We start from the raw sequence: 144,179 nt of genomic DNA on the forward strand, positions 1-144,179 counted from the left end.
CTTTTACTGCCTTCATTGTACACCTCCTTCCTGCTTAGTTCTATTTATCCTTATTTATCAGCATAATGATTTTGTTAATTGAAGAATTTTCATGCATTTTGTCAATGGATAAATAAAAACACTGACAAAGAAAAGATACTTAAAAATACCTGTCCAAAAACTTCCACGTGCATCTAAATATTATACCCACAACATTCACCTAATTAATCTGCAAGAATTAGATATTGCAGTTCTTTGCTTATTTTTCTTCTACATAGTTAAAATTACATATAGGCACAATATGGAGAAAACACATCCAAAGAGCCTCACATCCAACAACCAGATTAGACATTAAACCAAAAAAAGCAAAAAAAAAAAAAAAAAGCCCCAAAACTACACAAACAAAAAAAATCTTTCTTCCTTTTAGTTACAATTTTAGATTATTTATCATTCTAAATAGAGCATTCCACATCTGTTTTCACTAGACAAATACCTCTGAGTTTGTGACCAAAAAGCAATTTGGTTTAATCCCATGCTTTTCAGTTATGGTATTCAGGGAACGGGAAACTGGGTTGCTTGATTTTACTTTTTTAGATACATGTGGCTATTTAACAAAAGAAAAATTGCTACTTATTTCTTTCTGAATTTTCATTTAAAAATATTTTTTAATCAAAAAAGAGAAAAAAATCCTTTCTTTGCAGACCTACATTATGAATTTGCTATTTTTTCACTAGCAAACTGACTTGAGAGGGCATGTAACTTCCGTAATATGACTCACTGGGAACAAAATTGTAAGAAATCAGTTAACAGCATAACAGAAAATATCTTTCCACTTCTTACAGCCAAAGGACATTAAGTACACTGTTTTTCTTTCCCCTTGCTCAAAACAAATGCTACATTCAAGAAGCTTTATTAATTCAAGATACATGCTTGGATTTTATATGCAAGACTAGAATTCCAAGTAGCATTTTGAGTAGCATAGCACAGGCATTGGCATTACAGAAAAGTAATACAGGGGAACAAATTACGGAGGAAAGCTAGGATGCTCTGTCACTACTATTCTCCATGGTAATTTTTTTAGTTAAGGTAGAGACAGGTTCACAAAACTTCTAGGGATAAATACCTTCCTAAGAATAAAAAACGTAAGCCATTACTACCTACCTATGCTCCTTGCAGGACTCAAAAAACCTTAACAAAGAAGTAAGCAAATTACTGCTGGACACAAAAATGAAGGCAATGAGTTGCAACCTTTATAGGAAATCTGTCCCTTTGAACTGGAAGATGTCCGTGTCTCTGCTTTGCTTGCCCTCTTTTGTCTGAATAAAATATATGAATAAAATAAATGAATAAATAATAGCATCAGTGATGGCACACTGTTAAGTGGGCTGTACTGCAAGCAATTTTATGCCTGCAGTATCTTTTGACAAAGACCAGCTATTGGTCTAGTACTTAGAGGAGAACATTGTCCTGTGAAAGCTGCAGTATTGAAAAAAAACCCACATTTAGCAAATCTGGGAAGAGTTTCATTTTGGAAACATTTTCAAAAAGAAGGAAAGAGTTCAGGAAATATCACTCACTGATTTCCTGAGAACACTATGAATCACTTGAGATCATCATTAGTTTCAGAAAAGCAGAGGCACAGAACAAAACACTTTAGTAACAACTTACCAATCAAGCAATAGGATATTAAAAACTTAAAACTTACTTAAAAAAACCCACATGAGTAATTTGGGAGAAAAACTGATCCTCAGCCAGATAAACAACAAGGAGATGAGCAAACTACTTTAAATGATGTAGGTTTCTTGTTACAGAAGGTATTCAGAACAAAATTTTCATGCATCTTTAATATTTACTACAATGCTTCAAAAGATTAACAATTCCAAACAACAGATTATTTTTCAGTATAGATGAGGGAATATAAATTAGCAGCTATAGCTTATATAGGTATCTTCTGCCACTGGTAATCTGCAGCACTAGATGCTAATGGAAGTCTGACACCTGGACAAAGACCTGACTTGTTGGTTTGATAAATAGATCATATTGAAATTCTAAACTTTCAATGTAAATTTTTGAAGAAGTTCATTCATCAGTTTCACAGTCCTTTGGTTTTTTTCTCCACTATGGTTAAATCTGTAAGCAGTACGGATAAGAAGGTTATAAACTTCTTTGCTTGTATCAGTTATCTCAGTAATCTGAAAGAAAACACAAAAAGTTAAATTTGGCAATTATGTTGCTAAATACTAAGAATCCTTCCAAATACTTGCAAGAAAACCAGATTTTTTCCTCACCACTGAATATGTGAGAAACAGTTTCTGCCCAAGGTATCTCTTTCCATACATCCCAGTGGAGCCAAGCAACTTTGAGATTTCTGTTGGTGTCTCAAATTTAAGTGAAACAAATCAAGAGGCCAGAAAGTTTTTAAAGGAAACACAAATGGACAGTATCACCATTTTTAAGTCATTGCCATGGAAAAGAACTAAAAGCACCTGAAGGTTCTGCATGTATTTGGGGAGGCAATTCAATTCTGTAAAGCTTTCAGAAGTAAAAATAAATACTTCCCCCAAAAGATGACAAAAAACAGGAAAAGACTCTAAGTTGCAATTTTTGCAGATCAGAAGAGACTTGACTCCTCATTATCTGTGTTAAACCTGAAGTTTGCTGTGCTAAAAAGAACCTCAACCGTGCATCCCAAATCAGTTCCACACCATTCTTCCTTTCATATATTCTCTTTAGTCCCTTTCAAATCACATGGAGAGCCTAGCTACACATTAGTGTAGATACACATTATGCAGATACAGTCAAATTAATCAGATTACAGATACAAAATTAATCAGACTGATAAACAAACTGGCCTACAACAGTTCATGACCCCTCTGCACTGGGAAATATTCAGTTTTGAAAGTTAGTTATATTGCTATGTATAAAGAAGCAGAAGACTGTCTTTGGTCCTTCTGGAGGGATTTAAAGTAGCAGGCTAGTACATTACAGCATCACAGCTCAACAGCTGCACTTTCTTCATGAAGAGAAACTAGAAATAGCAGTCTGTAAAAATATATACAACCCCCCAAACTTTATCATTATATTCTTATGCTGAGAAAAAAACGGATCATTTGTGAACTTGCACCCTAGGATGTGAGGAATACCTCAGCCCTTCTTAAAGAGAAAAATGTTATGTCTCTTTAGTCAGCCAGCTGTATCAGAATGGCCTTACACATGCCATGTACCCTATACAGGTCTATCCATAAGACCACACAGCTGCTGAATTGAAAAACTTTTGGAAGTATTAAAACTACACACTGGCCCTGGACCTGCTTGCATAGGGGGCATGCACTTCTTGCAAGAATATGGTTTCACAGTAAGGAATGGGTTTCTAATCCTACACTGAGATTGCACTGTTTATCTTAATTAACACAAATACATTTTGTAGTTTGCACAAATATACCTGAAGGCTGTCATCACCAACAGAAAGATACTGTGACAAGCTTCCAGCCTTTTACTCCTCTTCATCTCTTTTTACACCTTAAAAGACACTGTCTTAGCTCTTAATTTTCTCCTTCCCTCTCAATTACCACACTGTTTTCTTCACTGGCTTTGCCAACCAGGCTTCTGCCACATCAATACCAAGACCAAGTAACCAGCTGTTCCACCCAATGGAAAACAGCAAGAGAGAGTTCCATCACATCTGCAGTAGCTAGATAATTCAGGGAGTGATTTTTTGGGGAAAATCAAAATGTTTGCACATGCTATCTCTACCATTGTAAATGAACTGTAGGTATCTCTTAACTGCAAGCCATTACTTCAGCTGTTTCTGCATCTGTACAGTGACATCAGTAACCCTGTCAGTGAGATCAAGAAGTGAATGGAAAATATTTTGACTGAATTTTAGCTGAAATGGATATGTAGCAAGTTAGATATGGCTGTTATAGCCACAGTCTCCTTTAATTCTCTGTTATGTATTTTTTTTATTAAGAGGTAGAAACTTAAATCAAAAATAGTAAAATAAGTATGTATTGAAGTTAACCCGAAAAAAAGGGAAGAAACACTTACATGGTAAATACATTCCTGGGCAATCTGATGTCCACCAGAGGAAAAGAGCAAGAAGTTGGTCAGAAGATGTGTTATGAGTTGCTGGTTACAACACTGCTCTACACCTGTTACCCTGTGCACAGCAGCCTCCAGGTCTTTGAGAGAAAGGTCTCTGCAGCTGAACAGTGTCATTAGATGGTTGTGGACTGCTTGGGCTTCTACCTGTAGGAAATAATTTCAAAGGGTGCAGGATCAGAGAAAAGGCGAAATCTATGGTATTTTACTTTGGATTTATTCACTAAAAGAAAACCGAATCTTCGGAGAAACAATTCAAACATAAAAAAAGTTTGAATTTAAACAGCAGGAAAACCAGGAAAGGAAGGGCTGTAACACATTTCTTTTGGACTGATTCACACACACAAAGGTGGAAAAAATGGACTTTTTTTTCTTTGGTCTTACAAATGAAGCAGACAGGGCATCAAGCCAGGATTTTACCTTTTTTATAATATAAGGAAATGGAGAAAATCCCTCAGAAGAACATGGTCCGATTTTCACATTGTGGGATAAAGAACAAAGGCTCCTCAAGGGCTCATTTTGGTATTGCTGCTGTAAATCAATTAAATCCCCATGCAGTCTGACCTCAGCTGATAAAATGTTCTGGTAAGAATGTGCAATTTAACTTCTTCCTGTGTTGTTCACAATTTATGTTTTTATGTTGTGAGCTAGACAATAAAACCTAACTTTTACTGGGGGTAGGAAACAGAAGAGTTTGGCATCTCTAGAAAAAGGACTATGAGCAACTACTGAAAAAGAATCCTAACAATAATTCTGTTCACTGAATTAAAAATTAACTGAAAAAAACTTGTAGATGGAATGCAAATGAGTATCAGCTGCAACAACAGAAAAATACATCCCTGCAGACCTAAAGGAAAAGAACACCTGTTTCTCAAGGATATTCACTGGGACAATTATTTTTCAGACCTTTTTCTGACATTGACCTACCCTTTCAACAATTTCACATAATATAGCCTCAAAAAGCTGCTAAAAGCTCTTGCTTTAAGTCCACAACTACATGTGAGGCACAAATGATACCAGGATCTACAGAAAGGTAACAGGAATTCCTCATGACTCTTTACTCCTCTGTGCATCATATGAGCCAGAGACTGCAGATGGAGAGTCGCTGATCCTGCTCCAAGAGCTCATGTACCCTAGAAATCTCTTCTTAGGGCCAAACTCCAAGTTTTGCTTCCTCAGTGTTTCAGGCCCTAAAGATATGAAAGGAGTGTAACAAAGGAATAAATACTGAGAAGCAGAATTTTTAGTCCTGTTCATATGAGTGAACCTTAGTGAACAGCAAAACCAGCCTTTTTCTTCTTTAAATAATTTAAGCACTTTGTATTACACTCTGGCTAATATAAAGGTGTTACCTAAAGTACAGAGCAGGAAGACAAAATCCTAAGTCATAAGTGCAAACCTTTCCACACAAAAATAATGCTGAATGAAAAGTACACCAGATTGACATCTACCAGAAGTTCCCACAGCATGCTAATCCTTAACTAGTGAAAGGTGCTGGGTTTGAGGTGGAAACCACTTCATTTGAAAAAGCTGAGAACTTAATCTGCCAAAGGACAAATTAAAAAAAAAAAACCCAAACACCTGACTAAAGGCAGAAGTTTTGCATAAAGTTGGGAATCCTCCTGAAGAAGCCTGACCTCTCAAAAAAAAAAAAAAAAAGAGAAGTTTCAGTTCAAATACCTAAGAGAAGAATGATAATGAACCAAAATGTCAGACCTCTGGGAAAAGATGAGTCACTGCGTGGGCAGTCAGCAGGAAAGCTTTTTTGTTTCTAAAGTTTGTCTTATGTTATGACTGAATAACAAAATGGAATGGGGGACACACAGGGAGATTATTTCATATATGGAACAAAGTGATTCCATTCTGTGGAGTTAGAACAATGCATTGATCTGCAGCTAGAGTGCAATAGCTTCAATCACTCTTGTTTATTGCTCATATATTGCCTACTTTCCCAAAACTAGGTTCTAAAAACAACCCTGATTTCTTTACTTCACCCTAGCTCTTACATAACTCTGCTCAGTCAACCCTTCCCTTGCCTTCCCAGCCAAACCATCCCATCCCTTGCTCCTAGACTATGAGAAGTGTAAGTGGAAAAAAAAAATGTAGGTGATTGGGATGCGATCTTCCATTTGTAGTGCCATCTGAAAAGCAGGAGGGGAAGGAAATAAAATATTGCATAATTCACTGTTGTATGTGGAGCATTAGATGTAAATTTAAAGCATGATTTTTACTACTGTTGTGTACTGAGCTGCATTTTTAAATCCACCAGAATCCATTTTAAATTAAGGTAAACTAGACAAGTTGTGGCCTTTTGAATTGGGCCTTTGTAGATCCAATTTCTTGGGCTAGTTCAGATTTGCATAATAAGTTTAAATTAAAGGCTTTCAAGTATCTGCTTGCATACACAGATGCACAGCACTCTTCGTGCAGTACAATGTGTAAGGTTAGAGCACTGCTCCTTCTGTTACCGGCCCAGCATATGGTATTATCATGTATTTGTTACTGTATCATATGCCAAAAACTGGAGAGAAATCAGAGTAGCTGGGGAAGGCTAGAATTCAAGACTGTGTTGATTAAGTATCTTCACGGTTTCAACTGCTGTGATTTCTCGTTTCCTTCTCAGAAGATGCCATAACATAATGCATGCTGAATTCTGTCACACTGATTTTAAAAATACCATCACTAGGGTACTTTTATTTAGGACTAAAAACACCCTGGTTATCCAGAAGAAAGCCAAGAGGGTGCTAATCAATAACACATACTTAAAAAGGAGGAAAAGGCTTTTCTAAATGTCAAAAATAAGAAAAAACCCAACTTTCAAGTTGTCCACTGTGACACAGTTCCCAGAGACTTTGTCAAGTCAGTATCTTTCATTTTTCTGATGTGCACTGTTTGTTTTACAGCAATAAGATATAATCAGACTATTAACTGCGTATTGCCACTTACTATCACTACATTACCCACCATTGTTTGAGTCCTTTGTTGATTTTCATTCTTAGGACAGTAGTAAAATGCCAGCAGCCACAGCACAGGATCTGGTTCTACAGCAGCCTTCAGTAATTGTTCTGCTGCAATATTCAGCCATTCTCCAAAACAAGCAACCAAAAACCAGATTTCAAAGAGGTCAGTGAGACAACTGGAAAACAACACAGATAAAATTAGGTACCTCTCATTATTTAACGTTTTTAATTGCCTTAAATTAACTAAAAAGGATGCTGACTGTTACTTAAAAGAATATTTAAACCATTCTTCAACAGAGAATACCTTACCTGCTAATCATATACCCATGTACTACTTATTTAGTCTATTATCTGAAATCACAATCAAATGAGACACACCCAGTGTTACTACAGATTACTTTGACAGTACATCAGACTATCCTTAACAGCAGCTTCTAATAAACTGTGACAAAATATTATGTATGAAAAGATACACTTCAGCTGCAGGATTTCCAAAACTTTAAAATCATATTACACTCTTAACATACTGCTGCCTTTCACTTTCTCTCTGCTGCTTTCCAGAAAGATTTTCTGCTTTTTGGTAATTCATGAAGTGCATCTTTTTTGGTCATTAATGAGAATTAATTTAGATGGACTGAATAGAAAGTTTTAAAGTATATTTTCAAGTATATCTCCCAACTTTTAAAATTCATGTTTTTTTAAATGAAAATTTTACAAAATTACAAAAGCATTATTGCTGTAGGAAAGGACCACCATTGATATCCATACTTTCTCATGTGTATTCATATTAAGTCAGAGAAGACTAAAGTAAAGAGAAGCAAACTAAAGGGTCTCAAAGCAAAAAGTTAAACTAAGCATGGAAGGACAAACAGAAGGACAGCTAGATTAAGAACTAGGAACAATTATTTCTAATAAATTTGGAAAAACTTTAAAAAATTAGATGGTTTTCTTATGTTTTATTCCTGGGGACTCCAAAAGCTGCTGTGCCACCTTTGGAAGGAAACTACAAGAAGATCTTAGAAATTCCAGGAATTGATGTTACTCTTATCTTGAACACTTTCTACCATTACAGAGCCTGTTTTGGAGTCATGTACCCTGCACTTCCATCCCTACTGCTGCTTCTGCCTGCTCTGTAGTGGCACCTATGCTCCACTGTCATTGCCAAAAGTGACCCCTCACTATTTTTGGGATTTTCCCCCACAAAATGTCCATAAGTTCATCAACTGATCAACTGATTTCTAATTTAAAATGTCATGTAACATTCACTGCTCACTGAGAGTACTACATATAATAATAAATCTCAGCACAGAAGCAATCTGTTGATTAGAAGGACACAGAAAGCATTTTCCTATAAGACTCACACTTGATATAAAATAACCCCCCTGAAAACCAACCTATATAAGAAGAGAGCACTGAGAATCAACAGGATATATACTGTGTAACAGAATTTTTTTCTCCTCTGTAAATCTTATTAAGTCAAAAGAATACAGAATCAGGAATTAAGCAATAAAAGAAAACTGAATATGGTTTCTTCATGGATATTAGTATTTATAACATGTTAGACCATTTTCTTTCTAACTGGGAGGGGTTTAGTAGAAAACATAATTGTTGTAGGAGTTCTAAAGGAAGTAGGAGTGTGTTCTACTAGTGTACTGTTCAAAATAAAGGGGGGAAAAGACTATATATAAACCGAGAAAGGGCTGGGACACAAAAAGAGAACACACATGGTTATACTACTATAATGCATTATGATTGATGGTATTTGTTTTATTTATTTGTTCTAAGCTCAAGTTACGTGTTTCTCTACAAAATCAGGGTCAGCTATGGGTCACTGTCCAAGGACAGAAAGGTTTGACACACTTCAGGGAGGAACAGGCGAGCACTGAACTGCAGCTCACACAGAAAGTGAGAAGCTACCACCAGACAGCCTGGCCTCAGAGGGAGCAACAAAAAGCTTTTTTCTGCCACTCAGCAACAAAAAAATAGGCCCATGTGAGTTAACTGAAACCAAGCACGGTTGCAAGTATCTTTGTTCCAGTACCCAGGGGGAAATCTGGGACAGAGTGGCTGGACAGCAGCCAGGCAGAAAGGGACCTGGGGGTACTGATTGAAGGCAGACTGAACACTAGCCAGCAGTGAGCCCAGGTGGCCAGGAAGGCCAATGGATCCTGGCCTGTATCAGCAACAGGACCAGGGCAGTGAATGTTCCCCTGTACTGCGCACTGGTGAGGCCGCACCTTGGGTGCTGTGCCCAGTCCTTCCCTGAATTTAGGAAGGACGGTAAGATGCTGGAGCAAGTCCAGAGAAGGGAAAGCAAGCTGGTGAAGAGTGAATCAAACCCTATGAGGAGCAGCTGAGGGAGCTGGGGCTTTTAGTCCGGAGGAGGCTCAGGGGAGACCTTACTGCCCTCCACAATGACCAGAAAGGAGGGTGTAGCCAGGTGGGGGTCGGTCTCTTCTCACAAGCACCACCAGTGACAGGACAAGATGACAGTCTCAAGCTGCACCAGGGAAGGTTTACGTTGGACATTAGGAAGAAGTTCTTCAGAGAAAGAGTAATCAGACATTGGAATGGGCTGCCCAGGGAGGTGATGGAGTCACTGTCCCTGGAGATGTTTAAAAAAGACTGAATGTGGCACTTGGTGTTGACAATGTGGTATTAGGTCATAGGTTGGACTTGATGATCTCAAAGGTTTTTTTCCAGCCTAGGTGATTCTGTGATTCTACAATCTTGTTTTGCAAGTCTGGCTGGCCTTGGTGTTCTATGTTTATTTTTATATATTTCAAGTTTAAAATCAAAATTAATTTGTTTTTTTTGAATTTAAAAGCTGTTCAACATTCTTTGGACAGCTAACTCTCAGAGCAGACCTAAGCAAGCAAATTTGTATCCAAGTGCTATACAAGTCAGGTCTCATCACATTCCTTGATTTACAAGGCAGCAGCAGATAGAGATGTATGCTTTTTCATTATTTTCATATGGTCCCAGAACATCCCCTACCAAAGTATAATTCATGTAGACAAACAAACCCCCAAGGGCAGCAGGTCAGAAACACGGAGTGAGAGCCCAAAGATTAACACAACAAAAATGACACTGCAGTCTGGCAGTCATATTTATGAAAATAAAGAAGTTTGCAGTTTGGGCATTTGTACAAGCCTGCAGAAAGCAAAGCTCCTTCATAAAACAGGGTTAAAAGTTTTGAGGGAGAAATGGGAGAACAGACAAGTAAGAATTTCCATTATGCAGCTAGATGTGTTTTGGAAGGAATGACAAGATTTTGTTTCCTTGGAGGCTTATTGGCCAGGTAGATAGATGCTATGAAACTTGGGTTCAGAAAGTAATCCAAGTCCTATTCTTAAAAATAAAGCCCGACTTAAAGAATAATAAGAAAATTATGAAATACAGCCACTAAAGACTTCAAATGACATGACCTTTCACAAATTAACATGAAAAAGACAAAAAGTTTGAAGATCTTATACTGCTTACCTAACATTTGTATCTTCTACTATTGCTTTGAGCATATCCGAAATGTGTTTCACGTGTTGAGACCAATATGTAGTTGGGAGTTCTGAGGATGAAGGATGAAAACAAAACACTTAAAATCATAGCCTGTCTACTAGAATGTAACACTGAAGCATTAAGGTAGCTACAAGATTTCTCCAAATTGATTAAGTTATAATGAAGTATTCAAAATTTCATTTCAAAATTTCCCAGTTTTAAGCAATATCTGTTGCTGAATTACATACAACAATTCATTGATAAAGCCATGGAAGGAAGTACAACTAGGAATATTGAAATGAGGTTTATGTTCCTTTGCTACCACAATATTAATATATAATCAGTGCAGTAGTATTTTTAGAGGCTCTTGTACAGATCTTTAATTATTGTCCATAAGAAAAATCGTACCAAATTAAACAGTGGTTTCTTGAATGTATGTATGAATAGGAAACCTGAAAAAAAGTTGGGTTTGCAACCTAAAATATCAGAATTCAAGACTCAGAAAGAAACAGAAAGCCTGTTTCCTGTGAAATACATGTGAATTTTTCCATAATGACAATTACTGATATTATAACATAACAAGATTGCAGTATTTTTACAATCTCTTAACATGGCAATCATTCCTACATAATTATTCTTTCTTTGTTATTCACTTCTGATTTAGTTTTCTTTAAAGTTACATCGGTAGTATTGTTACATAAGAACCAGATGTTCCTGCAGAAAAATACATTAAAAGAATATTATGAAAATTGCTAAATCAAACACACCCTATAAAGGAAATGCCAAAAAGTTATCTCTATCCCTTTTAAAGTTATTTTAAGACATATACAGATCATGCAGACTCATAATGCTGCAAATATTTTATGAAAAAACTTACCAGAAGGATGTCTGACTAAACTTCTAACAAGAGGCTGGTGATGGTATGGGAAGTAGGCCTTCAGTGGAAATTTATACTAAGACACAAAATCGTTATTTTAAGAGGTTTCTGGTCAGTTTTCAAAACAAACCCACAATGAATAATCTCATCTAAGGCAGTAATTAACAATACACACAGAGGCAAGAAAACAGAAAATTAACTCTTTAGTTAATTTTAGGATTTGGCATTAAAAGGGGGATATTTAGGAAATGCTTGCTTATAAAAACTAATTATTTATAGATTTTAAACATATATGCATCAAAAAAGATTCAGAGCATGAAGAAAATTATGTTACTAGTCTTACATTTTTCCCTGTAATCACATAAGTTTTCATTCTTAATATGCAGAGCTTAAAAGAGACACTAGTTTAATTTAATTTTCCAGTGTAAACAGATTCACAGATGATATTAAACGAAGAAGTAATAACATCTACAGAATCTGAGGATGTTGTGTAGATTATTGCCATCTGTTCAAAAATGGAAACCTAAATTCTTAGGACCTGATCCAGCAGCAGGTAGGGCAGTCACAGATAACAGACTTGCCCTGTTTATCTGAGAATGTGTGACTTGTATGCTGTGAACACGGCTTGTGTAACCGAGACTAGCAGTATTAGCACACCTCTAATCTGTTTGTTCTGCAAACATGTACAACAGGCAGGTCTAACATGAAGCATGTAGGTGCAAGTGCAACACCAACTCCCCCTGAGACAGACAGAAAGCCAGCCAGGCCCACATGGTGATCACTGGCACAAAATCTAGCTGGAGTCCAGGGCACAGCAGGGTCAGCACTGGGGCCAGTCTTATTTAACATTTTCATTAATGAACTGGATGAAGGGGCAGCAAGTTCCCTTGGCAAGTTTGGTGATGACACAAAACTGGGAGGAGTGGTTGATACATTAAAGGGTTGTGCTGCCATCCAGAGGGACCTTGACAGGCTGGAGAAATGTGCTGACAGCAGCCACACAGATATCAACAAGGAGAAAGTATAAAGTCCTGCACTTGGGCAGGGATAACTCCAGGTACGTGCTGGTGGACACCCAGCTGGAAAGCAGCTTGCAGAGAAGGACCTGGGGAGCCAGTGGACACCAAGGTGAGTGTGAGTCAGCAGTGTGCCCTTTGACAGAGCAGTGAGCGGCATCTGGAGCTGCCTTAGGCAAAGGATTGCCAGCAGGTCCACGGAGGTGCTCCTTCCCCTCCCCTCAGCACTGTAAGCAGCCATTCCAGCAGCCTAACCTGAAGTACTGTGCCCAGTAATGCTCAGTTAAATAAGGGGCCACAAGGATCATTAAAGGACCAGAGAACTTCTATGAGGAAAGACTGAGAAGGCCTGAAGAAGAGAAGGCTCAAGGGGGATCTTACCAATGTATATAAACACCTAAAAGGAGGGTGCAAAATAACAGAACAAGGGTTTTGGCAGTGGTGCACAGCGACAGGATCAGAGGTAATGGCACAAACTCAAGCACAGGATGTTCTGTCTGTATATCAGAAGACACTTCTGTAATTTATCTTTTCACTTCATTTTCACTGTGAGGTGGCCAAGCACCACCACAGTTTGCCCAAAAAGTTGTAGAGTCCCAGCTGGACACAGTCCTGGACAATTCTATGTAGCTATGATCTCGAGCTCAGGAGTTGGACAAGATGATGTCCAGAGGTCGCTTCCAATTCTCAAGCAATCTGTGATTCTTTCATTTAGATCTTTGAATCTCCATACCATTAATCTTTCTGACAGCTGCCACACTGCAACAGAGATTCACTCTCCTATCACACAAACCTGTGAACTGCCAGACACGAGCCACTTCTTTGGCAAATTTTATGGATGTACGTTTGCCTAGAGTTTTTTCAGTTAACTGTCTCTAAATTCTGAAGGTCTCAGTGAACTCACTTCATCTTCTGTCATTAATGTTTTTACCATTCTTCTGCTTAATGCTACTGAAGCATTTTATGTCCCGCCAAGGGCAGTCAGATAACACAAAGACAGATACCTTACGAACATATGTAATGATGGTATGACCAAAGGGGGAAAAAGGGATCTGACTGACTTAAAGTTTAGGAAGCAATCTGTACCCGCCTTTTTGCAAGTTAACTAAAATTACATTTGATTCATAAACTGTGACACAAGGGACTTTTAATTCTATCATTGACGATAACAACTTAATTAGAACTTCATTACCTAAACAGTATACAAGCTAAATAAAGTAAACTCAATATTTAAAACCACTTTAGAAAAAACGGGCTGCAGTCCATGTTAGCTGCTAGCTAGCAATGCCAGCAGGCAAAGCACTTTCACCTTCAAGAAAATGTATCAGCTGCACAGCAGGATTAGCTCTTGGGAGTCTGATGGGTGTGGAACCTCTACTTTCTTTCTCACCCACTGATCCCCACCTGGGGCTACACAGTGTGTTGTTGCCATGCAGTCAGGGTGGCACAAGATCATCATGCACAGCACTAATGTATTAAGCAAGACAGCTGCCTGAAACCAGAAGACAGATTCAGTCACACTGCTAGTTTAAAGCCAATATGCCACAAGTTTCAAGAAATCCCAGTATTCTCTTAATTACCATTTCCCTCAAAAAGATGCAAAAACTCAAAGGAACATAAAATTTTCTTAAGTTAAAGTGTAAGGTTTTAAATGACAAGTTCTTCCCAAACTTGCATCACAGGAATTTGATTTCAAAAAACAAACACGATGAACAAGATGGTCAGAATGTGACCATGTGATTTGGGAATCTGAAGCCAAGTTTGCAACCTGTAAGTAAAGTAAGATTTTTCATATCTGTATTTTGAAATTTTAAGGCAAGAAACTGATCTTGCTCTTGTTTAAATTAGCACAAAACTAGTTCTATTTAATTCAGTTCAGTAAGACCAGTACAAAAACCTGTGCAGCAGAAGAAAGACTAAGCTGTAAAATTTGAAAATTTAGACTAAGGAAAATTTCAGAGAGACCACTGCTGAGGGTCAGGAACTGAAACCAGTATGTATTCCGTGTCCCAGTATGTATTTCTCTGTGTCTTTTACCTTCTGAACAGACAAATACGACTATTCAATATCCTTCTTATAACTATCTAAGGGACTAGGAATGGGATTGTTATCTCTGTTTCATTTATTGTCAAAGACCCTGCTTCTGCAAAAGAAAAACGCATCTTGCATTTTTCCTCCTTTTTATCAAAGACGAATGTTCATGTTCACTCTACAGAGACCTCAGCATCAGGGAAACAGAGCCAGGGAAAAGCACTTTAGGCTGATGGACTTGAGGGTTAAGTTAGGTAAACTGCTCTTACGTGCTGGTATCATGCTATTATTTTATGCGCAGGTGAAGATGTTTGAACTGAACTTTGGCATATCTATACAGCTACAGAGGGATGCTATTATTTGTATTCAGTCACCTCTCTTAAGAGTAGAATTGGGGTTTTTTCTTGCAAAATTTTGCATTTTGTCACTGGAGAAAAATAAGAAAGAGATCTTGACTAACCTGTTTGTTTTCATTCTGATAAGCCTGAAGGAAGAGCTGTGTAAACACCTGTATAATTGTCATAACTTCTGGGGTTCCATCAGTTTCCATCAGCGCATTCCTATGCATTGAAAAGTTAGATATGACAGATCAGATAATTAGTCTGCCCATCACACCACTGTTAACTGAATGAAAGAAAAAGGTATATTCTTTGTATGCTGCAGATTCAAACTGTGTCTGAGCTCATTACACCACTAACAGAAATACTAATTTGCAGGCTGTTCAGATTTTATTTTTAGTTAAAAAAAAAAAAACAAACAAAAAAAACAAACCTCATACACGACTCCTACAAATAAATTAGACAGTTAATATATACAATATACACGCAGACACATAATTTATCCTACTTAAATAAGTATACAATTAAAAAGACTTGCACAACTTTATTAGCCAAATTTGGTGTCTGATCAGTTTATTGTGCTCAGAGCAACTACTCCCATGATTGAGTTCAGCATACTTTATAGTGTTTTGTGGCATCCCATAGGCCACTCTAGAGGTTTACAAAGGTAAGTGCTTCAACTTGCCTTCCATAGAGGAAAATAACTTTGAGCAAATGGAACAAGTGGAGAAAAACACATAGCAGCAATTCTCATTCTCTTATTTGAAAGACAGATAGAAAGGAGAAAGGAGAAAAAATGTTCAAAGTAAGTTGCCAGTGAGATACAATTATTAGAGAATTGTTTCATTCCTCCTAAAATATATGAAGAGTTAACACATTACTGTAACATAGAAATGTCACAAAACTACAGGCAAATATAATCACTGGTAAAAAAAAAAAGAAATAGTACATGCAAACTCAAGACAGTCCAGGTGTATGGACTTCTGTATAGCCACACAAGGCAAGAAAACATAGCAAGAAACATTGGGAAATAAAAGCAGTAAGTAATATCACTGTGATAAAATCATATAGAACAATTAATCTCAATATGCATGCAAATAGCAGGAAAAGTTATTACAGAAAGAGACACAATGCTTAGATCCATACTTCCAACAGAACACTAACCCCAAACATAAAAGAAATTTTGTGCCAGCTATAGAAACCTAACACAGTTTCCAAGCAAGGAAGTACATTTTCTTTATCAGCAGTTCTCTAAAATCTCACATGTGATAACAGTAACTTTACATCTGCACACCACTTGATAATAGTTGGAAGGACACAGAGAAATAGAACAAAAATAAACAGAAGGCTGCATAAACCAATTGGTCTGCAAAAACCAGCTAACATATACAGCTTCATGTAAGTATCAAGAAAAGGTGAGACATAGTATTCTTAAAATACACCAACGTTTTAATACCAACAATGTAGAGGGACAAGCACACTAAGCAGAAACAATTCAAAGTAAAGAAAGGGAGCAGAAATGTAGGCTTAGAAACAGGAAAACATCATTTTGTAAGACAATTTGAAACACTGATAGAAGTGCAAAATTTTACCAGGAAGTGCTCTATTGGACAAAGCCCTGCATCAGCTGAGAAACATAATTTTATCCATTTCTACGTCTACCAAAGGGGAAGGATGCAAAAGAGTAGTGAAGTCATGTGGTTTTTTTTAAAAATATTCCATATAGCATGACCTTAAATAAGCCAGGAAGCGTGGACAAATTTTGTCTCCCTGTACTATCACACTACACAGTCTCCAGACTAAGACACCAACACACATCTGCTGAAGTCACATCAATTTTTAAATGCATCCCAAATTGCTTTGGGAAAGTGATGAATCTCAACTCTTCAGGAAGTGCTCTCTGTGTGCAGACACACAGAGACCACAGGGCAGTGACTCCCAATTGCTCCACTCTCACCATACAGTGTCTACAGCCAAGCCTCTTCTGTTAGTGCCTGCACGAACCTGAATGTGCACACAGACACACAAATGCCCCCACACAAATGCACCTGCCAGCCCTGTTTTCATAAGAAAGGAAACACTCGACGAGCAAAGGATGTCAGTCACTAAATACATTATTGCTGTATTGATATTGTTAATACTGATAACCCTGGCAGTAGATCTACTTAAAATTAGTAAGTACTCAGTCAAGCGAAAAGAAGAGAAAAGCCACTGAAAACTGAGTACAAAGGATTTGAAGCCCCTGCGTGGTAACCAATATATTGGTTGCTTCAAAATAATTTTAATACATTCAAAACTAAACTCAGTATTAATAGGTGGATCAATAGTTGAAGGCCATTTAGACCATATCTAACATAAATCCTGAAATATATAAGCAAAATATAAAAGAGGCTACACCAGTAAGTGCAAAAGGTTTTGCTAAATGCTACCTTCATGTTGGCATGGGCCAAGCCATTTCAGCACTTAACATTTTCACCTCAAAACTGTATTTCAACCACAAATCTCTACTGAAATACAAAATAAATGACAAATTTTAAAGGCCAAAATACACTGTAGTCAACTGTACCAATGATTATTATGATGTAACTTTTACTTAAAGTTGATAAGATTTTTAACATTTTTCATTATTTTCAGTGTACTACACAGAAAGGGACTTTAGAGAATACAAGTAAAGAAAAAGATATCCTGAAATTATAACATGTTGCAGATTATAGTGCTGTTTCTGCTCTTGAAGAAAACCTCAGTGTTTAAATTTAAAGCCCCTCCCATAGTAATTTCAAAACTTACTTGAAAGTTTCATTTACAATTCTGAAAATAGCAGGATGGCTTGCTGCTTGTGGCTGTTGACAATCAAATGAAAGAAAATTAGGTATTAATAAGGAACAACTCACACAACTGTCATTGCATAATTTACAGCTTAACTTATTGATGCTATTACACAGCCATTATTAAACTGTAACTCTAAGATCAGCTCTTACTAAGCCCTCAGATTTTCTCAGGATTAGAATTCTTAGGATTCTCCATAGCAAGACCAAGCAGGCTCATCAGCTGACAAATGCAAACACCTGGGATCCCAAACTGTTTATGACAACAATCACTACAAATACTGAAGGTGGCAGACAGAAAGAACAGGTTGTTGCATGCGATTCCTAGAGGCTAGACACAGGGAGTAGATTTTCAAAAAGCTTTCCCCTTTCTCTCTGCAGAAAATCCTCCCAGGATGCACTTTGAGACTCTTGCTACATCTTCAAAATTAAATTCCACAAATTAAATTGATTTTATCACCTTTGTCTTTAATAGTTTTGCATGCATTTTCATCCCAGATATTTTCTCACAGTATAATCTTCTTTTGTGAACTTCAGTGTTGCTAGTACAAGCTAATTGTCTCAGTGCATAAAAAAAATTTTTACCTAGTGAAGCCTTTTACCATGCTACCATACAAAAGACTGTTTTGAGAAAGTTGTTACATTAAACATGCACCAGTGAACAAACTGCTTTCCAATTCCATATTCTCAGGCTTTTATGGAACATCTAGAAAAAACCCCACTTACACATTTCCCAAAGTACTAAGTTAAAGTCTAAGTTGAAAAGCAAATCCTCACTTAGTGTCTCTGATGTCAGTGCCTGAAGATTTAGTAAGAATATAGGTCTTGAACAGCCTAGAGTAAAGCATGTTTAATAAAATGCATTATATAAACTTTGGGAAGCATGGTATTTATAAAATTTCATTTATCAATACAGCTTAAAGTGAATAATGCACTACTGAAAGCTTGCATGCACTCATTTCAAGCTAAAAAGTACCAAGTAGAAAAGTAACAAAACACTGTAATAATCTATATTAATAATGTTTATAAAAATAAACTATAATAATTATTATAACAAAACTAATAACGATTAAAATACTATGTTTTTAATTGTACACAGGGAGAACAAGGACTTTGCTTGCTACGATCCGTAGATGACAACATCAGAAACCAAACCCCCCTTACTAAGAGCTGTTTAGCGGGGCTGCTCCTGCCCGCAGCTGCGGCTGCACACGGGCGGCACAGCTCGGCCCCGTCCCGTCCCTGCGCTGTGGAACGGGCGCCACCTCCCGCTCCGGAGAGGGGCAGCGCCCCAAATCCCGCCGGAGAGCCGCAGAACCCCCGGCAGGGATGCGGGAGGCACGGGCCCCTCCTCTCTGGGGGTCTGCTTCTGCCTTCGTGCTTTGTTTGCTTCTTTCTCGGTTTGTGGGAAGACTGGACTGTATCTCCACAGCTGCCTGCTAGATCCAGTCATCCTGAGGCGCTGGAGAGCAGTGGAAAGTGAAAGCGTGCCTTCAGTCCAGCTGATTCCGTAATTCCTCCCCTGTCTTTCAGACACTCTACCCACCTTTGCACGCACACTCCTCTGGTGAGGAACTCACACACTGTTGCCTACGACAGGCTGGATACAAACCAGAAAGGATCCACGAGAGGATCAGCTGACAGAATGTGCTGCATACAACAATGAAAAACTCTGCACGTCTTCCTGGCAGACAGCAGCAATCTAACCGTATCCACTATAAGAAATCATAGTTAATAGCCCCTAGGGTTTTATCTAAACTACTGAAATCAATATGATTGATATCTCATCACTGGTAGTCAAAAGGGATAACAAAGAAACAAAACCCAGGCCCAAACCCCACTGTTACCAAATTTCACAAGCTTTTGACTGTATGGAATAATTTGCAAGCATTCAAGAACAAGCATGCTGTGATAATACAAAATTCTGCCCCACAATTTGAAGATGCCCTTTGTGTAACAGGTCAAGAGCACGCAGCACAATTCTGCTGCTGCTAAGAGCAGTTCTGGAATTAGGGAGGGATTATCATTTTCAGGAGGGATTTTGATAAAATTTTCTTCTTATTGACATTATCTCCTTACATTTTCAAAATAAAAAGGCATTTTACATTTCAATAATCTTGTCTGCAACTGTTCAGTGCTTTTCACAGAAATCAAACCCTATGTATTGTTCAATCACTTCTAAAACATGCACAATACAGACAGCACAATACACACTAAACAAAAAGATTCAAACACAGAGAATTGGAGCTGCATGTGTGGTATTATGATAGAAAAAATGTACTTTTACCATAATGTTTTCCAGACACTAGTCTTGAAGAACTATACCACTTATGTATCTGCATTATTAGAAAGCAGAATCTGAAACAACTTATTTATAACACAAAGCCAGACGTGAATAAAAAAATAAGAAAAATACTGTAAAAATGTCTGTATCTACAGTAAGCAAGTAAATGGGGGAAAAAAAGAGACAGAATAATCTGCTTTTTATTCATATCACAGAATTCTCTGTAACAACCACAACAATAAACATGGGGAACTAAACATGACCAAGGTCATACAGATTTGAGGTGGTAACTCTCAATTTTCAGACTCGCATGCAATTAATTGGACACGACACTTCTAGAAGTTAAGGACATCTAAATTCAGGAAACTACTATGGTGCTGTATTTCAAATTTTGTCTGCATCTTCCAATTGTATATTTGTATTTCTGAATTTTATTTTATATTTACCAGTTTAAAATAGGAAATGTTACTTTTTTCTTATAGGAAATGCCAAATGTGTTTTTATTTTGAAGAATTTATTTTTAAAGCACAAATATATTTTTACAGAAGTTTTAAAAGTGCCTGAATCTATCAACATTAAGAGTAATTTTCTCTATCCTTCCTCTTTTCTTCCCCATTAATGCCTCTTTTATTGGCCCTGTACATTGGAGAGTATTTTTACTGTAGAGCTCAGGGACAGTGGGGATAAGGCTGAGTGCCTGTGGGTGACAGTCAGAGGGAAGGCCCACAAGGCAGAGATCCTGCTGGGAGTCTGTCACAGACCACCCAGCCAGGACAAAGTGAAATATTCCACCAGTGGATGTTTCATGGTCACTGGCCCTTGTTCTTGTGGGAGACTTTAACTTGCCAAATGTCTGCTGGAAGCTCAGCAGTGGAGAGGAGACATTCTAGGAGGTTCCTGCAGTGAGTGGAAGGTAAATTCCAGGCACAGCTCATGAGGGAGCCTACCAGGGCAGGCCCAGCCAGACCTGCTGCTCACAAACAGGGAAGGGCTGTGGGACGTGTGGTGGTCAGAGACCACCTTGGGCACACTGACCATGGAATTACAGAGTTTCTCTGTTCTTGGTGAAGTAAGGAAGGGATCAACAGAACCTCTACCTTGGACTTCCAGAGGGCAGACTTTGGCCTGTTCAGGACACTGGTTCAGAGAGTCCCTCAGGAAACTGTTCTTAAAAACAAAGGGGTCCAGGAAGGCTGGACATCCTTTAAGAAGAAAATTTTAAAGGCACAGGAGCAGGCCATCTCCATGTGCCAGTAGATGAGATGGCATGGGAACTTAGAGAAAAAAGGAGAGTTTATGACCTCTGGAAGAAGGGGCAGGCAACTCAGGATGTTATTAGGTCATACAAAGAGAAAACCAGAAAGACAAAACCTCAACTAGAACTCAATCTGGCCACTGCTGAGAAAGATTATAGAAAGTGTTTTTACAAATACTTTAACTACAAAAGGACGGCCAAGAAATATCTCCATCCTTTACTGGACACGGAAGGAAGAGAATCCCCTGTTGGGGATAAGGAAAAGGCTGGGTACTTAATGCTTTCCTTACCACAGTCTTTAACAGAAAGCTCCATTATCCTCAGGCCCCTCTGAGCAGGCAGACAGGGATGGGGAGCAGATCAGAGCCCCTGCAACCCAGCAGGAAGTTATGCGTGACCTGCTCTGCCACACAGACAATCACAAGTCTGTGGCTTCAGACGGGATCCATCCAAGGGTATACTGAAGGAACTGGCAGAAATGCTCATTAAGCTGCTCTCCATCATTTATCATTAGTCCTGGCTGATGTCTTAGATGTCTGAAGGTTGGCCAGTGTGACACCCATCTACAAGAATGGTGGAAGGGAGGATCCAGGAAACTACAGACCTGTCAGAAAAATTTGACAGAAAATTTGTGGATATTGTCTACCCAGACTTTAGCAAAGCACCTCATTGCAAGGGCACTGAGGGGCTGCAGCAAGTGCAGAGAAGAGCAACGGAGCTGGTGAAGGGTCTGGAACATCCTGTGAAGAGCAGCTGAGGGAGCTGGGGTTGTTCAGCCTGGAGAAAAGGAGGCTCAGGGGTGACCTTATCACTATCTGCAACTGCCTGAGAGGAGGGTGCAGCCAGGTGAGGATCAGCCTCTTCTCCCAGGCAACCAGTGACAGGACAAGAGGGCAGAATGTCAATTTCTGTGTAGATCACTAATAATTTTGTCAGTTAAACATTAGAACAGGCTGCCCAGGGAGGTGTTGGGAGTCACCATCCCTGGAAATGTTCTAAAAACAACTGGATGTAGCACTTAAGAATCGTATTTAGTTGACATGGTGGTTCTCTCAAAGATTGGACTCAATGATCTTGGAGGTCTTTTTCAACCCTAACGATTCTACCATTCTACGCTAACAAGGTGGAAAATAAAATGCAGCAAGAACAGATGGCTCATAAAGAAGAAGACGACGACAAATTTTAAGCCCTCTCAACCTATTGCACTTTTCTTGCAACATACTTTTGAAACAAATAAAACTACTTTGGAAAGCTATCTCAAAATCAAACAGAAACTAAATGACACCAATTTGATCACATCTCTTTTTAAATACATGGGTTTTAAAAATCTGTGTATACACATATCTATCCATTCCTGGTAAAACATAAAATACTAGTATGTGTATTTACTGCATGTTTAGTTGTTAATGCAGACATACAAATCCTAAAGTTACTTCAGAAAGGAAGACATCCACTCACCCACTCAATTTCAAAGAAGCTAAGAGACCATTTGTGATGGTCGCTTCAATTGTTTTTATTACTTCTGAGTAACTACAGAATTTCCAATACTAATTTCAGTTTAGCCACAAACATACAAACATAATAGCATGCCATACAAACGTAAGTTAGTGGACCATCACACAACAATTACTCTTGGAATTAAAATATGTGAGTAGTACATATCAAGTTTATTTCATCAGAGAAGTACAGTAGTTTACAACTATCTGTGTACCTTAGATGTCAGTGAGGATTATGTGCAGTATAATTATTGTATTAAGACACTTTATTTAGGTAAGTTACTCTGATAATGAAGTTATGAAAGAGCTGATTGAGGTTTCCTTCTTAAAATGTACTATAATCAAATCACTAACATCACTGACTATTTGTCCTCTAAAGGTTTTCTTCTAGGCAGGCAAGTAGAAATCTAGTTTTGACTTGTGATTCCACTATTACCATATCCATAAGGTAAACAGAACTTACATCCTAAACACCATAATCCAACTGCCAAAAAGTTTAGCTCCACATTCCTAAAAAAGTATTTAAATATCCTTTAGGCAGGCTAAATTAATATACTGTTGGATTCAAAGTGCTGACTAATTTAATGTCACGCAAGTATCTTTACAGTAAAATGAACATGTTGTACAAAACATCATTATGCATCTAGACCACTATTTCAGGATCACATTATTTTCCTTCTATACTGCCTCTCTGAAGCTTCTCATCCAGCTGTTTTTACCTGTTATGCCATCTCCCATATATGCACCCTGCCTCTTATCAATGCCTATCAATCCAGTTGCCTCCTGCTCTCTTCTTTACAGCTCCATTCATTCCATTCTTTGTCCACAGGATGTCCTCTCTAAACCAGCTTTCAAAGCTGCTGCACTGGTCTTGTGAATATCTTATTTTGAAACCACAAAGTCTTTGGAGCAGAGGCAAGTAAAGACAACCTAAGTGTGCTAGCACAGTAATGTTCCATTCTTTTCAGAGATCAGGATGTGAAGGAAACTGAAGGATGAAGGTATTTATTAAATTACAAAAGCCAACATTTGAAACAAGTATTTGACTATTTTAAAAACATATTTTATATTTATAACCTAGATTTAGATATCTTTTTTTCCTCAGCCAGTATATGGTATAGTACCAGACACTATATAAAGTTTACAATATATCTGATATAGAAAAATTATGCATAGGCCCTCTATGCAGTCTTGTTTGCTGTAGCACCTAAATCCCCAGATGGCATATGAAGAACTGCTGACACCGAGGTATTTATGATATTTGCTAGCATTGTAATGGATCCCTAAAATAGGAGATTTCCAGGTTCAATTAAAAAGGAAGAATAAGTAAAGGCAACATTTTTTTCCTCACTAGAATATGTACTCTGTAAGCAGTTTCATAGGCTGAAAATAAAACACCATATGCCATTCATTAGTTCTGTCATTTTACGAAACATATAATTTGACTGCATACCACACATGCTATTTCACACTGCAATTAACAATTATATTTACATTTAGCGCTGCAACTAGCTCATTATTTTGGAAAAAGTACAGTGCCACGTTTTCTCATAGGGAAGATTTTTGGTGCTCTGCATAACACAGCATCTGAAAATAAATTTTAATTACAGGTTAGCAAATGTTTTGCATTAAGAATTTTGTTCAGGTTTACAAACAAAACCAAGTAACTAAGCAGTCCATAACAAGGGACTCCAGCTGTTCAGACTGCTGGACAAAGGGCACAGACATCGAAGTAAAAACAGAATCAAATCCTTCCTGGCCAGAGTTCATAATTTTTTAAGACAGAGAAAGGTACTCAGCACCCTCACCACTGGGATTTGTGTTTCTTTACCCATTTTTCATCACTGGATGACATATTTTTTTCTCTTCTACCAATTCATTGTAAAAACTAAAAAATTAGTGATGTCTGTAAGACTCAAGATTTGGTTTGAATTAACAAGTTTTATGTCCCATAATAGCCGTTTATGCTGATGCATGTCTCTACGCTGACATATTTGAAAACTGTCACTCCTGAAGCATGAAAGAGCAGTATCAAATGTACCTTATATTGCACATACCAGCAATGAGTCTTTCATGACACGAGCCACTTCTTCCAGTGAATTCAACCGAATGGAAAACAACTGGTCTAAAAGATGTAAGGTAGCTTTTTCAAGGCTTGGTAAGTGACGAAGCCAAAGGCTGAAGACAGCTGATTCAGGAAGGGAGATCTTCTTCCTGGTTTAGAGAGGAAGATACTGTTTTACCTGAGTAACTAGAAGGAAGACCAAAAAAAAAATTTACTTTTTTTTGTTGTTGGTTTTTTTTAAAAATATATTGGGGAAAAAGTAGACACAAAGATCAACCTGAAGCAAGAGAGAGATCTTGTTTACAGTAACCTGTTCAATAGCAAATCATAATAGCAAAGAATGACAGGAAATCACCATCATCTACAAATGCAACTTTACCACATGTGTTTAAAACCTAGAAATTTGGTAACATTGGAACCCATCAAAAGGGAAACAGAATGTTTGTCTGGAGTTCCCACCCTCTCTCAAGAAAGGTCCTGTCCCTGTGCTCTCTGACACCCAGATTAGTTCCTGCAGAGAGCTACTGACAGATGAACAGGAAGGTTTCTGCTGTATAAGCAAAGCATTACCTATCTTTGCAGAGAAATAAGGAAGAAACCCAAAACCAACAACAACAAAAAGGAAAAAAAAGATAACAAAGAAAAAAAAATTACTTAGAGGTAGCTAAGTCTTCAGCACACCAGCACTGACCAGAGCTATACAACAGACAAATAGTTAAGAAGACAAGCTATCGCTTCACCTAAAGACTTCAGCTATTGATAGCTTCAGCTATCCCCACAAAAGAAAAGGCACAGTGTGGACCAGCATGAATCAAAATATACTAAACTAACCTCCCAAGAAGAGATATCACAGCACAAACACCCTAGAATATTTTTGTAGCTATTGTGATAGTTGGATATTAAAAGGTGCAAAGCAAAACAATACATAAATAACAATAAATATTTGCCTTAGTCTTAAATCAAGTTAAAATTAAAAAACCTAAAATTAGGCTGGAGAATACATGCAAACTAAAGCTCCTGATAAAAGGAGAAAAACAACAGCAGAAAGAATACTAAGCCGTTTTAGGATCTATTTTCAATGTATTTATTTTGCCATACGTTTGTTTCATTATCAGCTCTCAGAATTCTGAATTTCACTTAAAAGCCTGTATTTTTTCCACTCAATATTATGTAATGACCTTAAAGTATACATGAGGAGACAAGAAATACATTGAAGTACCCAGAAATTCAAAACTGTAAAGTAATGTTCAATTTCAGGATACTGTTTTATTAAATATTATTATTAAAGCACATACACACATGAGAGTAAATAAAGAATGACAAGATATTAGCTGATTTTGCCACTATCAACTTTCTTGTTGCTTTTGTGACAGCATGGTAGATATTATAAATATTATGTCAGGAAAAGAAAGCTAATAAGCTTACACAGAGGTGCTGCAACTGTAAGATATAAAAAACCATACAGGAAGTTCACTGTAGTGATTGTACTCCCACAGCTGAACTTGCACATGTCCCCACCAGGACAATTTTGAGTTCTTTGTAGCCCTGCAAGTGCTCTGTTCTCTGGGGCAGGTTCTACCCATGCTCAGAAAAAAAGACATGTTCAGAACTCAACAGGTAAGGGAAAATAGAAGTCAATTGTCAGAGAGGGGAAAAAAATAAAATACAAGCACATTCACATTGATACCACATGAGCTCAGTGACAGTCCAGGAATATATCATGCAAAGCATGTGCAATCCTGTACCTCTCTCAGGGAAACTTTTGCAAACTGCACTTTTGCTGAGGACCCTGCAAGAGTCACTTAATCAAAAGCCACGTGAAATCAGGTGTATTTGTTCACTGTGATAAGCAAGTAGCTCAACAGTTAATAAAAGAGACATTTCTTTCAGTCAGAAGAACCTCTCACTACCATCCAAAGAACGGCCTTACTCACTACATGAAGTGTCAGAATGGTCATGATGGACTGCCCATCAGCTTACTGATATGAGAACAAAACATCTGTACAGAACCTGTGAACTTGCTCTCAAAGTCTTTCAGACTTATGGAACATGAACAGTCAGAAGCCACAAAAGATGGACAAGTGGAAGGGTGAAAGACAGCTCTGTGCTTTTGAGCACATCTTTCACTACCAACTGCCACATTCACACTCCTTTTTAATTCCTTTTCCTTGACTTGTAGAAACATGCATGGATTAGTTATTGTACTTTTCCATTAGTTATCTATTTTTGTCTGGAGCCCTCAATGAATCACCACAAAAATATTCCTTAGAACATCTCAGAAATCATGATGAGTACAGAGGAAGCAATTAAGACTGCTTAGAAAAGGAGAGAAATGGATAATTGACACAAAATGTTCACAAGGGACATTTTCTAGTATAAAAAAAAAATTTATAATACAGCATTTCAGGTACAACTTGAATAAAGCAATTCTCAAGTAAATGAAGGATGTGATTTCCCTGACATTTTCCCTTCATGGCATAGCCAACCTTGCTGTTCAGGTTCACTCAGCTGGTTTCCACTCATTGACTAATTTTATCAGAACAGTGGGTTTAGTGGTAGCAAGCTCTGCTTGTTTTGCTTCTCTTTCGGACTCATTAAAACTAATCTGCTGAAAACCAGGAGAATTAAAAATCTGGAGATGCAATTTCACAAAAAAAAAGTAAAGACAAAAAACCCAACAAACAAACAAACAAACAAAACCCACCAAAAACAAACAACAAAAAAACCCCAAAAACAAAACCCCAAAAGAATTATGAAAACATCAATCATAAGGATCTGTCTTACAGAAAAACTAAAATCACTCCCAAAATGTCAAGTTAGCAAAGGCAATACACTTATATGACACAGAAATGACATTTCTGTGACAAGTTATCACAACTTCCACAAAATTCCTAAAATCTATTGGAGGTTTTAACCTCCTTTTTAGGGAATAGCTGAGACAAAGTCACAGTCAATATTTAAAGCTGTTATGCCACATTTTGTGCATTACAGCAGTGTAAAATTCTGCTTTGGCCCACATCCTTAGCTCTGCTATTCGACTGCAAGGGAAATACCTTTCTAGAAAAGTATACAGTGCATTCAGCACACAAACCTGGAAAAAGGACATTGAATTGAATTTATAGTCTTTATGAAAAAGCAAAACAACACAAACCCTGCTACTTACTTTAAAAAGGCCTCATTCACAGCCTCTAGAAACTCCGAACTGAGAATTTCTTTTGATGACCCTCCGTGGTAAAGAAGGAGAGCTTCCAGCAATGGAGTTAGATCAGGCAAAGTAATGAGAGGCACACAGAAAACAGAAATAGCATTCACACGACTGGCTGAAATGCTGAGGGAAAAAATAAACACAGTTCATATTTCAGAAAAGTCATAAATTCGAAACTGTTAAGGAAATAAAATATATAATATTTTAATATAATAATGACAGAATATTAAATGTAAGACATGCATACCTAATTGCTCAAAAATTATTTACTAAAATGACTGTTGACATATCATTTCTTATTTTGCACAGAATTTTAAGAAGTTAGATAAAATTTTGATATTTAAGTGCTCAAAGCAAACCACGTGAGGGATATCAACAAAGCTCTGAATTGAACCCAGTTGTGATGGCTCCATCACCACATCCTTACTAGTAGACACTTCACCGTCTTTCCCAGTGAAGGAAGACTAAAGACTCATAGTTCCCAGGCAAGTTTCCTGGAGCCCCAGAAGAGACAATCTAACTGCTTTTCAGGCCTCCTGTTGCTTTTTTTAACCTTTCTTTCCTCTTAACAGAAACAATTTATGAATCCTGCTGTCTTCAAGTGCTCAGCTGGAAAATTTTTGTCTTACAGATCTATAGCTGAAAAAATATGTAGCCCCTTTGGACCTTAATACATAAACCACTTGCTGGATCTTCTCACTAAAACTACATGGTTGGAAATGGTTAAAGACAGTGGAATCTTGAACATAAAGAAAACATAAAAACTTTGGAACTTTAAGAAAATGAAAACGCCAAAGACTGGGTTTGCAAAAAGAAGTCACAACTTTCCCAGAGAATATATATTGTTTCTAGCACCTAAAATTGTAGCATTGACAGGAAGATACTTATTGTCCTATATTGTTTGTAAAAGGATTCCCTGAGTTCCTGCAAATTTCTCCTGATTCACTAAAAGAAGCGCATTCTCTGAAAAAATCTGAAAGTATTTTCTTTGAGGAGTCACCAATAGGACTTCAGGACCTATTGGTGAGGACAGGGAATTAAGAAGGCTGCTCAGCAGTATGGACATGAGGTACTAATCATCACTATTTAAGCAGAGAGAGAAATAAAATGAAACATTTTCCAAGATGCACATTTCCAAGTAATTACCTGATTAAATATTTGTTTAAGATTTCTTATACTGAAATACTTCAAAATGCACTTTTGTTACAAGTATTTTTGTAAGAATGGTAATTATTGGGATGATCTGATCGTGCAGCAGTATCTTCTAGGATACACAGACCTGAAACTCTAAATCAGCTCCCTTTACAAAATTATGTTTCTAATTCCTTATCCAAGATTAGCAAAATTCAGCAGATGAATTTACTCTTACTTAACTTCAGAAGAAAAACCCAGTGAAGACAGTTTTGTTATAGATGATCTTCAAAATATGTTCTTGGAAAATAATGCTACTATACTGTGTACAATGAATTTGCAACTATGTTATCATCTGAATTTTTAAAATATCACTAAATGGAAAAAGGAGAAAATGTACATCTCTAAAAGCAAACCACTTTTGTCTCTGGAACTTGAATAAACATCCCTACCATAATTTCTACACTCAAAAATCAACCTAAGTTCAAAGTTTTCTCTTTTTCCCAGCAGAAATCAGGTATTTTTCTTCCCAACAGTCTCAACCAGCTTTACAGCTAAGTCTGTTTCACCCTACTTTTAAAAATGTTGGCATTTAGTTCCTACATGGAAAGAAACTTAATGATACTCCTCATTAACTGCGTCCATAATTTTAATACTAAAATCAGTTCTAAACAAATTCAGCTCATTTAATCTTCCTTACCAAACATCTAGATGCAAAGAGGAAGGGGAGGATAACAGCCAAGTTAAGCCAAGAAAGGCATAAATCAGACAGCAAAAGGGCATGATCATGTAACAAAGAGTGACAGCAGCACCATTAGCAAATGATCTTTGAAGGTCCCTTCCAATTCCTCTACGACTGCCAGGTCAAGTACAAACACTTACATGAAGCCAAGCTTACCAAGCTTGTCCACACTCTAAATTATCTAACACATGTATCCAAAACTTTTCAGCTGAAGCCTAATTTGCCCAAGACTGTAAAATGATCCTCACTGAACTGTAATGACCCAGACCAAAACATATCAAACCTATGTTTAGATAACACCTACCTCTCCTGCATGTTAAGTCCATTGCACTGGTTTTCTCTGAGTTCTGTTACTAATGAAACAACCATCTGTTAAACAAAATAAAAGTAAATAAAATACATTACATTTACTGACAACAAGCAGACATTAGTTGCATGGTTCTCTGTGTGACTGTAAAGGATGTACTGTAAAGGTTAATAACTTCCTTTGTTCATCTATTTTGATTTTTTATTTTTTTAACTATTGATGTCAAATTAAAGCTCTCCAAATCACTGAACAGACTGTACTGCAAAATGTTATTTAACACATTATATACTTTATACATTTTAAAACAAAGAAGATATTCATTTCCGCTCTGCTTCCCCAAGAGTAAAGGCATAACTTTCAGAAGAGCATTACTCACAATTTTTACATACTTTGTCAGATTTGAGTCAACATATAATGAAATATTCTTCCCATTATTTTTATTTTTTTATCTTTATCTTATCTTTATTATTTTTATTATTTTTATCTTAAATAGAAAAGTGACTTTAGTTAACATCTAGGGTTCATCTCCCATTTTAAATGCAGCAGATACAGTAAGAAAACATTCAGAAGTTACATTCTAATACAAAAAATTATAAATATAATTTTAACTTCATGGGTAAAAAATAATGATAGGTTTTTCTTTTGTTATAGCACAACGGGAATTGGAATTTTGTTTCTATGAATATTTATTATAGTGTAATCTAATAAAAATTTCTCATTTGTCCAAAGATCTCCCACTTCATTTTTTCCCTTAAAAGGTTGTAAAAGTAACTGAGGTAAGAAAAGATAAACAAAGTTCAGTTCATGTTCCTTATCACAATGACAGCTCCATGTAGGTGCTTATAAACTGGTGATTTATTATTGTCAAAATCTCAATTACACCAAATACTTACATTTTTAACCAAGTGATAATAATAATCTGCTGATGTGTAGCCCAGAGTTGATATGAACGTACTGGTTTCTGCTTCATTACTTTCCCACTTAGAAGAAGAAAGGAGATGGCACAGCAAACTCTGAAAGATCAACAGAATGGCAATGAAGCTCCAGGCTAACACAAGCTGTGTAGAGGGATAGGACAGCTATTGAACTCTGCCCAGGGTAAGGCCTTTTGATCAGCTGTGGCCATTTTACACCATTGATACAGAAGAGCAATCAGCCCCACCAACCATACGGAAAATGCTGCAGCTGCTACAATCAAATGTGGGTCACACACACCACAAGATTTCAGCAGCTGTCCAATCTCAATGGAGACCAGTCACATCAAAACCACAGATTGCAGCTAGGTTCAGTTCTCTGAGAGCCATTTCAATCACCTGTGATCAGTACCATGATCAAGAAATGCATGAGTGTAATTAACATCTACTTTTCCATATCACTTCTTCAAGATGCTCCAGGATTCAGAGTCTGGTCTTACACTGTAGTTTGCCTAATTTCCTTATTATTTTGAGAAGATGATGATAAAAATCTTATCTTGACATTTACCTCTCTACCAATTTCACTACAAAATGCTTTATGTTTCATTAAAGCCTTTTAAATACATCATATGATAATCTAAGCAATCCTTTGATGATAGATTCCAAGTCAGATTAACAGATTTGGTACACTGGTTCTGCAGGCGTGCACAGGGGACTCTGAGCACAGTACTCATGCTTTCCTAGTTCTTCAGCCCTATACTACAGCTCTGCTGTCATTTGGACAGATATTATACCCCAGCACCTTTCCTAGCAAACTCATTATGAAAACCAAAAATGCAAAATCTTGGGCACTTTTTTTTTTTTTAAAATCTTGGTGTCACAACTGAGCTGAGATAGTTCTAAGTTGATCATCAAACTATCTACTCCGCATTTTTTACAGTTTCATTCCTGTTCTTGACTGCTACATGCCAACATAACAACAGATATGTTCCCTTTCCAGAGTTCATTTCAGGGCTTTATGCATCACTGACACTTAAAGTATAAACTTTATATGTCACTAAGTATATAAAATTCCTTGTAACAGAGGGTCAGGATTAGTGTACACTGAAAAGGGCTTTCATTTGAAAAACATGATTAAAGGAAAGTTCAGACAAACTCTGTGACTTTCATGGTTCTAGGCTGCTTCATTCTGTGCATTCTTATTAATAAAAAGAGGAACCTGATGAAAGATTCTTGAGACAAAAAAAAAAAAAAATGAAATCTCATTAGCTTCTTTTCTCCTTTCAGAAATTCAAGTATTTATATATGCTTTTGTTGAACATCCCTAAGCAACTGCTTCAGAAGTCCTGGAATTAGGTATATTCAATCCATGTGTTCCATGTTTGATTGATGTGAGAGAGAAGAATCAGCAGAAGAACACCAGAGGTCTAAGAAAATTCACTGTTCTCAAAACAAGTAACAAGAATTTGGGATACCTTATTTATTGTACTTCAGGATTCTTTTACTACCTTGAAGAGTTATGTTAAATGTCTACATATCCTTTTCCTTCATAACTTTTTTCCTAGATAGCCCTCAACAGGAGCAGCTGCTGTTCTACTGGCATCCAGAGAATTCCCACAAATAAAAGATAAGAAAGAATGTTGTGTCAAAACAGTTTCAAAGTAGTAACTTACATTCAATTTTTGCATTCTTAAGAAAAAGACAGAAAACAGCAGATACTAAAAATGTACAAGCCTCTAAACATGTCAAAAGCAAAAGTTAAAATCTATTAACTCTACAATCTCCCAACAGGCCTTAATCAATTCATTAGTAAAAAATAATAACCTTTATATATTTTTATTTTCTTTTCAGAACACTATCAAGGGTATCTACAAAACAGGATAGTTTGCCAAGCAGAATGAGATAAGGGACGAAACTGCAAGTCAAAAACAAAATAAAGGAGGTGTTACAACAGCAAACCTGGGATGCCACTTTCACGAGAGGTAAGGAAGGGGCTTGAAAAGTACAGAATCTGTTGGATTTATTAATGAAAGACTTACAAAAAGCTTGACCAGTGATAATAAACATAAAAATGTCTGAAAAGGATTTGGCAGGCTGACATGGCAGCAAATGACAGCTAAATGAGGGAGTGGCTTAAAATCCCACATACTCACCTGTACCACTACCAAATTTATTATCTAGTGACCGTTTCTGTAACCAGAATTTTCCAAAAGGTAAAAAAAATTGAATACTCTCTTTGTGAAGAGTACTTTTGAAATTATTTCCCCCCCTGCCTTTGTGTAACAGCCAGTGCTAACCAAGCAGTAGAAGAAAAGAGAAGCAAAATGACTATACACCATCAGAGACTGCATATGTCCTGCAACACTTTCCTGTGATGGTTTTCAGTTTGGTACTGTTTTGGGGTTTTGCTTGCTTATTTACTTGCTTGGGGTTTTTTGTTGCTTCATTTTCAATTTACTAGATCCATGCAAGGAATTTGCAGATTTTTTTCTTGAAATGTACAAAATCTCTGAGCAGCCAGAAGGGGGCAAGGGAAACACAGGCAAGGAGATATTGTAGTCAAAATGAAAGGAGCTATTAAGTATTTATATAAGATAAATAGGTATAAAAGATGGAAAACATTCACAATTCAGCTCTGTGTCTTATGTATTTCATTTTACTAACAGTGTTGCAGTGGAAAGCCTGAGACATCCCTACATGCAACAAAGATATTTGTTAAAATAAGTTAAAGCATTTGTCTTTTTCAGTTTAAAAGCTTTTTTATCTTCTAGAACACATACAGAAAGCTCTCCTTCTCTCTAGAAAAAGTAGCTTATTTATTTTTTATATAATGCTGGTTGTAAGTGATAATTCTTTTACTACTCTATATTAACAGAGAGCTGTCTGGAAGAAAAATTAGTACTGATGCCTCACTCATCCTTGACAAATGAGTTGTTAGGATAAGGAACATTTAATGCCTTCATCAATGGGATGGGATTGAGCAGGGCAGTAGGATCGAGTGCACCCACAGAAAGTTTGCAGATGACACCAAGACACGTGGTGCAATTGATTCCTGGTGGGAAGGGACGCCATCCACAGGAAGGAGGGGCGGGCCTGGGTGAACTTCAACAAGGCCAAGTGAAAACTCCAGCACCTCGACTGGGCAATCTCCAATATCAGTTATCAGGGATGAATGGATTGAGGGCAGCCTTGAGAGCAGAGAAGGGCTCGGGAATATCTGAAATTAACTCTTTCAGAAAGTACCACAGAGAAATATAAAAGATTTCAGATTTTCTCACATATATAGGAAGCAATACAAACATTCAAACCTTGTGACAGGTTCCATTATTACATTATGAATCCCCCAAGCATTTGGAAAATCAAAAGGCATGACATATTACAGAGCTACAGTATTGAACAGTTATTTGATACTGATGACTTTTAAGGAATCATTTCAAGATCAATATCTACGACGTATTCAAGTACATGCTGAGAAAATTGTCAGTACTAAATGTACTCCTGTGCTGATGGTATCAGCCAAGGATCCTATGCTTCCCCAGCAAAATTAACAACCGGTGATCTGCATAATCATCAATTATTCCTGGCAGTGAATCAATTACCACTCACTCTCTAATCCACTAATATCACATTCTACAAGCCAAGAAAGTGGATTTGAAGCAGAAATACTGCATTCAAAAGGAAAAATAACAAGGGGTCTTTTATTTTTGCATTTCCAGAATCGAGATGGCTGATTTTGGAAAACAAACACCAGTCAGGCACACTCTAATATCCTAAATGACTTTTTTCTTGACTTCTCTCGCCACTAAGGAAACCACCTTGGCTGTAATTGCAAGAGAAGAAATCAATCCCCTGGCCTAGGATTAAAGGCATGCTATTCAAAATCCCATTCAACCTGAAACTGAATTAATGAATTTTTATAAAGCCCTCACAATGACCAACTTCTCTGAACAACCTTGCAAGTGACTTTATTGTACTGATGCAATTTATACTGAGTAATACTGCAGATAATTCAAAATCCACTGCTGCAGAGAGATTTCTAATACCTCTAACAGACAGATAATCCTATGAGCATCTCCACAAAGACATAAACTCATAAACTTTCTTTATCAGTGTAAGCACACTGCTTCACATCTACAAGATCCTATAACATACCTCTACTTCCTCCCCACTCCCACAGCAAAATTCAGTGGCACATATGGAATATGGCATACGGAATAGCATATGGAATAGCATATGATTTGCTGAGGCAAAGCAAGGGGAGAAAACAAATTTTTTCAGTTCTTAGACTTCACAGTAGTTCTTGTTCTGTGGATGGTCCAGAGCTGGGATATCAAGACCAGGAAAACAAAAGAAAAAGAGAGGATAAAGTGAGAAAAGAGAAAGAAAGCCAGAGAAATGCAGGAATGAGAGAAAAAATAAAGAGGGGACGTGATTTATTCCCTTTTATAGTTCATCTGGTGCATGCCTCTTATGTAAACTGGACTTGTCACACAATTTTTTTCACTCATGCACAGCCAGCCCTTCTCCTGGAAGTGAGGTGGGGGTGGGGGACTAAGCATGAGTCCCAAGGCAGAGCAGGATCTTGGCACAGAGCAGCACTGCCCCAGCTCTACAGGACTCTCTCCTGCAATCACACCTTTCCTGTAGCAATACTCAGAATGTTGAGACAAAACATGCTTAGATCTGATCCTCTACAGTGGCCCCTCAGTCAGTTTGCAAATGAAACCGAGTTGGGTGGGAGATTTGATTTGCTGAAGTGTAGGAAGCCTTTACTGAGGGATCCGGACCAGCTGGATCATTGTCTGAGGCCGGTGGTATGAAGTTTGGTATAGTGAAGTGCTGGGTCCAGCCCAACACTGGGTCCAGTCACAACAACCCCAGACAGCACTATAGGCTGTGGCAAGAGAGGCTGGAAAGCTGCCCAGCCAAAAAGGACCTGCAGGGGCTGTTCAGCAATGGCTGTGCCCAGGTGGCCAGAAAGGCATCCTGGCCTCCATCATCAGTAGTGTGGCCAGAAGACAGGGCATTACTGCCCCCTGCACTAGGCACTGGTGAGGTCACACCTTGAATCCTGAGTACAGTTCTGGGCCACCCACTGCAAGAAGGCCATTGAGGGGCTGGAGCAAGTCCAGAGAAGGGCAACAGAGCTGGTGAAAGGTCTGAAGCACACACCCTATGAGGGGCAGCTCTGGGAGCAGGGGATGTTTGGCCTGAAGAAAAGGAGGGGAAACTCTACAACTATCATTCTCTACAAGTGCCTGAAAGGAGGGTGTAGCCAGGCAAGGGATGGTCTCTTCTGTGACACTCTCAGTAACAGCTGACAGGACAAGAAGACATGGTCTCAAGTTGCCAGGGGAGTGTGAGAGTCTGTCCAAATTTTCCCTCATCTGCCTCACGATCGTCCTTGGGAGCCCACTGAAGAGAAGACCCCCCCTGTCTAGAATATCTGGCTCTGAAGGAGAAAAGTCACATGCCACAGGCCCCGAGACCTGAAAGCTCAGTGTTAAGCGATTGTTTTCACAGGTGTGTTTGCTGTATGCTAAGAAGGGGCACCATGCCCCGTTTGCAACAACAGCAGCTCTGGAAGCTGTCCCACCTCTCGGCCTGGCTGACTTCTCCTGAGTTTTGGGTGGTCTCTCCCACAGAAGACCCTCACCTGTTTTACAACCGCCGTGACAGACAGACTGAGATGTAAGAAGCTTCTCCACCAAGGACTGAAACACAAAACTCCTGAAAGGCCCCTCTGCTCCTTCCAAGGACTGGGACTGAAACCCCCAACCCGGGGGAGGTGTGTGGGAAGGCAAACTGACGGAAGCGAGATGTTTGCCTGCAGGTTGTGACCACTGGAGCAAGAAAACAATGGCTCTCATTTACTGCTGAGAATATGGACTACCTGTTACATCTGTTCCCTATTGTATCTGTTTCCCCCCCTCACAATTTTCAGTAATAAAAACCCCTGAGTTAGCTAGAGCCTTTGAGATCTCCCCAGCGTAGCAGGCGGACCCTCGGCTGGACCGGACCAAAGGACTTCATCTCTGCATTGGTAGCTATATCCCCTCTCCCCACCTCTTTCTCTCTCTTTTTCTCTCCCTTAATCCCTCCATCACATTTTTGCTGTGATTATTTTAATAAAACTGCATTTAATTTGATTATCACTGCAAACCCCCTTGTACCGTGTTGGTTTTTGCACTCTGAGATCATTCCTACAAACCATCAGGTCATCTGTCAACTAGGACAGACCCTGACAGGGAGGTTTAGACAGGATATAAGGAAAAATGTCTTCATTGTCAGGCATTGAAATTGACTGCTGTATTGGCGGTGACATCATCACTCCTGGAAGTCTTCAAAAGGTGCGTAGATGTGGCACTAGGAGATGTGGTTAGGTGGCAATATGGCAGTGCAGTGTTAACATTGGACTTCATGATCTTATAGGTCTATTCCAAACTCCATGATTCTAAAGTGGACTAAGTAACTAAAACGCTTCTCACAAAAGCTAAGCTAACTCTTTTGATACTCCTCTTTAAGTAATGAAGGTTGATTTCCATGAGCTATAAGGGATCAGTTGAGTTACTCCGTAACTTTGTTTGTGACAACCATCTCATGACGCACATGACTCTATGAAAGCCTGGAAATTATTTTTCTGGAGCAGAATTTGTCCCTCCACTGATTTAAGTAACAGTGCCAGGCAAACAGGAACTCAACTAGTGTCCACAAATCCAGAATAAAGGCAGGAGGTGCTTTAGGTTCTGATGCCGTATTTACCAAGCAGGGATCCAAAACCTGAACCATTTTATCCCTTTTCTTTCTGAAACAGCCAATACTTCCCTGTACACATCAATGGGGAAAAATATAGAAGCTTGAATTAAAGGCACAGTTACTTCTGAAATTAGACATCAACACATAAACAGAACTAGATTTTTATTACAAGATGGCAAGTTTTATGCTAGTAACTGTATTTGTGTAGCAACTGTCCTGGAATTTATGACACAGTTTCAAAGAGATTCCAGGGGCGGCAGATAAAGCAGTTTATTTCTGGAAACTTCTCAACACACTCTTTCCAAAATATTTATGGTTCTGAATGTCCTCAGAAGCAGATGTGAAAATCAATAGCTACAATATATTTTGAACAGTGGAGATGGATGGTTTCACTGAGATAAACCATTCAAACCTAACACTAATTAAGACTTCCCAGCAATGATACTGAGCTCTTTTTTGCTATCTTGGATGAGTCTATCAAAGCAACAGTAGAGCAGGATTAAACTGAATAATCTATCATTTATTCTAAATAAATATTTCTCTTAAGTATATTCTGCATGAAAATACAAAGTGCAGTCATTTTTTGAGAAGAGACCATTAATGACATTTTGAAAAAAATTATGATCTATGTAAATCTGTTGGAGTAAGTACAACATGGATACTCAAGGGGAAATTTCTGAAATGTGGTCAAGTAACAGGTTTTTTTCTGACCTTTCTATCTGCTTCAAGAGGAACCAGATTTTTTCGGCTCTACTAAAAGAAAGCAGGTATAATACGAAAAACTACATCTTATTCAGAGGAAGTTTTAGATGCAAGTGCTATTTCTTATTTGCATTTAATAAGACTTTGGAATGAGAATTCCTTGTATGTCAATGACTTCAAGAGTCTGTACATCAGTGTTGCTCTTAGGCGTTTCCTCTCTAGCCAGATGGTCCACAGCTTTCAATGCAATTCTAGAAGACAAGAAGTCAAATTCTATTTCCAATCTGGCATAAAAAGTAATCCAAAACTGTATAATTGATTGCATAACAGATAAATCAGACAATATGATTTCCAGCCATAATTTAAAAATATAGAAACAGTACATAATAGGGTTTTTCTTTAAATGTAGGACTCTAACAGCCCACATTACTTCCTAAATAATTTAAACAGAGTCCTCAGTAAGCAAGATATACACATTGCTCTGATTTGTTTCGTAAATATGAATTAATTTTTTGTTTGCTAGCTTTCAGCAGCTCAAATTCCTGTAAGTATTTTTAGCAGCATTTTCCTAAAAATCCTGCCTAAAGGCCTGTGAGTTTTATCATGTCCCATGTTCTCTAGATTGAATAATTGACAATAAAACACAAACAGATTTGGTACTTTTTAAACCTTCGTATTATGAAATAAGTAGCCAGTTCTGAAGAATCATAGTGGTTAAGTCCATAAATAACAAAGTAGTATATTCATTTAAAGACCATTTCACCAACTGTTTACAAAATCAATTCTGGGACTGGGATGCTTACATAATACAGTTCATATTATTTCCACACACTTACCCACTCATAACAAAGTTTGTGACTTTTAATTTTGCTTCTAAGACCTCCTGCTCACTTGCTCCCTGGCTCCAGGAGAACACAGAAAAACAGTTTTCCGCGAACCAAAATCAAAATGTAAAAGAATATAAGGTGTGGGAAATGCAAGCACAGAGAAGAGCTCCCAAGGCCTCGAGTATACAAGCTCAGAGATAGAGATGGGTACAGTGTTTGACCTAAAACCTTGGAGAAGGCTTGGAGCTTTAGAATAGAATAGTGAAACAGACATGAAATAAGAATAAAAATGTGTAGTTTAAGCACAAATATGTTTTAAGCAAGTAGATATAGGCCTCATATAAGTGAACAAATATATTAAGCAAAATAGTAGAAGATTTTTGAGTTTCACAATAGAACCTGTTGTAGAGTTGATAAAAAGTGGAAGATACAGCAATAATAGAGTTACATGATTGGATAGAAAAAGACACATTGTGACAAATTGTGCAAAGCTTAGCAATTAGCAATTGGTTATGAAGGTGCTAGTGAGCTTTGTGGAAGTAGCTGATGGGATAAGAAATTTGTAATAAGAACTAGTTAGAATTAATGACTTTGGATACAAGTCTTCTAATGTGGTAACTATGGATGTAACAACCTTCATCTCACCCTTCCATGAGACTGATTTTGCAATAAATCATCTTTCAAACACCTCACCAGTTGACCCTGTCTTTCTGCATCCCCAACAACTGGTGCCCACCGTGTGAGGAACAAGACTTTCACCTCACTTTGGGACCGCCCTGGAGGATGATTAAGGGAAGCCCTGAAAAGAGGGTGAGGGCAAGTTCCAGTTGAAAAGAGGGTCAGAGTCGAGTTCCAATTGGCTGCTGAGAGGAAGCAGATTACCAGCTCCCACCAGCTGGACCCAGCCTGGCCTGAGCCTGACTTGGATCACCTGTAGACATCAGGTGAGCTCTGGGGAACAGGACAAGAGATGTCCACAGAACAGAGAGACATTTGTACTCTGGTAAGATCTAACTCTTGTGCTGTACCCAACCAAGAACTTAAAGATCTTTCAAGCTGGGTAGAGAAAAGTTTTGAAAATGCAGATTTTAAATTTGCTTTTACTATGTGTTTCTGGGATGCTGTTGGAGTTAAGCTATACGACTATGGGAGTTAAGGTATTGGATTTTACAGTCGCTAGGTTGCTCCCAGTATGCCATGTGCTTATCAAGGTATTTAACAAACAGTTCAGGCCAGCTGCACCCTTGGTAACTCCCTCAGCTCTGCTGCTCACTGCAGCTGCGCCTGCTGTGGCTCTGCCTGCTCAGCCAAAACCCTCCTGCTCCTGCTGCCCACACTGTGCCTGCAGGCTGTGTTACCTTTAGCTGCTTCTGATACTACAGAGAAAGGGAAAGATAAGAAGGAGCTTGAAACTTTTAAACAAACCATCGAAGTACAATCATTTTCTGACTCTTGCACTGCTATAGTTTGTTTAAAAGTTTCAAGCTCTTTCTTATCTTCGCAGAGAGCTCCCAAGGCCTCCAGCATACAAGCTCAGAGATAGAAATGCATACAGTGTTTGACCTAAGACCTTGGAGAAGGCTTGAAGCTTTCTGTGCTTGCATTTCCCACCATGAGGTATCAAACACCAATAACAGATGTAAACATCATCTAGCTTTTAAAGTACTATCTTACTCAAAATTATTCTGTTTTCTCAACATTTTATAAAATTCTCAGATCATCAATTAGGGGAAATTACATGGCATATATTTGTGAAAAACAATTAGTATGTACAAGCATACTACACTAAAAAAATAGTAAAAATCATAAAAAAAAAAATGTTTAACCAGACCATTGATAAGCTAACCAAAAAGTTCAGTCTCTCCTTTAAAATTAAAACTGGTTAAAACACATTTCAAAACACAAAATATTAAATCACATATACACATACATTCCAATTATTACCTACTGAACACAACCTCTTACTTCACCAAATTCAGTCTATTGCAGTAATCACTCAGAGGTTTTGCAAAAAAGAAACCACTTCAGTTTCAATTAACACTGGGGAACCTTGGAATATTCTTCAGTAATTTAGTTAATTAGGGCCAAAGTGCCTAAGTACAAGGATAGGAGAGGTTTGCTCCCTGCATTTCTTTCTGACATTTACTGCCAGGGAGTTTTTTTGTTTCAGCACAGTTTATGGATACATGCATCCATACAGGATGGTTTTCATTAGCTAAATTCTGTGCCAGCGCACTAAATAAAACTGATGGCTATGTTTAGGATTTACTGGATCTTCTCATTTTAGTCCTTCTTCACTTGGAACATAAGTCTGATATCTGCCTACATCTAAATCTCTATTGATAACCATGACAGACTAGTTGATCATAAACAAATTATTCTGCTAAACAATCATAGAAAAACAAGACTCTTGTCATTCAAACATGTGATCAAGTTGTAGAAAATCTACAGATAAATGACTAGACTGAACTACTTTTGAGCTAAAAATAAAACAAAAGAAAACCCCTACAGCAATACTACTATTCTTTCAGAAAGTTAATACTCAGACTTCATTACATTTCACATATTCCCAGACATGAAAACATAGATTCTCTGAAGTTCTGCACACTCTACCTGATGATTACCCTTAACCCTGTTCTGTCCCTGAAGAATTAAGCAGGCTCACCTTCAGTCAGTGTCTTCATTAAAACTGCTTTAGGTGCTCTTATACTAGGCAAATTTCCTCAGTTTTCTTTCAACATTTTTCTCCTTAAAAACATTTTACAAGAATGGCAAAAATACACTAAAGGACCATGAAAACCTACTAGAAAAATTTAAATGAAAAAAATTTCAAAAACCCATTGAGACAAATATGCTTTTTCTTTAGAAATTAAAGTATGCTATGAATTGTATTACTCTTGCTGATACATGAGGCTTAGTAAAAAGCCTAGTCTCATATTCTACTTCTGTTTCCTAAAATGGATGAAAAATGTTACATGATCCTAATTTCCAAATGAAATGTGGAAAAGAAAATTATGGGGAGGGGAAGGGAAGGCTGCACTGTTTTTCCCTCACCAATTCAACCTCAGTTACCTTCTGTGACACTGGTACTGTAAAAACACATTGCACTACTACTGCGGCTAAGACCATGAAACTTTTTAATGGATGAGGTCCAAAGCCTAAGCTCCATCTGCAAGTCACTAACAAAACCCTCAGAAATCATAGGAAAGAAGCTGAAGAACTGCTGGGCTGGCAAGCTTTGAGTCTAGTCTTGGCCTCAGACAGGAAAAGCAGTTTCAAATCTCCTTTCCTTTACTCTCTCCTTTCTCTTTAAGAAACACCCACCTAGAAAGTGCTATTACTCTTTGTATTAAAAAAGAGGAGACTTTTGATGCTGAAATAAAACACACATTTACACTAAGTTACAAAAGGAAATTCAATAGCTCTACCAGAGTAAACCATAAATCTTTTTTTCTTTTTTTTTAAAGCTCTCTGGTTTAACTAGCCAGTGATTTAGAATTAATTTCCTTCTTCCCGCCACAATTTTCAAAAGCCAAAATACAAGCTTCCCACTGAAGAATTCCTTTTATCCACACAAAAAAAGGTGTGGAAAAGAGGGATGAATAAATTTCGAAAGAGTGGATGGATTTTAAGATTGTTTCACTTTTACTTTAAATCTGTGAGTTACATAATTTCTAGAAAAATTACAATCTAAAATTTATGCTTTTTTTAATGAATGCATGTACCCATTTTTATACTTCCAATAGGTACACATTGCAAATACTGCATCTAATTTACAATGATATTCAGGAAAAATTACTTTAATCCTTTGGGCTTGGACTTCCTAAGTCTCATGCTGTTAAATGTTTAAGGGGAGAAAATTGTCCACTGAACTTCTTAGCAAAAAAAGCACAAAATACACCTATAATGGTGATACAAAAACTGCTGGTCACAGTTATATTAAATTGAGCAAAAATATCTAATGCCAGTAGAATTTCTTCAAATAGAGACCTCTTTTTGTGTCTCAGTAACAAATCATTACTCTTTACTACAGCCACCTGGCAAACCTAAAGTGCTCTGAGAAATGTCAGCTGGCTAGCAATTTGTGACACTTGCTGTTAAAGCTCAAGCAGCCTTGCAGGAAAGCAGAATCCTTGGTTTCTCGTTTTGTTCTTTGACATACTTAGCCTTTGTTTATTTCGACCCAGAAGCTGAGAAATCCTTTATAATCATGTTAGCTTGGCATTGTTAAAGAATTATATTTGAAGATGAGAGGTCTGTTTTTTCCCATTCATAATACCATTCTATTTTCAACCAGAAGACTACAGGAATGCTTGCAAACTTGAAAACATTGCAAATTCTCTTACATCCTACCAATGCAACTGTCTGTAGGTGACCAGAGAATGTCCAAGTCAGCTTAAAATGTTGATTCTCAAAAGAGCTAGTGAGAAGACTAAGTAACTATCTAGATGTATAATCTTCAAAATGTTCAAAATTACCAAGAACTCCCTCTGGCTAACTTTACAAAAGTGAAAGAACAACAGAAAAAAGAAAATACTGACAGTGAACTCAGTAAAACTTCAAGATAATAAGTATTAGAAATAGTTTATGTGCTGTATATGAAGAAATCTTCATTCTAAAATGTTTTCCATGGCAAACAGATCCAGCCCCAGTCTCTTCTTGTATGAATAAGTTTAACATCTTTTATCACTCTCCCATCCTTCATGAAATAAATTGTTTTAGAACCTATTCTACTAGAAATCTCTTAATATATACTATCACTGTATCAATTACTCATCTTTGATTCATCAGCTAATTCCCATTTCCAATGCAGTATTTCCTCTCACCCATAGTTAACCATACCTAAGACCCTTGGGGTCTTTAATCTTTAACAGAACTGTACATTAGCAAGTTTAAAGAGGCAGATGTGCCAAATTTCAAGCAAATACTGCTATGAGATGCGGGTTTCCTAAGGTGTGTACACCCTAGGAAGTACACTCACTTCAACAGGATAAAGTCCTTGGTATCAGGGACACAAATTCATCGCACAAAGGAGAGAGAAAAATGCCTGAATCACTCTTTACTCCCTTGGGACACATTGCAAAGCAAGCCAACTTGATTCTTAAGATTCAATTTTAGCTAGTAATTTAAAATTTGAGAAGTCTCTTAGCACATTAAGAGCTCATTAAGTCATTAGGCTTTAATTATTTATGTCAGATCTTAAACACAAGTCTGTGTAAGTCCTCTGTCCTCTGTTTTGATTCAAATGAACATTCACTTTGAACTATCTGTTACTCACTGACACTTAAGACATTTCTTTCAAGCTCATTCACGCACTTGATTCCACATATGGCTAATTACAATGTAAAAAGTCATCTATCAAAACATATCCCTTCATGCACATGCACTTAAAAATAAAATTAAGTTATTTGTCCTCAACTGCAGCTGATTTACACATTCCAAGAAAGGCCTGTAAATGCTATGTAACAATTTTCATGACACCAAGTTTAGCTGCTTAAATCTATTCCATTCAACTCAGATTCCAAATGACTATATGTCAAACATCAAGGAGGGGAAATCAACCTCCAAAGGAGTGAACTGGCCACAAGGTTAAAAAACACAAGAAAGTTCCCCTTCATTATGGTCGGAGAAAAGGTATTGTGCTAATGGCTAGGGAGAAAATAAAGCATTTTACACAAATAGCAAAACCACACTGGGCATTGAAGGGAAAAAAAATCAGGAGGATACAAAAAGATGAAAAGCTTTTAAATTTAACATAACACAGGATTTAATGTAAGGCTAGAGGTTTTTTCTTGCTGCAAAAACCAACAAAACATTCAGGTTTTAAAGTAATATATATTTGAATAACAAAAGCCGCAAGAGAGCACAACCAACATTTTAAAGAGCCCATAGATAGTACATTATATACTATTTAGTTCAAGCAAAACTGATTTGGTAGGTAACAGCTGACAGAAGCAAGCAGTGAAAAGGAGGGGTGAAGGGAAGCTATATTTTTTCAAAATTAAAACCCCTTAATGGTCTGTGGAATGCTGTTTACTTCAGCTCTTTTTTACAACCACTGCTGCATGGAGAAGGGATTGACTGAAATGTCTGCAGCCTGTGGCCACCCACACTATGGGAAGCACTATGATTAAAGAGAATGCTACGTTGTTGTATCTGCCAGCAGTCTGTTCCATGCTGTAATTATTATACTAGCCGTCTTCTTATAATCTATTGCATCTGTTGTGGCAAGACCCCAGTGTAAGCACTGTCCAACAAGAAAACCATTGAACCTGAATAGCAAGTTATTTTTAATGCGCACAAATGGTCTGAAAACTGGATACTTTAAATACCTCTCTTTAAAGATTATGAAAACATTTTGCCTTACAGGATAGCCAGTGACACAAAGAAAGCAGATCTACCACTGAAATACTTACTTTAACCTAACTACTTCAAGACACAGTCTGACACACCACCCATTCACCCCACATCTTCATAATGAGCTAAGATGTTGCATTAGATCTTAGAAGCACAAAAACTGTGAATTCTAGATAAGATATGTATCTAGAAAATACTAATATATCAGAATATATCTGTCACTTTGTTATTACATCCACTGAATATTTCTGATGACTCTGTAATTATAACTGCTCCCTTCCTCTATAAGAATATTTAATAGTGAATATTTAATAGCAACTTTGACAGCAATAGTGAATATTTAACAGCAACTTTGAAAATAACAAAATAAGCCCTAAACAACAAAATAAGTAGCAGTTCTCAAAGCAGAAACTTTATTTTGAATTCTGATCTCTGCATTAAGTGGTAAAGGAGTTCAAAACTCATACTACATGCATTCTCTTGAATTTTTTGTGTGTTTTATCACACAAAATCAAGCAGTACAACACTATTGTGCACAACACATAGCTGTTAATGTGCTCTTCTCTAACAAATGGTACAGGCAGTATCTGCATCATTTCAACAATTTTACCGGGAGTTGGCTGCAAATGCTCCTGTGAAAAGCACAGACTGTCTACTGGCTGTAACTATGAGGTATTGCACTAAGCAGTGTGCCACCACCCAGCAAAAGAGGGAAAAAGGATATATCACAATCAAGGATGAGTAAAAGCCCATTTGTCTCCAAGCACTCCAGACCACTCGGAGGAAATATCTTTAGACCCTCTTACATACAAGCTGTTGATGGAAGGCAAGGGTAAATTCCACATAGAGTGATTGAGGAAAACTGCTCTAAAGATTCCTGAAGGACCAGTGAAAAACACAGTAAAAATTAATAGAAAAAGTATAAACAAGATACATACTTAAATCACCATCAGACGTCTTTCATCTGAAGGAACACACTATGATCTCTGCAGTGATCAAAGCTCCTGATGATTATTTGCACAGGTTAGAGGAGGAATGACAACGCTTTTCCAAACATACCAAAAAAGCCATAAGATCCGTAAAACCACAAAACTGAGTCTCAGAAAGTGATTAAGTAACTTTGAACTACTTTGGCCTCCAGGAGACTTAACATTTTCCATTTGTCTCTTGGATGCATGCCTCCTGGAACACAGACATCCCTCTCCCCACAACTGCCAGGGAAAACCAGATCCCCTGCTCCATGCCTTCCCATCCCTCTTACACTGACATTCCCTTCTGATTATTTTGTGTTTCATCATGGTAAAATATTGCAGTGATATTATCAAAAAGGTAAGAAATAGCCCAAAACAACAATTAATCTTAGTCCAAATACTACTCAAATTTTTTTCCCTTTAGAGAGGAGAAATGACAACAAAAAAAGTTTCAAAATTCTCTATTATAATAGAACCCTGCTAAAACCTATGCTCTATGACACAGATTCTCTCTCCTTTAACTTTCTCAGTAATAAATAGCAGGTGAAATATGTTCATATTTTAACTCAGATATCTCTGTTCAGCTCTTAATCTCCTTCTTTCAAAGTTGTCTAGATAAGAAGGAAAATATATGTTTCTCACTATGTCCTCTAGCAACTCATAAGCCTTTTAATAGACACATTACCCATATATGTCATTAAAGCAGTATTCTTATCTCATAGAGACATCCTTTATTATAAATCCAACACTATTTTAATACATCTTCCATCAGGTGATCATGGGGCCCATATTCCCCGTGGAATGACAATTCACAAGTGATTTAGGCTCTAACATAAAAAAGCAAACTAAAGAACAGATATTGAGGTTCACTCTAATTTGAGCACTAGATATTTTCTTTATGTTACCTGAAATTCCTTTCTCCTAGAAAAATGTGAACTTGAAGACTTTCTTCTATAAAGAGTTAATTATTTAAAGAATACCTTTTAGGAAAAGAAGAGAGAAGCTCTTTACATTATGTTTGGATTACTTTTAACATTTGTCCTTCCCTAACAATTTCTAATGTTCTCCTGACAATCTGACAAAGTGTGCATACAAAAAAAAATAGTAGGCAATGAGTCTGAAAGACGGCAAGTATATTGGCCCCAAAATCAAATCAACATTCTTTACCTAAGAAGAGAATATTGTAATTCCAATTACGTGCACATCCTACAGAGCATCACAGAATGGTTTGGGTTGGAAGGGGAATTGAAGATGATCTAAATCCAGCCCACCCATCCACCATGGGCAGGGACACTTTCAAGGCATGTGGGCCTTGCCTGAGCTCCGCCCAGCCGTGCCTGCGCTGGCCATACACCCTGCTGCCCTGGAGCCTGAGGCCTGGCCATGGCCCACAGCCAAACCTGGGCCTGCCTCGCCCCTGTGGGCCTGCTGCGGCAGTTGCTGGGCTCACTGCTGGCCCTGGGGACTGTCACTGCACTTGCTCCATATTCAATCCCACTAGGTGCCACTAATAAGTCTTTTCAATTAGCCTCTCTATTGAATACCCTCAGATCTTACAAGGATTAAGAGTTGACCCACACCTACATTTTGCCTCACTGAATTTTTTCTAAAGGTAATTCTGTTGAGCGTCTGAATTTACTTTCATAAATGCAATAATTAAGAGCTGAAAAGTGTAAAAGTGTTCCATTTCTGAATTTATTTACCGACCTTTTGGCCACAACTGGATTATTATTATTTAAGATGAAGCTCTATTTTCACAAAAAAAAAAAAAAAAAAAAAAGAAACCACACAAGCATCTTACTGCATGAACTGAGGTCAGTGGACAACTAGGATTTCTTATTTTTGTTTATGTTAGGCCCACGACACAAACAGCTGAATTTTCCCTTTTTAATTGACATGACTGCAGTGATACCATCTCTGGGTTTTTTTATTTGCAGAGATGGTCACCAAAACTGAGGATTCACCTTCATAAATTATTTATTCCATTATAAATTTTTGTTTTGAAAATCTTTCAAGATCTGCAGATATTGCTTCTCAAAGAGTTTTGCACAAGAGTACACTTAAGGATGGTTCAGGCCACTTGATATCTGAAGGATATTCAGAAGACTTTTTATACAGTACATCCATATTCATGATATTCTTAGTACAATCTGTCTTGCTCTACTCTTCTCCACAGGTGCGTTATGCCTGTGTAAAACCCCTTGTGCTTGTTTCACTTAGTTCAGGAATTCTGCTTCTTTCAGAAATTACTTGGAGCTTCTGACTACACGCACTTATTTATATGCAGCTTTCCCTGTGGTGAGGGCTGAACTAGGACTGTTTTTCTAAAAGCAAGCCTGATGCTATAGAAAACTTAATATCTGGCACCAGCCAGAAACTTCCATTTTTCTGTTATTATCACATATTCTCTTCTTATATATTTAAATGAATAATCATTCATTGGTGTTGGGTTGGCTTTGTATATTGCCAAAAAAATACACCAGTTATTCTATAGAACAGGTGGCCTTCAGGAGAGAGTCACAGAATATCTGGGCCTCTTCAGGTTTGTTCTGCACTTTGAGTGCTACTGTACTGAACTGGAATATTTTTTATGCCCTTTCAGCGCACCTTTCTTCCTCTCTGTCAGATTTGCTTTGATAAGTGGCCCTGACAAAATTAGTTTTCAATTTTTCCATGTTTTAGCTTTGACTGACATAACCTTTTTCATTTTCTTTTGGCTCTAATTGTCCAATTGGTGCTTGATGAATACAACCAATCACAGCTTTGGTCTATATCTGCTAATATGTAGCTCACCACTTGTTCTAAATTCTAATTTACACTACGACCTATTGGCTGTGAGTCAGCCTTTAAGTTTTTAAGACTGGCGTTTGTTGGACCCAATTCTGATGGCTTATTAACTCAGAAATGACATTAAAATCTGCATTTCCCACTCTCTCCATAGGATGCCTATGTGGCATGAAAAATTGGATAAAAATTTTCATGAATGTTAAGAACATTAATAATAGCATAGCACAACAATAAAACTTCTAAAAATACATTGTTCCAGTGCTTCAAGACTTTAACCAATCATAAATTATAGGAATAACCTAAAAAAACTCCAAACATAAATAATGCAATATGAGAAAAGGGATCACTAGCCTGTAATTATTTGGAATCTCTTGTGTGTTCAGAAGAGCCTCCAGAACAGGCAACCATTAGCAGCAGGAAATATAGAAAATGTTCTTCTTTCCTTTTTGATAAGACATGCTTATTTAATGACTGTTCTTAGTTTTAACTAAGAAAGGAAAACTTTCAATACACAGAATAGCTGAAGATAATGTATATGTACAAGAGCTAATTCCCAGTTTTTATTTTCACCCTCTGCTCTGGTGAGACCCCACCTGGAACACTACATCCAGCCTGCAGCCCCAACACAGGAAAGACATGGACCTGTTGGAGAGAGTCCAGAGGAGGAACACCAAGATGATCAGAGGGATGGAGCACCTCTCCTGTAAGGAAAGGCTGAGAGAATTGGGGTGAGCCTAGAGAAAAAAAGGCTTTGGGGTGACATAAGCACATGAAGGGAACCTACAAGAAAGATGGAGAGACTTTTTATGAGAGCATGTGGTGACAGAACAAGAGGAAATGGATTCAAACTAAAAGAGAGTAGACTTAGATTTGATATTTAGAAGAAATTCTCTACTGCGAGAGTAGTAAAGCACTGGTACAGGTTTACCAGACAAGCGGTGAATGTCCCAACCCTGGAAGTTTTCAAGCCGGATGGAGATCTGAGCAATGTGGTCTAGCGGGACCTTTCCAACCCAGGCCATTCTATGGCAAGTTTAACAAATGATCAGCAACCCACCGGATGATACTGCCCTTTTATCATGTGTTTTGATAAAAACCCCCGGGAAAGGCCACAAGAGCATTGCATTAGAGGTGCGGCACCCCCCAAGTCAGAGCCCTGTGCAGGCAGGGATGCGCGGGCACGCAGCGGCGAGCGCTCAGGGCAGCGATCGCCATCTCCCGGCTCCGAGCGCACCCGTGCTGCTGCACCACGGAATGCTGGCTCCTAACCAGAGGCCACACACACAAGAATGTGCAGTTTGTTGTTCCCCACATCACGGGGAAAATCTCACACCCACAGGAAATAAACTCGTGAAACAGCAGCAATTTAAAAAGAGGTTACAGAATTAATTAAAACATGGGAGCAGCAAACCAAGAAATATGATGAGACACATGCTACAGATATTCAGAATGGATTGGTCAGTTTGTCCTTAAATAATACAAATAAGCTACTAGGAAACCATTAATAGGAAAAACAAAGGAGTGGAAATACAGAAAAACCTGTGCTGTTCAGAATACTACTTGTAAATTTACAACAGTGAGAGATGGAGGAAGTGAGAGAAAAGGAATAGCTGTTTCTTTTCACTCAAGCTATTTGCAATGTGAGTTTTTCATTGTAAGTACTTCAGAACCAAGGCTTGAAGTGTTCACACGTAAACTGTTCACATATACTCTTTAATATAACACATCCTTGGATAGAAAGCCCTAAGTGCTAAAACCCCAAATTTCAATAAGCAGTCACTATCAAAAAAAGTGAAAACACAGGTAGAATTCTTCTACATCTGTGGAAAAATTATGGGCAGAAAAATTAAAATCTCAGCTCACCTGAATGCACTGTGAAGACAGCAAAGATAATGAAATTAATTTTCTTATTAGTGAGGATCCTGAACTGTTGCCAAAAATGTCAGGAATCTTAATACACGATTCTCGTTACTGCAACCAACATTAGAAACTAAAAGTCGAAACAATGCCACACAATAAGGGCAGCATGGAAGATGGCTTCTAAATTTGAGACTACTGTTAAAATAAATGTTCAGTTTTCCTTGGAAGTGTATTTATTAGAGTGCTGTGAAATAGAAAATTGTGTAGATATTAACAGAAACTTAGTATATGCGTACCTGTATGTAAATAGGAAGAATGCCATCTACTGGTATATAAAAATATACACCACTGTTTCTAAGTTAGCAAACAGCTATCATCATAGGCAACAATGTTGTCATTACTATGTTCTACAAACAACAGTGTCCAGTTTCGAACTTTGCCTGACATATTCAGCATACTATATTTTAGCAAATACATGTAAGCCATGTATTACATATATATCCTACAACATAAGCTTCTACCCATAAAACAGACTAAGAAGCAAATACAATTGTCTTGTGTTAAGGCCTTAGGATTTTACTGCAGCCTACCAGTATTTAAAAGGGGCTTATAAGAAAGATGGGAATAGATATGGCCATGCATAAGATACAGATTTGCAAAAGAAAAGCAACATTGGAAATAAAGTCCAGAGACATAAACAACTCATAACCATAGTTCATAAACTGAGCGCACAGAAGAAGGTGTGGCCAAGTTAATAAAAAGGAAACCTGCTTCAAAAAAGCTTTCACTTGCAGCAATGTGATTTCAAGAGTAATGAGCAGTGAAAGGAAGTTGTTCTAGCCACATCACACAGAAGTCTATCCTAAAACCATACGTACTTCACAGCTCCAAAAATCTCTGCTCAGAGAACGCCAGCTGGAGAAACTAAAACTTTCCTAGAGACTGGTTTCACCAGGTCATGATCGTTTTTATTGGTGAGACATCTGTGGCAGCATGTATCTTGGCTTCCTGTGCTGTGCTTGGCTTTACAAAAGACCTGTGTAATGTGGACTCCAACACTAAGGCTCAGAGCCATAAACAAAACAAAAAATATCTACCATTTTAAGTAGCATCTAATCCTAAAAACGGTCTACGTCACACACTTTATTTAAACATCACTAAATTTCTTTTCATATTTTATTCTTTTAAGAACTTACCGACCTGCACACTCTTAGTTTCAGAAATGTAGTAATAATGCATTTTAAGTGTGTAACTACCCTTCTTGCGATTAATAACAACACAGCTTCTATATGACAATGGCAGGAAAGTTAACAAGTAAGCCAGCATTAAATACACTGAACATTAAATACATTTTTTGCAACTTTGAAAATGAAATTTAATAGCTAAAAACAAAAGTCTTGAGATCAGCCCTGCTATCAATGATCTTAGCTAAAGATGCACTGAATGGCCCCAGTATCCCTCAGGAACTCACGCCTGCCACCAACAAAAAAAGCAAGGTGTAATGCCACAGTTAATGTACATAGCTATTAAAGCAATGGAAAGAAAAGATTCAACAATAACTTGACCAAATAATGTAATTTTCTAATCAAATACGGCTTTGGATTTTGTTTGTTTTTTTAAATATAAATCATTATCACAGATGGCAAAAGAAAACCCTCAAGAGTAGCAAAACATTTAGTTTAGGTTCTTCTGTAAAAACAAGCGTGATAGTCCTTATCATACCACAATTGCCGGTGACTAGAATGACAGTGATGATCAGGAAAGGGAAATAAAACCTTTTACACCCACTGGGCAGTAAAAAACTGAGAAGAAATTCTACTAACTCTAGAAAACAATTTAATAAATACCCTTTCTTTTAATCCCAACTGCTGTATTCTCATGAGGTGCTGCATTCACCTTATACAACCAGGTAAGTGCTGAATGATAAAAATAGCGAGTAAGATATGTTTGTGTTTTGAATTCCTACATGCCCTCTTTCCCTAACCTTTAGGTTAACTCTTGACCCATCAAGTCACAGTGGCTATTACAGGTGATTGAAACACACAGAGTAGGTGGAAAATCTCTGCATATTACAGGGCAGTTTGAATCAAATACTTGATGTGTTAGTTTCAATACAAGACAAAAGCAGCAGCCCCATCTCCATCCATCTCCAACTGTTTGTTCCTGCTTACCTGATACTTTTTCCTATATCAGCATCAATTCAGTTACATGAATCAGATGAGTCAGACGTTGTAGATTAAAACAACTGAAGTTTTTTTTTCTGTCTGTAGTAGACTGGGTACAACTCTCCCTCACCACTGAGCATCACTAATGCACATGTTATCAACATGCATCATTAATGCATATGTATATGCTATGCTACTAAAAAACAAAATGGACAAATTTTGCTCTGTTTAGCAACTAACTGCATACCACCGTGCCTCTCCTGTTTCATTACAAAGAATACAATGAATCAGCAAGGAAAAGCAGAGGGGTTTTTTGTGTCAGTTTACTTCGGTATTCAAGCATTGCCACGCTTTGAATTAAAAGTATACTAACCTCAGTAAAAGCCTCCTGCAAAACATTAAAGACAGGAAAAAAATAAGGGTGATTTTACTCAGCATTAAATTGTTCAAATTTTCATGGTAAGAGGTACAGCCCACTTAACAGGTATATACCCAAGGCCACCAAAAAGACTGTGAGAACATATTTCTAAGACTACTACTTTTATATCAACAATAGCTGTTTACTAACAACACAAATGTGCATTGTCATCATCATCAATTATTTTATAATAATTTGTACAAACTAGTATTACATGCATACCTAGATAATATGACACACAAACTAGTAAGTAAGAAATTATCTACCTACAGAAATCTAGTAATCTATCTCCAGCTTTAGCAGAGCTGTACATAAAGATTGATTAGGCTGCTACATTCTCACAAGTTGTGAGGACCAAAAGATTTTTAAAAATTCCCTTTATATTTTCTACCACATTTTTACATGGAACCATGGAAAAACGAAGGACACAACAGAGCTGCACCCTCAAATTAGTCAGCCATGTAAAATATTAAGCATCAATATGCTGCAAGCTATTTACATGCTGATGCGCTTTGTTAATTCAGTGTGGAAATATGAAAAATTTGAACAGATGTGCCATGCAAAACTCTAATTTTGGGACTAAAGTTAGATATTCATTATTCATTAAGTCACTAAATACAAATCCACACACAAGCACTGCCTCTTCCCTCTCTGACTGTCTTTGAAAAAAGTTCAGATACAATTAAATTCTTCATAGGCAGGAGATTAAACAAAACCTAAAACGAATAAAATTGCGAAACAAATATAAGCTGTTTTCTAAACAAACCATGACATTTTTCCAGGTTATGTGTTTTATCCTAATTGAAAGCTTCTTTATTTTTAATAGCAACATTTGCTTCCCTTTCTGCTCCTTATTCAAGGATACTAGACCTGGTGAATCTAGGAAGAACATCAAAACTATCTAATGTAAAATACCTCATCCTTTTAAGATTTAAAATGAGACTAACACTGACTCTGTTATAATTAGAATCATATATTCTTCAACACAATATGTATGCAAATTGTATTTGGAGCAGTTTCTTGAATGACAGAATGACAGTGTATCTATGCTATAGATGTAGAACCTTTAAATCATCAATTTAATTCAAAGCAGCCCAGGGAAGGATCCATTCACTTACCCGTATCCAGCTGTTGGCCTTCAGTTCCACAGCATTCTGTGGTTCACTGCTGTACAGACAGCATAAGCACCACATCAGAGTCTTCTGGCTTTCATCTGCAGGGAAAAAGCAAATAAAGATACACTTAGAGGGAAAAGAAAAACCCATACAAAACACAGACAGAATTACACACAACAATCCCTATTCATCCACAAAATTGATGCCCTAAATATCAGCCTCAATTCATGCTGCTTCTATTCTACCAGATTCATACCACACACTTAACTTTAATCACTATATACCTGTGTAATCATTTCCTTCAACAGCAGTTTAAATGGTACCAAAGTGTTCAGAATCTATACAACAGTTAGATGATCTTAAGAAATTTGCAGGACCTAGTAATTCACTCGCATAAATAATACCTGAAGCTACCTTCAAGGAACTTTCAACACAGTAAATAATATCATTAATAAGAGACAATAGTCTAGAGTAGTAAAATAGTTTATTATATTGTGTCTAAAGCTTTCACAACTCAAACATGCTCAGTTACAAAAAACTAAAGTTTGTGAAGTATGAAATCATTCATAACTAGAATATAAATTACCAAGTTCTCTGTAAAAATAGAGGAAGAGTCTCCATGCCTCAGGAATATGACATTTCTGCTGATAGCAGAATAGCTAAATGATAATGCAAAAAAATCCTATTCCAATTTTCTGTTAAGGATCAGATTGGGTTTTACTTAATTCTAAGCCACTGTTTGAAATTAGGTCTCTTCTTTAAGAATCTACTACAAAACGAGCACAACTCTCACTGCTCAGATGAACAGATATTATAGAGGAGCTGATTATCTGAAGTAAGCAGCTGAAGAGACATTTAACTCATGATTATTTCCCACAACTTTGTTTTCAATAGGCTTTGGTGGCTTTTTTCCTAATGTTCTTTGGCACATACTAAGATGTTCTACAGTGGATTTAATGCCAGAACAAAATTGTGTGTGATTGAAATGAAAATTCTGAAAACCAGATGTAGTTCAGATATAATGTTCACTTAGTAAGCAATAAGCTTCTTGTTAAAAATAATACAAATCAGTGATACTATCAGTTTTAGACATTATGTTATGAGACAATTTGATTATCAAGCTGAACAAGTAAATTCTTTTGTTTTCTGTGTATTTGTTATCCAGGATGCAATAAACAGTATTATTTAGAAGTGTTTTGTTGAGAAAGCCTGAGGAAAAAATAAAAGGTCCATTAAGTAATGCCTGTATTTTCACCAGGTGACCAAAGACGTTAACACTGATTTAAACCAGTATTCCTCAATAAATGTCCAACAAACCCGGAGGCCATTACTGACATTACCTCCCACTGACTAACATCTCTGCAATAGAAATGGTTTCCCAAGCATACACTTTTAACCCACCACAGTTTGGGGAACTCTGCCTTTGTGTGTTTGGGGACTTGTTTCAATATGGATTTTTACAAGGCTAATAATTTCCTATGTTTTGTAATTCTGCAGCTAAAGGATGCATCTTGCACACTGCTCAGCAGAAGTTCTTAAATCCCAATTATACCCAACTGGCATTCAGACATCAGCACCAACAGACAACTATCTTCTTCAAAAGCACCCTCATCTAAACTGTCCTATGACATTATCTGTGAGGAAAAAATAATGAGTGGTTCATTTACTTAAATGACTAAACCACAGCAAATTCCTTCTTGGAAAATAAAGATTTTAAACATTATTAATTACTAATACTAAATATTGCCTGATTGTGAAATCTGGCTTTTGACATACCCTTCAATTATATAAATTACACAGTAAAAGGGAAGAACGCATCAACTCCACACCTCTTATCTCAAACAACATATACATAGTTCAAGTATTTCTTCTTTTGACTCATACAGTTTATAGTGTATGTCTACAATATGTCACTAAGTAATTTTATTTAAATTTTGGGTTTCTTTTAACTTAAAAAATTAAGAAAAGATGTGAAGAAAATACATGTAACTGCTTGAAAAGATTTCTGGATGAGAAGATTTTTTGTTACATGTGATGACTTGCTGCATACTATAAAACACTTTGCATGTATTGCTCCAATATGCAAAATGCCAATCAGTATGATGAAAGCTAAAATGATGAAAACAAAGCCTAGATAAACTGAGCTGGTACACTTTTCTAGCATAATAAATTTACACAGATTAACACAGATAGATTCAAACTTCATCCCCAGTGAAACCAACCTCTGCTGGTCTCATAGATAAGTCAAAAGTTTCCAAAAAAATAAGGAACTGGTACAATTTCAGATTTTCCTATTTCAAAAAATTACTTTTTGACCAAACCTGAGGTAGCCTCCCATAGATCTGTGAAAAAAAGAGCCCATAGTCTTGCTGATATACCCCATGACACACTCTGAGGGAAACTCTTGGTTCACTGTTTTCACAGCTGCCCTGGAACAGGGGATGAAAGATGGGAAGATTAGCCCAGATCTTAAAATAATTACAGCAGCTGCAAAATATAATCCTATCAAAAGACCAAACACAGAGCCATCGAAAACCTAGTGGTGGATTTTTTCCTCCCAGTTTTCTAGCAACTGTGATCTCAATGGAAAACCTATCATCATGATGAACACTGAAAAGCATTATCAGGATACAAACAAAGGCATTTGATCTTATTATGGCATGAAAGGTTGACTAATACCCAAACAACCAATTAATACATCCACAGAAATAAAATTAAAAACTCAAAGCTGGATACTCCAGCTCAAAAAAGTACCACCTATCTACAGGACTCCTTTAAGGAGGTTAATGTTGTATTCCAACAAAGAGAATAAAAAAAATCTGTAGGAAATTTTAGACTGCTGCCAAGCTGCTTTGGGAAAAAAAATAAAAAAAAGAAAAGCACAACACCAACCAAAAAAGGGAAAAGAAGCCCAAAGAAATAAACAAGCAAACAAACAAAAGATCTGAAACACCTCCAACAAAACAACCAGTCAAAAGTCCAAACCTTTATGATAATTTTGTACTTCTTTCTCACCAATCTCACAACAAAAAAAAAACTATAAAAAAACCAGACAAAGAACCAAAAGGAATGTTTTTCTCATAACACAAGGTAGTCTCAGTCATCCCAAGCACATTCAGTTTATAAATACCCTGCGGCCAGACAGAAAAAAGAAAACCCTAATCTTACAGCCAAAAATATTATTTTTAGAGTTCATTGTAAAATTTTATTGAAACATATCACAAAATGTGGATTAGCTAAAACTGAACTTTCTGTTGAAATTAGTCCATTCCCAAGCTTGCCTGCTCACACACATTTACTGACATAAAGAGTCACCAAGAAACCTCCCAGCATTTATAGTATTAGTTCGGGGTTCGAGGCATTTCGGCTTAAAACTCAAACCAGAAGGGTGCTACTGAGAAGATAATCACACAGCCCACAAAAAAACCAACCAAAACCAAGCAAACAAACAAAAAAAAACAAACACACCCCCCCGCCCCCAGCAAAAAAAACCAAAAAAACAAAAAACCCCCCACACACAAAAAAAACCCAAACAGAAAAACCACCACCACTGGAATTCCTAACCAAAACTGAATTCCTCCTGTATCCCTTGTGGTTCAGGACCACAAGTACAGTCATGAGATTTTCTTCAGTCGTGCTTCCCTCACATTAGCATTCTAAATAAGGCTAACTTGGTCATCTCCTCCTCAGGAGTGTTTATGAGGAGATTATTTTCCCTCAGAGACTATGCTTCCTGCACTGAGTGGCCAGCCATGTCAGCCTCCAGCACCAACAGACATTCATCTAAGGCGACAGGTATTGTGGTTTGGACATGATGCAAAAGTATAATGTTTTTCCTGCTCCATTTTTTAGTATGAAAGACTGAATTGAACAAAATTAGTTCCTTCTTCTGTGAGGGTGGCCTGATCTCGACATATGCCTGAATTAGCTATTTATCCGAATGAGAAATTATATGAAACCCACTTGAGAGTCAGCATCCGCTATAGCCAGCACTATCTTAAAGAATATCTTCAGAACCAGTGCCAAACAAAATGAAAAACTGCTGAATCTAAAATGCCACCAATCCAAAGAGTGCTCAGGTGGCTCTAAGAAGAGGAAGTGGTGGGAATGTATAAGCAGACATCTTCAGGTCTATCAATGTCAGAAAATCTTTAAGCATTAAAGTGAAGGATTCCATTTTCAGCAAGTAAAGCTCTCTGGTTTGCTTGCCACTTGGAGACAAAAAAACCCAAACTGTAGCAAGACTTCATTGTCAAGCAAACTTCAGAGGTAATGACCAAATTGCAGAAGAAGTGCAAATTGCAGCTTCAGAAAATGCTGAAGGAACACAAAAAAGAGGAAAGAAGTCGAGGAAACCAAGAATGTACTGCTGGAATTTTTGTGAAAAGGAGCCAAAAGCAGACAGAGATGGCTTTCAACTCTGATGAGAAATATAGGTGAAGTTACTTTCTACAACACAATATACTGTCAGCCCAGAAAAACTTACGGTTTGAAGACTTGCATATTCCAAACAAAAACTTAGAAGCAAAGCATGTCAACATTAATGGTTACCAACACACTCAAAACCTATGATTAGAAGGGAAACCTCTCCATAGTGAAAATAAATCAGTAAGTATGAAAAGGCTTTACAAAAAGCACACATTTGTTGCTCTGCAAAAGTGGTCTATGTCTAAACCTGTTTCCTTCCCAAATTTTGCTTTCAGAGGTGAAATGCTGATGTTACACACATCTACGATGTGCTCTACAGACAAGTTCGTTTTGCCTGTGCTTGGAGCTGTCTAGAAGACAAAGCCAAAACAGAAGATGTATGCTGTGCTTGACTTAAAAAACCCTTCTAGCTGAAAAAAATTTGACCTTTTCTCTATTTCCCCAAAAAGAAGCATAAAGCAGAAGAGACATAATGTTATTTAATTTTTCTTTTCTTTCCCTTTTCTTATCTGTAGTTGTAATAAGAACAAAAGACAGTTTTGTTCTTAAAAAGTTATTTTAAGGGAATAAGGGAGCTCACAGGGAAGCTCAGAATCACTTTTCTGCTTAAATTTTAAGGGAGCTCACAGGGAAGCTCAGAATCACTTTTCTGCTTAAATGAGATCGCAAGTAATTTATCAAAAATTTAACATCTCAGTTCCCGAAAAATGCATCAGAACTGTTGATGACATAGCACAAGGAGTGCCTCCTCCCTCCAAACAGTTTTCCTGTGCCAAATTTATTTTCTCTTCTATATTCTCAACCACGCACATATTCATCACCAGTAAGAGCATTTTGTTTTTCCATATGCTTTTTTCCTATGTTACTACTTTACTGTTTTAATTTAATGTGCATTGTCACTAGTTAAGGACAGAGAGACGGGGAAAATACATCCTAAGGATTCAATAAAAACAAAGACAATCATAACACAGACTAATTACAAAACACACACATCAGATAAGTTATTTCTTCTGTCTTAGCATACATGTATATTCTGATACACATGGAAGGAAACTTCCATTGAAAGAATTTGAAGCACTAGATTTTGTACATTTTGAGACTCCAGTAAAATGTAATCGATACAACAAAAAATGAGAATGGAAATCGTGATGCACATAAACACTCACTGGGTTTAAAACTTACTGGTCCCAAGCCAAGATTCCATTAAATTAATTAGATCCAAAAGTGAATTTAACATTTCTGAAGCCCATATATTTAAAGCACCATGGATAGCCTTTTCATCTCAAAAGTTTACTTCAGTAAAAGGGAATGCTGTGTTTTTATGGAAAAAAAAAATCATAGTATATAACAATTCATATTTTCCTAATTTCTACAAAATAAAGTTTATGGAATTGCTGCAGAAATATCTCAACACATTCTTACCATATCCTATAACAGAAGGATTCCAACAGAGCCTTCCTAGAAGCTGTCCAATTAAAGGGAACTGCTGGATTGCTACAGTGGGACCCTGCTAAAACACAAACAGAAAGATAGTAAATATACTGCATATCAAAAGTAGGTTAAGAGAACTGTTAATGATACTCACTGCTGTAAATTACAATCCAAATTATTATACTGTGAAATGCTCTGAAAGCAAAACACATGCAGGTATGTAGATTTTCTATAATATCATCATTCAAGTAAGTTAAAATTTAGGTAATTTTCTTACCTCATACTTAACTATGTTAGAAAATTTGTTTATTTGCCTCATACCCAGCAGATCAGTATTAGTTACCAGCAAGTACATAATGTCATTGTATTAAATGCCTAATTAACACACATTTTTGTTGGTTGTCATTGTTATAATACACTGGCTCACAGTTTCTGAAGAGATAAATATCTACGGTGGCATAAACTTACTTTGTTACTTTTGTTTGCTTTCTTTAAGTTAACTTCTTTAATAACTAGCCAGTAACAAACTGACATTTAACTTCTAACCAAACAGAAAGACGTTTCACTATAACAAAGTAGTTTATATACAATCCTGTGTAGTCAGTCTTATTTTTCCATTTTTGTAGCTTTACTATCTAATAAAGGCATTGAAAAATAGTGCTGCACTGAGATAACATACAAGTAGCAAGGAGGATGAGCATCTCCTGCTACTACAATAAATTCCTTACATTGTCTCATGTTTGGGGCTATACCAAGACTTTCTGGGACCATATTCACAAAGTCTATTTCAGGCCATGCCTCAGATTATGTGAAGTAGCAAGTTTTTTAAATGTTTAAAGTTTAACATTTAAAGTCAGTTCAGAAACAAACCTCACTCTGCAGTCTATAGATAAGAATATTTTAAAAAAAGAACTTCCAGAAGAAGCAAGCCTTATGCCATAATGCAGTACTTCTAAGGCTAATTATACTGAATATATACACTGAAAAAGTGATGCTCAGAAAAACATACTAGCAACTAAACATTAACAACTACTTTTACTCAAGAGTGCAGACAACAATTAAATCAATAAACAGAACAGGCAGAAGCTTATGCCAGTGATCTGACCATGCTGCTAGAATTCACTGTGTGTGCCATAACAAGCACTGGGGTTAACATGTCAGCAGACCCCCTAAGATTTAAAGGTTTAGTCACAGTTTTGCATGTTAAGGCCTTTAAATCATCCAATTTATGACCTGACAACCAGAATCACATTCTTCTTTACTTAAAGAGTTTTTTTAAGAGGCTAGAGCGTTGGCTGGGAAACTTAACGTGACATCAACTGATCAAGCAGAAAAAGCCCCTTTCACAATAAATCAGGGAAACAAGAAGCACACTCCTGTTTGCATTACCTGTGACTATTTCCCCAGTTTGCCCCCCTGATCCAGTACTACCTTAGGTCAACAAGATAAACCTTTTTGCTACTGTTACCTTCTGGTTTTGTCAAAACACGGTGCAGATTGTTTTGGAGGACCTCTTCAAAACAGGTCACTCTTCCTTCTAAAGCCACTTACCAAATGTTTTATTGTTTCATAAAGCTGATGTAGAAATTCCTGGAGCTGGGGCAAGTGAAGGCACACATCTTTCTGTGATTCCAAAGTAGTGGCTTGACCCCACTCAACAGCTTTATCCAACCAATACTCAAAGTTCAGTTTGGGCATTGTAGTGTCCCGAGCCATTCCACATTCCTGAAAAAAAGATTTTAACTCCACATCAGTCAGCACTGAACACTGGCTTCAAAACAAGAACGAATATACAAAGAGAGGATTTCTACCACCTTTTTTGTGTGCACACAAGAATGGGATGTAGGGAGTGTCTGTTTAAATCTCATAAGGCTGGTAATTTTATCTGCAATATTCAGAAATTAAACAAATAACCCCATCATGATGAAGTAGCAAAAGGGGCACAGTAATCAGTAAATTATTTTAAAATAAATTTAACATGCAGATGTGTTTCAGGCTTTTCTTATCCAATTTTGCCATCATCAATATTTCACTCAGAATTTTAGAATAATTTGAGCATGCATTTGTTTCAAATGCTATGCATGATGAAAAATTAAAAATGCTTGTTCCAAGATAAATGAAAGTACTATAATTAGGCTCATTCAAAACAAAAGGCCTTTGATCATTGTAATTTCTGTATTTGTAATTGTTCATTAGCTTTATGTGAAAAAAAGAGTATTCTCCTCAATAGAAATGAATAAATTTAGTATTTTAGGTCTGTTTCTCCTTGTATACTATAAAGTAAGGGGGAAAAAATATAACCTGTTTGCAGCTGTACATATAACCCAGTTCTGAATGGAACCTGTACTATAAATTATCTATATCCTATGGCACATTTCACTCTAAAAAACTGGTCCTTGTGGGATAAGCACTATCATGAAGACAGAACATTAAAATCTAACCAAACTGCATCAGTAAAAGATATCAGAAAACAGCATACAATTTTTTTCTAATTTACTATTATATTTTTCTTTGACAGAAGGACAGAGAATAGCACAGCAGGTAGTATAACAACCTTTAAGTCTCTCTCAAATAAATGTCTCATAGGTTGGAAGACCAAATGAGCTCTTGCAGCCTTTAAATCATTGCTCTTTCTGCCAAAACTGTAAAGACAACTGTCAATTAACAGAATGTTTTGGCAATTTTCAGAAATGAATTGTTGCACACTTGGAGACAAATTCAGACACTCACAGATGCTACAGAAATGAATGAATATGCATCTTTGCAAGCTATAAACCAAAAAATAAACCAGAACCTCCACAGCAGTCCTGCAAACCAAGCTTGCTTTATACAGCTAACCCTTACAAACCCTTACAAGTATAGCATGATAATCTCAGACAGGTAAAAATTTGAAGATAATTAATAAGCTTGTTTAATTACTATCAGAAATAAATAAATAAATAAATACATAAGCCCTAGTGAATCACAACTATCATCTGAGTTTGGATGCTGTCCAGAAAAAATAAAGAGAAAATAAAAAGTGAAAAATAAAATTGAGGTTAAGCTGTTGGATTGCTAGTGTACAATATGTATTTGCCCCAAACTTGTTCAAAGACAAGTAAGCAAAGCCACTGTTCTTGTTTTCTTTACTATGCTCCCATTTTTATCTGCCACTGTCTCTGTCAGCAGAGCTCTTAAGGGATCTGCGCAGTACCAAGATGTTACTGATCTTCTCTGTAGAAGTCTGAGATCCCAGCTCTCCAATAAGAAAGGTGTTTTGTCTCCCTGGTTAATACAGCTAAATAAACTGGATTGCACATTCTTTTTTTTTTAAGTACTGCAACTATTAAAAAAAACCGCAAAACAACAGCACAAATCGTAAGTGAAAGAAAATCTTAGAAGTGTATCTCTTCTTTATGCTGATAACCGCAAGTGTGAATTTTTTACTGTTTCTGATAGCTAACTCCTTTAAAATACCTGAATATTTTGGAGATGAGAAAAGTATTCTCCCATCAACAGACTTGCAATAATCACACACAAGACAAAGCAGCTCTATGTCCAATGCTATTCAAAACCCTCACCTTGTTGCATGGAAGCACAAATGAAGGACCTGGACCAAAAAACCTCCAGCTATACAATCTAGGGTTCAGAACCCATCCTCAGAAGGATCAATCCTGGCCTTGATCCTTTTGCATTATTTTCTCATGAAAATAATTGAGAAACAACGCACTGTTTCTAAAGCAGAGTTCAGAAATTTTAGCTGCAGTTTAATGCTCAATTCATGGATATATTTATTGGAAAAAAATAGAGGAGACAGTTCTATATGCATTTCCAAAGTGGATTAAAGGACAAATATATGTAGTTTTCTGTGCAATTAATTTTCTGCAACTGCTAAAAATCCTAATATATCAGCAATAAGGAACAAATGATCCCTATCATTAACAGAAGATGTAATCTTCAGTGCACTACCTAATGGATATTCTGAGGTTATGCCAAGAGGAAAAAAAAAGTAGCAATTATCCTGAACATTATTACTGCTTTCTCATTTATTAATTCTCTACATAAAATATGTATTTCTTTAAATATGTATTTTCTTTAAAATATGTATTTCTTTACCTTGTTCTCAAGTATATTTTTCATCTTCACCTTGACAGAAGAAAATTCAATATATACTGAGATAAGAGGTAAGAGCAAACATAACTTCTTTCCTACTGTAAAGATAGTCTGTTACCAGCCTCCCCAAAATAAATTTTAAAAATAGTTTATTAGGAAAAAAAATCAAATTTTTTAGAAACTTCAGAAAGGCCCAGGAGTAGTAAAGACTATGTGAAAATTTAAAACTATTATTAGTTTTAATTACGAAAAATAAAAACTATTACTATAAAAACTATTTATTCCTGTCATCTTATTTTCCAGTACACCTTGTTGAGAAATTAGCTTCACAGACTGGTTTATAGGTTGGTATTAAGTCTAATCTACACACACTGGCAGTCCAGAAGTCAAGAATAATCAAGAGAATAACTTCCATCTTCATTTTAGACTGGTACGCTTACAAGCAGTGTTGATTAGTCTTCATTTTTTATTTAGTAACTTTTCACATAAAAACAAGTTTGCCTATTTGTCTTTGTGCCTACATCTACAGCTATTTTAGAGCAAGAAAAAACAACTATTATAGAAAACTGCCTGTCTACATGTGCACTTTCCAAATTAAAACAAATTGCATGCTACTATATCTTCCCAAGGAAATAAAATTAAAGGACACAGTTTTGCCAAAACAAAGGAATCAATATTGGCTAAGCAATCCATGAAATCTGGCAAACTTAACAGCTGTCAAACAGGTGGCTAACATTATTATTCAATGTTTAGACTAAAAATTCTCCTGGAGAAAGTAATTAACTCTTCTCTTTTGCTGCTCTATATTTGTTTCTTCTATTCACTCTGAAAATTAGTAATTTAACAGAGTTGCCTTCTGAATCACATTATCAGGTCTCACAGGAAAAAGAGCTCAGCTTTCATGTTTAAGCAATTGTGGCCTCTAGCGCAGCTAATTTTGAGGCCAGCATATATATTAAACCTCTTGCACAGGTATCATCTGAGTATCATTGCAAACTGCAGAATTACATTTCCAGTTGCATTCTGTTGCTCTGCAGGTCTAGAGAAGACCTGATGCCCTGAGGAAGCAAACTTTGCTGGGATTCATGCAAGATCTCCCTTTCTCAGATACTCTGAAAACATTGCATCTCCCTCTCCCCACAAAAGGACTGTGTGATCATGACAAAGCTTTCCTCTACCAGAGAGGGGCTGGGCACTGAACAGGATCCCCAGGGAAGCGGTCACAGCACCAGCCTGACAGAGTTCAAGAGCATTTGGACAATGCTCTCAGCACCTGTTGTGACTCTTGGGGTGTCCTGTGCAGGGCCAGGAGCTGGACTCGATGATCCTTATGGGTCCCTTCCAACTCAACATGTTCTGTGATTTCCATTAATCAGGTTTCGTGATCCCAAAAAATACAATTTATTTGCCGCACACAAAAATTAATTTTAAAACTTTCTGGTTCCAATAGATCATCTTGTAGGAGCAGATCTTCCCTCTAATTTACCCCATTTCAAGAGGCTTAAAAACAAAGAATAAAACCCTCTTTAATGGAAAAAGCAGAAATAGTATCTCAGCACATCCATCTAACTCTTACCTTCTGCCCACAGGAACAGTGAAAGCAGGAGTGATATCACTGAATTTTACACATGTTATTTGCTACCTTTCCATAATGAATCTTAACAGGGCAAGAAGGCAATCAACTATACTTTCAAACACAAAATATGTAAGTACTAACCCACACAATGGATTTTTAGGAACAAACCAAAAAAAAAATCTGACTACAATCCACTGTAAGACACTCCTGGCAAGGAACACACCAAAGAAGTTACTAATACTCCAACACCACTAGTAATTTTTTTAAAGTTAAATTTAAGAGGAGAAAACAGGCAATAAAGTAAGGTACCTTTACATCTCTGGCAGAAGACTCGGCAATTCAGCAAAGTACCAAAACATACAATGTCCCAGTTCAGAAGAATTTCAATGTCAGCAGGAGTCAGAACAATATCCAGCAAGACCAACATAAAGCTATCTGTACCAGAACACAGGGAATCAGATGGATGTGCAAAATCTAAATTTGTTTCAAGGCTATTAGGCAAATCCTAAGATTTGATCAGTGCACACTGATGTTAAGCAGATCAACATCACCTCCTAGAACAAAACCCAGATTTGAAAAAAACAAAGGGCTGCTAGCTCACTCCTTAATTCCATACTTGCTCCTCTGTATGTGGATTGCTTTGCTCTTATCAGTGATCTACCACAGAGGTAACAAGAATACACCTCAAAATACAAAAGAAACTAAAATTTACATCCTGAAAGTGCGTGGCATGGTGAACAGAAGTGCAAACAAGCACACACCTTCACACATTTCTAGAAATGGAGAGAGGGAAGGGGGTGTGAAGCACATCTCCATTCAATGTATTTCCTCAGTAAGGTGTATGTATTTTGTCTTGCAATCTAAATAGTACACCTTACAAGACTATTTGGTAACACTCAGGTCACTGGAATGTAGCAGTCTCTCCTAATGCTTGAGGAATGAAATTTCTGGGGGGATATCTCTAATGAAAATTAACGTTCAAAGATCCTTGGATTTAGCTTGTTGGACAGGGCCTTTTCATTCAGTCCAGGTAAATTTCAGCTCACTTCTATGACAACAATGGAAATAAAGATGACACATGGGAAATTGCAGCTAAAACAACTATGCAAAGAATAAAGGCAACTCTGGGAAGAGACACTAGGTCTGATCGAGCCTTCAAAATACAGAAGGTAGAACTGTCTCAGGTATCTGGCAACATAAAAATATTTTTACAGCACTTTGCAGAAAGTCCAATTATTGCTAATACCACTTTAGCTTCACTAACAGTTACAGTAACATCACACACCAATTGTGTATGGGTCTCTGATAAGAGCAGTCTAAACGCCACATAAGTTAGATCTTATTTTGCAGCTTACAAGAAAAGGAATGAAATGCTGGTTGTATTTACATCAATGGCAAAATTTTTGTTAGTCTCAATTAAGCCTAAATTTCACATTAAGCTTTAATGACAGTGAGAAACACATCCACGTAAGAGCCTACCAAGTAACTACATTAGAAAAATTAAGCCTTTTAGCAATAATGGTAAATTCTTGTTAGATTAAATCTGTTGCTTGTACCCATTCTCTTATACCAAATCTGCCAGCTAATGCATCACTCCCTATCTTGTGGGTTACCCAACAGTTATCTGGGTTATCTGGCTATAGAGTTTTCATTACCCAATTCTAGCAAACGAGCAACTTTTTACCAATTAGAAATTCTACTTTTTCACTTAAAACTTTTACATGTGGTTACAACTGTCTCCCATAGCTTAAAACCAATATTAGATATTTATACTGTCATTTCAAACATCTGAAAGATTTTCTTCAACTTCTTCTCTACAGAGTAACACTTCAGAAAAAAAAAACCAATCTGGGGGTGCTGGTGGGCAGCTGCTCAGGGTGAGCCAGCAGTGTGTGCCCGGGCAGCCAGGAGGGCAAACCCCATCCTGGGGGGCAGCAGACACAGCATCACCAGCTGGGACTGGGATCAACCTGCTGGATTCAGCCCTGGTGCCCTCACCCTGAGTCCTGTGTGCAGGGCTGGGCCCCACACTCTGATAAGGGTGGGAAGGAGGTCCTGGAATGGTCCGGAGGGGACCTGGAGAGGGAGTGCTGGTCTGTTCCCAGGATTTCCTGGAATCCATTGTAACAGAATATGTGCAAATGGTTCAAGCTTTATCATGGGATGTTCAGACTGGACACACTGGGAAATCTTTCTTTACCAGGAGAGTGGTCAAACACTGGAAGAGGTCTCCTACAAATGTGGCGTTTGCTCCACGTCTGTTAAGCACCTTAAAAAGAGGCATTTGGACAATGCATTTAATACCAAAGTTAACATTTGTTCTTTTGTGAATTGGTAATACAGTTTGTCTACATGATTTTTGTCCCAAAAAACAGTCCATTCTATTCTGGTCTGAACATGAACCAAACCAAACCAATCACCCAAATTTCCCTCACCACAGAACTTCCTTTTCTATCAACTTGTATACTGTTTGAGTGGAATACAGAGAAACCTATTTCCTTAAAATTCATGTCCTCTGGGGAAAAAAAACAGGTAAAGATTAATTCAAAGTTTCACCATGTAATTAGCAGCATTTTGTGCCAGTTACATCCTATGAGCTATCAGTGATGAGGATGTTGCATATACACCAATCCCTGGCACTTGCTTTTTTAGAAATTTAAGTTCTGCAATTAACAGATATATTATAAAATAATTCTCCCATGTCCAAGCATGAACAGAAGCACATACATTAAACTGTACTTAACAAGCTAGAACATTAATCCTCTCATCAGAGGAGTCACTTATGACGTGTAATATAGGAAAAAACATGTATTCCTTTGTATTAGTGTATCAAGGAATAGCACTTACTTCCACCCATATGTACTAAAATTACAAGGAGGCAACGGGAAAACCTAAAAATGTTCCTGCCAGAGCATAATCTTCCTCCATCTAAGCTGTGGGAGTTGGGAGGGAAAGCAACAGGGACACAACCTGTCTACATGCAGAGAAGAATGACTCACCTTTCTTCCTTCAATTAAATAATGAATGAACATAAGGTGCTTTATAATTCCAACAATGCTTCTATGATAGTCATGCAACTGCTAAATTCAAGCTTTCCCCCTGGCTTACACAGGTGTACAAAAAGAAGACATATGTTCCAAATTCTTTATCTCAAGTATTTGAACATAAGGTAAAATTCTTTATCTCAAGTATTTGAACATAAGGTAAAAACATAAGGTGTTATTGATATCCAGAGCTACTCGTACAGTTGGGTTCTAATTCTTACACCAAGAATTTTTATAAGAATCTCTAATATTTATTTAGTAATGAAAAACAGAAAAACATACCTTGCATTGAAATCCCACAGTTCTACATGGTTGAAGCATTTCTGCATTAGCATAAGGAAACAGAGGAACAAAGAGAAAATAATTTCTTCAAAGTCACTGAGGAAACATGACAAAAAGAGATGAAACACACAAATCTTATATACTTTAGCCTATTAGGAAACATTGTTTTTCACAGCTTTCCTCAAAGATAATCTATTATAAACCTTAAGCTCCTCACACATGACATGACAATTTATGCAATGATGGTCAATATTCTACCAAAATGAATCCCAAAAAAGTATTTTCTTTTCAGTTTATATTACACATATTTAACTTATATGAACTCTAATGACAGCTTAATAAGTGTAAGTAAAAAAATCTGTGAAAAGTATTCACAGTAAAAACAAACCTGTAAATGAAAGAATGCACTTCTCTAGCATAAAAGAAAAGAGTCTCATACTTCTCCCCCTCTGAAGATTTTATTTTGTGGCTATTTCTGAGTGTGAGTAGTCTTTCTCTGACTACTCACACTCAGAAATAGCCACAAAATAAAATCTTCAGAATAAAGATGTATTTATGGCACTAAGTACATCTGACAGAAAAAGAAAAATGTATTCTTCAAAAGAATAAAAATAACTTCATGACATCCACATCAACATTTACACGTTTTTGTTGTACATTATCTTAACACACTCCCACAGATACTTGTCCCTGGAGTCCATTGACAAGGTTTCATGCTATTCACAGGCATTAAATCAGGCCATTCATTCTTTGCAAACAAGAAGAGATAAGTTTCCTCAGAAACATCTAGAGCAAAGACTTTTGCTCATTCACTCAGTCAAACTCATACCGCAGCAACAATTAGCTATGTGGGGATTTAGACTGAAGACTGTCAGTTCAGACTGGGAACTGACATTCAAATCGATGAGACAATGATTTGTGTAATTTTCAGTCAATTATTACTGCATATTTTATGAGCACTTACTTTTTAACGTGCTACAGAGGATACCCTGACTTGTCAATAATGCTTGTCACATCCGTTCACAAAAACCTCCCAGTTTTGCCCCAGCATGAAATTAAAGATGTATTTTTCTCTTATCTTATGGGAAGAGAGCTTCTTATGAAAGAGGTCAGTTGATGATAAATAAGAACTTCTAATGTACAGCATAGAAAAAAAATTCTAGCTAGTGTTATGTCTCTTGGTCTCTTCTACTTGGACACTCATTTACGTCAATTCCGTTGATACCTTATTAAAATCTTATCTGGAATACTTCATTACTGTCAAACAGTTAATCAAGATTTATAAAAAAAAATGTCCAATAAATCTATCAATAGGAAGGAAGGACAGCACTACAATTTGGCTTCAGGAGTCAGAAGTCTAGGAATCCAATTCTCATGTCTGACACATGACACTAAAGAAATTAAAGTTAGCCAAGTAAGGCTCATTCTGCTTCACCTCTGCAGCAGCTTGATTAGTTCTGCTCTAATTTCAAAGAATAGTACATTTACTTATATACTTGTTTACTTTAAAAAAAAAAAACACAAATAAAAACCAAACTAAAAATCTGGTAACATCAGATTTACTGTATTTACAGTTTTCTTTACATTTATTACTCTCAAAGATTTACAAAGTTCCTTTTGCTGCAGTTGTCCTGTGGGCTTTATTTTGCAAGATTACCTTAAATGATGCTGCGCAGATTACACTTGAGCAAGTAATAATGTATCCTTACAGTGTGTCCAGTAATACCTGTACTTTTACATCACTAGTAAAATCATGCAACTATAGCTCACAGTATTGCTTAGAACACTTTCTACTGTAAGTTAAAAATGCATGGAGAAGTACCCTGCAACCATGTGCAAGGCTGACAGTTAAAAAACTAACAGAAACCTCTCACAAACAGCATCCGACATGAGTCTGCCCTTTATTGTTACACAGAGTAAAAGCATTTTACTCCGAACAAATTTTAAAGACACTGAAATCAAAACTTCCAAAATTCAGAAGAGTAAATAGTGATTGTTAATATAAACAATCTAGATTTATCTTTGTAAATTTATTATTTATGTTTACTGAGTTTATTATTAATATAATAATAATAAAGAGTATTTTGCACCTCCATAATATTTAACATACTGCACATTCCTGTAACTTAGAAAGTAGACTAAAAAGTAGACTAACTGCATGATCCTAAAGTGTTCTTGGGACCTGGTGTGTCTTGGTATGTGCCACCAAGTCTCAAACACAAAGAACTTTCTAATTCCCAAAACTGCATGAAAGGAGTTACAGATTTTTAATGAGTATTACCATTGTCTTCATTTTAATAACATTAACAATGACAGCAATTTATTATAGTATTAACTGAAAAATATTTTCTGGGAATACCTTTCTTGGTGAAGGTTTAATTGTTTAAGATTGGATTTTTGAGAGCTGTTCTACCACTTATGCATGCAGCAAGATCTTTACAATCTGGCATACTTTTGCTCGTTGTTTAGGTCAAGTTGGCACAAAATATGCTGTATTCACTTAAAATATTTTTTTTTAAATCATCTCATAAAGACTTTTTTAAATCATCTCATAAAGACACCCTGCTGGTCCATATGCACGTGCTGACCAGATGGAATCACAGAATCATACAACGTTAAGGAGGTAGAATGGACCTTACAGATCATCTAGTCCCAACCCTCCCTGCCGCAAGCAGGGGCAGTGCCCACTAGCCCAGGCTGCTCAAGGACTTGTGCAGCCTGGCCTAGAACACTGCCAGAGATGGGGCACCCAGAGCCTCCCTGGGCAGCCTGTTCCAGCGTCTCATCACCCTCACTGGAAAGAACTCCTTCCTAATATACAACCCAAAGCTCCCCTCTTTCAGTTTGAACCCTTTGCCCCTTGCCTTATCACTACAGTTCCTAATGAGGAGTCCCTCTCCAGCTCCCCTGTAGCCTCCCTTCAGATAATGGGAGGTGGCTGTGGATTCTCTACACAACTTTTTCTTATTCGAGCTGAACAGTCCCAAATTTCTGTGCCTGTCTTTGCAAGGGAGATTATCCAGTTCCAGAGGACTCCTGCCCGAGAACATGGAGAATATCAGTCTCTCTCTTTGACCCTGCCTTCGAATTTTAGAATATATATATAGGAATAGAATCACCATAAAACCTTTATTCTGCTTTGAAACTTGGTTAAAACTACCATGTTCAATCCTTAGTAGCCAAAGACATGGAGAGGCAGAATCACACACATCTCACTTCCTGAGAATACAAAGATAAAAAGCACAGAAGTTATCAGCAAAACTGGATCCATGCTTGTAAGCAAGAAGACAACCTCTGGGATCCTTTTCGAACCAGGTTTTCCCAGCGCCAGGCTCTCTCTCTGGAGTCCAGGCCCTGCGGCGGGGCCTAGCCCTGCAGCGCCATGGCCGCCCAGGAGGCGGCAGCAGTGAGCACCCGCCCCGCCGCGCCCGAGGCGCCCCCGGCAGGGCCAGGCCCGACGGGCGGGCTCCATGGATTTGGAATTAACAGATATATTATAAAGTAATACAGCAGCGCCCCGATCTCCGCCTTCCGCAACATGCCCACCCCTGCTTCAAACACTGTATGGTGATCAGCTCTCATGACACAGCTTTCCAATCTTGAGCTAAGAAGGGGGGGTGAGCATAAACCCAAATAATGGAGCAAGTAATTCATGTAACTCAGAACATAAACTGAATTAAATTTATTGGGCGCAGACAATAAAGTCTTCATTTCACAAAAGAGATGGGGGGCAGCTTAAGAGCCTTTAATTACATATCAGAAAAAAATCCCAAATTCTGAAGGTTCTCCTAATTTTCAGAAGCCCATCACTGGATTGTTATATCATAGCAGTTTTACCTAAAGGACTCTTCACTCTCAGAGAGAGAGCATTATGCCATTTTAGTTATTTTAGTTATCCTCCCACATGAAAAATGGCCATTTGGAAAATTTTTGAGAGGAGTGGAAATTTAATTACCTACATTTGTGAACGAAACCCAAAACTTAAAATGTCAAATTCTCCCAGCACTTACAGGACATCTGTCTTCCCTAATCTTTAGTTTAAATAAAAGGCCAGCAACATTTTCTGACAGTATTCCTTAAAAGCCTACTCTGCTGGAGCTCCTCCACCTCAGCAGATGTCTGTGTCAGATTGCACAGTACAAAAGCTGGCGAAGTCTGCTGAATCAGAAACAAATCCCCCTCCCTCTATCAACCATTTAGGAACGTTGTATCCGTGTATTATTGTTGCATTTATCTTGCACATACATCACAAAATGACCTTTTGTCACTCTGTTTCCTCCCTAGAAGGAGGGGGAACAGCAAGACGCTGACAGCACAGATGTTGATGTCTCTCTTTGCAGATGTTTTCAGTACCAGAGAATACCTATACGGGGAATACAAGAAGGATGGACACGGACTTTTTACAGGGGCATGTAGTGATAGGACAAAGGGAATGGCCTTAGAGTAAGTTTAGCCAAATGTTAGGAAGAAACTTTCCACCCAGCAAGTGGTGAGGCACTGGCACAGGCTGCCCAGAGAAACTGGGGCTGCCTCACCGCTGGAGCGCTCGGGGCCAGGCTGGCCGGGGCACGCTGGCACGGACCCCTCAGGAGCCAGGCACGCACCAGCAGCTCGGGCAGCAGCGCCAAGGACGGAGCGCAGGCCGCGGCCACCTTCCTCTGCCCACCTCAAAGCCTCAGGGGGGGCAGGCCCGCCCCCTCGCTGCCCATGTCACCCCTTCCCCGGCAGACTCGGCGCCGCCAGCTCTCGCGGAGAGCGAAAGGGGAGGGCGCGGAGCCCGGCGGCTCATCCGGGCTAGCGCATCCCCTTCCCGCCACGACAGCCCCCGGCCCGCGACCACCGCGGCGCGGCCAGTGGCGGCAGGACGGGCGAGAAGCCGCGGCTCCCTGGAGCGGCTGGGCAGGTCCCGCCGGAGCTCCCCGCGCCCGCTCCGTCCCGCCCCTGCCTGCCCGCCGCTTACCGCGCCCGCCGCGCCGCGCCGCGCCATTGGGGTTTCGCGCGCTGCCCGCTGCCCCGCGCCGCGCCTGCGCGGGGGGGCGGGGCGGGGCCGCCTGTCCTCTGGTGACCCAGGACAGCGCTCGGGAGCGCGGGTTAGGCTGGGCTTGGGGAGGCGGCTCTGCGCACTGAGGGTGGCCCGCACTGACAGGCCTCCCAGTACTGAGTTAAAGAAGAGCTTGGACAAGGCTCTCAGGCACATGCTGTGACTCTTATGGATGTCCTGCGCAGGGCCGAGAGTTGGACTTCCATGGTCCTTGTGGGTCCCTTCCATTTCAGGATACTCTGTGGTTCTTTGATTCTGAACCTGTGATTCAGCCCGCCCTGGCCACACACGTTTCGCCTCCCGACTCAAACATGGGACACCAAGAGGCAGAGCTGTGGCAGAAGCCTTGCCGGTCTTGGGGGCCAGTGCACTCCCAGCGGGTCCCTAGCGACAGTGAGGTGTCTCTGTGGCCTGCACGCTGAAAACTCACTGAGCACACTGAAAAACACACTGAAAACCAGTGACATGGGCAGAGCCGGTCTGACCCGGCACACGCAGCTCAGGAGCGGCTCCACAGGGAAGCCATTGTGACAGGGACATGGTGGCCCCAGTGTGGGTTGTGTCTTCTCGGCCGCCATGCGCTGAACGCTGGCCGTGGCCAGGCCCAGGTGCCTGCCCACAGTTTTGTCCTTTGATCATGAATGAATAAAACCCTTCAGCTGTACCACTTTTTAAGTGTAAAATGTGTTAGACTTTTGCTTCTTTTCAGTGTTCTGAACATAGAAGGTCCTTGTGTCCCTGAGAGCAAAATGCTACCAGTATGAGTACAGACATAGAGTAAGTAAGAAATTTTGTTTTGAATAAACTTAGGGTTGGAAATAAATATTCAATTTACTGAAATTTGTGTTGGTGCCAAAGTGAGAAATATAGACAGGGTGAACCCTGTTGTCCCTCAGTTTGTTATAAAGCACTAGTAATAAAACTACCAAGACCTGTACTCTGACACTGGTCCTCAAAGCAGTCCTGCTGAAAATGCTACACAACCTAACTACTTGGTGCATTTTTGCTCATCATTCCCTAGCCTACATACATAGTCATAGTTAATTCTCTTCCTCTCATTTTTCCTCTTCATCTCCTCAGCTCCTTCTCCTGTTTACCCTGGTAGTTCTTTCATTCCTGCCTGGTTTTACCTCCACGTTTATTATTTGAAAAATAGAGCTGGTGGGAATTTGCTACTATATTTCCAACTGTCTTTTTGAGAAGCCATCAGCACACAGAATTCTTTGTTTCCTAGCATCTTCCTCCAAATATGCATTCTTACACCACCTTGTCTTTATTTCCTCCTTGAAGAAACTGGATGGTAAAGCACTCATTGCACTCCTACCTATGGAAAAACAAAACAGAAAAAAAGCAAAGAACAAAGTTACTAAGGCAAAACTCTCTCTGTCTTTAACCTAGGTTGAATTGTTACTTTTCATATGGATTTTAAGTTAAATTGCAGTGACAATTATAGGCTAGTTTGTATTAGACTTGTATTGAAGATTTAGTCTGCTTGAACATATGACAACCACAGGTGCTGAAGTTAAAATTGCTGTTTTTCTTTACTCAATTTTAAAAGACTCCCTGATGTTCAGACTCCTTACTCCCATTCAGCTTTCATATTCTTGCATTCATTCTGGCATTCTTGCTTTTTTTATTAGAAGTTGCCTCTTTTTTGATCACCTCTGCTTTCAGTTTTCTATAAGATGAGACATCCCTATCAGTACAAAAGCGAGTTCAACCTACCCATACCGTGAAATCCCTATGCATTACTTAAGTTACTTTTTACATTTGAGCCTGTCAAATCAGAAACACCTGATGAATTAAAAGCTTGTTTGTGAAAATTTAAAAGTTCTTTCTTGGGAAACAGCAGCTGGTCATGAGGCAACCCATCAAGACAAACTGTCAGGAATGTTTCCCATACATCCAACACATTTGCCAACCATAACTTGGAGCTTTGTATGTAATGCCCATATTTACACAGTGAGTCCAGCTCATAACTCATGCAACTCTTCTAATCATTCTACTCTTCTTTTTTGTCACGTGAAAACACGGAAGAATTTGTTATCTACCATGAATTGTGTTAACACTTTCTTAAATGTCAGCATTATTAGTTGTTTCATTCATGACACTTTTTATGGTTCTGGTACACTGAAAGAAGCTTGAATGGAAGGAGTTTGATAACATCATTTTCCATGTTCCTGACTGAACATATTCCAGAGTTGTCCAAAGTGTATTTCTGTTCCATAGTCAGAGTGGCAAAAAACAGCCTTTGTTAATCAGTTTGATGAATACACCCTCAACTAACACAATTTTGTTGCTGCTCAACAAGCCAACCACACAAAAAGTCCTCATGCACACCTGAACATATGGCAAAAGATCATTTTAATATACTAGGAGCTGTAAAAAATAAACACAGGAATTAAAAAAAAAAAAAACCAAAACAACAAACTAGAGCATTTAAGGAAGTAATGGGAAAGGGTATAATAGAAAAATATATTTAAAATAGAAGCAAAAACATATGTGAAAGTAAATTACTAATATTAATAAACCCTAATAGGTGGAAAGAATACTTGGTAATATTACCTTCAAAGGACCCTCATTTTAAATAGTCAAAAATAAGTGGAAATGATGCAAATAATGAAATAGTAGTACAAATCAAGTGAATGCCTATACAAACGTTATGTTACTTCAGACATTCTGTATGGAGTTTTCCACTCCCACTTTTCATAAATGCAAAACACTTGAGGTTAAAACATGTCATGGGGATTGCTATTTCTTTAGCCTTGATCTTTAATAACAGATACTACTACATATAGAGCTAATAGAGCTGCCTTAGAGAATTACTAATAGTAAATCTCTGACAGAAAGAATATTTGAAATTATTAAGTCACCAGAAATAGCACTGCTACAAATATAAAATTCCATTACTTCAAACCCTGAATATTTCAGAAAGGATATTCCACATACCAGAGAATTCCTGGCTGCTCTCTGAGAACCCTAGCAATCTCCTCTTCCCCAGCGTATGTTGCCAAAGTGCCTCATATTATGCAAGCCTTGCACTTAGATGAGACACAGCAGATACTATACTTCGGTTCAGAGTAAAATATCTACATTTGATCTTTTGGCCAGTATTAATTTGGTAGGAAAAAAAAGTCCTTTGTTAGGGAAAGAGAAAGAAATACATATTTGACGAGTTTGAGGGGGAAAAAGGAAGAAAGGAAAAAAAAAAAATGAAAAGTCCCAGCTGTTTGAAGGAAGTTTGGAATGTTAGACTAAATGCTGGGGGAGGTAGACTGATGGAATGAACTGCAGGTGAGGTGCACAAAGGTACATGGTAAATATAATTATTAATGCACATGACCACCACATACATAATATATTTTATGTACATCATAACAATTAGCTACAGAGGACAAACTGCTCTAAGCAACAGACATGTACCAAGCAAAATGCCCCCAGACCCCTTAGCTGAGTATGTGCCTTCATGTAGATCGGTAGCTAGCTCAAAATGGTTGGTACAGAGATAACAAAGATAACAAGGAGCTAAGGTAAATGCTACAGCCATACTGTTGTCCTTTAGAGATGGGATGGGAACTACATGACCAACACAGTGGCAAGCAAAGCATAAATTATATTCAAGAGATTCCCAGAGAAGACCACAGTGTGTTACAAGTCACCAATAGATTTAAGTGTATTGCTGTTTGCTAGCCACAGTAGAGGATTTCTGAATAGACAGATATGGCATTTCTAGATGCTGATTATGCATTTGAAAATTTACTCACTAAAATACTGTATTTTGGGCAGCTGTTGACCAAATAGGCATGTTGACTTCCATGAGTTCCAGGTGTTCATTTTCTCCCATATCTCCCATTCGATTTGCAGTATAATTTCATGGTTGCTTATGCTTTGCCACTAAAGAAACTGTCTTCAGTAAGGAGGAGGGAGTTGCTTCTTGGAGGCATCAGTCTGCAAATCCTTTTGGTGAACTTTGTGGGCAGCGCATACCATACAGTCTTTATGTTCACACTGAAATAATTTTATCTCTCCTTCTTTTTTTGTTGATTTGGAATGCAGTTCCTGTTGATTTGTCATCCTGGGGATTTTTACTTACTCCTGAGCAGAACAAGTACATTTTCTGTGTTCTGTGTCCCAAGTAATAGATGAATATGTTTGGTTTCTTCTTAATGCAAACACCATTAAATCTTTAGCTGGGGACCCTCTGAAGGATCCAAAAAAATTGGCCCTGATTTGGCCAGTGCTGTTAAATGTTCTTTAAACCAGACGTGAGGAGATCTCCTAGGAGTTCTCCTACCTTCTGTTAAGGCAGGCCTCTTATTTCTCAGACTGGTTTAAAATATGGTCACCAGGATAAAATTTGGAAATTGTACCATGTATCAATCACTTAGCTAATCTTGGCAGAGTCAAGATTTTCATAATTCAACTTACTATATATCTTTCCAAAGTGTTATTAGAGAAGCTGAAGTGTTTAGGTTGGTGATTACATTTCTATCTATAGTTTATAAATTTTTTTGTGGAAAATAATCCTGAAAATAAATCCTTTTCCTGTACCTGTCTGCACTCATAGCAGGTGCTATACAAAGAAATCATGAGTTACATCAATTATTCCCAAGAACTGAGACAATAAAAATTAAAAAAAAAAAAATCTTTCTTTATTTCCTGCTCCTGTTGTGTCCTGCTGAACCCTTGAATGCTGGAGAGCATTTCCAAAGTTTGTTCCATAGAATCAAGCAGTACAGTACATTGAAGCAGAGAGCTTAGAGTAATTTCTGTGGTATTCCCTATTGATATTCTAAAAAGTTGCTGTAGCATATATGGAAGAAGCATGAAATACTTGCTACAGGATGGAAAGCTGTTAACAGTATGAAATACTCCAGTGAGCATTTCAGTTTCACGAGTGTGACTATATTCCTTCCTGTTTTATATAAAATACTCTCCTTAACTAAAAGAGGTATTTACACATTCTAGAACCTGTGAGGTTTAACCGAAATTTGAGATGATAAAAGGGGAAGTGTTGTTTTTGCTGGCAGAAAGCAGGAGCCATAATAAATAGTCAGCAAAATGTAATAAAGATTGTGCTTGAATCAATTTTCAGAGGGTTGAAGATATGGGAAACTGCCTGTTAAGAATTTGTCTTTCATGAATTCCATTATTATTCAAACTCATTATAAGCTATGAAGCATTAAATCTTTAAAATTAAGTTACTATCATAAAGTAAACCACTGAACTCAAAGATATCACACACTGAAAGTCTTCAGCTTTTTCCTTTGCAAACCTGATTTTTACAGATGATATTTTCAAATTAAGCAAGTAAATCTCAATAAATTCCTTTTTCTTCCCAGTTTAAAAGCATGAGAGAGCTGGCCACTACTTGAAACTGAAATTTCAAACAAGCCCACAACACTGTAAAACACTACAAGTAAAACAGCTTTCAATTTCTAATTCCATTCAATACAGAAATTTTCTAAATGTACTAGAAATATATTAAAAATCCATCAAATAGTCATTGTCCATGGAATATAAGACAAGTGTAAGATTAAAAGGAGGAAAGAAAAGCCTTTAAGTGAATAAATTTCTCTAAAACTGCCTTTTATCATATGGATTAAATGCTTTTGTTAAAAATGGAAGCACAGTTGCTACACTAACATAGTATTCCTTGAAATGAGAGACTGCTTCTTCATCTATAAACTTTGCCAAACCTATGTCTCCATCAAAACCAAACAAATCCCACATGAACACAAAGATGTTATACATCACATGAAAGTGAGGAAATTACCAATATTCACTCAATAGATGGATTTCCATCATAGTGCTCCTAGTGATGACTTTGCTATTAAAATAAAAGCCATAGAACAGAGGAAAAGAGGGCTGAATGAAAACTCATCTTTATAGTCTGCATTTTTCTATATTTGCTGAATGTTGTATATGATCATTTTTTCACAGCAACATAGGCCAGTCTATGATTGTAGCCTTTAAGCCTTTACAAACTACATATTTTCAGTGTTGCAGACCACAGCCTTACAGAAAAAAAGAGAAATGCCTCAGTTGCGATCCCATCAAAATGGAAAAGATCTCCACTATTGAGTAGCTTGCCTAAAGTAGCTACCAAAATAGTATAGAGAAGTCTGTAGAATCATTCCAGTGTTAATAAAAAAGTGGCTAAAACAGCTCTATGACAGAAAATAAGAACAGCAGTTTGTGGATTGCCAACTTTCCCCCCACAGTCTCTGTACATTTCTGAAAACCTTCTATTTCTCATTCCTTCATTTAGCCTGTTAGACACTACAATATCATGCTTCTCTGACCTCCCAAAGGAAGTATAACTCTAGTATTCCATTGCCTTCACTCCTTCTTTAAACAGTTTGTCATCCACACTCCTTTGCCTGCAGTACTCATATTTGCAAGTCGATGGAATGCACTCTTTCACAAATCTCCTTTCAGTTATTTTAGCAATCATTCTTCCTTTATTGGTATTAACCTTTCTTTAACCTTGTTTATCTTCAGATTTAATCCCTTCCTTGTGACATCTCCGATGAAATACCAATTTGTTTTCCATCACATTCTCTCATTAATGCAGTGTTCCTTTGTTCCCTCAATTTCTTGCATCATTAACTGAATATTTACATTGGGTCACCTTTAAATGATCTATAATCTAATACACCGAATCTTATTCACAACTGATAATCACTTGCAATAATATAATTCATAGTGTTCAAAAGCTTTTTACAGCTTTGTACAGACCACATAAAGCCTGGTTGGGAAGCATTTTTTCATATACCTCTATAAATGAAAGGTATATATGCAAATGCAACATGCAAAATGAAATAGCAAAATAAATATTGTATTGTGTTGATGAAAAGACTGAGAGTATGTATCTGAAAACTACAAATAAATACATTTTAAATTTGAATTAATTGAAATCTGAACATCTCAATGCCAAGTTGTTGTCACCTATAAAATAAATTTTAATGTATTAAAAGTCACAAAGTAGTAGCCCAAAGGCTCATAAGGCTGTTCATTTAATCCTAACTTTAAGGCATAGGGTTTGTTTCTCCATAAAAGATTTTATTAATTTTGGAAACAGTTGCATCCCCCTGTTTCTCTTGTACGCACAATGTCGCATTCCTTGTTTTCCATGTTATCTCTCAGAGATGTGCCCTGAAGTTTGCTTAAGAGCTTTAGTTCAAACCTGAGATTTAACTATGTATTTCCTTACCATTACATATTTCTTTCATTTCATAGAACATAAAAAAAAATCTGACAGCAGTTACAATACTATTAGAGGTTCTGTCATATTTGATCTCACAAAATAGATTTTGTCATAAAATAATATGATATCAAACATGATATGTAGGTGAATTCCCTTTCTCCAACTGGCTGTTTTTCTCCATCTAGTAAATGAGCAATGTCATACTGGCATTGTAAAATGTTGTAGAAATGGGGACTAAGGAATATTATTAAAAAGCACGTATAATAATTATTATAGATCAAATAAATGCACTCAAATGATAGGACTAAAGAAGCCTGGTTGCTCTGAATCTTTATTATTTGGGTTTGTGGTTTCTAGGAAGACATCAATCCTTGCCTTTTCCAAGGACTAAATAAATACTATAAGGCCATAATGTAAAGAAAAAAATAATTAAAGCATCAAAAACTTTAGTAACAGAGAAGAAAAATTTAAGTGACACTGGGCAAATATCTAGAATGCAAAAAGCCTTCTGTGTGATTTCTTGGTGTATTTACTGGTTTTGGATGCCACAATATAGAAAAGACATTAAGCTGATAGAGAGCTTCCAGAGGAAGGCCATAAGGATGGTGAAGAGCCTTTGGGGGAATTGGTATGGGTGGCTGAGATCACTTGGTCTGTTCAGCATGAAGAGGAGACTGAAAACAGGCCTTACTGCAGTTACAAATTCCTCAAGAGGGGAAGTGAAGGGACAGACATTGATCTCTTCTCTAGGGTGTCTCCAGCGACAGAACCCCAGGGAATGGCCTGAAGCTGTGCCAGGGGACATTTAGGTTGGACATTAGAGAAAGGTTCTTCCCCCAGAGGGTGGTTGGGCACTGGAACAGGGTCCCCTGGGCAGTGGTCACAGCACCAGCCCAGAGCAGAGCTCTAGAGCATTAGGTCAATGTTCTCAGGCACATGATATGACTTGGGGATGGTGCTGTGTAGGGCCAGAATTTGGACTCAATGATCCTTGTGGGACCCTTCCAATTCAGCGTATTCTATGATTCTGTGATTTGGGATACAGCAGTGAAATGTTCTAAAAATTATCATATGTGGCTATGTATTACAACAAGTAAAATGCACCATGTAAAACAAGTAACTAAATTAGTTAAGGAGACATTACCTATTTTAGTGTTTCCAGTGTGCTCAATATTCAAAACCTATGTGGCGGCTGTGGCATTACTTACTACCTCACAAAAATCCTTCTCTATGCCACGGGGTGAGAGCCAAGCTGCACATGGGAACAGATGAGGAAGCATGAGAAGATAGGGAGCTTGACCCTATCTAGATTTTTTTCTCAAGGTGTAAGGTGGGTGGAGCAAAAACTCCATCAGCAACACCTTGTGCATCTTTTGTCAGAGCTGCTCTTGTGCTGCTGACATCCTGATGATTCATACTTTGCCAGGCACTCTGTTCAGTTATGGTTGTGCTGTACCACTAAGAGGAATCAGAAATGACATGATTTAGTGCTGCTCTGAGTTGTGCCAGTGCATGAATGGGAACTGAAAATACGTATGATCTGTGTCTGGATAATAGTGTAATACCTGTTTGTCATGGGATAGAGAGAGCCTAATTAAGAAGCAACAGGGAGAAAGCACAAGAGGTCTTTTCAGAAAGTCTGCAACAAATTAAAAACAGATCTCTAACTGTCATTTTGCTAGCTTCAGCAGCACTGTATTTAAAATTATAATAAAATGTATTAGTGCTTGTTCAGAGAACTTGTAACCTAATGTTAGACCTACAAAATTCATAGCAGGCCAGTTACAAATGATGATAAAATTAAAAAAATAAATGCTGCAAAATATTCTTTATCAGAAGACCTGTTTTTTTTCCTGTGGCTTTTGAGGTTGATTTCTCTAGTAGTTTTGTCCTCATCACTGGTTTTTATTCTATCCACATTGTAAAATTCCTTAACCAACATGACAAAAGGTATTTATCATATTATATTTAGCACTCTTACAAATCTGTAGTATTAGTCTCCTCTCATGCACAAATGTGAAACAGACAGGTTTAACAGTGGGTTATGAATAAATTTCAGGCTCTAGAAGCTCTGTGTTTCTGTGTAGTATAGCTGCATACCTAGCAAAGCCTTCTGCACAGCCTTTTCTAATGGTCTGACAAAGTCTTAGGTCCTGTGCTTAAGGCTAGGCAGAGTACTTGGCAAGTACAACCGATGTGCGTGCTGTTAAACGTGAGCTTACAGCTTCTCAGCATCAGGACTAGATTCCTTGGCACCTCACAAACGCTTGTGCTTGAATGGGAAATGGCCTGAATGTGCCATTCTGACCATGCTAGTGCTACAGAGTAAGCTAGAAAATCTGGCTTCCAGAGAGGTGCTTCCTGTGGTTTATCAGTCACTGGGTCTGACTGTTCATACTTCTAATGTCATACTTACTAATGTCATCGCAGATGTTTTTGAAGACATGGTAGCAATCAAAAATTATTTTGTTTGGCTCATCCCTTTCAGTAATCACATTTTCCTCACCTGCAGCAAGCATTCACTGCAGATGGCTCTATTGCCTTAGATGTATTAGACGTTGTACATATGCAAAAAGACTTGATCACAAACAACTTACTTTTTTTCTTTCCTGCCATTCTGGTTCTCTGGTGAAAGACATTTGCAGACGTTCTCTGTATTTCCCCAGAGGACTTATAAATGTCCTCAAAACTCAGACTGCGTTGCCCAATAGCCAGCAGTAGAAGAGGATAATGCTGATGCTTCCCTAGCCTACAGCCAGAAACACCAGCAGTGAACAGTGACACAGCCCCAAGGGTGTATAATTTCTCAGAGACATACTGGGAATATGCATCTGCTTAGACCTGTCCATTATGAAAGACTATTTTCCCAGGAATATAATAATTTCTGCTTACCTTCTTTTTCAGAACCCTCACCTTGTAAATAGTTTGGAGTCTTTACTGAAGGAAGGTACTATGTGCATTTAAGAATATAATTTTCTCTGCCAAGAGCTATTTACAGTCTAGGTTGTCATGCTGTTAGGCAGTAACAACCAAGGAACAGAGCATTTCCTAGGAATTAATGGCTTGCTAGGCTGAGTTTAAAGCCTGAGGTACAGCCAGAGGCTATTAACTCCAGCTGGTCATTAAAAATCCTTCAGAAATACCTTGCTCCAAGGTCAGTATTACTGTTAAAATAAATGTAGGCAGATGGATTTATTTCATGGGTTGCATTTTCAGCTGGTATGCACAGGGCTTTTCTGGAGAATTTACACCTTCTTAACATTAACCAGTCAATTATTTGAGTCACCTCTCAGCATTCCAGTCATACAGTTTTAATTATTCTTATTATGAAAAATGGAAGTGTAGCACTCTGGCAAATTTCATATCAGTTTATCTGATCAGCCTTTCCCATCTGCTGGCAAATATAGCATCTTTTTTGCCTACCAAGGAAACAAAGTATCTGATATGAGCATTTATTCCCCAAGAAGTAAATACCTAATCTTCTCCTAAGTATCTAGTGTGTTTGCACAAAGACAGATAATTCAGAATACCAGCTGGCCAGCAGGCCAAAATGAAAATTCAACACAGGCAGAGTTTTACAGTCTTTAACAGGAGCCTATAAATAATAAATAGTTCAATTTAAAACATCTTCTGGGGAGACAGTGTAGTAGCAAAACACGAAGTCAAGAAAATACATTTGGAATTGATTTGCTGGAATGGAATAGGAGCATTCACTGGAATTATTCCTGTTCAGAAGTGGAGATGGGTACAGTTAGGAATAAACCATGGGTTGATTTAAACTCTTCAAAATGAATCTTGAAACGTACGAATCTGATAGTTCAGGTATCTTTCAAAATAGTCATCTGCACATGGGCTTATATTTTTGTGATATTCAGATTTTAAAAAGTAAAACACAGTAAAGACACTGTTATTGAAAAATTGCTATTGCTGCGGGGGTTAAAAAAAGACATTCTATATGTTTAGTAACAAAATATTATTTTTTACTGCTTATAATGTGTTTGTACTGTGATAATACAAACAAGTCCAGCTACAGATAAAGCCTTTTACGTTGCCAGTTCTCTAATATTTGCAGTTTTTACCTCAGTACTGACTTTTCTCAGAAGTGAAATGACCTACCTGAAATTTGTGACCTTTGTCAGTACATAAAACCTGTTTGGATCTTGTCAAATTAGAAACTTTTATTTCACTAGAGTTTAACTCCCTGGGTGATTACATTTAGAGGGAAGAAGCAGGGCTTTGGGATTTGACTTCATCACTTTTAATAAGACAAAACTAAGTATCAGCACATCCCTCGCAGCCACTGCTGGGTTCCTATCAGTAGATGGGGAAGTTTCTAAAGTTTTACTGGGCAAACTATATTGCAGCAGTGAAACTAATTATTTTCTTAAGGTACTCGGAGCTGTGGAGTAAAAGTTGATGCCAGGAATACTGCTGATGTCCTTTTGCACTACAAAATCTTGTATCTTTTCTGCTGAAGTGCACCTGTAGTTACTTGCTTGCTTTCCATACATATAGATACACATACAGATCCTGATAGGTGTTCCGTCCTATTTTTTAAATTATTTCCACTGGCATATGAGTATCTTCTACTTTCAAAAATATTTCAACACCTCAACAAGACTTTTAAATATTCCAGACTTGACCTTCATTGACCTTCATAAGATACAGAAAAGTCCTAAAGCACAAATCCTGCAAATAGTTACATGTCTTCTTAGTTTTACAAACTTAGGAGTCCTTTGAGAGTTAAGCACTCACTAAAGATTTGCAGGATTATAGCTTGACTATTTTTATTGTAATATATTGTTATTCATATTGGAGTATGCTTAGTACATGACTGTACTACCTGTTTAAATGTAAATTTTCTTTCTATGTCACCAAATTCTGATAGCAATATTTGAATGCAGTTTGTGATGTCAGACTCCTAACCTGAATTCAAGGCAGTCTAAGAAATGCAGGTTTCTCCAACACAGAAAAAGGTGCTTTCCCAACTTAGGCTGAAATAGTTGCAAATCCTGCCTGTGGCTGGGCATGAATTATGGACTTTTATAAAGTGTTTGAAAATCAGTGCTTTTAGCGTACGAGACAGTGTGTATAAAACCAAATTTTGTCCTTCTAAATGTGCTTCGAGATGAAACATCCACCCCTTCAACATTAACTGGATAAGTTGCAGCAGTTACAGTGAAAGGATGCCAAGACTAAACTATTTACTTAAAGGATTCCAATGTGTCCAAGCACCAAATGGTTTAAGTCTTTCAACCAGGCAATTAATAATAAAACCACTATTCCAAAACACAGTTATCAGCACCCCAGATGTATACCCGAATTTAGCAGTATCTGATTGTCCAACATGCTGCACATTACCCTGAACAAAAATTTCTCACCAAATGGATAGTTTCAGTCCTGAAATCAATATCAGATGTTCAGAAGGTATACTGGCAAAAAGATTTGCCCCGGGTTTTAAAATGCAGCTTGACTTCCTGTGGACAAGTACTTGGAAAAAAACAAGAAGTCCCCCAAACCTTTGGAAATATTTTTTTCCACTGGGTTGTTCCATGAATTAGCTCTTCTTCATATTTACAGACTTTTTTCCTTATGAGGATACCTAGATATCACTCATCTGGGTAGAAAGGACATTTTTCTTGAACAGAAAATTTGTGCATCAAAATAAAAGGAAAATTTCTTGGGGCTTTATCAATTATTATTTCTACATTATCTGACACCTGTTTAGAAGACCTAACTCAAGTGTCTCTGTTTTCTTATGTGAAAAGAAGGGGGAAATTGGAGCAAATGCAAGTAAACATCCAAGTGAAAAATGTAAGTGAACATGTATAAGCAGTATGGAGCTCCAAAGCAGAAACCTGGGAACGAGAAACAACCACAAATTTCTGTATTTTAATAAAAGAGGCATGGCCACTGCTGCAACATTCAGAAGTCTCAAATCCAAGTAAGCAACATCCATCGAATTCTGTTCACAAGTCTGAAGTCAAGCCAATTGACATAGTAGATGTTCACTTGATAGTGTTCAGATTCCACAGAAAATTAAACTAATCTATGTGCAAAGTTGCAAAGTTTTACTGCTATGCCAGAACCACCAATGACAATTCCCAGAATAACTATTTGGGTGCATTTTATTCTTTAGAAAGATAATTTATTGAAGGTATTATACACTTCTTGGAGGCAGCATTTTATGGTGAAAGCAATGTATTCTCTTTAATAGGATTGCAGGTATCCTTTTATTTATTCCAGGAGTTTTCCTCTTCATTTGATCTCATTGTATTGTAAAGATATTAGAGAGAACCTAACAAAGATGCTTTTGCATAAACTTCTGGAATGTGTATAAATTATTCTGCACAGCAGTATACAAAGTTGCACATTTCACAGAGGCAATGTCTTCTTTCAGCCACTCGCAAACAACATGTAGTTTCAAATTTTGTATGTCATGGAGTGCTGTACATCATTGTTCCCAGGCTATGTTGAATGGTATGCTTAAATGGCATACCTAGACATGCCATTTTTATCAGAGGGTTTATGATGACCAGCATTGTGGCTGTTTCTGCTGACCCAGTGAACTTCTGTTTTCAGCAACATGTTCTGAGACATGTATGAAGATCATGAAGTAGATACCTGACCATACTACATTATCTAAATTCTTTTCATTTATGCATGCACAGTAAATTCTGTGTATCATATTTCCACATTCACTTCAGCTCATCTCATCTCAACTAGTTAAAGAAAAATCCTTCCTCAGTGCTTCCTCCTGAGTTACTAAGCATGGAACTTTCCTTCCATGGAAGTGCACAAGGGAATTTAAACCCTGATAAAGGTACAGGAGAACAGGAGAGAATTTATATCAAGTTTAATTGTATGAAGCTTAGAGTCACACATTTTTTAATTAGTCTAAAGGATTACACAATTTGTCTCCTTATTAATTTTATACTTCAGGGCCACTCAAAATCCATTTGTATTAAAGAAGCAATAAGCCATTTAGAAAAATGTAATGATAACAAGTTGATCTCTGGAAGCACTGAAGTAACTACGCCAATAATGATGGCATAATTTTTGTTTAATATCCTGTAAGGGACAGATTACAAATCTAGGTTTTCCATTATAGTAGCGGAAGAGATCTTAATAAAAGGGTGCCCTTATGAAATATGTTGCATCTCAAAAAGCTCTGGCGAAAGTGCTCTGACCCTATAGTGCCATTTAAGACAATCATATTGGATCAAAGGCCTGCTGGAATATGGAGCATCTGTGGTGGATGAAAGGCTTAGATTTTATCAGTTAGCGAAAGGTATAATCATAAAGGAATGGGAAAATATTCATGGAACACATTAAATAGAATGTATAGCCCCTTTTAATTTTGAAACATAAAGGACTCTAATATCAGTATTTTCCTGACAATTTACCACTGTAATTTTACTGTAGATTACACTATCCATTATGATTATCATATATTTTCAAGTGACAATACAGCACCCTCTGTTCTCCCAATGATGCAGCACTGGGTGCAAATCTGAAAACAGAGCAGCAGTTAAACAGATGACCAAGGATTGAATTTAAGCCATGATTTACAATGGTGAATGTTTCCAGAACCCAGTTCCCTTGGAACAGCGTATAGCAAGAAATAAAAGAGAAAAAAGCTTTGATAGTTCTTTCCTACCTCTGTAGGGTGAAACAAAGGGACCAGCCTCCATCCGACAGAGAGAACATAGATGAGCTCTCTGCGCTCCTGAAAATTCAGTTACCTCTTTTGGTAAATAAAATAGTATTATACTGAAGAGGACCATGGGATAAACCAAAGCCAGAAGGGACTTGTAGGAAGGCAGAATTCCCTTCTCACTTGCTCCAGTTATACAGTGTCAGTCTTTTTTGTTGTGGCTCTTTCCTGCTTGTTTTTAAAGAGTGCTTTGTTATCAAAACTTTATAGAAACAAACATTTGAGATGCTATCTTGATAAGAAAGGTTCGTTGATCATAGATGTGAATCTATGAATTTGCAACCAGAATTTTTGAAGTTAAATAATATCTATTGTCTGTGTATTCTTAGTAAGGTTATGATCTATATACAGCTAATCACAAAATCCTATTTGCCTTTTAAATAATTTTTATTTAAACAAAACCACTAAAAATTACAGATTTGATCTTGAAAAAAAAGAATCTCCTTGTAGGCAAAACAAAAAAAATTACAATAATACAATGCATTTTTCCTTGTTGCTGGTTTTGTTGTAGCAGAATTTCAGAAGAAAAGGATCTAATACTGTGGAAATCCCACCATGGACTCCCTGATGGGGAGACCCTTGAAAAGTTCTGTGCCAGGACTGAGAGAGGAATGGGACTTTTGGTTTTTTTGGTGTTCATGTTGCTGTTTATTTTTTCTCTTATCAACAGTTTAGCATGCTGTCTACATACCAGACTTAGCGTACAAAGAGAAGGCACCAAAAGTCACAAGACACACAGGTTCAAGATCTTTTAAAATTATTTTGTCCAATTCACTCTTAGAACATATTTTCTTTCTACCTTTCTACCAATAACTAATTATTTTTCCCTCCACACAACATCTGTATTTTTGCTCTTTCTTAGCATCACTCTGTGCTACCAACACTGCAGAAAATGGAGTAGATAAAGAGCAAGAAGGAGATCAGACAACGCCCAAAATTCCCCATCCTGTCTTTTATTTACGTCCATACTGAAAACCCAAAACTCTAAGTTTTTCACCCTGTGATAAACTACACTACTATCTATTTCACACACTCATAGATTCTGATTCATCTCAAAGTCTTGGGAGTTTTCTCCATGGACGAGGGTTAAAAGCAGTGTTCTCCTGGGGATCAGGACTTCCCAGGACAGGCAGAGAAACATTCCCTGTGCCCTGGGTTCCAGCAGGGAGCAGCACTAGCCACTCTTATATTTTGGGGTTTTCTTGTGTCATTGAAAATTTTTTAAAAATTATAGCAAAGCGGACAAAATGTAACCGGAAGCACATTTATAAGAGAATATAACCCAAGTCTGCCAACAAGACTTCTTCTCTCAGTTCTGTGAACTGCAAGTGCTTTACCTACCCCTGTGAAGGTCCTGCCTTCAAACAATGCCTAAGTCTGGGAGGTTCCTGGAGTTTTTGGCAGAGAACTTTCTGACACAGCTGGTGTGTGAGCCAACTAGGGACAGCAGCTCCTGGACCTGCTGTTTGCAAACAGAGAGGGTCTGATGGGTGATGTGGTCACTAGAGGCCATCATGGGCACAACAATCACAAAATTGTGGAGATTTTGGTTCTCACAGATATAAGGAGGGGGAACAGGAGAACTGGTGCCTGGGACTTCTGTAGGACAGAGGTTTAGGTTGAAAGACTCTCTTGGGGAGCAGTCCTGAAGGGCAAAGGAGTCCAAGAAGCCTGGATATGCTTAAGAAGGAAATCCCAAAACACAGAAGCTGTCCCCATATGCTGAAAGCAGCCAGGGAAGACCAGCTTGAACATAAAGCTTTGGCTGGAGTTCAGGGAAAAAATGAGAGTTTATGGACTTTGGAAAAAGGAACAGACAACTCAGGAGAACTAGAAGGATGTTGTGAGGTTATGCAGTGAGGAAATTAAAAGGGCCAAATCCAGCAATCTGTCTATCCCATAAAAGAAAATAAAAAATGCTTCTGCAAATACATCAGCAACAAGAGCAGATCTAAGGAGAATTTCCATTCTTTACTGGATGCAGAGGGAAACTCCGTGACAAACGATGAGTAAAAGAGGCTGATTTACTTAATGCCTTTTTTCACTCAGACTTTAATAGCAAGAACAGTTGTCCTCAGGATACTCAGCCCCTGAGCTGAAATACGGAGACCAGGAGCAGAATAATCCCTCACAACCCAGGAGGAAATTATCAACAATCTGAAATGCCTCTTAGACGCACACAGGTCTATGGGGCTGAGTGGGGTCTACCCGAGGGCTCTGAGGACACTGGTGGAAGCTCTCAGAGAGCCACTTTTCATCATTTCCAGCAGTCCTGACTGGTAAATGGATCCAGTTGACTGGCAGTTAGCAAATATGACCCATTTACCATCCACAACAAGGGTCAGAAGAAGAATCCAGGGGACCACAGACCTGTTAGCCTGACCCTGGGGACTGTCCTGGAGCCAGTCATCCTGAGTGCCATTATATGGCAAAATACATGCAAGATAACCCAGGGATCAGACCCAGCCAGTGTGGGTTTGTGAGAGGCAGATCTTGCTTGACCAATCTGATCACCTTCTGTGACCAGGTGACCAACTAACTGGAAGAGGGAAAGTCTGTGGATGTTGTCTATATGGACTTTAATAAAGATTTCACACCATTTCCCACAGCATTCTCCTGGAATAGCTGGTTACTCATCGCCTGAGTGAGTGTATCCTTTGCTGGATTCAGAACTCTGCCCAGAATGGCTGGGCCCAAAGATTTGTGGTTACTGGAATTCAATCCAGTTGATGTCCAGTTGCTCGTGAAGCTCCTCAGGGCTCAGTGTCCTATTTAACATCCTTATCAATTATTTGGAAGAGGAGACCAAGTGGGCCCAGTCAGTTCTGAGAGGACACCAAGCTGGGTGGCAGTGTCCATCTGCAAGAGGGTAGGAAGGCTCTGCAGAGGGATCTAGACAAGCTGGATCGATGGGCCAAGGCCAGTGGTATGTGATTCACTGACAAGTGCTTGCTCCTGCCCTTTGGCCACAACAGCGCCATGAAGGGGGTTGCTGGGCTGGGGGAAGAGTGGCTGGAAAGCTATCCCAGGAAATGGACCAGGGGAGGCTGAACATGAGCCAGCTGTGCCCAGATGGCCAAGAAGGCAAATGGCATCCTGCCCTGGATCAGCAATAGTGTGGCCAGCAGGGCCAGGGCAGTGATTGTCCCTCTGTACTCAGCTCTGGTGAGGCCACACTTCAAATTCTGCATTCAGTTCTGGGCCCCTCGATTCAACAAGACATTGAGGGGCTGGAGTGTGTCCAGAGAAAGGCAATGGAGCTGGGGAAGGGTCTGGAGCAGAGGTCCTGTGAGTGGCAGCTGAGGGAGCTGGGGTTGTTTAGCCTGGAGTAAAAGAAGGCAAGGGGAGTACTCACCACTTTCTTATAACTACCTGAAAGATTGTAGCAAAGTAGGGGAGTGGTCTACTCTCCCAGGTAACAGAAGACAGGGCAAAGGAAAAATGCCTCAAGTTGCACCAGGGGAGGTTTAGATTGGATATTAGGAAAAATTTCTTCATTGACAGGGTAGTCAGGCACTGGAATAGGATGGTATAGGAATAGGCACTGGAATAGGATTGGTAGTGGCATAGGGGTCTCCTGGTAGTGCTGGGTTACTGGTTGGACTTGATTGTCTTAGAGGTCTTTTCCAACCTTAACGATTCTATCATTCATTCTAGAGTTTAGGGACTGGAAAGCACCCACCAAGATGCACATATTGCAAATTCCCACAGAAAAGCCAAAAATCCCCAGGAAATGCCAGCATAACAACCAGATTCCCAGCTGACTCATAAGCGATGGCTTCCTAAGCAGTCCTACTGCAGTGCGTCTTCATGAGGGCTTCCAGAGCCTTTACTTTTTCACATACTTAGTCTGTCACATGGCATGTGAGAAATAATATGGTGCTTATTAAGGGCATGTGTGTTCTCTGGAACTGGAAAAAAGCACCAGCTGGGTCACAGCCCACTTCTGGGTCTGACACACAATTTCAGTGGGAAAAAAATTAAGTGTTATTCCAAGTATCCATGCAAAGAAGACCTGAAAGGGAAAGGTACTTTGAGAGAAAATAACTTTAAATGACATAGCGGAGTGTCTTCAATTCAAAGTCTGTTTCTTGTATTACATGTACATTAAGGAAGCTAACAAGGCCTCTTCCAGTAAGTCAGTACCCTTCTATTCTGTTTAATCCTATTTGTAGTCCAAAGAAATACATCAGAACAACAGGAGTGTGAAAAGAAGGTCTAGAGACTCCCATGGTGTGTAGAATAGTGTAGAAGAAAATTCTTCATGGAAAGTCAGGGAAATTAGCCCCCAGACCTAAGACAAACACTTGTCTGGAGCCTCTTCTTCTATGTTCCCTTTTGCTAAACAACAAAAATTAAAGCAGAATCAGAAAATGAAGCAATATGCCCTGGGAGTGTCAGCCCAAAGGAAAATGTGAAATCCAAGGTGCAACTTCCCGCATTTTGGAACTTTTAATACATTTCAAGACAAAAAAGCACATGCAAAAACATAAGCCTAACTGGTATTTATCTTGGACTCAATGCTAAAATAACTTGCCAGTAGCAAATTCCATACACTGAAACCACAGTTCTTACTATACACTCGCGTGTTTCCCATCATACACACTCACACACATAGACACACACACATTGCATAGAAAAACACTCAAAAAGCCAGCATCAACACTATAAAAAAATATCCCCCAAAGCAAGTTATCACCTCACCTCTGAGTAGGAACACTGGGCTCTTATGCTCAGCATGCAGGCACAGCCAAACCTCCTTGTCCATCAGAATGACACCCCTCGTCATTTTACACAAACTTCAAATGCACCTTTTAAAGAAATTTTTGTGAGTCCTCCTACACGGGCTCAGGTGTAGTTCTCTCTATTTCTCTTTCTGCTGTTTCCTTTATTTTCTACTCTACAGCTCACAAGCCTATTTGCTCGTCTGTGTTTCAGCATCCCTTCACCCCGCATCTACCAGGGCAAACAAACCAGCACCGCTGTGTCTGTGTGAACTACTGCACACAGAACATCCAAGTTCCATGTTGCCAAGCTGAAACAAGTCTCATTAGTAGTAAAACTCAACCTTTCTTATATGTATTTTTATCAGTTACAGCATTCACATCTGATTTCTGAATTAATTTTTCCAGTTTGAACAGTCCTAGTTATTTGCAATGATTGTGAAACAAAGGACTTAGCTGTTCAAAGGATCAGAGCCCATGTCACTTTTTGTTAGGGGAATCTTGGGCTTTCTTTATCAGAAATTTTTCCTCTAGTCATGTCTGATAAAAATGGCTTTCAAAAATGTAAACTCTCCACTGGACTAATGCAATATCTGAATCATAAAATAATTTGTTTGTAAACATACACAAAGCAAAAAGTAAACAAAACAGAATCATTTCCCGGGGGATACACTCTGAAGGCTTTTTACAGAGAATTGGTTTTTGGGATTCCTCAGGCCTGCCCAGCCTCAAACCAAAACTGTAATATCTTACTGATGCCCAAGAGATCTTGTATCTCTGCACAAGCTCTTTTCATTGGCTTTTTGCAACAATTCAAACTGCATCTTAGGTATCTGTGGGCAGAGCTCCATTCACAAGCTAACCATGAGCCTTTTTTTACACCATGCTGACTGACATACCTGTAAGGATGTACAGGGGGAAAGCAAAGAAGAGGAAGGCTAAAGAAAGGAAGAGGTGTTGCAGTTGTGAGTAAAATAATATTTAAATTGAAAGGAACCACACCTCAAATATTGCCCTGCATAGATGCAGTTCCACAGAGGTAATGATGCTGTAATTTCCTTGACTTAGAAGGTTTTCTAAGATTTAAACAGAAAAAAATTAAAAGGTGATAAATTAATACAGAATGGCAAAACCAGAACACAATTATAAAATATTGCAATAATAAGAAAAAGACCAGTTATAATGGCAGTTACCTGGAAGTCTAGGTTAATGGTTCACAAGGCTATCCTAGCATAGCTCTTCTGCACATCTCAGGTGAGTGTGACAGGTCCCTTCCACAAACAAAATCAGCTCCTTGTTGTTTCTCCTTATGCAACTTTCTGCTTCAGATGCAGCTCAAAAAGGCTCCTGAAGTATGTGAATCCCTTCATGAGGTACCAGAGTACCATTGACTAAGTTACAATTAGGAAAAAACCCTGTACTTCCTTTTACTTGATTCTGAGCTACAGGCAACTAGCTCAAGAATGAGCTGAAGCCTCAGCAGTCAGAAATCTCTGTACCTCAACAACAGCAGAGGACACCTCCATAGGGACGACCCATAGCGTCCAAGTTATACACTGTGAATCAAAGGAAGGGTATGAACAGCATAATCAGGATCACGCTTTTCACTGTACACCAAACCATTCAAGATAAATACAAAGTTAGATTTGCAGATTTACCTTTGCAGATTTACCACTGATGACAATTTAAAAGCTGTATTTCCTTAAAGATCTTATATGCCTTTGCTGACTTATGACTTATTCCCACCAGATTTTTCAGAAATTTCCATGCTCCATGTATACTTATTTAAGTAATGAAATGTTCAAATGTTCAGATTGGACTAGCTCGGCACAACATAGAACAGTATAGAATAGACTGTTTCAGTTGGCAGGGACCTACAATGATCCCACTGCCTGAACAGGGCTGACCAGAAAAGTTAAATCCCATCATTAAGGGCCTCTTTTCAAGTCACTGACAGGCACAGGGCATTGAGGACCTCTCTAGGAATCCTGTGCCATTGTTTGGCTATCCTCTCAAGGAAAGAAATTCTGAATGTCAGGCCTGAACTTTCTATATTGTGAGAGCTCCAGAAATACCCCATGCCTTGCAGCCAAGGACACACCTCTGTGCCTCTGTGCAGCTCCAGGGTGGCGGTGCCTGGCCTGCCCTCGCAGCTTTCTGCCTGCCCACAGAGCCTCACCATGTTCTGCTTCTCCCGCCTGTTCCAGCTGCGTGCCTGGGGCCATCTGGAGCCATCTCTTGGCACGGGATTGGGCCTTCCTTAGCAGCAGCTCCTGATATGAAACCCAGCAGCTGCCCTCCGTCCCTTGGCTCATTTTGCATGGCCAGCTTGGCTGCAGAAGGGGAGGAGCCCTGGGGAGCACAGATGCAGGAAGTTGCACCTTGGATTTCACATTTCCCTTTGGGCTGACATTCCCAGTGCATATTGCTTCATTTTCTGATTTTGCTTTAATTTTTGTTGTTTAGCAAAGAAGAGCTTTTTTGTAGGTGCCCTCACAGCAAACAGCGCTGGTGGGCACCCTGCAGAGCTTGTGATGGGAGGGCAGTGGGTGGTGGTAGGGGGTGCTGGGGAGCTTGAAAGAAGAGTGGCAGAATCACCAAATCATTCAGGTTGGAAGAGACCCTGAGATCACTGAGTCCAACCTTTGACTGATCAGCACTAACAGCTAGATCATAGCACTGAATGTCACATCCAGTTATTTGCTGTACACCTCCAGAGAGTGACGCCACCACCTCCCTGGGCAGTTCATTCCAAGGTTTAACAACCGTGAAGAAATTCTGCCTGATGGACAGCCTGAACCTCCCCTCTGACAGTCTGAGGCTTTTTCTCTTGTCACTTTCTGCCTGGGAGAAGAGACCCAGCTGCACCATCCTTTCAGGAGAGTGTGGAGAGCAGTACAGTCTCTTCTTGAGCTTCCTTTACTCCAGGCTAAGCAAACCCAGCTCTCTCAGCTGCTCCTCACAGGACTTGTGCTCCAGACCCTACCTCAGTTGCGCTGCCCTTCTCTGGATACTCTCCAGCCCTTCAATGTCCTTCTCAGAGTAACAGGCCCAGAACTGGGGACAATCACTGCCCTGGTCCTGCTGGCCACATTATTGCTGGTACAGGCCAGGATGGCATTGATCTTCTTGGCCACCTGAGCACACTGCTGGATCATGTTCAATACCACCAGGTCCTTTTCCACTGGACAGCTTTCCAGCCTCTCTTCACCAAGACTGTAGCACTGCATGGAGCTGTGGCTGAAGCGCAGCACCCAGCACTTTGCTGTGTTGAACGTCATGCAATTGGCTTTAGCCTGTCCAGATCCTTTTGCAGAGCCTTCTGACCCACCAGTAGATTGACACTCCTACCTGACATGTTGTCATCTGGGAACTGACTCGGGGGCACTTTATCCTCTGATCCAGTGCATTAATAAAAATGTTACCCAGAACTGATCCCTGGAGCCCCAACACTGATCCCTGGGGAGCTCCACTAGTGACAGGCCACCAACTTGATGTGCTACACCAAGGTGTGTGATCCTGTGCTATAATACCTGCCCTTAGCCTTTAAAATCATTTTAAGTTTTACCTGTTAGCCTTCTAAAATGTTGCAACATGGTACAACAGCACATTAATTGGACAGCCAAGTAAATATTAATTGGCTAGCCAAGTAAATATTCTGAAGTAAAATGAATAGCCTAATTAAAATGGTTGTGTAATCCTGAAAGAGGGTTTGAATTCTCTTCCTGCAAATACCATTTCAGGATGAAAGTTGTGAGTTTCCTATTTATCCTCAATTTTATACTGAAATAAGGTGCTCAAATATTTTGCCTTATTAGTTTTAATAGCTGAAAAAATATCTGGTTCTTTGTCTAATGAGAAGCAATAATCTGTTTGTCTCACAGGTGAACTCTAAATGTAGACGGTTCATAAGTTTGGTAACTAGGAAACAGTCAATTGGCATTTTTATCTGAAGATTATTAGTTTAAATTTAGACATCTCAAGGGCTATTGGTCACCTGTGTTTGTGACTTACAGAGTCATATTTATACTCTCAGCAAAGCCAGCTTGGTGCAGGAGCAGCACTCTATGATGGCAGGCTCTCCTAGAGGAAGCTCCCCACTTACATACCCTGCTAAGATCTGACAGACCCTAGAGGTGCAACCCCTTGTCTTCCAGATGAGACACAACATCTGTCACCAGGTGGAGATAGAGCAAAGATTTCCCTTCATCAAAGTTACAAAATCTGGGGAAAAAGAAGCATGATAGTGTAATTCCTTTGAGTTCTTCTCAGTTGCCAAGTAATTAGTGTTAAATGCCTTTGCCTTCTTCTCTCTCTCAAAAGCCTAGGCAGACATACCTTCCTACAAATCTTTTCCCCAAAGAAACTTCAGATGAAAAAATCCACAAGCACTAACCTTGACTCACCTGGAGCAGTAAAATCAGTTTTACCTAGGTGTCGAAATAAATTTATAATACCATTTAGGGTCTCCTAAATCAAATGGTGGAGCTCTCCCTCTTCCAGAGCATCCAAAGTCTCTCGTTTCTGCCATAAATCACTTTTCAAATATTTCAATTGTCCTTCCTCACTCAACAGATGGGGAAATCCACCTCATTCACATGTGAATTCTGAGCGAATTGAAGTCTGAAGTGAAGTCTGGCCCCTCTTCAACTGAGGCAGAGCCCTTCCTTGCCTAAGAAGAAGTTTCCAACCTCCAGATTCCAATCTCCCTGTTTCCCAGCTTCCCTGGTTTATGGCCTTGCTCCCCAGCAGGTTTCATTAGGCTGTGGTATGTTAGGCAGCTAGGAGCCTGTGAAGCTGGGCCCGCTGCAAAGATTTGAACTCAAGGGATGGACAGACCAGAGAGAAAAGCCACACTTTTTGTGCTCCATTGTGCAAAAGTTTGCATCCACTGTGCACACTTGACACTCTAATTCATCTAGGAGGTTCACAGATCAAATAACTTTTAACTGGCAGCATGAGTTAAGCTTGGAGAAGAGCCTGTGAGAATGCTTGGATTAGCAAAACAGGCTAAAACACAAGCTGCCTTGTGTTCTGTGCATCATTAACCCTAAATACAATTTTCTTACAGCCTTACCTTGCACCAATGGCAAGGTGCTGCTTTTCAGCTGCTGTGGCAGCTTGAACACTAGTGACCCACCCAATTACAGCTGTTAACATGAGAGTGGAAATGTTCATAAGGAGAGCTGTGGAAGGGTGGTAAGTGGCCCAGATGACACTACAGACAACCAAGTATCTGAGCCAGAGATTTCTTTCAGGAGCAAAATGATTTCTGCAGTATCAAATATCCCGGCATATACATTAAACTTTTTTTCTTTTTTCCAAAGCAGAGTACTGCTTCATTTTTGTGCTTAATTAGCTGAAATTAACCAGTTAAACTGGGCATGTGTTTTTCCAAGCCACTCAAGCTAGGCAGTGCTGTTGCCTGGCACACACCCTGTTCGAGCATTAAGATTCAACATGTTTGCAACAAAAAAGACAAGAATGATTAAATGCAGTTGGAAAGTAGCAATTGTTCTCATTGCTTGAAGCAGACATTAAAAATAATTACAATTTGGCAATGGTACATTCCGATATAAACAGTCAGTGTCTCAAATGCTCCTTGGGAGTAAAAGTTAACAAAAATGAAACACCTGTTCATATATCAGTGCTGCTGCAGTTTAGCAGCATGTAGCATTCCTGAAGCTGTTAAATACATGCATTATGCCAACAAAAATTTGGCCACATGTTTACTTAAGGCCTGAATAAATATGGCCAATCTCTGGCAAAAATCAGATCAAGTTCTTACCTGGGGTTAATCAGACTGACAGCAAAATGATAAGAAAACTAAACATGAAAAGTAATATTATGTAAATAACTATTGTTTTTGCAAAACAGAATGTTTAAAGGAAAAAACCCCATGTTCTGACGGACTGAATGTATTGATTTATTTACGTGGTTTCCAGCTGTGTGAATGGAGCAGCTCCCATGGATCGCTGGACATAAAAGATGAAGTGAGTGAGTTGAGCTAAAGCAAGGCCTAAGTGAGCACTATTCTCATGGGCTGTATCCGCAAGAGCCAAATCTGCAACCTGACTCAGGCTGGCTAATCCTGAGGGTGTGAGGGAGAGTATTTTGAGTAGTAAAAACATGTGTTGAAGTTTTGCAGTTCAAGTCCTTTAACTCTGCTTTTCTCTTTTGTGGTTAAACTTCCAGAAAACATAAAATTGAAAATTATATTTGTTTTTACTCTGGCCATGGAAAGTAAAGCCTGAATTATAAATTATCTCAAGACAGGTTTGGGCTTTTTCCTTATGAGACGTTTAGAAGTCTCATGTAAAAAGATCATCTAAGGGTTAAGGGATAAAATGAAGGACTGATGGCTCTGTGGCACTTGGAAGGACGCTGGGCAGAGTATCTGCACAGGAAAAAACACCCTGCGGTTTGTGATGCCAATGACTTCAGACAGATGTTGTTACTCTGTTCCCTGCTGCCCACTGCAGCTTCTCCTCCCTGCCTAATGGGGCTTGTGTGGGGCACAGGGACCTGCACCCTGGCTGGCAAGCAGTAGCACGTTTCCCAGAGGGAATTTTGTCAAGAGTCTCCCTTCTTAGGGACGGCTGTAGTTTTCAGAACTCAGAACACATTTACTTTTTCTTCCACAAAGTGGAAATACCAGACTGATTCTGTTATCCAATTTAGGGTGCAAATTCCCACAGAGATGGGAAAAAGACAAAGAATTTCCTCCCATGTCTAAGAAGAAATAACCTTTATATTATATAAAGTGCTTTAGTCAACAAATCGTTTCATTCAGACTGAGAAGGACATGCATAACCCAGTCCTAAACCTATCCCCCAACATGCAAAGGTAACAGAATCAACAGACAAGGGCCAGCATGCCACTCTTTAGACAGGGCAGCAAGTGGCTCCTCCTGCAAATGGGCAAATCTGAATATCCCACACATCCCAAATACTGAAAGATCTCAGATTCATGCTCCAAATCAGAATGATTGCATGGTTGCATCTGCAGAGATAACCAGCAGTAAATAAAGAAGCATTCCATGAACAAGCAAATCCATATCCAGTAAGTTATAATATTTTTTTATTCATGTTAGAATTTCTATCAGTGTTTGAACATTAATATTTAGAGAGTTTTTACAATTTCCATTCAAAGCTTAAAATGAGAACCACGCTAGATCACAAATAGTAACTAAAACACAGTTCAGAATTGTATGAATAGTCACACTCTCTTTCTCTCTTAACACTGTTAAACACTTTCTTTTCTCCAGGGGGTTTACAAGGAAAAGTGTGCACTGTAATTGTATCTCAGCAGTGTTCCAAAACATAATGGTATCATCATTACATATAAACTCTTTAAAAATATACTTCTGTCAAAAGACTTGATGACTACTATGTACACTACAAAAATAAATTTTCATATAAATAAATTATATGGCATAATTTTATCTTTGTAACTGAAAAGACACAAACCCACTCCTACCAAACAGGCAGGCAATGAGACCCAGTTTGAATATTTTTTTCCTTTTAACTCCTTACACTAAAAGCTACAAGTCCATAATGTAAATGTTATATACTCTTTCCTATTTAACATTAGTAAGCACTCTATACAAATAAAAATCCATTAAACAGTAAAAACATAACTGTAATAGTGTTTCCAATAGAAATAAAATCCCTGCATTTTGTTTGTTATAAACTGGCATGACAAATACTGTAAGAAAAACATTCTTATGATACAAAAATATAAATATCACCCATGATTAAAAAAGTTAAGAAACAAAACCAAAACAAAACAAAGGTTGCCAGCCACTGAGTTCTCCCCTTGCCAATGTGACTATCAAAGAAGAAGGTCTACATTGTGCACAAAGCAGCAGACAGCTCACGCACACACAAGCACGCAGGCAGGCTCGGGGCAGGGGCAGGTGGGAGACACTGCAACTTGCCCTGCGCCCCTTGCCTGCCGAGGAAGAGCAGGAAGCAAGGCAGCCTGCGGCACGGAGCGGTGCCAGTGGGAGCCCTGCCAGTCTCTGACACGTGAGCGCACAAGCTTGGTGGTTGAAGGCAGCTTCCAATTGGTATCATACAGTTTTGTTGCAGATTTGTATGATCTGAGGTCACTATGCTGCTCGTGCTAAATTGGGGCCCCTTATCTTTTTGTCATCAAGAGTTTTCATGTTAGACAGTGAACTGGACCAGTAGGCAGCTGCGACATTAACCCTTGGTGTGCACTGAGACAGTAGCTTATGTATCACGGGAATGACACCAGGCTCTCGCCACCTGCTCTTCGAACGTTCACATTGGAGATCTGTAAACAAGTGCCTCATATCAAAGTGTTTTCAAGTGAGCAAAAAAGGCATGGAATTTTGTGCATTCTCATTATCCCCATTCGTTTTGCTGGCAAGGTCTGTAGGCAAAGATAGACTCCCTGAAGCCACTGGAGAAAAACACTTTCCCATCAAAGAATTGGCCACTGCTATTCAGGTATACATAAAGAAAAGCCCCACCACTGCTGTGTTTAGAAACTGAATATTGGCTGTGTTTGGCTCTGAATACAAAACTGAACATCTACCTGAACATCTACCTGCTCTAAAAAACAGCTTGGTGAAGGGCAGAAAAAGATAAAAAAGAAGATGGAGATAACGAAAACTTGTGTTGCATTATTTTAAATTAAGGTTCTTTGTTCCTACATTTTGTTTCCAGTGGGAACACAGATTGCAGTGTTTTTCCAGACCCTTCACCTGCAGCAATCCCCTTTTAGTTTAAAAATAATAGTACAAAAAGCTAAATTAGTTTCGCAAAGAGATCCCAGTTTAGCTGTTATAATTAAAAGTGCCAATGCAGCATGGGAAAACACAAACAATAAAGAAAATAACTACCCAGGCCTTAAGTGTCATTACCATCCTGGCCCACCAGAAAGCCATTTATATTTAAAAGTGAATGTACTTTTTTTTTAATCCTTCCATTTGATTTTTATTACTTACTATTAACTCCTTCCTGCCACGAAAATAAGGTGACCAGAGATACTGCTTTCAATGCTGTAATGACTCAGCTAAGCTGTGGCTCACCATCAAACAATCCATTATCCAGCTTCTGATCCCATTCAAAATTAACAGTATCAAAATAAGGCAGATCAGATGCTCATTGTATTTCTATAACCACCAGCACCTGTCAATATCCAGCACCTTTGGAAGTGAAAAAATAATGGTCATAGTGCTTGCACTTACCTGGCATATTTTGCGAGGGAAAAAAAACCTCGAAGCACTACATGAACTGTAATTAAGCCTCGCAACATTCCTGGGAGGTAGGTAAGTGTAATTATAACCATTTTACAGAATGAAAAATTGAGGCATGGGGCAGTTAAGTAACTTGACTAAAGTAATGTGAAACAAGACTTTAAGGGTTTGGGAACTGAAATATAATTCTAAACCTCAACTCCCTGTCTTCTCTAGTATTTTAGTTGGGCCTTTGATGATGGCAGTCTATAGTTGTATATATTGGTAAACAACAACAGAGTTTTCACTAGTGCCTACTAACAGGGAAAGCCAGACTCACATCAGCATGAGTGGGTTTGTAAGCCCACCAAGTGTTAACATACAGTAAAAAAGAAACTAGAGTACACCAGGAACATACACACAAAAGCAGGCATGTTTCCAGATGCACGCTTGGACACATACAGCAAAACAAAACCTGCACATAGCAAAGTCTATTTAAGCCTCCCAGATTAACTCGCTTTTCTTCATATTTGCTTATTTTAAAAATTACCACGCATAGCGTGTTTGAAAGTTAACAGTAACATTTCATACTACCACAGGGTTGTGATACACAAATTTAAAATATTTTAAACAGACATGTACCTTTTAAAAAATCCTATTACATAAGCAATATTTGCATAGAATTATACAAGTAAATTATAAAATATTTAAGCAGCAGCAACTTATGCTGAAATTTAGAACTAGATTAAGCTTAGTTGTGGCACAGATATCAATGTACAAAAAGTACAAAGAGCACACAATTTTGTCCCCATTCTATTGCCCAAAGGCAAATTACTCCAGACTATACTACTTTACATCATTCTTTTGTATATTACATATGTGTACATCTTTTAAATACTTAAAAGAAATATTTAACAAAATAATACAATAGGTTACAGTAACAGTGAACTGTTGTCCTGATGCAGCATGTCCTTTTCTACAACTTCAAGCAGTTCTTCTCTTCAAGCAGTTCTGGAATACAGTTTTCCATCTTTGGCCTCTTCTTTGCTTCAGTTATTACCCTGTACAAATAAGGAGAGAGAAAAAAGAAAACAGTCACTGAATTTCAAGAAAAACAAATCAAATGAAACCAACTCATTTCATGATTCTTGTGGTTAGATTTAGTTGTCAGGAAATGCTGGCTCTACTTTCATCTCAGTTATTAATTTCCTGGTGAAGAAATACTGATGCCAATTAAAAAAATGTTGATGCTTTAATCTCTAAGTTTCCAGTTTTAGATAGCTGTGACAAATTCAGTCAAAACCAATGAACAGTTGAAGAAGTATGCTACATTGAATACTGAGTTTACTTAAGAGTCTCACATTAACGTACACTTCAGCTCGAAAAAACTAAGCCCAAGTATTTCCTTATTCTGTGGATACTATTATTTGTCATATTTCTAGACTGCAAGGCTAAATGCATTCACTCCTATTTACGCTTTGGGATGTTTGGAGAGACATTTTATGATTTAGAAAGTGGTTTCATTTTGAATTATCATAGAAATTTCTGTCAAAACTCTGTGTGTGTGCACACATGCATGCATGCATAAATGCAAAATATTCTAGAATCAAAATAAAATTACTTGCTCTGCTCAGACTGTTGTCTGTCACTGAAAAGCTCAGATAAGCAAAGAGAAAAAACAGTAATCCACAGATAAGTAACTATTCTATTCCCTGCAAGAGAACATAGTAAAAACAGTGAGAAATAGTTTTCATGTAAGAGCCCCAAGAAGTTTTCAGTGTAAAAATGTAAAAACTTAATGGGCAGCCCTATCCTGTACAAACCTGCAATTGCCACTGCAGATGCCCCTGGCATGGCAGAGGTCAGCTCAGACACCTCACTGGGGGAGGTCTCTGAAGGCCCCTCCAAAGAGCAGGGGACACTCTGCTGAGCAGAACTGCACTAGGCATGTAGGACTTCCCACCTCTCACCTGGCTCATCTTCCAGAGGCATTCAGTCCTTATTATGGACTTTAAATCCTTTCACAAATTATTTTATTCAAGAGATGACAACTCCTCAAGTAGCTGACAATTTTTACACTCTCCTAGACAATGTCATTTTATATAATGTTTTAGAGCATGCCTGATTCAGGTATCAGAAGACAGGACTTACACAATGGCATATGCAGTTGCACAGCTCTGAAGATGTTATACAACATCTCTGTTTTATTTTCCTCATCAGGTAAACTGGGATTGTATGATTTTGCAAGGCTCTTCAAAGTATGACTTCCCAGCGTTGGAGTGCTCTATCTTAGTCAACCTCATGTCCAGCGCAAAATGTACTATTTTCACAGTTAGCAGATTTAAGGTGATCAGTGTGACCTGGAAGTAGCGCTGTCTATGAAAAGTTACCTCTGAGAAATTTAATTTTCCTCTTTCTTTTGATCACACCATTGCCTGACACAGGCCAAAGCTTGCAGTTACGCAGGATGAACCTACCTTATTGTGAGCTGTTGCCAGGTATCCTCTCCTCACATTCAACATCTTGCAGTTCTATAACTTCCACTTTAGAATTCCTTCTTTCACATCGCACATTAAAAGGCACGTGGGGGTCCTCAAATGGCGCACGGCCAGCCTCGTGGTGTCCCTCGTAGGACGGAAAGCTTGCTCCCCGAGGGCTGTGGCTGTGCAGGGCAGGGTGGACAGCAACAGTGACTGAGGCTGAGGCAGTCACAGTGGTGATGGGCTGGCAGTAGGCTGCTCCCGCGGCGCCCGTGGCCCCGAGCGCCGGGCTCCGAACGCTGTGCGAGCGAGCCTTGTGGCCCAAGCGATCCCTGCTGCTGCTGCTTGGTGCTGAGGGCCCTTCAGTAGAAATTTCAAAAGCGTCCCTGCGAGGGCGGTAAGGAGGTGGTCGCGGCCCTTCCCTCGCTTCCCTTTTGGGCTGCCTGCCCTGATGCCATGGCTGCTGCGTGCTGGGCTCTGGATTCGGCTGCAGCCGAGGGCTCGGCTGATGCCTGGCTTCCGGCTGAACCACCTGAGAGAGACACACACGGTTACGCCTCTGACACAGCAAAGCAAGCAAATACCACACTTGCTTATGTTTTATGCTGGGAATAATTATAATAATTCTCTGACTCTACAAAGGCAATGTGGTGGAATCTGATAATTGATTTTTCCATGGTTTTTGTCTGAAGTTTTTAAAACCTGGAAAGCTCATCTTCAGAAAACACAGGATGACAGCTGAAAACATTATTGTAAGCTTCGTACATGCTGGTCCATCTTTTCAAAGGGATGGGTGACAAGCACTTGGTCCTAACTCAACAAGCAGAATTGCAGGCATTTGGAAAAGGCTATTCCATGCAGGGAACATACACAGGATGTTAGTAGGGTACTTTGTATAGACTGTAGGAATCTGTTTTCTGATTTCCATAAAGAGCGTGAAGCACAGCAGCTACATCAGTCAATAAACCGTGACCAACTTCAAATGTGGCTGTGCTTGTACCTATTTCGAGGCCTCTGCTGAACAAAACCAGATCCGCATTGCAGCTCAGCATGCAACATCAGCAGGGGTAGGAGACAGAGCTTTTTCACTTTCCTTTGAAATCGCAATTATGCCAACCCAGTAGCAAGATGCAACTAGGCCTAAGATTTGGTACAGCACTTAAACTGCTTTCTTCTGGCTCTAATCTTTCTCTCCAAAATGTGCTGCCTCAGAGAGGTATATTACAGCAATCCACAAGGAGCCGTGTGAAAGAGGCTGGTATCTTGTAATGCCTCCCTCTCTCTCTGAAAACAGTCATCAAACAGACTGAGAGCTCTCTCTTGTGGCTGGTGCCAATAGGATGTAATAGCAATTACCCATGCCAAATGCCTGCTTTTGGCCCACCACTTTATCCCCAGCTCAGTTGTAAAGGAGAGAATCAGGAAAACCTTCACTTCTGCGAACAGGTTTTGGCACGAAGTCACAAAGCACAATCCGTTTTTCCATGAAAATAAATAGATCTTTTTAAAAAAACCCAAAACACAAAGCACACCAAAAAATTTCTTCTTGCCCTCCTGCTAATATATATGAAAGATACTTACAGTGGATCTTGCAAAGAGAGGATCCTCAGTCGCTTCCACTATTACTTGATGGGCTGGTGCCCCAGGACCTCGGGTGGCCTCGTACTGATGCAGCTCTTCACTGATTCCAGACACTGTGGTTTGAGAGCTGTACTCAGAATCAGAGGAATCTGAAGCATTAGTGTGGCCAGGTGGCAGTGCAAACCTCACAGTACCGGGGGGTGGCTCAGGAGATGGTGTGGGCAATCTGTCCTGTCCATTAGTTGGAGAAACCTGGTGACAGCAACACTTTCAGTTACATTCAGCTAGCTTTACCCTTTTAATCACTAGAGCTTGACACAAGCAATGTTCTGCCAAATACACCCTGCCGTGCCACAACAAGCTTAGCAACAGTTTTCTGATGAACACAGATACTGAACTGAAAAAATTAATGGAAGTATAAAAGATATGACCTCCATCTGCAGATACATATCTAAACAAGACTACACAGATATTCTTCTGAACATAATTTTATCAGGAAGAGCATACATGTGTGTATGTGCATGCACTTGCAAATATAAAAACAAAAATAATATGTGGGCTCCCCTCCCCTTTCAGCAAGCATTAGCAGTGATTCCACAAAATCACCTCAGTGGGTCGGGACAGTGTTACTCCATGTCTGTTTGCAAAGAGAGATGGATACACACATCACAGCAACATATATGGTAATAACACACACATTCACATTATTTGTGTAATAGACAGGTCATGCATACTGTTAGGAATTAGGAGAGTATACATTGTTGTCAAAACTGTTTTACTAATATTAAAAGAACCCAAACACTTGTGAAATATACCAGTGCTGAATACATACGTTGTGTTTTGTTCCTGTGCACATACATATATATAGATATATGAATGATTCTATTGACACATGATAAAGATGTGTCACGTAACACAGTAATTGTATTAACTACAGGGTAGGTAATAAAAGACCAACAACAAAATATAAAGTTAGTATCTGTGAATCCTGGAGTCTGGACTTGGAGTTTGTGCTGTAAACTCTCCAACATCTAAGTGAAGCCTTCCCCACAACAAAAATGCTACTTGAGGCAGGAGAATGCCACAGGGAGAGGTGGCTGGGCAGTGGGGACCTTCTGGCAGACCAATCCTGGTTATCAAGGTGTGGTCTCTCGACCACCACTGTGTGTGTTGGTCCACACGGGCCTTCCTGGTGGTCTGCTCAGCTAAACACTTTGAGGAATGCAACAGAGCCACTGAGGTAGGAAAGCAGAAGCTATGTGTATAAAACAAACTATCTTTTGCAAAATATTGAGGGAAATCCTTATTTTTCAAACTTCTTTGCGTATCACATTACGCTAGTAGTATAAATAACCCTATCAGGTTTGCTTATTGTGACTTCTAAAACAAGACTTATTTTAAAAAAAAAAAAAACCACTTTAAAAAGGCATAGTATCAACTATGTACCAAACAGCACTTCTAATAAAAATTTATAAAGAAGCCTGAGAGCAAGAAACTTAATCCAAGAAAATTTAAAAAATATTTCCTAAAACCAGGGGGTGATTGAGGGGGACAGCAACACAGACATAGTATCATTTTTCTGTTCACTATTAATTTTACTGACCTCAGGGTATGGTCCAAAGAATGAGAGAAGAACAGGAAGCAGCACCAATCCATTGAGAACTCCCAGAATGGTTAGGATTGCCAAAACAGCAAAGAAATACCTGAAGTACAGTTTAAATAGTTTGGGGGAGAGAATAGCCACTGTTAGAAACAAGAGATCACAAATTACTCCAACATATGTTAAAATAATAAAGATCCTAAATTAACATATTACTAACATCAAAGGAAACATTTATATCACTTTCCATATAAAATATTGGGGTTTTTACCTTTTGCATTAGAGAAGCTACATTCCACAAAGTGTTAGTTGAAAAGGAAAGAAAAAAATTAAATTTGTTAATTTCCCAGAATTTGAAAGCATGTAATATTATTTATGAATGTGTTACACAAACACAAAAATATGGAATGTGCAGGGAAGGGCTGAATGGATTGAAAGCACAAATACAATGAAAAGGGGCCCCCATTAGTGAAAACCCAGCAGAAGCAAACAAATGAAGTGAAGGGTGTAGAATTTAAACAATTTAGTGTAGAAGGAAAAGAAGCCCTCTTCTCCCAGCAGCTAATCCACTGTGAAATGCTTCTGCAACTTACAGCAGAATGTCTAATTAAATCTACAGTATATCAGGTAAGGGTTTTCCTTGCCGTTCATTAATCAAACTTAACGCCTAGAATTCTGTGAGTTCCAGTTTTACCAAATAGCTTGAATTGCAACTCTTTACAACACAGGAACCCGCCTTCTGCAAAGAAAATGCCCATTCTATAGTAAGCTTCAGCATTGTACTGAGTAAGAGCGCTCCACAATGGCAGAGCTGCATTGCAGGCTAATCTTTTGTTGAACAATTTAGCATCTCTGAATACTCTTGTTTTGCGTCAGCCAATTCAAACATAAAGGCTGAAATACTATGGAAGAAGAGAAAAGTGCACAAGTAGTTGTCCTTTCCCACCACTGAGGGCTAAGGTCTGGGATCCTTCATGAATACCAAGGTAAACCTGTCAGTAAAAGGAAAGTCTTGCTAGTTGGTATTCGGCACAGCTGGGGCTCAGACTAAACTTAAGGCTGCGTTGTAACTAATGATTTCAAGGACTCAGTCTTGCTAAATTCCTGAAGGAGAAAGCAAAGGAGAAGAACAGAGGGCAAGTTTGCTAATGGGTCTGCTGATTACATTGTCTAGCTGGCAACAAACTTTACTGCCTCCCTGTTTCCACATCTGATCAAATATATCAGACTCCTGTAAAACTATAAATATCCTGCTATTGTAAACATTTGGGAATTTCTGATCTGCATTAACAAAAATCAGCAAGCCAATCTACTCTACTAACATAAACCACCAGAACTTTAAACTGGGACACAGATCAACAACAGACATTAAAAACATTTGCATCTCATCCATCTAATGTTAGAATAAACAGGAGGATTATGGCTTTGACCAGTTGGTGTATACAGTGTCTGTTAATTTACTTAATCTTCCACATTGCTGGACTAATCTGTCACTTTCCGGAAGTTTAGGATCTTCTTCGCCCACTCTAACAATGCTCAGGCTCCCCATAGTTTATTTTATTATATTTTTTAAACACAGCAAACTGAAGTGAGATTGTGCTATAAAAACAGAAACTGATGGCCAAAAAAAGTAAAATAACATAAGTTGAAAAGTTGAAAGGCTCATTTTATAAACTGAGAGCACATCCAATCCAAATTTGGTGCGAAGGGCTGCTACAATCTTCCATTTGCTATGACACAAAAATGTGTGCCAAAATCTCATCTGTTAAGCAGGAAAATAGCACACCAAAAATATACCCTTGTAAATTTAGGTTAAATCTATCAGTAACCTGTATGTCAAAATGTTCTGACCCTTACAAAACCAGTTCCTAAAAGAAAAATTCTATTTCTTCAATACCAATTCAATAAAGTAAAAAAATAATGATTTTGGGGAAAAAAATTATTTCAGAACATAGAAAACCTGTATAGTAATATTCTTCATGCAGGTTTCATGAGATCTAACTGCAACCCGCCTGCTTTCTTCAAATCTCTTTCATACATAAACAAAAAGCCTGATGAGATTTAGCAGTCATTCTCCCAGTTCCTGCCCCTGACATTTGTTGTTCTTGTTGTCAAATGGATGTCAGTTAAGTCTAGTCATCTATCCAGCTTATGTCTACCTAAGTAGTTTAGCCATCTTTCAGAGCATTTTTATTTGGCTCAGTTCTACCTCAGTTCCATTTTAAGGCTTGGATTATTTTTTTGTGTGTGCTATAGTTTACCACAAAGAGCCTGTGTTACTTCTAAGATTAGCCATTTTGCAGAGCTCCACAGGTTGTTTGGAGTAGAAGAGGATCTGTTTCATTGCACTTCTCAAATTCCCCTCAAAAAAAGACTTGCTTTCCTCTATACTTGACAAACACACATTCTTAATTATATTCACAAGAAACAGCCTGCTTGTAGTTCTAAACAGAAGGGCCTTCAGGTTTGCTGTACAAAATTTTAGTATGAAGTTCTGTGTTCATATTTATGGTTCCCCAGCTCCCAAACAGTGCCTTCTCCCCCCCACATCCCCCAACTCTTTTCCTCATTATGTAAAACCTACATAAGGATAGGAGGGGAAGGCCCTGAGAGAGTCACTTGCAGCACAGTTGAATGTTTGTAGGTTCACATGTCTTTTGCATACAAATTCTTGTGCATACAAGAAGTCTGGAGGACCTCAAGGCTAAAGGTCAGCTGCAGCTAACACAGGACAATACAAGATGCTTCGAACTAATTCAAACCCAGAATCAGCAAACTTTCTAAAGAGCAACATTTTTGTGCTCCTTCATGCTAAGTCTCAGATTTTCCTGGAACAGATTTTAATGTCAGCAATGGAAACACTACCATGTCTAGCAAGTAACAAGGAGTTAATAAAACAGAGGGAAAGCAGGACCATGACATAAGCATACTTGACACACCATGCACAGTAATAAAATGACAGATTCACTGAAGTGAATAACAATTAAAAGCACAATTATTTTTATTTTTGAAAGAAAGTCAAAACACAAAAATGCTTTACCTGACAATAAAATCAAACTCTGATCCTGCAAGCATTAACACCCCAAGCAGAGTGGACACAGCCCCATCCAGCACTGGTGCAAACATATGTTCCAATGCAAGGACAGCCCTATGGTTCCTGTCTCCTATGGCAGTTAAAAACGCCTGTAAAACAAAAAAATCCATTTCCTTAAGCAGATGTATACAACCTTCCAAACAGCCTCTCTCCTAGCATACACAGGTTTCCATCAGTTAGTTACTCTAAACTACAGTTTATCAAAGTTATCTCTATAGCTGCCTAACCCTTGAGAGAAGGCTTGATCCTGCAGATTTACCACAGCAGCTGCTGAAGTCACACAACCAAAGTAAGCACTGATAACAGAGTCAGCCCATAATAATTCTGGAAGCAATTCCTACTTGCAACAGTAGCCTTTTGTCTCTGGATTTGCCTATTTCCACCTGAAAAGAACCCATATCCTGGTGAAAGCACTTCAGGTGTGAAAATTGCAGGGCTGCTCCTCTCATTCTTGTGGGTCCATGGCCTCTGTGACTTTTTTAACATTTTCATTTCACTCAAAAAAGTTTTTGAAACTTTTAGTACTTCAAAGCTAGAAGTTCTATACATAAAAAATTATCCTAGGAATAGTGCTAAACGTGGTAGTGCCTGAGCAACAATATCACTAGTGAACTGTCTTCATTCCTACAACTCTGTATGAATACAGTTTATCAAGAACATGCAAATACTGGTGTTATAAATTCGTTATAAATTCGTCTACTTTGTATGACTTAATGGTGTAAGAAAACAAGAACCTGACTGATCTTACTGTGGTTTGTAAGGGCTCTCTTTAGCCAATTCCCTACTGGCTATTAAGATATGTGCTGAAGTAGCTATCTTCCTCACAGTCCTGGAATTTAAGTCCCTCTTCTCTAGAACTAGAAAAAAACAAGGTCACAATTCACAAGCAATAGCAGAAAACTGATCCACAACTGCACTGTGAATCACTTTTAAACTCAATTAAATTTGGCATTAAAAGCACTACCTTTTTTGTTTATACAACACTGATTTGACTATTTATGTGTTCCAAAGTTTTCACCTCTAGTGTCAATGTGAGAAAACCAGTATTTTCAATTTGCTTGGCATTTTACCTTCAGGCACAGGTGACCCATAAAGTCCTGTAAATTAAATTGGTTTCTTCCCAACTAGAAACAACTGTTTTGTCCATTTTTTTATTCCATTTTTCCTGTTTTAAGTCTTCAATACTAAGAAGCTGTCATTTCTTTCCTCCTCATCTACACTAACACTTCCCAAACAATTCAAATTCCTAGCAAATTCATTTGCCTCCAAAAGTCTATCTGTAGCAGCAGGGGGAAAAAAGATGAAAAAGATGTCATCACTTGAGGAATTCAATTGCTCCTCTTTAACCTTACCCTACTTCCACTTTGGTTTTTCTCAAAATGTTTCTTTTCATTTAGGGTGACTTTATGTGCCCTAACTCTGTACAACATCTAAACCACTAGATAAACAGTAGAAAAATATTTTCCTACAGACTGCATGTTTGTGCCCGTTATTATTAGCCAATGGCTTCTGAAAAGAAGGTGAAGATTTTACAAATGGAACACTAATTCAAACATGTTCACATTCGAAAAGTTCAGAAATACCAAATGACACAATATCTGATTTTTAAAAACTCTTCTGAAGAATTCTCTTTTGCAAGATAGACAACAAGCAAGAGGCAACAGAAAGCTGTGTAATGTTGATGCAGCAACACTGGGGCATCAGACAAGGATCATAAGAGTCTGGAATGAAGCAAGGTGATTTAAGATCTCTGTTTTCTCTATATAATTGCATTAATCAGACTAACAGGTATCATAGCGAATGATACCTGTTAGTCTGATAATGAGAGTCTCTTGTCTCCTGGGAGACTGACTCAATGGCTAGGAATCACCTCACGAAGATCAACTCTTGTTCCATTGAGACAAACAGAAAGGTACATAAAACTGTGACCATCTTCCTTCTGAGAATCACGTCACTGACAAGAAACTGTAAGGATTTGTGATCGGAACATTGCCACCATTTTATTTTAAGATGCTTTTGAAATGCTTCTTGATTTTACATACCAATGCAACATGAACAGTGAATTCCACACCAATGCCAACAGAAGCAATCAGGATAACCACAGGCACTGCACTCAGCTTTATTCCAATTAGACCCATCATGCCAAACAGCTCCACAGTCATCAGAGCCAGCACCACCACCTAAATGATTTCAAACATCAGTTAGTATTTTCTTATACTCCAGACAATGAGGAGAAAGACATTTCAAAATAATGTGGTTACCATAGGACATATTCCTCAAAGCCACCCTATATTCCCAAAGACAAGCTGCTCTTTTTTCATTATTCTCAATGGCAATGAATGCTGCACAGCCAGTCTAACTTACACCCTAAGAACCAGTTAACACATGAAGCACCAGCTTTGTATTGGTTACAATGCATCAGTAAGCTGAAAACCCATTTATTCCTCCTTATCATGGATACTCCCCAAAGGTACATTTTTCTTTTTCACCCATCTTTCAGACAGTCCAGAAAAAGTATCTTTCAACTATCTGTATTTGAACTCTCTTTTGTAGAACTGCAAATATAAGCAGAGATGTCTAAAGCACAGAAGAAACTGAATGCCATAATCAGCTGATGTGTCTCAGGTTACAGAGGGACTCTCAGCTTTTAAAGTATTTGGGGGGGATTGACATGGACAAAGTGAACAGTTAAATATAAGAGGAAGCTTTTATTTTTCTTTCATCTACCTTGTAAAAAAAACTGAGGAAAAGGGAGGGAAGGAAATCTGGAGAATTAACTTAAAAAGTACCTAAAGCCAGGCAGAAGAAAAAAAAAATAGACTCACTTATAAAAGCAATGGTGTACTCTGAAAATAAACTCTTTTTCCAAAGGAGAAAAAGTATGCACTACTTTTAAATGATTTTATAAGCTAATGAATCAAGCATAATAACATAAATTGCTTGATAAGGTGCTATGAAAAATATTCTAGACTAAACATTTACCTTTTAACATACCTGTCATATAAATGTACATTAAAAAAAACTAGTAACTGTTTTATGCTTTTCTACTTCTGGCTTTTTATAAACCATATGATAGTTTATGGAATTTAAACATAGGGACACCATCATTCAATTTAACTTGAATGTTTACTGAGAAGCTTTTGGTGCCTTGCAGAAAGCATGGAGGAGTATTCTCTGCAGTTTACAATTTTATGACCTTTCTCCTCGCTTGGTTACAGGCTTTCCACAGTCTGTACCATACAACATAAGCATCTCAGTTTTTTCCAGAAATTGCATTCAGAAACGACTGGGAAAATTTACAGACAAGCTAGTCATAAGCAACTGCCTTAAAAAATAATTATGCGTGACAAAAGAAGAGAAGGAATACAGAATTAGAAATTGTTTTAATGAAGCTCCTAATTTTTCTCTGTGTCTTTATTTCTTATATTAGTGTGCATTTGAGCAAGGGTAAAAGTTTATATACCTTCTAAGAAACCTTTAAACCTGCAAAAAAAGTGGCCAAAAGATTAAGGTTATTAAGGTTTGTACCTTCAGCATGAACCCTACCCCCTCAAGTTGAATAAATATATAATGAATGATGCAATATACATACTCCACCAGAGGCCCAGACATAAACAAAACCTTCCCGACTACAGCAAGAGCTATGCTGAAAGGAATTTGACTTCAACAAAGACCCTTATAATAAACTTACAATGATCCCAGCTGTCCAGGGGTTTAGGAGGAAGAGGGCACACACCAGAAACGTGCAAGCCAAAACCACACTAATGGATAAGAGGAGCCAGTGACGAAGTCCAATGTACTGCTCCCAGAAGAGAAACGGGTAACCATTAGGGTAGCTGGAGATCCCCAAGCTGGTGTAGTTGTTACAGATAGCTCTCACTTTCTCAATAGCCTCCACAAAGTCAGAAGTTTCACGCAATCCATTGAGGTAGAAAGGAAACTGAGCATATTCTATGGGCTCGGCTGCTGGAACTAGGAAAATTACAGCAGTGTTAAAATGCACTTTTGGGAAGAACATGATATACAGGTTAACAAAATATTTTATTCTTCACAGCAAAATGCATAACAGGTGGTGAATTTGAATTTACTTGTTTGGAATTAATTATAGTTTTAAAACTCACCAATAAAGAGAAACTGGAAACAGTACATGAGATTAGTGTATTTTATCATGCAGCGTAATAGGATGAACACAGCCTCCACCAAGTTCCCTAACAGTTACATATAATTTAACAGTTATCTTTCAATCCATGTATTTAATCCTAATCAGTGTTATAGTGCTTTTTACTGAATACCTAGTCAAAAATCCCTGACTGCGACATGAGTGGACAATCACATAATTAAAAATTTTACCCAAATGCTCCTCTTTTATGCAGTTTCTTCAAATTCAAAGATCATTTCCCTAAGATTAACTGGGATCCACTGACACAAAACTAGAGAAAAATTAGGCTTGAGCAGGTTGGTTGGTTTTTAAAGATTTCCATTGAATATTTGGAAATTCAGATGCAGAAATCCATTCAGATGGAAATTAGTGGAGGAAAATTCCCCATAACCTAGAAGTAATGGCTTACTGACTTACTTCCATAACTTTTTATCCCTTCATAATTTGACAAACCAACACTCTCCATACTTCTTTTTGAGTGTAATGCAAGGCCTACTCTATGACTAGAAAAGAAAAGGCTTTTTCAACAAGATTTTGGTTACTGCCACTGTGTGTTCCAACCCTGCATCTTCATTCAGTTGACTTGCTTAACATGATTTGCCCTATTATAATCTCAACTATAAATTTTCATTAAGACAAAACTTGGCTGACTGCCACAAAGCTCCAGGGTTTGGATACACTGAAACCTGGTTATCCAACCACATTTCCAAGTGCACCAGTTGTCCCCTGTATGCCCTCTCTCCTTCCCTACTGTTGTCCAACTAGCAATCCTCAATTGAAAGCTGAATCAAAGCCAGCTTTTGGTATTGGTGCCAGAAAACAGTGAATGGTGTGAAGTGGAACTTCTCCCCTAGTCCCTCTAGCTCTTGTACGATATCAGTGCAGTAGCTTAGTGTATAAGTTACCTTGGTAAAAATTTCGGAGGTATTAGGAATTGAGAACAGCCATGACAGAATTTCAGTAATGAAATTTCAGAATAACTGAGGAGGAATTTAATGAAATGCCCAGGTTTCTCACACAGACAGAACTATCATGTAACACTTCAAAAAGCAATGCTTACTATAAACTTTTAGAGCTTTAAACTGTTCTATAACCCATTATTCAACATGATAAAACCCTGCAATGGTGTCACAGTCTCAGCGGTGCTTGGATCTCCTATAACTACAGTGTAACACAATGTCTTCTCCTGCTAATGCTTCAGAGCCCTGTGCAGCATCAGGGGTTACCGGTGCTGGAAGGAAGGAGTGGGGGCACTCATGTAAACTGTAGGAAGTTAAGATGAAACACTACTTACTCCTCAGCCGTGTTTCTGGCATGTAGTCTGCTTTGTCGTGCACCCACTCTGGGCGGTGTGGGCGGATGTTGGCCTGCGAGGCAGCGTAGGCCACAGGGTCATTGCTAACCCAGGCTGTCAGGTAGATGTAGAAAGCATTTGGGTTAATGATTCCATCTGCATCCACCAGACGCTGTTTAGTCAACTGCAAAATGGGGAAAAAATCAGAAGCCTTTCAGAGTAAGTTCTGCTTTCAGCAGTCTTGCTATAATGCTTTCGACAAATAGCCTGGAGATGCAACACACGTATAGAAAGGTAAAAGCAAGAGAAGATGAATCTCCACTTGAAGGGACTTATCAGTAAACTATTGTTGGACAACAAAAACAAAATCTAAGAAAATGCAGTGACAGTGGTTATTTATAAATTAGTGCTCATATAATATTTACAATAACCAGTAAATCAACAGATGGTTCCAGAATACACTGAACCAATTAAATCCAAATTCTGAAAGACTGCAGCCAAGAATGAAAAACAACCAAGTTGGAGAAACATATTTAAAGACAGGCAAAGAAAACCTGGCAAGAGTCCCTATACATGTCTGTGTGCAGTTAACCTCTGTTGTTAACACTGAAGGAAATGCCACCCAGTAAATGGAGGAGAGCTATAAAAATAAAACAACATCTGTATAAATTTTGCTAACACTTGCCTCCTATGACCTATGTATTCAGAAAATGCCCAGCGTCAAAAAAGCAGACGACTGCCCCATATTATTTGGGTCACTGTGGGCAAAGCATCTGTGGAGTAAACAGCAGTGGTACACTTCCAGGGTTCTGTTAGCCAAATCCTGCACAGCTAGAGCTCTTGCAGAGGACTCCATGGGTGAAAAGTATTACTGGGGCTTTTTGTTTTGTTTATTTAAAATTCTGGCTGAGCTCCAGTTCCAGGTCTTTTTAATGAAATGAAAAACAACAGTGACAGCAGTTAAAAGAAAAAAAAAAGTTGGATTCCAAGGATCTGGATTCAATTAGTCCACAGGATATGCAACAACTGTATGTCTTCAAGCTGTCTCTGGAACTGCACAGTACAGCGCTCAACCCCTGTGGGTGCACCACACTTTTCTCCCTCCCAGGCACAGGAAATTATATCAGCAGCTGCAGTCCAATTGCATTTGTTCCACAGCGTACCTGGTACACTCTGCTAAACAAAGTCTCACTGAAGGTTTTCTCTTCTACTCCCTTTCTTTGCCTAATTCATTGCTGAAGCTTCATTCAGACCTGACAGCATGTTGCATGTTGCTATACGGCAGTGTGTTTCACACACTACAGTAACTTTGAACAATGTACTCTGTAAATCTGTCACCTTTAATGCCAGGAAGAAAAAAGAAAGACAGTAAGCAGAACTGCCAAGAAGCTCATTAAAAACACTTTTTTTCTGCCTGAAAGCACAGTGAGTTGATGATGACTCTCAGAGAAGAGAGGGTATGTTATTGAAGAATTTCTTCTTCAGCATTTGAAATCTAATTTTAGTGTAAGGAGTAATTCCTAATGTATTTCCACTTACAAATGGCTACAGCAAATGCAGTCATATGCTGTGGTAACCTCAGGCATATTTTATTTAGTCAGCTTTAACAACTGCCATTTGTAGTTCTACAGCACTTTAGATGTATTTAGTGATGTTGGTACAAGAATATGATACTGCATGTAATCATTTCAGTCTCCCTCCTCTATAATTCATCAATACATTTTTAAAAATGCTCTTCTTTGAACAAATCAATAGGAACAAAACAAATAATTGCAAGTGTCCGACATAGGACTAAACTCCATACACGTACGGATGCAGAGAGGTATTTTCACAACAATTTCCATGGAAACTGAACATGTCTGGCACGGGGGCACAAAATGCACACCAGTAACAATCTAGGACTGGTATTTGCCATGTGGATTTGAACACTTTACAACATAGGCCATACCGCATCTGAGGAGTGGCTTCAGCAACATCAGCAAGGCCATAAAAGAAAAGCACAATTCAGACATTCAGCTCCTTGAGATGGAAAAAAAGATACTACAACCGCTGTAGACTTTGCATCTCCCTCCGCTCCTGAAGACTTGCGTATTGTTGTGTAAGCCAGCATGAACTCTGATACACTACCTGGCTGATGTCAATAGGCTTTGCATGGTTGCCTGTTTGTACCAAGAGTTTGTAAGCCAAAACAGCATCGTCAGAACCATTTTTATAGCTGTTGTAAGTGATCTTCCCGGTTTCCCAGTCACTGTCAAATGCATCCTGAAGTCCTGAGGAGTTAAGAGAGACAAGGGGAAGACAGAACAAGCAGGTGAATAATCACTATTATAAACAAGTTTCAAAAGGAGAAAGAACAATGATGCTTTTTCATAACTGAATCAGGATGAAAATTATTGACCTGGTGCCTCCTAAATTTGGGGCTCCACACTCTCAGTGTGTGGGAAGTGTCAGCTGCATGTTCAATATTTTGCCCAAAGAAAGGCAGGGGAAGCAAGAAAATGCAAGAGAGAAGCCCCAGGAGTCTCCAGGTTGTGCAGACCAGCAAAGTTACGGTAGCAAGCTGAAAATGCCTTGTGAACTGGCAAAAATGGCTTCCTCTTAAGGGAAATTGAATATCTTCTCCAAGCCTTCCACTTGGAGAAGTGTATGGGAAAATGTTAATCTTGTCTAGAACAGAGAAGGGCTGAGCTCAGCCCTCATCCAGCTTCACCATCTTACAACCAGAGGAGGCATAAGTCTGTTACCTAGAAGGGAAACCTTCTCCTTACTCGCCTCTGCCTCACCAAAGCCCTGGCTGAGTGCACGGAACCACAGAGGAGGACACACACCCCTCTCATTACTGTTTTGAGCTACTGCAGAGCGCTGGGGCAATAGCTTCTACACTATAACCAGAAATTCCACAACAAGCAGGGAGAAAAACACACTTAAACTTTCAACTTCAAACAGCAACTCAGCTGCTCCTCAAGCACAGTGTGAGTGAACACGATTTTGTCAATTTGTTCCATCTGTTCAACTTGTGCAGCTAATACAAGTCATGGGATCTGCTGCCAGCATATGTAAAGATCACAGCCAACACCTATTCACTCTCAACTGTTATTTTCCTCCTTGCCGCCCTTCAAGGGGGAGGGAATACCTCACAGCAGAAATTTGGATCAGATTTAGTACAGGAAGCCACATCCCAGTACAAGGAGGCTCTGTGCAAGCAGATGACAAACCGCATGTCCAGGGAAGGGAAGAAAAAGGCCGGGGGAGTGGTGGTGGAGGAAATCATCGACCCACCTCACAGCTGGGCTGAGGAGCTGTAATGAAAACCATCGCTGCAGGCTGGATAGGTTAGCTACAGCTGTACTGAGATAAGAGCACTGGAAAAGAAAATGTACCCAGCTGACACTGTCTCTGGGACACAGTACCCATTCCCATTGACAAGCTCATCCTCTCTTCCTTAGAAAACTGCCTCCCGTGCTGTCTCACTAAACCATGTCAAATCATGTGAAGCCAACAGGCTGAGAATCAAATTATGAAAGAAGCCTGCCAGATCTCTGCATGCAGTCCTCTAGCACTGTTCTGGGAGGATGACAACTTGCCATCAGGTTTTCTGACATCACCAAAGGACTTTGAGGTTCCCTTTCAAAAAACCACTGTTTGCTGGCACTGCAGACAGGGGAAACATTCGTAAGAGTATGCAAAAATACCAATCCATCCCTTCTGTCCCATGTGCAGTTCCATATCAGTTTCTCACAAAGTGGCCAGGTGAGAGTATTTGGGCTATCATATCAGTGACAAGAAACACCATGACTTTGGAAAGTGAAGAGGATGCAGTCAAAAAAGCACATGGAAAAGAAGGAGATGACCTAAGAACAGTGTAACTTCCATTAGAAGTGTCTCCCTTCCACAGAAGGAGCACACAAACTGCTATGATGGACAACATCTCAGGGCAGAGCTTTCACACAAACATCCTACCCCTGTCAGGGGGTTCCACAGACACAATAATAAATAAATTCATTGGCATCTGACATACCAGTTTGAGGTTGCAAAAAAGGGCACGTACTTGGAAACATTACTGCAGTGGGTGAAAACTCTCTTACGTCTCCACCACATCCCCCTGCTCCCCTGTTCTCAAAAGTTTGGCCATCCTTCAAACCCTGCTCCCTTTTACAGTTTTACTCTTCAGCTAGCTTAAACACTATGTTTCAGATCATTTTATAACTCACCTTGCTGAAACTGAAAGTCTACAGAAAGAATCTTAAGAAACCATTGGCAATCATACTTAATTTCTGAAGAATTTCAAACTTGCAAGTAAAATTTGCCATTACACTTTGAAATTTGTAGTAGACTTTGCTGCCTTCAAAGCAAACATGTTCATAACAATTATTTTAGTAGATATTTAATCTATCATAAATGGGATAAACTATACATTTCTGGGCAGAAAGATGAAAGTATCTTGCTCACATCTTTCTGCAGAAAAGTTATTGAAATTAAAGGAATTTTTAAAACTTTATATGTGGGATTTTTTCACATAAGCAGTCACTTTTGCTTAGTGCTTCAGAAGAAAGTGACAATATAGAAAATTAGGTGAGAGTGGGGGTGAGGAAGGAGTTCCTACTGGCTCATGTGAGCAGCTGCCACCTTGAAACACCAGATAAGATTTCCCTTTGCAAAAACAAGCCTAATTAGAAGCCATCAGGGAATCCAAGCTACCTCATTTACATTTGATCACTAACAAAAGCAATGTTAACATTTACAGCTTAAATGAATGATTAGTGTGAACTTTTCTTCTATTTCATTTTCAGAAACAGAAAATACAGTAACATAAACAACACTAGAAAGCAAAATAAGAGAGATCTCTGAAAAGAGAAGTGCATGAGGCAGAAGGCACACTCCACTGCTATTAGCTGAGGAAGAATGCACAGCTAAACCAAGGGTGCCTTGTTGGTGAAAAATGGTTGTTCACATGTTGTTGCATCCTTCATTCTGCTGGACAAATGTGTGCATGTCAGAAGGCCATCTTGAGCCATTAACCTCTGGCACTGGATTCACAGTCAAGTCAGCAGGAATTAGCCATGAAGGTCAAAGCTGTTCCTGCTTTGATTATCCAGCCCTTCCAACACATAAAACTATGCCAGTAGAACTGCTCTACCTCACAGAATCCAGCCTAAACATATGCATTGTTTGCAAATTCTCTCTTCATCTTCCCTTGACTCTTTTGGCATCAGCCACAGCTGGTAACAATCAGGTGTTATCAGGTGTTATTCTGCCTGTTAGTCTGCACCTTTCAATAATTCCCCAACTATGACAAACATGGCAGCTTTTAGTCCAACAGTCTAGCTCCCCCCTGTAACATCAATTCCCCGTACCACTTGAAAATATAATATCTTTCTATTGATACATCTCAACATCTTCCTTTACAGCCCTGTGATTGAAGTATCACACCCTGTGCCTGCAACTTTACAAAGCAGCAGGGTTGCATTAATTGTGACCTCCTCAGAAAAGGTAGGGAGGACAGGTAAGGATACAGACCTAAACGCTAATTAATAATCATAATGTTTAATTCTAAAGCTGTGTGTGATCAAAAGACTGATCCATGGCCTGTCACAAGACTGGCATGTCACATGGACCACAGCAAGTCACTTCAGCTCCCTGGAGTCACCCTGACTACTCTACTGTAACATTTTATCTCCATGCAGCCCCTCAGTATGCCCTGGGACCAGGAATACATACAGCTCCTCTAGTGGAAGAAAAGCAGAGGACAAATAAGGATAGGCTGGCTAATGTGGACTGGAGGGGAAAAGTAACTATGTGCTGAGCTAAGTACAGAGTAGGAACACTGCTATGAGAAGAGCATGTCTGCAAAGAACACACACGAGCATGGACATACAGTGTGAGGGAACATGCAGGCCCTTGGCCACACAAACAATCCGTAGTGAAAGAGGGACACAAAGGATTGCTAAGAGGACAGGGAGGCACCCAAAGTGAAAGAGGTTTGGTAAAGCATGCGGTGCGCCTGACAGAGGGGCACTGGGAACGGGAGTACTCCTGGGAGTAGCACCAAGTGGGCCAGCCTCCAGCATTTCACTTTGAGCAGCCTGCAAGGGAGCAGATCCAAGGGCACCTCCTCCTGACTTTATCCTTGGCAGACTGTGCTGAGGTTGAGCACTAATAAAGCTTCCTGAACACAATCTCAGATTTCCATCTCCCTCATGGGGGAGGGGGAAAAAGAGAAAATCAGGACACCAGATACACTTTTTCCTACTGCTTTGGAACAGCAGCAAAAATAACCACAAAAGAAAAAAAAAAGTAAACAGCAGCTTTAAGAGAATTTGGAAAAGCATGTAGAAGGACTGCTTAGAATTCTAGCAAGTATAGTAAGGTTCCAATCCAGCACACATCTAGCTACGTGGAATTTTCTTCCCGCCAGTAATGCCATCCTTTACAGCTCAATATGCTTATGCGAGCAAAATATTTTAAATAAAGCTTCCAGTAAGTAGACTGCAATGAATGGATCCAATGTATTTAAAAAACATTAAAAATCCCCAAAGTTAATAGCTGAAATACTGCTTTGCATTATTTAGGAATGTATTAACACATGGGAAACCTCATTTTGTGTAGATTTGTCACTTACATGCATCTGCTTTCCTAATATTGTTCAATATATTTTCAGAGGGAATAAAATACATCAGATACTGACAGTTACTTATATGTTCTCTAAGAATCACAGGCTGCAGTGGTCATCTGTACACAATTAATTTTAAAATTTACAGAAATTTACAGTCTCACCAGGTCAGCACTTTTTTTTTTTTTTTTTTTTTTTTGCAAACACTTCCTAGAAATTCTCCCAATAAAAAGATATAGATAGGACCACAGCAATCCTGGGCAGGGTATGTTGGCTGTTAAAGTATCTTCAATATTCAATTACTTGGTTTCAATATAATTATTATCATAGTACCTGAAGGGTCATGCCTTCTCTTGTTTTTCCCCACCCTGTTACACTTCAGCACAGAAAAGCAGCACCACAGAAAGGGTGAGTGTAGTTGATTAGAAACCCGGACTATGCAGTAAGTTCCTAGCCCAATAAAACACATAAGCCACACTGAGTTTTCTTCATGCCAGCAGTCCCAGTTGTAGCCAACAAGATCACTCAAGAGCTGAAAGTTAAGTCGGTGTCAGAATACATCACCGGGTAGGGATTTTTCATTCACTGATCTGAAAACACTCACCAAATATTTATTTACCCAAGACACAGGGCCATATTCGGCCATAATGCATAACGCCTCATCAATTGCTTACACATGACTGGCATGGATATAATCCCTTAAAGCTTCATAACTGTCTTACTAGGGAGTAAACTTAACACAAAGAAAACAAGTGACAAAGAGTGGGACCACACATGGGTTCAAAGCAGCACCTAGGCATTCTCCCTACTGCTCAGAGCCTTTAACTGTGTGATTGAATTACAGCAATATCACTATGAACAACTGCTCTTTCTGAGCAAAACAAACTAGGAAAAGTTTCTGTAATGCTCTCTTACCTTGCAGCCAGTCTCGAAAGTAGTGCAACCACATTTTGGGGAGCTGCCTATCCTCTTCCAACAAAACATATGCCACGTTGCTGAAACTTCTGTGAAGTTCATAAAGTAACTGCTGGACATTTGGATAGTCTGCTTTCTGTGTCACAATATACATGTTGTAGAATGAAAAGTACTTGAACTGTGCAGCAATAAAGTCGTATTCTCGTGTTTCCCGTGGTACAATGTCTGTGAGATCTAGTCCATCTCTTACCCGGGTAGTTCCATAAAGGCTGAGCCCAAGTAAACCCAGAAAAAGAAAAATAACCACAATCTGGAACAGAGAACAGAGATATATTTGGTTTTAGGCTTCTAAAGGAACTCACAATTCATAATGTCATATTACAGAGCCAAATTCAAAATTAACATCCATCAGTACTTTCAAGCTTTTATTTTTCTGGTGCTTTTTCATGCATATACATACTACAAGACTAAAGTAATTTGTTCTTCCTTGAAGGGGCTCTGCATCATGGATGAGAAATTTCTATTGTAGTAAAGTTTGAAAGTGACATTAATTTCACTGTTCACAAGCTTATGTTACTCAAAGTCACCAGCACCTTCACTCATAACGTATATTTTAGGTATGTGTCCATACCACTTGCAAGATAAAACTTATTTTATAAGAAACCAGCTGTAAATTATTAAAAACTGTTATTTCACAAGAGCTGTATTTATTCCTTATATTTAAAACCATTGCTAGGATATTTTTTTAAAACTGGGCAAGGCAGAAATCTAATTTTGAAACCCAGGTAAATAGATCCCCGATTACCTTAGCTTTTGGTTTTAGGAGGAATGGAGCATAATGCTTTTCTGCAAAAGATGAGAGTGTCCACTTTGCACAGGGTTGCTCAAGGCAATGTATACTGGAGTCTGAGAATTGGGAAAGCAAATCCCTCGTCGAGCTTGTGCTTTCTGGGCTCTGGCAGCTCAGGTTATCTTGTGTCACTGTCACTGGCTGCACAGATATTTCTGAGCGGGGCTCTGCTGTGGTGTAGTACACCTGCGTGTGAGGATCATATTCTGTGCGCAGCTGCACTGTGGACTGCATTGTAATCTGGGTTTCATGTGCAAAACTGTGGCTGCTGTACGGAGGTGGAGGACTGTAGCAGGTATTGTCATTTTCTGCATACGCTTGAGGCTCAACCTGAATCACTCTGGTGACACACGGGCTGTAAGAGAAGAAAAAGCCATCTGATCGCATTGAGACAGATCCTTATTTTAATTGGGCTAGATAGGATAACATGCTTTCATCTGAGATTCTTTTCTACTTCTACCGGACAGTTTACACTAATTACGTGTACCACTTAGTCATTAATTGCATTCTGTGCATTTAGGAAACATCTCTCAGCTATGGTTCATAGTGTAAGCTCCTGAGAATACGTGCTAATTTCTTGTCCTTCAGGAAGAAGGAAACAGCATCTGTCTGAAGACATTGACATGTACACACATCACTCCAATAATTACACATGCTCATCAGGTAGTTGTACAGTCTGAATGCACACTAAGTCTGTGAGTCTGCATCTCTATACCCACACTGAGAATGAAGATATTTAGAGGAAGAGGGAAATGCATGACATAGCTAGTTCTCGTGTTTAGAAGAAATGAAGTAACTGTTAAATGATATTTGAGCATTCTGGATAAGATCTCAGACTTTTGGGAGGCAGGTTGAAATGATTTGCCATATACTGACTGAATATTTTATAAATCAGGAAAATGTTAAAGTATTAATGAAAGGATTAATTTCTAGGAAGGATGGGCCATATGAAGAGAAAAAACCACAGAAGTAATTGAAGTATTCCCTTTATTTTAGTCTATGCAAGACCCTAGCAGTTACCTAGTTTATATTAAAAAATTATAATTATCAGAGACAAGCCTATTCCTGTACATGAGAAACGACAAATGGACAATACTAAACAGTATCAAATATTTTTCATCAAGTGCACAAATCCTACAAAAATTAGAGGAATTCAGAATTCCTCTAATTTGCCTACCTAATCAAAGCAAGCTCTCACTAACTGCATTTCTTCAGATGCAAAAGGGCTGAATTCTGATCCACATTTGGTGCAGCTTTGGATGAGGGAATAAATGGAAGGTCTGAGTGTCCTGAATTCTTGAGAATCAGGGCTCCAATACCCTAATACATTCAGCTGTTCTCTGGAACTATGACTGAATAAGAAATAGCTTGGGATCCACTCCCTGTTTTAACCATTATCTCAGTGACAAATTTAGTAAAATGTTTTCTTCCTTTGACATTAAATATTAAACTATTGGGTCCTGGATGCATGTAAAGGGTTAAAATGTCCCAATGAAGATTCTCTAAATCTTGGTTATGACAGTATGAGTACATGTGTGGAAGTGTAGCTCATCCTCTTCATTGCAGTCAAAAGCAAAAACTAAGGTAGAAAAGATGTTTGGGTTCCAAGCAGTGGCTCCACCAACGACAGCAGACTCCTAACCCCCATTATAGGCTCAGAGTTGGCTGTGTATCAGGTGAGAGTGTGTTTGTACGTGCTTTAGAATGGCAGTATTACTATTCTGTATTACTACTGCACCCACAAAGGACACTTTATCAAGCATTATCCTGTAATGGTAGTGATTATTCCTTATAGTGCTATGAAAAACTCCCCTAAGGGGAAGTAATTTCACAGTTTATTTATTTAAGTTTAAAGGCATAAATGCATAAAATTTAACATATCATGATTTACTGTAAGTCAGGCTTCTCAGTATCCTGAGTTATGTACACCTTTCCAAGATTAGCTAATACTGGCACTGGACACCTTGCAGTAAGTCAAAACCTTCTAAAATACTTCAAGATATTCCTAAAGTGGGTCTTTCATCTGCTTTCAGAAAGTTGTTCTCCAACAGTCAAAATGAACATATATAGAAATGAAGGGAAAAGTGTGGGGGAAAGAGGATATGGGGGAAGAGAGGGAGACAGATGTACTTCAGCTTTTCCCTTCAGGCAGGTAAAAAACAAGGTAGCAAATGTAAGCCAGTCACTAGCAATGAAATGGTAACAATAACATGCTGATCCCATTTTAGTGAAGAACTCCCACACTTGACAAGGAATGGATGCACTGATTGGTGACCACAGAGAGGACAAAGCTGCTGCTAACTCTCACCTTGTAAAACAGCAAAATATGTCCAGTCTCCTGTCCTCCCGACGGTAAAGGTCCATGCTCAGGATAGCAGGAAAAATCAGCAGAACCATAGCAAAATTGAACACCACCACAACAGCTGCCTAGAGACAATCACAGGATAAGTAACACTGCTAAACTTCATCTAGGGCATCAGCTTTACAAAGCATAAAAATCCCTTTCAATTCTCATCCCCATTTACCATTGCAATCCATCTGATGCTTTCAAGCTTTTGCCTGAGCAAACTGAGAGATTATATTTTCCCATTTCATTATGGAAGGACTATTGTGATGAATTAATTTAATACTCAGCCTCGGATTATTATAACACATCTGTGCCTGGATACGTGGTGATTATTTTTAAAGAGGAAAAACAGCCTGTTGACTCAGTAATCATATTTTTACACAAAACTCTGACATATTTAGAGTCTCAAAGCAAAATAAAATGGAAGATAACCTGAAACTAGAACTGAAGGTCTTACATTTATGGGATCTGAAGCAATTTAAGTATCACAATAATATTAAAGCATGTTATTAAATCAGAAAATTAGATCTCAGTAAATTTTAAAAAACTATCACCTTAGTGAAATATTGTGCACTTGATAGTCTTAATTAAAAGTTTAGCCAAGAAAGAGCAATATTTTGAGTTTATCAGGGATTATTTTTTAAGTACAATCAAAACTAAATCAACACCACACAGCAAATATATGTATTAATATGTCTGTGCTTAACAGAGCTTGATTTATAAGCCAGTCTACCAAAATGAGTCTTAAATTGGAACAAGAATACTTGATTTAATTTGTAAAGCAAGTATCACATAATGAAAAAAACAACCTCCCCGCCCACCCCCTTTCAAACCATACTCCAAACCCTTTCCCACACAGAGATTCCCAGAGAATTTCCATAAACATATGTGGTGCAGCATCTATCATTATTATTGATAGCATTTATTTGTAATGCAGAATTGTTAGGAGCCCTACCCATCACAAAGGGAAAGCTGGGCACTGGGAACTGGAAGAGGCTTGTAAGAGTAGGAGAAACACTGGGAAAAAGAATTTTCAGCCACCAACCAATGAAAAGAAAAAACCCTTTGAAAGCCTTATGTTTTACCCATTTGGTAAGCAGCAATCTCAATGCTAGCCCAGTTTCATATAGATAGATAGACCAGCTATCTATATATAAACTGTCAAGTTCTTCCACCTGTGACTTCTGAAATAATGGCTACTTGGGTTAATACATTCTTAAAGAGCAGCAAAAGCTGGGCTACAAAAATGACCCAATATAAATGTGATGTCCTTTTTCCCAAAATAAATATATGGTTTCTTTTGATCTTGAGAGATCAGACCTCAAAACTGGCAGTACAAACAAATTTATCTGCAAAAATCAAAGTAATAACACTCTGAATGATTTTTACAGTTTTGAAATAGTCAGAATAAAATAAAAAGCTTAGATATTGTTTTACTGTTCTTAAAATGACAGAATTGACTAGTTATGTAAATATTTTCTAGTAATTTCAATCATAAATAAAGTGCGTACAAAAGCTGGTTTTATTGCTGTTTCTTTTTCCTGACCTCCAGCCTGCTTGAAGTAAGATTTTAGTACTGCTGGTTGTCTGCAGACATGGCTACTAAAACAGAATTTACCTGGTACTTGAAGCCAAATTAGTATTTAGTCATCTTTGTGAGAAAAGATCCAATGATTATTTAATGATTTATAAATATTCACACAGAAAGGTATGCAAGGTCATAGCCAAGACTTTAAAACTTTAAAATCACTAAAGACTTTAAGTGATTTGCTTTTGATCTGTTCTAGAATTAATTCAATCTGTCAGAAAAACAAATGGCTGCTGTTGAAAGAAAGGTGTTTGTTGGACCTCGTTCTTACAATTGCTTTCTTTGCTGGTGCTAAACCAAAAAGAGGTTGAATCACCCATATAAAATGAATAATTAGTTGTGCCTAACTAAGATCTTGTATCAAGAATCAGCTAAGATTTACTGAGATTTGGAAAAAATAGCTGAGGTCTGAGTCAATAATTCTTACTCGTCTCAGCATGACTGAAAAACTAACAGAAGTCCTCTGTTTCTGCTCTATAAGCTGCAAATACTTCATGCCATATCAGTTCCCTTTCTAGACCTCAACATCCTTGAATCACCAATATTATTGAATCTGAAAAGTAATACTTAACTGTGTGGTAGAGATGCCATTAAGGATAGGTATATTGACATATGATTTTTTTTAGGAAGCATCAAAACTAATCCAACAACACACAGTAAATCTGACTACTTACATCTCTTTTCAGAACAACTAGATTTTCCACTGTGCCATCCTAGTGCTGATGTACTAACTGCCCTGCAAGTAAGATATTTCAAAACAATCTCTGTTCTGATTTTAATTTTAATAGATTCCTAGTGCTTAATGTTGCACTACCTATATATTGCACGCTCTATCTCACCCACCTTAACTCAGTGTTACAAGGATTAGTTGTTCTCAGCTTTCACAACTGAGTTCTTGTAGAAATTCTAATACATTGTCCCATCAAAGAAACCCCACCCTCTGACTTGATAAGGAGAGGAACGGATGAATAACTGAAGAGTGATTCAGTCCCTGCCCTGATGCATCTGCCACTGCTGCCCTCCCAATGCCATTCATACACACAGTGCTGCAGAACAGGGAAGTACAAGCACTGAGGTCCTGACAGCAGCCACAATCTGTAAACACAACAAGGAACTGCGGCAGCTGAGCTTCCTGAGCACAGACAGCACCCAGGATTAGGATTTCTGAGAACAGGGCATCTTCTCTCGCACCTATGGAGACCAAATGGGATAGAAAAAGGCCTCAGACCTTTTCCTTGGGAAATCAGTGAAAGTACGATTAGCCTAGGAAGAATAAAATGGGACCTACTCAAGGGTGTAAAATGAAGGCATTCAGTGAAATGAGATCAGAGAGCAGTAAAAAAATTCCATTAATCAGGCAAAAATTATGTCGGTCACTTCCTGAGAAACATGCTACAGTTTTTGCATCTTTTCATAATGCACAGCTTAAAAATATTATTGCTGCTGCAACTGTTAACAGAGACAGAAGAATGGCAGTCTGTGCTGGAGGCAGCAAGGGAGCAGGGAGCCAAGCTGGTAGGTATGTGCTGGGGCCCCGCTGAAGTATGTGCTGCTATGTGCCATTCCTGGCAGCCCACCCAAGGAGACCGGGTGTGCTGTATAGCCAGAGGTGATGAACAGATGAGGAGGCCTGTCAGGAAAACTTCCACCCTACTGCTCTCTATCTGCAACTCCCTCCTGATATGGCACAGGCTCAGATCCTCGTCCCCTTCCCCCTTTTCCCTTAGGCTTTAATTCTGCTTGTTAAATTCTCATGTCAGGGGCAGGGAAAGGTAAATGGTGTGGATAAAGGTGGGGGACGAACCACTTCAGGAGAGTAAGATAATGGAAAGAGCTTAAAAGCATACTTTCTTTCCCTCCAGAAACCCACCACTGCCACCTGGTAATGGACTTCTGCATTTAGGAAAAAAACTTGTCATTCTTGGGGTGAGGGAAAAAGTAATTTCTAATACTCCTTGGGAAAAGTTCCACCTCTGCTCATTGGTGGATCCACACCACTCCTCTGCTGCTGGGGAAAGTAGTTTCTGATGTAAGACAGAAGAGGTTGATAAATTTTTTTACCTTATCTTTCCTGGGCAGAGTTTACGGTGTGACAGTCTCTGAACAGTCTGTCTCAGGAAATAATACAGCCCAGAGGTAGTTAGACTCCACCATGACTTCCTTCACTTATACTCAAAACAAAAGGCTGTTCGTAAGACATTCCTATTGCAAGCTTCAAAACTTTCAGTGGATTTCTCCAATAACCTCTTCCTTCACCACCATTTTAAGAAACAAAACACGTCTGAAATTCAGGAGCTACTCCTTTAGTGTCTTGAGCACTCTTAGAGATGAGTCTTATGACTGAGTATTTAGGTCATATTCAGTGATCTCAAAGTCCTAAAACTGCTCAAAAAGGGGGCTAATAAGATTAACAAATTAAAAAAAAATAGAACAAGAAAAGAACTAAAACAGTCCCTACTTGTGCATGTAATTAACTTCAAAGATCTCACTTTCAAAAGAACTAAATTCCACTTTTCAAGTTTTGCAAAGAGCTAACCCTAGCAGACTCTTAAGACCCCATCAGACTCGCAGTGTTCAAGTTCCATAAAGTAAATAACCAGCTCAGAGGTATCAATGAACTGCTTTAACTGGCAGAATATGACAGAAGCTAAGACAGAAGAAGGCACTAATGTGCAAAACATGAGTTTCTAACTAGTTTATCTTACAGATGCAGGAAATTATTTATTCTCCCTCAGCAGCCAGGTTATTTTACCAATACTGGGCCTCAAAATTATGCAAAGGTCGACAATTACCTTGTAATGTCTTAAGAAAAGTGAATGAAGAGCAAAACAAGGTCAAGAGCAATCCTTCTTTTTCAAGCCCCTCTGTTAAAAATTCATTATCTAGATGAGAAGGTGGTAGTATCTGTGAAAAGTAAATGCAGCAGTATTTTATTGCTTTTTAAGTCTTGCTAGGAAACCATCAAAGACAGCAAGGACTTCTTGTTTAAACAAGTCTGAGTAAGAGGGAGAGAGAGGAAGGAGACTGTAAATAAAGAAATCCATACAAAAATACAGACCACCCACCAAAACTGCCATGATTCTCTGATTCCAAGTACTGAGATCAAAGCATCACCTGATTTTGATTTTACCTTGTGAAGCTAGGCAAAGCAACTAGATGTTCCTTCCTAACAACAAAGGATTTCATTTTAGTGGCTGCTAACTTATAAGTGTATCAGTCATATATGCAGCTCTGACATCAATGAATATAAATTGCCCACTGCTCCCCCTCTACATGTTTCACCTCTTATATACAGGGCTACTGTGTTCTAGCAAAGAGAAATTACCAAGTGAGAAAAGTTTGGGTAATTCAAACCCTAATTTCTGGACACTCATGTGGGTTCCTACACATAAATTCCGTATTAATCACTGCCTTATAAAAGATGTTGATGTTTTTATTCTGAATAATATCAACATGTTCATACAATAATACAGCATGTTGAAATCTCACTGGAAGCTTTCTGTTTGTCATTTTGCTATGCAGACTTTATTTTAAACTTTCAGTGACTCAGTCTGTAGCATGGCAATAGGCAAAAATAAATTACTTTAGGACAGGCATATGTAAGTTAGCTGATTATACTACCAATTACAGCTGTTGTCTCCACATATGTTCCAAAGACAACCTGTCACATTGTGATGTTGAGTGAAAACATGTAAAAAAAATGAGCAAAATTTGATCAGATAGGAGAGAATTAGTATCGGTGGATCACACTCAACAACTCAGCAACGGGATTACAACAAAATGGCAGATTTGTGTTGAATATTTCTTTATGAAATGCATTTAGGCTGATGCAACTTCTTTAGAGCAGGTACTACAGTCTGATGACCTCCAGTATCCTGTTAGCTGCTGAAGATACCTGTCAAATATTTGAAACTGGGACACAGACTTAAGAGACATAAATAACTTCTTCGAGTGGAAGAAGTGATATACTACCAAAAGTATTTCATGTATAAAGTTTAGTCTTTACCATGCAAATGTCATGAGGATCAACAAAGCCAAGCGCATGGTCCTGCACCTGCACTTGGGTTATGGTATCAGGTCAGGCTGGGGATGAACACAAGGAGAGCAGTCCTGCCCAGAAGGGCTTGGGTGTGCTGGTGGGTGAGAGGCTGGACATGGCCCAGCCATGGGCACTCCCAGCCCAGAGAGCCAAACGTGTCCTGGGCTGCATCCAGAGCAGCGTGGGCAGCAGGGCAGGGAGGGGATTCTGCCCCTCTGCTCTGGGAGAGCCCACCTGGAACCTGCATCCAGCTCTGGGCTCCCAGCACAGGACATGGGAGCACAGCACAGCACAGGAAGGACATGGACCTGTTGGAGTGAGTCCAGAGAAGTGTCACAAAGGTGATTTGAGGGATTGAACATCTCTCATGTGATAAAAGGCTGAGAGAATTTGGATTACTCAGCCTGAAGAAGAGAAGTTTCTGAAGGGACCTTACAGAAGCCTCTCAGTACCAAAAGGGGGGCTACAGAAGGTTGGAGTGGGGCTTTTCACAAGGTGTAGGGACAAAATAAGAGGAATGACTTTAAACTGAAAGAGGGTAAATTTCAATTAGATATAAGAAAGAAGTGTTTTTTAAAAATTTGGGTAGGAAAACACTGGAACAAGTTGCCCAGAGAAATCTAGTTAAAGATGTCTCAGCTCAGGGTGTAGGGGACAGGGTTGGGCTAGATGACCTTCAAAAAGTCTGTTACAACTCAAGCTATTCTGTGATTCTATAAAATAAAACATATGATCATATGATCAGTAAGAAGAGACATCTAGGTTTTGGCAAATCAGCAGAGCTAAACACTGCTTACTATTCAAGGCTAAACATCTAGGTTTAGTTGCCACAGGCATCTGCTAAATGATAAAGAAAACCAATGAGGCCAGTACATTCTCTATTATTCTCTATCAAATTGCCTATTGAGAAGGAAAAGTAAACAAATTATTAATGCTTCAGGTTTTAGCTTTTGTGTTTTTCATATTCTGTATTATTAGTAATATAACTGCAATCACAAGCAGTTCACCATTTTACAGTTTAATGCAGGCATACTTAAATCTCTGAGAACAGCAATAACTGCCACATGTATTAGGAAAAATTGCAGCCTGCTTCCTCTGGGTAGCCAAGGCCTCAATGAGAATAAAAATCAATGGAGAACCAGGCCAGAGAAGAAGAAAAATAACTATTGAAATAGTACAGCGCTATAAATTGCTAGTGTCAGGGGAAAAAATTCCAAATCTTTCTTCAGTCTTCACTTTTAGAAGAAATCCTTCTCCAATATCATAAATATTTCATGTTTATGAAGGTACATTATCACAAACAAATACAAGAAGACAGAGGAAGGCAGGGCAAGCAATGCATGGTTCAGCACATAAAATTCACATTTTCTTTGTACCCATCTGGAACACAATTATTAAGCTTTCTCCAAGTTTGCTAAAATTACCGTAAGGCAGTAAAAAGTGCTACAGCAATTATTAAAGTTACAAATTCATATGTACTGCTGCAATTGCACTAGCAGTTTTGAAGAGCAGCAAACTGGACAAACATGAATGAAAGGATTAAATTGCTGCTGAGAAACAGTACAGTACACACTACACTGTGGCCTACTCCTCTTGAGTTTAGAACACAAATCCCTCTGGGAACTTGTTTCTTCTTAGTTACATATAGCTTGGGTTCTGCATTCAACCCAGCTGTGGTGGGACAGAGTATTCTTTCACCTGCTAGCAGGATGTGAGAGACTCTGCGGATGAGAAAAGGGAGCAGGAGAATGGAGAGCAGACAGCAGCTGTTACTGCCTGGGTCTGTGGTACTGCTGCAGTGAGTTGTGGCTCAGTGAACCACAGGAGCACCAAAATCAGGCTTCAGTGGTACCACCAAGTACCATTATCACACTTCCACAGGGCATCAGAGCTAACAATGGGTAGCTTACTTGGATATAAAGGTTATAAACTTACTTGGAGTGAAAATGCTCTTAAAGCTGGAATAGGAATTAAGGCAGCCATAAAGAAAGCAGTAACATTGCTGATAGATGTAAGGGCTACACTTGCTCCTGTTCGCTTCAGACATTCACCTGTTCTGTCCTGCAAAACAAAGGATGCATCTTAAAAGTCAGGTGAATAAGCTGATGTCCTGCAAATGATGGGGTCATCCTACAGATGTAACAAAGTACCAGTGATAAATTATCACAATTAAATTCTGAATATAAATTCAGGGTATGTGAGAAAACTACATAGCAAGTTTACTGTTTGGTAGGAACATAGATTAATTGCTCAAGTTTTTGAGGGCAGAAAACATGACTAGAATTGATTCTAGCTTCAGAACACAAAACTAAATGGGTGCTGACAATATATCAAATACATCTGCTGTTGAGAAAGATTTAATTTTTACCAGTAGAATCACTTAGTGTTCTCGTTTTTCAGACAAAATAAGCATCTATTAACAGCAGAGAGGCATAACATAGCCACACATCTTGAAAAAATATGTAACAAAACAAACAAAATAACTCCACCAAGTCTAGGGACCACACACAAAACCCACCAAGAAATCAAGATAAACACATGACCCTTTCCTAACCCAACAGGCTATTATGAAGCAGACAGAGGTTATAGAGTGAGGTTGCACTACCTGCATACAAAACCAGCTGGAGAAAGCACATGGAAGACTGCTCATACAAAACAAAATTAGCAAATATGCACTAGTTTTAAATGGAATGTACTTGGGATGTGAAAATTTGGACTGAGACTAAAAATATTAATAAAGGTAAAGGATCATAAAAGTGATGATGCCTTAGATTTCCTGTTAGTTATATGTTATGCTTTGAAATGTCATGGTCAATAACAAACTTCAGAAAATAAAAACAAGAGAAAAATACAGAAAATAACCCAATTTTAGGGCCATAAAAAAAAGTAAAGGTAACTGTCTTCCCTCTCTTTCCCCCTTATCTCTTCTATTCTATGTGTTCTTTTATTACAATCATTTTATCATCTCATTATCAAGACTCCTATTTGAGTTTGTTCCTAGATTTGCATTAATTTTCACTGAAATTTTTGGCAGAATTTGGATTATGGAAGTTTGTCTTTATATAACAGTTCATAAATTTAAATTTCAAGATTAAATAAACCTAAGACACTAAAAAAAAAAAGGAAATAAGAATATGAACATTCAAAAATTGCCCTAGGACCACATGTATTGCTATAATTTCGTATTTTGACAGAAGTAAGAATTTCTAAACCCTAGGAAAAGTATTAAAAAAACCCCAACAACTCCACTGATTAATTCTGGATATGAGTATCTGTTCCTATATGAAACTTTTTGTTTTATTTTCCTGCAAATCTCCATTTTGTCATTACCTCAAATGGAATTCTCTTATTCTGTCCTGTTTCACTAAATGCATGTGCCAGAAGGAAAACATCATCTACACCAACTCCAAGAGCAAGAAAAGGCAAAACCTTGGGAAAGAAACAAAACAAAACCCAAATAGAATGTGTTATGATCTGCCACGCAGCTAGCCATTAAATGGCTAATTATAGCAACTTTTACATTACACTCTACACAAATCCAAGGGTAAAATGAAAATGGAAATGATGCAATACAGGTATTAACTTTTATTCTGGAATGTAGCTGAGGAATTTAAAATATACCATAAACAGGCACAAATTCTCACCAGAAGTAATTTAAGTTTCGGATAGACAAATATCTGATAATAATTCAAGTTACATTCTAAGTATTTTCAGAATTTGAACATCCTGGTATATTCAGATGTAAAAAAAAATCTGCAGCTCCTTAGATACTTAGGATGCCTCCACTTGTACTGGGACACAGAAAAACCTAACAAGAATTATACAGATTACATAATACCTGTTTTTTCTTCAGTATCACCTGTCAGCATGATAATTTAATTTATCACAGCATAAACTGTGAAATAGGAAAACAGTACAGTAAAAATTTAGAGACAAAATATTTTTTCAGTACTTTACTTCTCAAAGATTGACTTGTGTTCATTCATTAACAGAGTACTTGCAATTTAACAGCAGACTTGTGTCTTCTAAATACCTGAGTTGTGGCAGCATTAAAGGAAATTCCGATCAACGAGCACAGGCCCAATCCTGCAGCCACAGAGAGTGCAACCAACAAGACTCCTGCCAGCCCCACAGCACCCTGAGACTTGGCACAGTCCCACCGCAGCATCGTCAAACAGGCATAGGCAAGCTAAGGAGAGGAGGCAGGGAGGGGAATTTGGGGGGAAAAAACCAAAATATTAGAATGGATCCTCATCTATCAGCTGTCTCTCCCCATCCACCTACAGATCCTTACACAATTTTTAATCAGAATAGACATGTCACAAAGGTTACAAAGTGGAACAGGTGAGAAGCCTGAGGTAAAGTTTACAAACTGTAGATTTTACTTTAAATATTTGTAAAATAGTCTGGACTACAAACTGGTAACAAGAAAGTATATTTTTAAGCCTTGCTCTACTACCAAAGAAAATTAAAAAAATTTATTTTATTACCATTAGTAAGTAGCCACTAGCTACTCGGATAGCACTGACATCAGAAAATGACTTCAAGATGTCATCCAGGGTGGTCGTAGTGAAGGAAAGCACCTTCTGAGTAGAATTTTGTGCAACACTTTGATGAACAACCTATGAAAAGAAAAATAAAACTTTGTGTGAATAAAGAATTTCTTTGTTTTATTTTAGTCATTTAGTCAAAAAAAGTCATTACCATCTTCTACAGCACACATCTGAAATCAAATCTTTTTTGCCTGAATGTTCCTGCTATAAAGCCCATGCTCTACACAGACATTACGCTGATGCGATAAAACACTGATGGTGTTTCCTGATTTTTTTCTGGCAAGCTGCTGATTATGAGACAGAATTTGAGCCCTTCAGGAAAGCCTACTGCATGCCCAGCTCATTACAAATACTTAACTTGAACCCCTTCCTGTAACTCCACAACAGAGTACCAGTTCTGCACTTAACCCAGGCCAGCCATGTCTCGGCCCCTCCCTGCCTGGCCATTTGCAGAGGTCAGGAGGAGTGCAGTGGAGGGCAGGGTTTGGGACACAGAGGGCAGGCCTTTTCACACAGCCTCCTCACCTGGGCTGCTGTTGAGGGAGCAGCCCATGGGTGGCTAATATTTTCCAGACACCTTTAGAATAATCGCCAACCAAAAGCTTTTAAGTTCCAGCTAGCGCTTTGGTTTCTTCTCAGCCCCACCTAAACAAAAGTGTCCCAGGCAGCAAAAAGTAAAACCTTCATGGCTTCTCATACAGGAATAGCCAAGCAGCTTCTTACTGGAAAAAAACAAAAACAAAAACAAACAAACAAACCAAAAAAACCCCAAACCAAAAAAAAAAAAAAAAAAGAAAAAAACCAAACCAAAAAAACAACCAACCACCAAAAGAACTCTTAAAAACAGGGAGGTAATGACTCAGTTCTGTTTTAAGCATATTCCTTAAGGAAATACTATAAAAAGCAGGCAGTGAACCTTAGTAGGACTTTATAGTATAGTATCTAAGTTATTTTCAATTTTACCTCAACATACATCCTCTGCCAGGCTTCCAAAATTGCTGCTGCTTTGTCCTCGTTCCAGTTGATATGTGAAACATATTCATACCCCTTGAAATGTTCATACATTTGCTTAGGGGTCATTAACTGAAACATGGTTTGTAAAGCCTGGGCACTGTGACATGGAGAGAAGAGAGAGGAGAAATAGGCATAAACTGAGAATTTTCAGGAAAATATTTTCATGGCATGAAGTGCCAATGCAATTCTAACAGGAGCTTGCTTGAGTTCTTGACTTTATAGGGCACATGCTTGCATTAAAATTGAACAGAATATAATTATTCTACTGTGTATCTAGTGCAGTTGTACTGCTATTGAGGCTAAATCTGTTTTCACTAAAGTTAATAAGAGTTTTGACATTATTTTCAGTAGGATTAATTCAGGAAAAAAGAATATAACCCTACAAATCTGTTCTTAAGTTCATGCTTGATAAGACAGATTGCTGTGAGGATGCCACAGGAACAGTTATTTCTATGAAGTCTTGTAAATGCTGGCAAAATGTCATTTGAGACCTTGGTCTTTTTACCCCTTGGAGAGAAGTAGATTAAACTCCTCATGCCTAATAAACTGTGGGGAATACACAAAGGCAATCCACCCTCAATTTCCACAATAGGCAATTCCATCCAACAATTTCAGAAGCTCTTATTGATTAATAAGAAGGAACCATTAGTTAGTAAGAGAAGGAACCTTTTTCTCTTTCAATGGAAATGCCTTACTTGGCTCTTTCATGAGAGAATTATCAATGTGTTATGTGAAGCTAAAAAGGTTAAAAGCTCTCTGGAAAAAATTATGCTTCATGTTGTTAAGTATGGCCTGAATTTTTCAGAACAGTAAATCACACAGTTTCATTCCCCCACTAAGGTGCATTCAGAAGTCTAAACCAAAGGGTTTGAGTTTGTGTTACTACTCAAAGTTGTATTAACAACACGGAGACATGAAAATAGACTATTCTCTGTATTGACCCTGAATAAAACATTCAGTGAATATTTTGGAATTCTGAGAGAAGTCAAAGGAGTTAGTACATTACTTGCATTATTTTCCTTCCTTTTTCCATTGATCATATTTCAAAATGTGATCAAAGGTGTTCAGTGCTTTACAGACTGATCAATGCTTTATACATACATTCTAAACAACAAAGCTGTCAGTAAAAAGCTTTCTGACTGACATACACCATCATTCTAAGATGAGAAGCAGGAACTGATGACACCACTTTACATTGAAACAACAGCCAAAGCACTCTTTTAAATTCTTCTCTCTTGAAACGTGTCACCCTGAAGTGAAATTTATAATACATGTGAAGGGCAATAGAGTTTGCATCATCCTCCTACCGTGGCCCAAAAAATGAACCATAACCAATTAAAACTGACATTTTCTTTAAATATTTTTTTTACCTGACAAGTTTACCAGAACTGTTCTTGACTGTACCACCTATAATCAGCTCCTCCTGCCAATGCATGTATTTTCTTGATAGTCCATAGCATCCACCACTCAAAACAAGGGCTACATCAAGAGGCTAGAAAAAGTTACAAAGAAGCAGTTAATAGGTTTCATAACTTTATAAATTCATACCTTAATTCAGCACTCAGTGAACTAGAATCATGGATGTTAAAGACCATCTGGGTAGTCTACTAGAAAAAGGCATTCAACAAATCAAGCTGAGAAAACACCCAGGTGCTTGTAGACCAGATGGCAATTTCTCCAAAGTCTAACGTGCCTGATAAAGGGATATATAAATTCAAGCCTTATGTCTTTGAATTCATCACAAAAAATCAACAAAATTGGAGCTACTTGAGGAAAGACTTTTCTGCATGGCATGGGGGTGCAGCAGCAGCTGTGTTCCAGCAGTGGCTATTGTCTGTCTGAGGCACCAGTTTGCTGAAATGCCACATCAACTGCAGTGCCACAGCAACAGCTGACAACTGTACTTTCACTCTGAATGTACAGGATTAAGGATTGCATCATACAAGGAGGCAAAATCCATGACAGTGAGCTAACAGTGGTAGTAGGAACAGAAAAATGACATCATGCAAGAGTACAAGCCATATACTGCTTGGAAGAAAATGGCACTTTCTTCTAGTCTGTTTGACCTTCCCCCCCAACCTTCCCCACCCCCAGCCTCCCTTGAAAAGACATGCACAAGGACAAGCAAACTTACTTTGGTGGAATTTTTATTGGGAGCTGTGATTGGGCAATCGGGATCAGCAGGATTCAGGCAGGGTCGATCCATATAACCATGACCAACCTCTGCTTTATTCAGCATTTCTTCCCAGCTCTCCACTTGGTAGTTTATTTTCTTTAACTCTTCCAAGAATTCTAAAGGGTCAAAGTTGATCCACTGCAAAGGAGGCTTCCCTCTGCAAGAGCAACCAGAAGAGAAAGACACATAGAAAAAAGACAAAAGAAGTTCTGAAATAAACATACTTTAAAATTCACGTTTGAACAAATAACTGAGTTATTTTCTGCTACAAGTTAAAACCTTTTCTGGTAAAGCTGTTTCGTGAAATGTAAGGCAAGCTTTAATTAGATTTGTTTATGTACTTTTCTTAAAGCCCAGTTATAATTTGAACAAAAAAAGTACTCTGTTCTTGTAAAACTAGTTAAAAATACTTTCACTTACAAACAAAGCAAAACAAATTATCAAGAACCTAAATAACAAAAAAGCAGCCAACTGCTGCTTCAAAGAATTAGGGGGAGGGGAAAGGGACAGAAGAGAGGGGACTGAGGAAAGAAAGCCTTTCTCATAGTATCAGATTACTTCTTGCTAGTCTAATAATCATCTTGCAAATGTAATCAATCAATATAACTGATCTTTGTTTATCTGTAACAATACTGTGGTCCTTCAAATGCCCTGGCAGCTTGACTATCAACCATCAAGCCTTCCTGCTACCATGGCTGTCACCACTATCACTGTCACGTCTCCCACCCCCCACTTCTGAATTTGTGATGTTGACAGACCAGAAAGGCTTTTGACTGCCTTATTCTGTGGTTCAAACCACACTGTATCTGCTTAACCAGGCTTAAGTCATTATTCTGAATCTCCCAACCAGAAAACACAAACCCCCTTATTTCCCCATCTAAAACTGTATACTAAAGGTTAGGAGATGGCCATTGCAAATTGCTTTTGCAGAGACATGCAAACCAGGACAGAAACAATAACTCAAATGCTAACTCTTGCATAATTAACAGAAAATGCCTGCACAGATTAACAATTAGCTCTTTAAAGAACTCAGGGCATCTAATATCACACTCGTAAACTGTGAGAAACCATCTATAAAAGATACTATATGGTTTCTTTACTGGTCTCTGAAGCAAAGGATTTGTTCTTTACTCTTCAGAAAGGCTTGGAAATTAACCCAAGACATTTTCTTAGGTCTAAAATTCCCAGCCAACAAATGTTTTTGTATTTTATGGGCAAAAAAAAATCCACCAGAAACAACTTTGTTCCAGGGATAAAAAAAAAGGTAAAGCATAAAGTTCTTAAAACTCCAACTCAGAATTTACATTTTAATTTGCATGCTAGCAGCACAGGAAAAATAAAAGAGGATTTAAATTGAGGTAAACCTTGTGTTAAATGAAAAAATATGCGTATTTTTAATGCAGATAAACTACACATTTTATTTTCCTGTTAAATCATAATCTGAATAAACAATGGAAATGAAATTGAAGCACTGTACATACACAGTTATACAATTTGAAACATTCAGACCAGAAAGTTACAAAAAACACATGCTTACAATAGATAGGCAGTTCCTGACTGTAGCTTTGCTCCCTCCCAGAAGCAGTCCAAAGGAGTGATAATTAAGCAAGGATAAAGATATTCTATGATCTGTCAAAATCAGAAAGAGGAAAAACACAGTCACACAAGAATATAATCAATGCACCACAAGCTGAATCATGAAAATACACAAACCTTGTAATTAAATGCCTGCTACACATACCTGGTCCATATAACCTGCTTCAGTGATGAGTTCTCCTGATTTGTAACACAAATGTTCCAATTTCCACTGTCTGTAAGAAACGTGAAGGACAAATATTTTCTTCTTGCACAATTACGGAGAAGTAATTTTGAAAATATAACAGACATTTAAAACTGTGACTCATATACACACACTGGGCTCAAGCAGCAAATCATTGAGTAAGGCAAATGTTATTAAAAAGAGATATATTAAACTTCACCCAAAAAAAAGCACCTTTATTCGAATAGTTTTTTCCCTATTCTCTGTAAAACTCATTCAAAATAAGGAGGGAGGTGCTTTTGTACATACAGGATAGTCAACATGTGTTCATGGGACAAAAATACATCTTGTATTTTTGTCAGTCTCATTTATATGAGACTGCTTGAGA

The 144,179-nt window shown here is 38.4% G+C and overlaps 2 protein-coding genes across 10 annotated transcripts in view; both read right to left on the reverse strand.

Moving 5' to 3' along the window:
• Positions 1-603: 603 nt before the first annotated feature.
• Positions 604-74,865, reverse strand: FANCC (FA complementation group C). Of its 5 annotated transcripts, none has more exons than XM_064736576.1 (17): positions 74,793-74,841; positions 69,833-69,873; positions 68,707-68,775; positions 62,390-62,563; positions 60,830-60,914; positions 54,983-55,077; positions 31,001-31,120; positions 30,105-30,169; positions 27,886-28,050; positions 24,715-24,871; positions 17,585-17,637; positions 14,920-15,019; positions 11,413-11,488; positions 10,524-10,605; positions 7,045-7,216; positions 4,027-4,227; positions 604-2,171 (listed from the first exon to the last, which is right to left on the reverse strand). In XM_064736576.1, exons 2-17 carry the CDS (start codon positions 69,869-69,871, stop codon positions 2,028-2,030), a joined length of 1,797 nt encoding a protein of 598 aa, XP_064592646.1. In that variant the 5' UTR covers positions 69,872-69,873; positions 74,793-74,841; the 3' UTR covers positions 604-2,027. The 5 variants fall into 5 exon arrangements, with proteins under 5 accessions (XP_064592646.1, XP_064592645.1, XP_064592647.1 ...); XM_064736575.1 differs by having other exon boundaries at positions 60,830-60,917; XM_064736577.1 differs by lacking the exon at positions 68,707-68,775 and having other exon boundaries at positions 60,830-60,917; positions 74,793-74,865.
• A 26,724-nt stretch (positions 74,866-101,589) lies between these two features.
• PTCH1 (patched 1) overlaps positions 101,590-144,179 on the reverse strand; it is a 73,269-nt gene continuing 30,679 nt past the window's right edge. For 3 of the 5 annotated variants that reach the window (XM_064735191.1, XM_064735193.1, XM_064735192.1), the window contains exons 4-24: positions 143,774-143,843; positions 143,570-143,661; positions 141,991-142,189; positions 141,227-141,348; positions 139,806-139,953; positions 138,780-138,911; positions 138,323-138,478; positions 137,620-137,718; positions 136,225-136,350; positions 128,624-128,742; positions 126,271-126,670; positions 125,466-125,775; positions 120,068-120,210; positions 117,941-118,124; positions 116,179-116,459; positions 114,530-114,667; positions 112,434-112,576; positions 109,397-109,496; positions 107,794-108,045; positions 106,210-106,744; positions 101,590-104,793 (exon numbers count right to left, since the gene is read on the reverse strand). In XM_064735191.1, the coding sequence (XP_064591261.1) occupies positions 106,211-106,744; positions 107,794-108,045; positions 109,397-109,496; positions 112,434-112,576; positions 114,530-114,667; positions 116,179-116,459; positions 117,941-118,124; positions 120,068-120,210; positions 125,466-125,775; positions 126,271-126,670; positions 128,624-128,742; positions 136,225-136,350; positions 137,620-137,718; positions 138,323-138,478; positions 138,780-138,911; positions 139,806-139,953; positions 141,227-141,348; positions 141,991-142,189; positions 143,570-143,661; positions 143,774-143,843 (3,748 nt within the window). In that variant the 3' untranslated portion in view covers positions 101,590-104,793; position 106,210. Of the gene's footprint in view, positions 104,794-106,209; positions 106,745-107,793; positions 108,046-109,396; positions 109,497-109,664; positions 109,682-112,433; positions 112,577-114,529; positions 114,668-116,178; positions 116,460-117,940; positions 118,125-120,067; positions 120,211-125,465; positions 125,776-126,270; positions 126,671-128,623; positions 128,743-136,224; positions 136,351-137,619; positions 137,719-138,322; positions 138,479-138,779; positions 138,912-139,805; positions 139,954-141,226; positions 141,349-141,990; positions 142,190-143,569; positions 143,662-143,773; positions 143,844-144,179 lie in introns of those variants that run through there. The other 2 variants (XM_064735190.1, XR_010443015.1) reach the window with 2 other exon arrangements.

This window comes from Zonotrichia leucophrys, chromosome Z (genome assembly GCF_028769735.1).
Source record: "Zonotrichia leucophrys gambelii isolate GWCS_2022_RI chromosome Z, RI_Zleu_2.0, whole genome shotgun sequence".
Taxonomy (NCBI): domain Eukaryota; kingdom Metazoa; phylum Chordata; class Aves; order Passeriformes; family Passerellidae; genus Zonotrichia; species Zonotrichia leucophrys.

Excerpts from the sequence above, each read along its gene's own strand:
- FANCC (XM_064736575.1), bottom strand. The coding sequence starts at position 69,871 with ATGCTTCAACCATGTAGAACTGTGGGATTTCAATGCAAG. Across the intron at positions 15,020-17,584 it reads ATTGTAAATGAAACTTTCAA|GAATGCGCTGATGGAAACTG; the intron begins GTAAGTTTTGAA and ends TTCAATGCATAG. Across the intron at positions 7,217-10,523 it reads GTAGAAGATACAAATGTTAG|TTGTCTCACTGACCTCTTTG; the intron begins GTAAGCAGTATA and ends GTTGTTTTCCAG.